At 41.8% G+C, this 144179-nt stretch overlaps 7 protein-coding genes across 10 annotated transcripts; 5 read left to right on the top strand and 2 right to left on the bottom strand.

The window, feature by feature from the left end:
- Positions 1 to 51384: 51384 nt before the first annotated feature.
- On the top strand, positions 51385 to 57300 carry syf2 (SYF2 pre-mRNA-splicing factor). Its single transcript, XM_034222486.1, has 7 exons — positions 51385 to 51474; positions 51791 to 51880; positions 52099 to 52224; positions 54006 to 54123; positions 55166 to 55256; positions 55746 to 55844; positions 56932 to 57300. Exons 1-7 carry the CDS (start codon positions 51397 to 51399, stop codon positions 57095 to 57097), a joined length of 768 nt encoding a protein of 255 aa, XP_034078377.1. The 5' UTR covers positions 51385 to 51396; the 3' UTR covers positions 57098 to 57300.
- Positions 57301 to 60477: 3177 nt separating this feature from the next.
- On the bottom strand, positions 60478 to 64992 carry rsrp1 (arginine/serine-rich protein 1). The gene is made up of 5 exons (XM_034221930.1): positions 64718 to 64992; positions 63810 to 64294; positions 63545 to 63717; positions 60938 to 61015; positions 60478 to 60832 (listed from the first exon to the last, which is right to left on the bottom strand). The coding sequence occupies exons 2-5, from the start codon at positions 64270 to 64272 to the stop codon at positions 60674 to 60676; spliced, it is 873 nt and encodes a 290-aa protein (XP_034077821.1). The 5' UTR covers positions 64273 to 64294; positions 64718 to 64992; the 3' UTR covers positions 60478 to 60673.
- Positions 64993 to 65748: 756 nt separating this feature from the next.
- On the top strand, positions 65749 to 68577 carry mgst3b (microsomal glutathione S-transferase 3b). The gene is made up of 4 exons (XM_034221932.1): positions 65749 to 66003; positions 66133 to 66255; positions 66560 to 66632; positions 68261 to 68577. Exons 1-4 carry the CDS (start codon positions 65878 to 65880, stop codon positions 68359 to 68361), a joined length of 423 nt encoding a protein of 140 aa, XP_034077823.1. The 5' UTR covers positions 65749 to 65877; the 3' UTR covers positions 68362 to 68577.
- A 962-nt stretch (positions 68578 to 69539) lies between these two features.
- tmem50a (transmembrane protein 50A) lies at positions 69540 to 73359 on the top strand. The gene is made up of 7 exons (XM_034221931.1): positions 69540 to 69693; positions 70199 to 70304; positions 70948 to 71060; positions 72093 to 72160; positions 72388 to 72480; positions 72649 to 72709; positions 72808 to 73359. Exons 2-7 carry the CDS (start codon positions 70203 to 70205, stop codon positions 72851 to 72853), a joined length of 483 nt encoding a protein of 160 aa, XP_034077822.1. The 5' UTR covers positions 69540 to 69693; positions 70199 to 70202; the 3' UTR covers positions 72854 to 73359.
- Positions 73360 to 73367: 8 nt separating this feature from the next.
- On the bottom strand, positions 73368 to 76992 carry rhd (Rh blood group, D antigen). The gene is made up of 10 exons (XM_034221929.1): positions 76762 to 76992; positions 76284 to 76470; positions 75809 to 75959; positions 75563 to 75710; positions 75239 to 75411; positions 74956 to 75093; positions 74436 to 74563; positions 74283 to 74362; positions 73696 to 73769; positions 73368 to 73531 (listed from the first exon to the last, which is right to left on the bottom strand). The coding sequence occupies exons 1-10, from the start codon at positions 76910 to 76912 to the stop codon at positions 73505 to 73507; spliced, it is 1257 nt and encodes a 418-aa protein (XP_034077820.1). The 5' UTR covers positions 76913 to 76992; the 3' UTR covers positions 73368 to 73504.
- A 964-nt stretch (positions 76993 to 77956) lies between these two features.
- On the top strand, positions 77957 to 96560 carry maco1b (macoilin 1b). Of its 2 annotated transcripts, none has more exons than XM_034222286.1 (11): positions 77957 to 78288; positions 79611 to 79752; positions 80503 to 80629; positions 81820 to 81943; positions 82734 to 82912; positions 83856 to 84408; positions 86067 to 86225; positions 91683 to 91865; positions 91965 to 92085; positions 93146 to 93320; positions 94034 to 96560. In XM_034222286.1, exons 1-11 carry the CDS (start codon positions 78209 to 78211, stop codon positions 94390 to 94392), a joined length of 2202 nt encoding a protein of 733 aa, XP_034078177.1. In that variant the 5' UTR covers positions 77957 to 78208; the 3' UTR covers positions 94393 to 96560. The 2 variants fall into 2 exon arrangements, with proteins under 2 accessions (XP_034078177.1, XP_034078179.1); XM_034222288.1 differs by having other exon boundaries at positions 77960 to 78288; positions 94029 to 96560.
- A 2836-nt stretch (positions 96561 to 99396) lies between these two features.
- ldlrap1b (low density lipoprotein receptor adaptor protein 1b) lies at positions 99397 to 136401 on the top strand. 3 transcript variants are annotated; one of them, XM_034222252.1, is made up of 9 exons: positions 99397 to 99659; positions 118535 to 118677; positions 119727 to 119839; positions 122179 to 122293; positions 123403 to 123475; positions 127055 to 127150; positions 129983 to 130116; positions 131396 to 131430; positions 135040 to 136401. In XM_034222252.1, the coding sequence occupies exons 1-9, from the start codon at positions 99575 to 99577 to the stop codon at positions 135176 to 135178; spliced, it is 933 nt and encodes a 310-aa protein (XP_034078143.1). In that variant the 5' UTR covers positions 99397 to 99574; the 3' UTR covers positions 135179 to 136401. The 3 variants fall into 3 exon arrangements, with proteins under 3 accessions (XP_034078143.1, XP_034078144.1, XP_034078142.1); XM_034222253.1 differs by lacking the exon at positions 99397 to 99659 and adding an exon at positions 100607 to 100745 and having other exon boundaries at positions 129983 to 130077; XM_034222251.1 differs by lacking the exon at positions 99397 to 99659 and adding an exon at positions 100607 to 100745.
- The last annotated feature ends 7778 nt before the right edge of the window (positions 136402 to 144179 follow it).

Raw genomic sequence — 144179 nt, 5'->3', positions numbered from 1 at the left:
GTTGTTATTTCAGATTATGTGTGCAGTGGATGTCCATGATCTTTAGTTTGCTAGTTATTACGAAGATTACTTCAGGAAATCGCGACGTTTTCATTGTTACCAAGGTGGTTGCTAGGGACGCTGCTATCGATATTATTTCTGTTATGTTGTGTAACTGTTTAATGGTGTTATCTTTATTGCTACCCCCTTCCTCGTCAATGTATAGTGTTGGTCCACAGCGCAAACATATTAGTTTAACAAAATCCGCATCTAAAGATAGCCTACGTTATTTCCCCCTGTGCAATTTCAGTCTCACATCTCACAGCACATCGTCATTAACAAATACCGGAAACAGACCGAAAACTTTTTTTAAAATAAAATAATACTTTATTCCGAGGGTGCTTGCTTTTCTCTTTGAAAGTCATCACATAACGGCATTGTAATACACGGTTCGGCTGCATTAAATATTACATATCTGCCGTAGTTCTGTATTTATAGAGCCCTGATGAGAAGACTTATAGACAAACATGAGGAACTGAAAACGTGACGTGGATCATAAATATATCAGCCATTAAACAACATCTTACATTTCTTTTCACACAATACGTCTCCTTGCAGTATCAAGCCTAATTCGGCTGACTTTTATATTTAATCCAATTGGTAGATAGGCTGTATTTACACCATAAAGGTGCACAGCTGATATAAAGGGACACCTAGTGGTTAAAGCATGTTATTGAATTTCATTATTTTTATTATTAGATATTAATAGGATCCCTATAAAGTACATTCATTACTCGTTATTCTCTACTAATAGTTAATTAAAGACTGTATATAATGACTATTTTGCACATCCCTTTCAAGATTTTCTAAGGTTTATTGACATATCATATAGGCCTACACAACTATGGTGTAGTTCTGCATTGAATGAAAAACTTGGGTCGCAGGTTCCTCAATAGTGCATTACAAGACATCTATCAATATTTGTGCATACCTCCAGCAATGTTAACTATGTTGAAGCACTTATTTTAACTGATATTATACATAATGTATTATACTCTTATAAGATGTATGTAGATATTTCATCTCCGGCCTTGTCAGGTATTGAACAATCAATAAATAAAGAACACAGAATTGTTAAATATAAAACACAGAATTTGTGTGAATATACTAAATGATTTACAAATAAACACCACTGCATATTTACAACTGTTACACATGCTGATGTAACGCAAATGTTCCAACTTGGGATCAATAAAGTATATCTTATTTTAAGCTGATCGATGGCTACTGCCATATTTGCAAAATTTGCCTCTGAACCTTGACAAGTGCATGTTTCAGGCTTATCAATTAATGTAATGTAATGTTATCAATTAACAACAGGGGTCACAAACATAAGACCAGCTGTTAAATAAAGATCTTCTGACCTTAGCTGGCATGTGTGTATATATATTAATGCTGCCCATTATGGGCACAAGCAATTTTCACCCATTTATTAATTATATGTTTTAAATTTGAGTGTTTCCTATCCCCTAAACCTCCAGGGATGTACACAGTTTAATACTGGCAACTTCTTATTATGGGAAATACGAAAACGTCTTTTAAAACTACAACTCCCAGTAGAGACGTGGCATAGATAGAGAACATGTTGCGAAACAGAATAGCCAGCATGTGTAGTTCTGGGGATGGGGTGGGGGAGGGGGGGACGCGGTGGACCCGTTCAAATCCAGTTTTGGATAGTCTGCCGTGGTTCCATCCCATTTCAAGTGCTGTTCGAGAATCGGCGTAACCCTCGGAGCGCACTCTCCAATCACAGAGCTTGAGGACTATCACGGGGTTTGTCAAACAGAGCACATGGTGTAGTCCAAACGATAGCTGGGGATTCTGGGTAGTGTAGTGTCTTCTGCCATCCTTTACTCAGAAAAAACATTTGTTTCTCCGAATCGAAGGGGAAAAATACAAAAGCATTGCACACAATTTAAACCAATCAATGTTGTGTAATTAACAAGGATAATCTGGTGTTTTGTAGTCGATGAGTAGTGCAGATATCACTGTAAAATCAATCGACAGTAAGAGGAATACTTACTTCCGGGTGTACAATTCTCCGTTATCCAATGGGAATGGACGCTCACATTGCCTTTAAGGGCAGCCGACACAAACGAATGCCGTGCTTCCATGAGCGTCAAATCCCGCCGCAGATGGGAATACATTGCAATCAGTTGAAAGCTATTTGCGTCCTTTTATGACGCTGAAGGAGCCTAGGAGCGTCACAACTGGACGCCACGGACACTGACCAAACGTCGCTCCTGGACGCTTAGGGAGTGAGAGTGTGTTGGTCAATTACAATCTTACGTCACAGGCTCCTCCAACAGTGCAACACAATAAAACAGATAACATAGTTTAAATAGTGCAAGTAAAGTAAATACAAATAAAATAGAATAGAATATAAAAGTAACAGTAATTTGTCTTTTTTTTTAAAGCAGGGACAATGGCTGATCTGCTGATAGAGAAATCAGTTCAAATAACATACATTTTAAAGCAATATCATACATATTTTGTAACTTAATATGGAATTGTTGCAGCCAAGCCTGCCTCACCTCAAATACATCTCTGTATATGTCCTGTCAGTGCTGAGCCTCTGTGCTGTGACACTGCGGCTTGTGTTTGCCACGCAGATGTTTAATCTGCACTCAGCCGCGGCACTTTAGCTGTTTGCTGGTAAACTGTCAAAACCAAGAGAAGGCCATCATTTACCTCCAGAGAGACTCCAGGACATCAGGTTTCATACTCTCCAATCTGACATACACCAAACTGTTCCTATTATCCCCAAAAAAGGTTACAATTTGATGGATGCACTATTAAACATATGATTATTAGAGAACACAACAGCGTGTCTGCACAAAGACAGATTGTGTGGTGGTGGATCCAGTGGGGAAAACTCCCTGCTGATAGTGAGAACTCTTCCTGCTTTACAGCCAATTATGTGGCCACTGGTCAAACACTTGTTTATATCGTCACCACTTTGGTCAATTTGTTACCCTCCATATTTTACAATTTCATGTGTGTGTGTTGTGCGCGCTGTCCCACAGTCCCACAGCCTAGTGGTCGTCTGGCGGTTTCAGGGGGGGAATCTCCACCCCAAGTACAAAGTTGGCTAATTGCCCCCCACAGCCACACACACACACACACACACACACACACACACACACACACACACACACACACACACACACACACACACACACACACACACACACACACACACTAATACCCACAAACACAGAGACACACGCCACGGTTCCCTGTTGTTCTGCTTCTAGGAGGGAGGAGGGGAGGATTAATCCTAATTGCGGTGTGTTGGAGCCTGGAGAGAGGCCAGGATTACTGGGGGCTTCTCCTTGATCCTCAGAGATGCTGATGGTAATGCTCCCTGCCCATCCCCTGGCAGCTGCCTGCGCCATACACGCATATGCATCGTACACACGCCACTCCCACACACACACATGCAGCGGAGTACAGTTTCATGAGCGCAGCAGCCCATAAGTATAGGTTGTGTGTCCTGAATCACCGGGGGTTGGTGATTCACTTCTCCCAGTGCAACCTTAGCCTCTCTCTGAGTGTGTGTGAGGCCGCTGCCTTGCGTCAGGGCTGCTGCGCTGCTGTTTATGTCTGCTGGCGTGTACGCAGGCTGCGCCCCCAGCTGACGCACTACCACCTCAGTTGGGTTAACCCAGTCTACGATGGGAGACACATTTAGCCTTCAGCTCACTGCCTGCTCATTCATTGTGACTTTGTAAACTGTTTTATTAACTTTACATTCTAGAACAGCTAAGTTGTTTGTTTTTTTAAAATGTTGTGTATATAACTGAATTGAATCTGTATACTGTAAACTCTCTGATGAACGCTCTTTACCAGAACAAATAAACAAGTGAGAATTGGCCTCTTTGGCTACATTTTCTTGGAAACCTGCTTATTGGAATTTGGATTAAGCACTCCATCAAGAATAAGATGTTTGAAGTGCAACTTCATTTACCAAAATTGTTTTAAAAAAACTTAAAGCAAAGATCTCTAATGGCACTTCTCTACTCTGGTAAAGTATTACCGGAATAGAGAGTATTATTTTGGCGTATGTGCTTATTGCTACAACCAGAATATAGTTAGCTTAGCTTAGCCTAGAGGCGTGAAGTATAGAGACACAACTATCCTTGCTCTGATGTTCTAAGTGTATTTGATTGTAGTTGTTGTACAAATAGAAAATCCAAGATGTAATATGTAAAAAAGTGAGCTTGAGATTGGCTGCATATCTTTGGCAGGTAGCTATTTCCCTTTTTTCCTGACTTTATGCTAAGCATGTTTGCAGTACAAACATACTATGACATCAACCTCAGCATAGAACCAAACATTTCCTAAAATATTGACTTTAAAATGGTACTTCATTAAAGTAGCATTGTACACATGTCAAATCTTAAACTATATGCACCTCCTACATCACTCGTATTATAATATTTATCATGATCTATAAAACTATTTGTCTAACCTTCAATTTGAAGGCAATGTGTATAAAAAGAAAACATCTCCCTCTTGCGAGAGTTCTCCGTTCCAGCATGGAGGCCAGTGCTGAACCCTTTCTGCCCTGTCAGGCCTCTACACCATTATAATGGCCGCTGTGTGAGAAGCCGCAGGCCTGCCCTCCTCCCTTAACAAAATCAAGTCAAAAAGCAATTAATATCTTAATACCTCCATCAGCGCCAACCACCAAGCCGCCAAAAGGCCGGACTCTTTGTTTTTTCCGCCCCGGTGTCGGCTGCCTCGCTGCTCTCGACTGGCCCGTGGTTTCCTCGGTTTCATTTCCCAGTGCCCCGGTGGTCAGCTGTGGTTTTCCAGGGGGCACGGGGTAGGACTTTGTGGGCAGGAAGGTCCCCCACTCTCCCGGAGCATTAAGTACTACACTCCAGGTCTGAGAGCTCCATTGGCCGCAGCTCTGGCCCCATCTAATGCAGCGGCCTTCTGGATAGGGCTTGACCAGAAACACTCATCCACTCTGCAGGATCTCCGTGCATTAAGGACACACCAGGATAATGGTCAACACCTCTGATGTGGGATTGATCTCTGGGGATGTGTTTTTTTCAGTTATTCAAATGTTGAAGTCTTGCATCTTGATTTGTATATGTTGTGTCTACAAAATGATTAATGATGTTCTCTCTTCTGTTCTTAAGCCACACAGTTGAAAAATGCTGACAAGGACGTTTGTTTTGTCTTTGCTTAGCTTATATGAGCTTATGTTGCACACGCATTATCTAGGTACCATTAGCCACACTAATTATTTTCATATCACTAAACCCGATTAAAAGCATTTCCCCATCTCACCCACACACTCTTTGAACACAATACCTGGTCCCAGTTAGGTGTTTCTTTTATAGCTCAACTCTTCAAAGGGAGGAGAAAAGATTGGTTTTGACTTCTGAGCCATGGCTCCACAATATTTGGTTTCTCTACATTTTCATTCATTTCTCTTGGCAGGCGTGACCAGTAACTGGTGGAAGGTCTTGGCAGAACATGCGATAAAAGCTCATGATTAAAGGGACTAAAATAAGTACTGTATATAAATCATGTATCCATTAACCACTGAGAAGAGAAACAGAAAGAGCAAAAAAAAGTGTTTTTCTTTTCTACCCTCGCCTGGCCAGTTAGTATATATTATAAATGTATAATATAGTCATCTTCATCTCCTCTTTCTGTTTATCTCTGTTTCTCTATGCTATATTGAAGCTTCTCATTGGGAAAGCTATATGTATCCTCTCTGGCTCATGAATCTTTGTGATGCATGTACAATATGATCAGTATGGTTGACTTGCATCCGTGCCACTTCTTCACAGTGTATACAGAGCGTGCACATGGACACGCTGACTGTCCAGGGTCATCCGATCCCAGGCCCACACACCTTGGCCGTCTGGGTGGTGGTGCCTCTGAGTATACTGTCGTGGTTTGGCCCCAGGCCCCTGCTTGGCTTGCCTGCCAGCGTCTGTGCTTTAGCCCCTTTGGACAGTCCGCCTCACAGTGCTGTCAGAGACCTGGCTGTGCAGCTTTCCTTTACCATCAGAAGGCAGCTAAAGAGCAGCTGTACAAACACATATACATTAAACCAGGCCTGTATTCATGACTTTATGTTGGAGCCTCTCTGCGGTGCGGTTCTGATATTCTAAGAAGTTGTAGTGGTCGTTGTAGCGGTGGTGGTCTTTCGCGTAGAAACGCTGATGTCGGCGGAGTCTTTCAAGGGCACAGTGGTGGGGAGTGATGGCGCGGTACCAGCTGGACCGGGACGGACTTCAGGAAGTGGATTTTGAAGTGTGTAGCATAAGAGTGATTGCCTTGACTTGGACAATGTAGGTGGCTATAAACTATTGGGTTACAAGTGGTTTGGCTATAAGCAGCACATTGTCTTTTCATAATGAAAGGTTTTATGATTATGGGGTTTAAATTCTACATCTGCTTTGGGGCTGCAGCCTTTTCCAAATTCTTGATTTATCTTCCAAGGGATGAGACAATGAACCAATTGAACAGCTTCAGTAGTGATTTTTGATGGTTTAAGATGGAGAGAGGTTGTTACGATCCATCCTGCACAAACTCTGAGTGGGGCCCATTGTAGAAAAGATTGATTTACTATTTATGCCTCTGACAGCGCAGATAGGGAAGAGTCATAATTCTGTGCACTGGGGAGATTAAATTCCTGTATCGCTGTCAGCTACATTAACTGACTTCCTGGATCTCAATTCAATTAGCGCAGCAGCATTCTCTAGCATTAATAAATCAATAGTGATGGCCTGCTGATAGGCGCACTGCATGCTGTATACTGAAGATGTGTTGTGCGCACATACAAATACACACACGCCCATTCGTTACAGTGTGTCTGTGCACTGTTTATTACTGCTCATTAATGATTCCCAGCCCTGCTGTAGTCAGAACTGCCAGCTAGCATGTTAGCTGATGTTTAACTACACTTGCACATGGCAGGGCCCTTAAACAGATAGATGTATGCACGCTGAAGACAACACACACCTTTTGATATAATCTCTGGAAGTACTGGAAATTACTACTTGACAGAAATCATTATCCTGTTGATCAGCTTACAGTTGCTGCTGTTCAGCCAAGTAATTAAAGACCGATTGTCCCTCCAGGCCCTTAACTCTTCACTTACTACTTTAGCGAGCCAAGACGCTTGTGCCTGAGAGCTGGATAAAAGGCACAAGCTATTGTTTTCAACCGTTAAACCTCCACAGCTGTTTTGAAAGCTCTGTGACAGCCAGTGGAGAAACAGAACCAGATCCTGGGTGCCACTGACGAGGAGGAGGAGGAGGAGGAGGAGGAGGAGGAGGAGGAGGAGGAGGAGGAGGAGGAGGAGGAGGAGGAGGAGGAGGAGGAGGAGGAGGAGGAGGAGGAGGCCTGTTTCGGTCTTGGCACAGGTCCTTTACACAGTCACACATGGCAGTAAGGATTCAGACGTGGAGGAGAAAGTGGCCTTTGGATCAGCTGTCTGATAGTTTAAATATGATTTAGGTCATTCCAGTCTTTTCAAGCTTATCCACCATTAGGTTTGAGTTTTTCTAAACCACTTGTCAATGTTGGCATCTCTTGGGTACAAGGACGTTTTTCAGTACCTGCGCATACTTAAAAGTTGTGATTTGTTGACTCACATCTTTATCATCCTCTTCATCTGTTTCTGTCGCCGGACATTTGTCTAGTTTACTAATCTACTCAATGTTTTTCCAGTGCATTCTCTCTCGTTTCTTAGATGTTGATTTCCCTTCTGATTACACAAACTATGCGTCACTCTGCGAATTGCCAAGGGCTCATTTGGCCAGTGGGCCCGATGAGACAGTTGATAAGGGCATTGATTGGCTCTCCTTCTGAAGAAGGGAAGGATTTCATTGGGACGAGGATATAGGGGCAACACGGCATTCATTTCAGCAATCAGCCAACCATCCTCCCTCCTTTCTTTCCTCTCCCCATTTGGCCAAACTCGTCCCAGAAGTCCTTCAATATGGATTACACTGCATGGTGCACACTGTGGTAATTCAAGGTGAAATAAAACTCTTTTAATCCTATTGGCGGCAGCAGTGAGAGAGAATCAGTGTATAGTGTACTGTAGAAGGACAGAGGTGATTAGATGTATGTGGCCTTTCCTTTGATGCCCATATCTGCCTATTTCTACCTCTGGAGGTTGATTTGGTAGTAACGGTCTAGTGAGCACGTCCTTAGTCAAGTCCCTGTCTCCTCCTCTTTCTGGAAGTGAGCACTGCTCCAAAAAATCATAGGCCTTCATTATCTCCAGTCAGGCAATTTTGGGAACATAATACTGTCTCAGGATTGGAGAGCTTGCCCCCATCAGGGCTGGGGCCTGATCAAACCACTTGCACCGGGAAGGGGAGTTAAAGAGAAGCACGCCTGCCAGTCGGTTCATCTCCCTTCAAAGGCATATGGTGCAAATTTGATCAAAAGTATAGGGGGGAGGGTATGAGGAGGCATTCACGTCGCTGATGTGAAAAATAAGGCCAGGCTGTAAAAAACCAAATCAAACCATGATCGGCTCTCTGGGAGTGATTAGAGCAAAAGAAGAACCAGCTGCCGCATCGTCTACCGCATCTCAATCTCCTCCACGCACTGGCAGGGCAGAGGCAGAGGGAGAAGGGAAAAGGGAGAGTGCTCATCCCTTCATCTGCCTCCGTGGCTTCTGAGCTCTGACAAACCACAGAAAGAAGAGACAGCAGGCAAGCGTGAGACGTGTGGCTAAGAGAAAACAGAATCTAGAGGTGTAGAGAAAATAGCAAAAGAGATATGGAAAGAAAAAAAGCAAAGGGAGGAACTGAAGTGCAAGAAGGTGACAGAGGTCAGGGTTAGGAGAGAGTGCAATGAGGGAGGAGTTAGGATATAGGGGCCTGCTTCACCCCCTCTGGGAAGCCAAATGGAAGAGTCCCAGTGTGTCCTTAAATATTCATGTGTAGTGTGAGTCGCAGGCCTCTCCTAATGCTTACTAGTGGCCCTAGGAGACCAGGCCCTCTATGGGTGAGTATACACTTCATTTCAAATTACAGCCTATCGTTTAGACAAACACTTATAGACGGTTGCTTTGTATTCATCCTTTGTTGATTAGCTTAGGAATCAACGAGTGATCTGCCTTTAGTTTCAGAAGGTAGTGCAGTTCGTTAGCTAAATATGAATTTGGTAACTGCTGGATTGATTAGTGTGCATATGACTTATTCAAAAAACACTTACACATTGCCTTCTTGAGATTCAAAATTCGACCACCATTTCTATGTTTCAGTCAGTGGAGAAGCATCTGCATGCTCCAAAGGTTAAGTGTACTGTTAGTGTCACTTTGGGCTTCCTCCTGCTCAAAGTCCTCTGCGTTAATGACAGCAGTAATTGAGATGAGATAGAGAGCTCATCACCCCGTGACTCCAACTGTATCCTCATCAGGGCCCTAAAAGCCCCTTTGTCCTCCACAGGGGAGGGTGTGAGATGGAGCTGAGAGGGTGTAGAGACCAAAGGGACTGTATACTTTGTATGTTAGGCCTAGAAGTAGTGAGTGTCATCTCCATGAATCATTCACAAAGCTCAACAGAGTCATACAACATCCATCTTGTCCCCATAATTCAAGGCCCTCAGCTTGTTCTATTAGCAGCGCTCCGTCATGGTCGTGCCTGTGCTAATACACAGCCTCACAAATCTCCGTGTCCAGGAGCAGTAATCAATGCCATTACCAATAGAGTCACAGGAGTCAGCGCAGGGCACGGCCCCCTCTCTGTCCTCCCAAGCCACGGTCGGGTCAGGGTGAAGGTCAAGTTGCCAGAGTGACTGTCCCAGCTGTAGCGCGACCACAGAGCAGAAGGCTAAACCCTGCGCTCCGTCTGTTTGCACAGTTTGCCCTGACTTGGGCTTTTGTCGAGGCTTCGGACTCCCAGATTGTGAATGGTCCCTCTTCGTGGCCCTTGTGGTCATGGTCAGCAATGGCCGTGCTGTTGGAGGGAGGGGGGTCACGGCACAACAAAGACATCTCCTGTTTACTGCAGGGAGTGGGTTGGTCAGGGTTGGCAGGGTGAAGGCCAATGATATTGATTGGTTACCTTCTCGTCCAAAAGGAAAACATATCAGACTACTGCGGTGAAGCCCAAGGCCTTAATGTATCTGGGCAATGATTGATCGTTTGATTTATAAGTTGGAGCTTTCATTTAAAAGGTTCTTGAGGTTAATCTTGACGAATGCTTCAACTTTGCCTGATGTATTTTTCCATCTTTAATAATATTACAAAAATATCTACTTATTTTGAAACACAAACTAATAGGTTTATTCCGAAGTGTATCCCTAGTTGCTTTTTTTGTCCAAGTACTACGATCCCTGCTGTCTTTATTACTGTTGTGTCGCCATGGTGGTTTTTGTGTTTGTGTCTGTCTGTTTGTGACGATGACTCATGCTATAAACTTCATACCTACGCCACAAGTTTGCCTGTCAAGACAAGTACAGTATGTTGATGTTGAAACATTGTCAAGTAATGCATTCATTTAGTGAATTAACGAGCCAATTAAAATAGCTTGCTCTATTTGAAAGGTTATTTTTAAGATAGCTGTAGGAGCATCTGGTCGAGGTTGTGTGGGAGAATACCACAGGCAAAATCGCACCTTTACAATTGCGCGATTAATTAATAGTGACCCCATTGGCCTTTTTAGGATCCCTTTGAGTTTTGCATTCCTTATGTAATTCTGTCAGCAAATGGCTATTATCTCCATGTCAAATGAAAGCCGGATTTTCTGCACACAAGAAGTACGTCCTATATCAAAATCATAACAGGAAGAGGATAGTGCTTTGGTTTTTCCTTGGTAGCATTGGTGGCCATCCTCACAGAAAAGTATTGATGTACGTTTTTTGCAGTTACTAATGGGAATAACAGTTGGAGGAACAGCCAAAGTAACTGTGGAAAACAAAATACAGTGTGTCCTGAGGTGTTGGTAATTGCTAGGCTCTGAAGAAAACTGAAAGTTATCTGTTTTTCTTTGCAACAGCCACCCCAACAATAATACTTCTTGGACCACTCGAGGGAAACGTTTTTTTAAATGTGTCTCTTTTCACTTCCAACTTTGTATCAGTATCGATTTTATCCATTTGTCTGAAATATCAGGTTAGATTTTCAGTTTTATGGAAAGTGCATAGCTCACATCTTGAAAGTTAGAAAGGTACTGGAGCCTGTGAAATATTTATATTTTGTGAGGAGAGACAGCTAAATGTAACTCATCACACATTTTAAATATTGCATCTGGGGCGTCCCGCTGGCCCAGTGGTTAAAATGGTCACCATACTGTGATCACATCTGCTGGGGACCTTTGTTGCATGTCTGAACCCGAAAACCAAAAATCCCAAACTCCCTGTAACCTCTCACACTTTTGAATAAAGGCATAAAGACCCCTTCCCCATAATACATACATCACAACAATCATTACAAATGGTCAGAAGATTCAATTAAAGCTACAATGGTTTACAACTCACCACTGCAGGGATCCCACACCTGCACCTAAATAAAGGAACCAGCCATACTTGTAAGACCTCTGAATACTCTGACATATGGTGAATTGAACAAAGTTTGACAATCACCCCCCTCCTATGAGTCTAAGTCATTTTTCTTCCCCTCGCACTGCTACGTATGGATGTATTCAATCAGAAGCCATTCCCCCTGAAACATGCTCTTACACAGCGAGTGAGTAAACCTTTATGTAACCGCCAGTCGAGTGGGGAGTTCATTTGATGGAGAGCCCTGCTTGATTTGTTTGTGGCTCCAAAGAGGCTTACGACACGCTAGCTGCCCCTGTTCTGCTCTGATAAATGGTTCTGGTGAGAGGGAGGAAGGAGAAAAAGTGTGTGTGAGACCTCGCCAAAGACTTTGGGGTTTTTCACAGCTTAACTATATTAAGAGACAATCCCCCGCAGACACACACACACACACACACACACACACACACACACACACACACACACACACACACACACACACACACACACACACTCACTCACACATGTTCAGCTATTCAATATGAATGCACACATATACGTCGAGCTGTGTGCAAATGTCTATGAACCTTCATTTCACACCCACACACACTGGGTGGTATTCATTGAAATAAACCAGCGCATTGATGAGGTGGAAAGCTTTTCTGTTCAGACTCCAGAGGAAAGATTGGCTCCCAACACTTCCACTCCCTCTCCGTCGTCCTGCAGAGTGTGTCGTGTGTTTGCTTGGTAACGCGACTCTGCTGTCTTCTGGTCTTCTCCAGGCGGGGCTCTAATTGAATGTTACCTGTCCCACCCAGCCGCTGCCCCAGCAAAACACTGCCACAACTGATTAGCTCACACTGTAGCTATGCTAATGGTCCGTGAACACACAGGGGCCCACGTGGAATGTCTGTTCACGACGATGTGGGTGTGTGTGTGTGTGTGTGTGTGTGTGTGTGTGTGTGTGTGTGTGTGTGTGTGTGTGTGTGTGTGTGTGTGTGTGTGTGTGTGTATGTGTGTGTGTGTGTGTGTCTTTACATCTGCCTGCCTCTTTGTCTCTGCGACTATTATGTGTAATGAGTGAGTATTACTATAGCGACCGGCTGCTGACAGGCCACACAGAACGGAACACAGTGGTCACGCAGTCGTCCCACCGACTCCCCCACAACACACACACACACATACAGTCCTCATGTCAGGACTGGGCAGAGAGTGTGCCACTGGAACACACAGATTTGCTCCGGCTGATGGCAAACCACAGCAGAGGAGCCTGTGGTGGCCTGCATTTCCTTTAATATCCTAGTTAATGTACAGACAGAGACCAGGGCCTCTAGAAAGCCACTGGAGCCCAGCCAGACTTCCTAACCTTCCACCACACTCTCTTATGTAATGTTTTGATCGGTACAGTAGGCAGTGTTTAGTGTGGGGGATGTAAATGACTTATATCTGGACATGGCAGTGTCTCCATTTGGCTCCACCTTTTCAGGTCAGGTTGCACTTGGTCTCTTGGCATTCACGGTCTCATTTTCGGTCAATTATACTGCGAGTTGGACTCAGAGCTTTGATTTGGACTATCAATACATTTAGAGCTCGCTGTTCGTATTACCTAGAATATAAAACAACCCTTAGACGACTCCGATGGTGAAGTGCTAGGCTAACAAAGCACTACACAGAATCCTCTTGGAGTCACAACTCAAAACCAAGAAAACATCTAGCAACAAAAACTCCATAGATGATACATTTTCGTTTGCTTCGGTTTTGGTATAGACTAAACAAAATATAACCTGTCAAATAGTGAGCTTTAAAAGTAGCCATCTGCATATTTGCTGGTGTTTGACAGAAGCAGGCTTACTGTTTACAGTCTTTGTGCTAAGCTAACCTAAATGCCTTTGGCTCAAGCACGATAAAACGATATAAATGGTTTACAGAGTTTTATCATTCTTCTCATCTAATTCTCAGCATGAAAGCTGACAAGCGTATTTCCCAAAATGTCATTTTAATTTTTTATTTAGCTTTAAGGCTACAAAACACCCATTAATCAAAAAATACTTGATCAATGAAGATACTCAGTTCATTTACAAGAGGATCTGTTGTCTTAAATGTGTCCGTGTCGAGGATTTGATCATTATATAAGCCCAACTTTTTCAGATGGAATATTCAGAATGAAATAGCCTACATCTTATATTCAGGTTTAAGGTGAAGCAGAAGCTGAAATCATGAAAAAGAAGGCAGACTTTCAGATTGATAATACATAGAGATGATGGAGGGATAGAGAATGCTGAGTGGAGAGCTGGCGGGGGTGTATCGTCGCCTCGACTACACAAATTAAGCAAGGCTTCATGCGCAGACCATCATTTCAGGATTCACAGCAGCTGGAGAAACCGCATCTCCTCCCATGGAGCGGGGCCAAGGCCACAGCTAGACCCGAAAAAGCATCATCTTTTTTATACCACAAAAGAAAAAGAGAACGGTTTAGAGGGCAGCAGTAAAAGAGAGGCTGTCTTCATGGGGGTTTGTGGCCGAGGAGCAGAGAAGGAAACCACAGAAAGATTACGAGCAAGGGGGATCTGTGTTTCAGTTAAACTTCTCTTTCTCTCGGAAACCGTTATATAGACTTGCTGACCCTCTCTCTCAGTCAGAGCTTCCTGCCTCTGTCTACCATGCAGAACCCCTCACTCACATCGAGCCAAATCACACCTCTCTTGCCGGACTGCAGCAGTTCATGAATTAATCCACAGAGAGCTGTTATGCCCAGACTCAAACACCTTGCTTCCTACTTACATGGGGGGGCCACATTATTCTAAATACTTTTTAGATTCTTTGCTTAAAACAAGCAACTTTAAGGTTGGCTGTCACCAAGTCGCTGAGTAAGCACACCCGAGGATTGCCTGTCTAACAACTTGGGAAGTAGCCGCCAGCCGATCTGGCACTTTGATGAATGGAAAATTAAATAAAAGTGGGAATAAGAGACGAAGGCGCACTAAATGGTGTCCTAAAACTGCCGAATGCCGTGTTATTTTTCCCGTTCTCTTCCCGAAACTTCCTGTTGACCTTGGTCATGTGACACGGGTGGTTGAGGCCAGTCGTGATTGGGTGTTCCGGCCTCGTCTGGTCAGGTCTGGTTTAGCTTGGCCCGACTTGCCGCTCGACTTCACTATCCATAGAGGTTGGTGTTAACAATGGGTAAATGTTACGGCCTGTGTGCTTTTGTGTCAACGCAGGATAATTGCACCCTGTCCGATGGTCATGCTTGGACCAGAGCTATATGCAGTGTGTGTATTGACTTCCCTTCCTGAACCCTATACTTTTCTTATTTGACCGTTTTAATCCAGCTGCTGATCTCTTTGTTTGTTGTTTCGGTCTGGGTCGATGGAAAGTGGTTTTCAACTTTTCTATTGACATCTCCTCACTTTGAAAAGTTTAAAAGCTCTTCTTCAACTCTACATGAATTAGAACAGTAATGTCCCGACCACCTACATTGTACAGTATAGCCCCAGCGGTCGCTCCAGCTGCTGTGCGTTTGTTGAAGCCTTTGTAATGCACCAGTTGTCATAGGAAATAAATGCAATTAACATTTATGCTGCAGTTCCTGTCATATCCTGTTGCTGCCTGCATGTGGTGGTGAGGGGTCTTGCCATTCCTATTTATTATTTACCATTCCTTTGTAGTTTATCAGAGAAGAATGTGTTTTACTAAAGGCTGTCTGTCCCCTCTGTTGGTGCAACATCACATCTCTACTCATCTCTCCAAATCTGGGCAATGTGAAGAAGGGATATAGAAGGAACATCTGCAAAGAGCCTCCGTAATTATATCTAAAGATGTGGAGAAAGGGGGGGGGTATAGGAATAAAATGAAGGGGGTGAACAGAGAAGGTGGGGGGGAGACACAAAAAATGTTTTGACTGTGAAATGACTGCCAGATTTCTATTTGTGCGTCTTGAAAGGCTGTGTCTCTGCCGCTGCATATGGGATGTGGGATGAGAGCTCTGGCAAATCAAAGGCGCACTGGATAAAGATCTCTGGAAGCCCATGCTAGTAAACAGCCCCATAAAAGCGGCTTGCGGGGTGGAGCGTCAAAGAAAAACTTGAATGTCTGCCCACCTCCAATAAAGCCAGAGCTTCTGCAGGCGTCGGGGCTGCCGGTGGTTTGGACCTTCCTCATTGTATCATATCCTCTGATTACGGGCCATCAGTCATGCAGAATACTACCGTGTCTTTGATTGATTTTCCAACTTTTCCTCATCTTTTTTATAGTTTGTGCCCCTTCATCATGTTTTCATCACCTTGGATGCCAACTCTTCTTCAATTTTCACCATTGCCTTTCAAAATGGATCCCCCACATTTCCAACCCCACATCCATCCTGTCATTTTCCGCAAATTATTAACCGCCAGTTCTCTTCAATCTAACCCACTTAGCAATATTTTTTCCAGCAAACAAGACATGTCCTGCAGTGGCACTTGTAGCATTAGTGCTAGCAGTCCACAATGCTGAGTCAGCTGATCTGCTCTGGCTCTGCAACTGCCTCGTTTCTTTGCACTTTATCTGTGCCAACTGTCGTTGCACACTGTGCGTTTTCTCTTTTTTCCCCCTCCATCCAGGATGTAAGTGTTTGTGACATTGTGGCTAGAGGGGGGCGGAGGTGTTGAGGCCAAACTATTTCATTTGAAACAACTCAAACCCGGTAGCATTCCAATGTAGGCAACCCTCTTGCAGTTTGCCCCGAGAAGGGGAAACAAATAGGAAATAGAAAAACATGGCTGCGAGCTTTGCGGTAGAGGAGGCTTCATGCTGTGTGGCATTTGCGTGTTGTTGGTTTTCTTTTTGGTGAGCAAAGTGCTTCACACCACAGAAACACCCTTTACCTTTAACAGTGATAAACACTTAGCCTCTGAATAGCCCTTCATTATTACCAGCTCATAAAAATGTATAAAAAATTGTGATTTTATCTCATGTTGAAACTTTAATCGCACATGATGCAAAATGTGGCAGATAGATGATATACCCTCTCTTTTCCCCTGTAATTCATCCTCACTGTCTCTGACGCAAGCATCTCCTAACAAAGAGCGCTCTGTGTGGAGGCAGACGGAGCAGTGCCCTCCAGTGGTGCAGCAGCTAAAAGGGGCCCTTCAAAGCAGCTTTACATGCATTCCTCCTCGGTCGTAGTCAAGGGCTCCTGGCTGACAAAGGCACACACAGCAGCGTTAAAAAAAATCTGTTTCCACCACAGTCTGAGGAATGTTTATCAGTGGTAAGCACACTGCCCTGGAAGCATATGGTGTGGTTTCACTGCTTCGGGTGCACGAGAGGTGAACCTAAGGAAAAGTCGTATGATCATAACGGATGGTTGGACATGTGAGTTTCTGGTAGTAAATTCTGTCCTCCTATTCATCTGATAAATTCACTCACAACTTAACCTATACTTTTGACACCTTCCTCTGAAACACACACATTTATGTTCAAATAAAGAGTCATGCAGACATCCAGTCGTACAGTTGGTGTACAGTAAATGTGCCAAGTTAACTACCACTAACTAGGGCATTTGGTAACCCCATCCACCAAGATCAACATGACATGTTCCTTGACCTAGTGTCTGATTAAGAGAGACACTCCCTAAGAATGATGGAAATTTCACTTAATATTGACACACATCTTTTCAGACCACACCTGCTGTCATTATCATTTGTACCAGTAACCCACACATTGGTGTTCTTATTCACAGTGGCTGACAGTGATGGAAGTTAAATAAGTAGTACTGTGCTTTGAGCAAATACCGTTTTTAGGTTTTGAAATCTCATTTGAAGCTACTTTGCATTTGTACTTTTTGCTCGAAAAATGTGTTTTCATGTAAATATTTCATTTCTACACATCTTAATTATCTCAATACTTACATATACGTAAAGTAAAAATACAGCATACTACAATATTACATACATTAATATTACATATTACATTACAATATTACATTATTATATTACATAGTACAATACAATATACAAATATTGCTTTTGTTGAGCTTTTAATGTTCTTTTTTTGTTCAAAATGTGCTGTAATGGACTGCATTATACAGTATTCAATTCAATCTTTATTTCACACTCAAGGTCCATATCACATACAAAATGACAAAATACACAACAATAAATAGGATTAAAAAGCTAAACAAAAAAACAGATGAAAAACATCAAATCAGTCCAATTACAGCTAGCCTATATGCTCACTGTCTGTAGAGGCTGTTGCACCAATGCCTCCAAATCATGGAAGAAAACCGAGTAGAACTCTTCACAGGGTTAATTAAAATCGAGATAACATGATTGTCTGACTCTTCTAGGCGACACGTGAATTTGTACATTACATTTCTTAAAAGGGCTTGACAGGTAGGTACCCCCAAGTTAACAAACAGCTGGCTGGCACTGTGCCATCTTGGTACCCTCACCAGCAACCGTATAGCATTGTATATGCATTGTAGCATTGTATGCAACTTTGAGTTTTTGCATGCTGCTAGCCTTGTAGTTACTCCACAGGTGAGCCGTGTACAATGGTGTGCAGAAAGCTTTAAAAAGTAATACCTTGACATCTACAGAGCACTTGTGACATTTCTGCATTAACATGTTTGCCTGGGCATACGACGCAGCTTATCTAAAGCCAGTTGAGTAGCACTTGAAATGTTTGGCTCTATGAAACCTGATGTACTTATATGATTCTGTTTTCTTCAAGGTTGTGTCTTCCTGGTCGAATGTACTTATTGTAAGTCGCTTTGGATAAAAGCGTCAGCTAAATGCAATGTAATGTAATGTAATACACAGTTTGCAGCGTTGTCTATGGATGTCTTTGTCATCTGTGAGATCATCAGAGATATAATGACCAAGGTACTTAATCTCACTGCCCACAAGAAGAATGTTGCTACTTGGTATTACAGGTGTCATTGGCTTTAATCCCTGTACATACAAGTTTTTCATTAAAAAACCTATATTTTTACATTGTTCTACATAGCCAATATTTGAAATAACGTAAGGAGTCCCTTCTAAACACAATACTATATTAATGCAATAAATGAGGTTAAAATGTTAACATAGGTTCAGGAGCATGGCCACGCCTAAAACTCCACCTCGAACCACGGCCACCCCTATTTATATCCGGCAAACTTCCGGCCACTGCTCGTCTCCATCCTTTCAACCCACCCTCCCTCTCCCTTTCTACCCATACAGTTCCCCTTCCGACTCACACCGAGCGATACATCCATCCATCCCTTCTTCCCTCCCTCAACATCCCTACATCCCTACATCCCTCCATCCCTCATCCATCCATCCCTTCTTCCCTCCCTCAACATCCCTACATCCTAAATCCCTCATCCCTACATCCCTCCATCCCTCATCCCTTCATCCCTTCATCCCTCCATCCCTCATCCCTACATCCCTCATCCCTACATCCCTCATCCCTACATCCCTACATCCCTCATCCCTACATCCCTACATCCCTCATCCCCACATCCCTACATCCCTCATCCCTCCATCCCTCATCCCTACATCCCTCATCCCTACATCCCTCATCCCTACATCCTCATCCCTACATCCCTACATCCCTCATCCCCACATCCCTACATCCCTCATCCCTCCATCCCTCCATCCCTCATCCCTCATCCCTCATCCCTACATCCCCTCAATCCCTCATCCCTATTTCCCTTCATCCCTCATCCCTACATCCCTACATCCCTCATCCCCACATCCCTACATCCCTCATCCCTCCATCCCTCATCCCTACATCCCTCATCCCTACATCCCTCATCCCTACATCCCTTCATCCCTCATCCCTCATCCCTCATCCCTACATCCCTCATCCCTACATCCCTTCATCCCTACATCCCTCATCCCTACATCCCTTCATCCCTCATCCCCACATCCCTACATCCCTCATCCCTCCATCCCTCATCCCTACATCCCTCGTCATCCCTCATTCCTACATCCCTCCATCCCTCATCCCTTCATCCCTTCATCCCAACATCCTCTTCCCGTCACCATCTATATTTAAACGGTGCATGTTTATATACTGCGTATACTAACACCTTCATTCCAGGTATTGTCTGGGGGCCCGTAATCAGCCCACGCAGATCATGCCGGAGACGGAACCCCCACTCTGAGTCTCCCACTGCACGGACCATAGCTCGTCCTCCCAAATCATCCCTTCACCCCCCTCATCTCATTCACATGTTACTTCAATAAACGTACAAACATCACAGTGTTGTGGCGTGGTTCCTGCTAGTGAAACTTTATTCAAAGACCTATAAACTCATCATATATACACACAGGCTCCTTGTCTCTGTCAGAAGGGCCTCACTTTAATGACCCTCTCCCCAGTAGGCCTCGTTAACTTCTCCTCAGGACAAATTAGGAGGTGTTACACATGTCAGAGGTCACTCTGCTGCGCTCACATGGCAGCATGCAGCTCTCCAAATTCACAACACATGTTCCCATGATCCGTAACCCTAAAAGGTGTTAACTCAAAGTTCACCACCTCATTTAAATCCCTGCTTAATGGTGCGGCTCAGCCTTGCGAAGTCACCGGCAAAAATGAACATACAGGAGATTTAGCAACGTGCTATGTGACAGACAGCTGTTCAACTCTGGTCTGACTTCAATATAACGTGTTCTAAATCAGAATAAGGGACAGTTGGTGTCACGCAACCACGCAAAAAGGATTGTGATGGAGCGGATGCTAGATCAGGAGTGGAAGTCAAATGCTTCCCGGGTTATTTAGTTTGGTCTGATGCCACATTGATATATTATGTTATTTTTTACCCCAGATGCGAGCTCTGAGCAAAGTCATATTGAAATAGTAGCTCATATATCATAGTTTCATCAAAAGCAGCTTTGTATAAAACAATAAATATTCTGCCCTTGATGGGTTTCATCTTTGCTAAAAGGGAAAAGCCTTTTTGCTTTTACATTTTATTGATGTGGTTCACATTGATGAATGGTGCATTAAAATCTCCTGGTTCCCAACTTTTCCAATATGAATCAAATCAAGAACACAGTTGCTGTTTCACACCAAAGATTATTAGTGAAATCAGAGCCCACCGGATAGGATTCATATAACACCCCCTGCACTCTTTGGCACAAATACACTTGTTTATTTTGGTCTGTACCCCGTGATTTCTCCAGTGTGAGTGTAAATTACATGTCGCCACCATTAAATATTTAACCCAATGGAGCATCAATAATTAACATCTTCACTTCTTATGCAACGGTGGCTGAGGAGCTGGCCCAGAAAGGCCCCTTGCATTAGGCTCTCCTTGAGGTTAGAGACTGTGGCCACCGTACCCACCCATTTCTTTTTAGCGGGCTGATGGACGGTCGCAGGAAGTTCGTAAAAGAAGACCCCCCCCATCCTCCACCAGAACAGCATTGTCTTGGGCAGGGAATGGCAGAGTGCTGAGAGGATGTAAGTGCTTCTTAAACCACAACTAAGTATGTTGTGTGGACCTGAGGACTCTCAAGCTGTGGGCAGGATGGGTATAATGATTGGTTTGGAGGAGAGAATGGTGTGTGTGTGTGTGTGTGTTTGTCCCTGAGTGTGTGTGGACAGAGTGGTACAGGGTAGGTTACCCACATGGCTTCCAAAGCCTTTAAGCTGTTCCCTCTGCCCCCAAAAGTGGTGTGTTTGGGGTGGCTCTGGCATCTCAAGAGTGTTACCACTTCAGAAGTTTATTCAATAAATTAACCGCCATAATTATTGTGACGATAAAAGCTCCAAACCACTGACGGAATTTGATGGTAAATATGACTTCCCTGACACAGGCTGTGAGAGAAAACGCTTAGTGAAACTGGAAACAAAGCATCATGGTAAACACTGTGTTTATTGTCTTACATTGTGAGCTGCTTTAACTTTCCAATAGGGTGCATTACTACTGTACAGTGTACTATAGTGCTGGGAGCTGTAAAAGTCTCTCCCTATATAGTTCAACAGTGTCTCTCCAGCACACTTAGCTCCCCCAGGCAGTGATCAATACAGCTTAATAATAACCTATAATCAGTCTCGTCACGTTGGGAGTGATGGTGACTGATAGGCCTCTGCTTTCCGCCTGGCGCTCCTGCTGACGCTAATGCACCGACTGTCTATGAACGACTGTTTATTACTCAAGAAGGACATTTTGAAGTAGCCTAATCAATAATAAATGTTGCTTCCTTAACTCTGCCTGCATGCATGGACGAGGCAGAGAAATAACATGTAAACAACCGAGCAGTCTTGACTCCAGTAGGAAGGGTTTTACATCAGCAAGAAAGAATAAACCTCACAAGTGGTAACCCACTCCAGAATAAAAGATTAGTGATTTGATAGAAGATTGTTTGACTGGTCTTAATATTTAATAATCTGAACAACTGTTAAGTTCTTTGATTCTATATTTAAAGTGAAATATTATGGGGACTTCCCAAATGCTTCCCAAAAAAGCTCAGTGTGTATTATTGGCAAGCGATAAAAGTTTTCCAGCCTTGGAGATACTTAGATAGGGTGTGGTTTATTCTAATGAGCCTGCATGTGATAATGGGATCGGAAGCCAAATCACGATTGCTTATCAATTGTTGCCTATTTTCCGATCTAGGAAGCAACAATAAAACTGAATGGGTTTTCTTATTTTGCATGTCAGTTGGAAGGCACTACACACGCCCAAATGTCACTCTCTGCTGTATACCAAAGTTTTAAAAAGAAGAGAGCTACTTAAAGCGACAGCAGCCATTACAAAGCTTATCCAATGGCTTAATTCACTTAAACATGATCACAAGTGATCAAGGTTACGGAAATCAGATGCTGTGAAGCTCTAATTTTGCTCTGTGGACTGAGGTGGCCTTCCCTCTCTCTCTCTCTCTCTCTCTCTCTCTCTCTCTCTTCTCTCTTTCTTCTCTCTCTCTCTACTCTCTCCAGATCTCCTCTCCCGGTCTCTCTCGCTTCTCTGAGAGAGAATGAGAGAGAGGAGGAGAGACGACGACGAGAGAGAGAGAGAAGAGAGCCATTTTCACACAGGCAGCACACTTTGATTCTGGCTACTGGAATGGTCCCTTTTCAGCTGGCCCCTGGCTCACTTTCAAACAGCTTATGGCGACAGATTATATAAAGCAGCTCTTCAGAGCCCTTCGAAAATATTTTGGGAAACCAAAATAGCCTGGCACTTATGAGAGAGCGAGCGAGCTACAGAGAGAAAAAATGACACTCTTTTTCAATATAACTGGAATGGAGACAGGCTGTATATCTGCCTGTTGAAATCTCACTGGAAGGAGAAAATGTTTATTTTGTTCCACTTTGACCACAACTTAAAAACCCGAGGAGTCTGATGTCTTCTTCGCTCTGCCGTCTGATGGTTCAGTGTTTGTGTCTGCATCCATGGTTGTCATCGGGCTGGGGTCGGGGGGTGGCGGGTGGCTGATTGACTCTAAAAGTGGATGAGGTTTTCCCAGGTTCTGTTTAGGCCGTACTGTGCTGAGCTGACACCAGAAGAAGAGAGAGAGAGGAGACGCCCCGTCGTCTACCCATCTCTGTCAAAATATTTGTTTCTGCATGGATGGGGGGGCTTGGTGTGTGTGTGTGTGTGTGTGTGTGTGTGTGTGTGTGTGTGTGTGGTGTGTGTGTTGTGGTGTGTGTGTGGTGTGTGTGTGTGTGTGTGTGTGTGGTGTGTGTGTGTGTGTGTGTGTGTGTGTGTGTGTGTGTGTGTGGGTGTGTGTATGTCAGTGAATAGAATGGTCAGTGGGACTTGCGGCGCTCCATGTGTGGGCACTGCCCAGGCTGTCTTGCCACCCTTTGCAAGCACACACACTCACTCATCTCACCTTTGCAGAACGAGTGTATGTCCGTCCCTGTCCACACACACACACCAACGGCGGAGTCAGACCACCCAGGAAAGTGGGGAACCATGAGAAGGCCACTTTATGCTCCCAGACAGCCCAGTCCGACCACAGTGGCGCCCCTCTAACACCCATGCAGCCGCTATTACCCACAGAGCCTGTGTGTGTATCTGTGTGTGCTATGCATCCGCCAGTCTATCCGCCTGCATTGACAAATGTGTGTGGACGAGGTAGTGACTCTTCTCTTTACATTCAGCCAACCACAGGCTCCAGCCCATTTAACTGGCTTAATTTAGTTAAATGACTCCGGTGCAACATCAGACGTTTCACATTTGCTACCCTGAGGTGTTAGCAGCACCAAGTCCGGCCTCAGTCATTACTCGGCAGCTCTCTCTAGCACCACCATTACCCAATGCTGATATTTATTGTGCTCGTGTGTGTTGATAGCAGAATGGGAAGGCTGGATCGGTCAAAGTGCTGACATTTATCCTGTGTGTTTGTGGCTGCGACGGTTTGCTCGAGACTTGTCATGTGACCGCCTCTGCTTTGTTCTACCTCTCTCTGTAGACCATGATGAAAATTGCCAGGGACAAATTAGCCACATGTGTTGAGTAATGGTTACAACAATTGATTGGGCACAGCTTGGCTTCGAGGAGTTTCTATGTGTGTGTTACTGTGATAGAGCATGCATGTGTGCCTGCAGTGTTATAACTGATTGTAAAATGAAGCTTGCGTGTCACTCATTGTGTGTTTTACTGTACTGGACTGTGTATGCATTTGTTAGCATTTATCATATTGATTCTTTTGTCAGTGATCAACACTCAGCCACTGACATTTTTCCAGTTGCTGTGACATTCCTGATGAGGGAGGAGGAGACGTGAGGGAATTGCACCGACAAATCTGGAAGAACATGAGTCATTTTCTGTGATGCTTTTCCAACCCAGCCTCCCACCACTCCACGCATGCCATGGCAGCTGCTCCACCTTTGATTAATGACTACTGCTATTGTCGGCCCTCGTGCCTATGATCTTTTTAATAAAGTTTGTTTTTACGCCCAGAGAGCTGGTTGGACGTGCTGCAGTGACTCATGGCACGGATGTTGCTCCATCCCACACAGTACAGAGAGAACAATGTTCAGCTTCTGTATACATTTAGAGCAAATATAATAATTCATTTAAATATGCTTGTGTGATCTCTTGAAGCCTGTCTGATTTTCATCTGTTTGTCAGCTGCTGCCGTCCTTGTTATTGAGAAGTCAAGATTCAAAGGCTTCATTGTCTTATGCTAAAGCATAGTTTTGGCAATGGAAATCTTAAGTCCCAGGCTCCTATTACAGTGCAACATACAATATCATTTAGACATAAAACAAATGATAGTGCAACAAAGTTAAAGATATACCTGTAAGATAAAATAAAAACAATTAAATGAGATACTGTACAATACATATTCAATACTACACTAGATAAAGGGACACTAATTTTACACTTTTCAGTTTACTCGTCATTATGTCATTTCCATCATGGCATATGTGATCAAGAGTTAAAGGATAAATCGGCCTCTATGGCTTCATAGTACAATACTGAATCATTGTATTATCACTTTAATGCTTTGAAATGCACCTTAAGTTATCATCACTTCCCCTTAAACCATTTCTTGGAAGCTGGATTTATGGCCAGAAAGACTATTATGCAATGTCATTTGTAAAGACGATGTTATAAGATGGAAGTTGTGGTGTTCTAATGAGTCTCACCATGTATTAGGTTTCCAAAATAACCACACTTTTGCTTTACTTTGTTGATTAGGTAATGCGGTGGGATTCTGTTTGAAATATTTTTCTCTTTACTGAAAGACATTTCATGTGCTGTGTTTAGAAGTGGTGCTCACCTTTGGGAAAGATGAGAGCGAAGTAACAGCAGAGGAAAAATAAGAAGTGGAAACATTCTTAGAAACACGGTTGCCATTGCACCCGTCACGCCAGGAGCATGATGAAACCGCTGGTGTGAGCTCTCCATTCAGGGACACAGCCACCTATTTATTTTTTCTTTCCTGCCTTCTGATTGGCCGGCGGAGGTGTGCGGGCAGCGAGCGGCGAGCTTCCCTTCCAGGGCCTGATGACAGATCTAAAGGATAGTTCCCGATCCCTCTTGTTACAAATAACTTCCTCTGACATGTTTGGGCACGCTGACAATGTTTTGAGTGAAAACAGCTTTCAGGGCTGGATGGGATACAAGCTTTCAACCCTTAGGGTGGGCTACTTCTTCAACTGCTGCTTTATCCTTCTGAAGAGAGAAAGAGAGACAGACAGAGCCTAAGCAAGGCTGGGATTAAGGACTCTACAAGACACTGAGGACAATGAATAACAGAGCCTTTACAGTGTGACACAGGCCTGTTTTCCCTCTGTCAGTGCTTTAAGGGCGGCAGGAGGAGGGAGGGGACACGCCGGAGCAGAGGTGTGTCATTGTTGACACAGTCAGGGAAGAATGCCTAGACGGTTTCCCTCTGTTGCTGTGACTGGATCTACTTCTGTGGTTTGGGCTGTGTGTTCAGAAGCAGTTCCAGGTCGCTGCATGTGATCTGTGTCGTGGGCACACACCGCCTTTGTGTCTGCACTCTGTCCTATAGGCATTTAACAGTGACACATACCAATGCTTTGGAATCACCACAAATACTTTGACAATACGCTTCCTTAGAAATGAGCATTAAACCCTGGCAGAGTCAATCGGATGAACAAAATAAATGTTCAATGCTGCAGGTCTCTTCTGAAAATTGAAATACGTGTGAGTCTCAATCCTCTGAAATACATGGCCAGTTGCCACACAGGGTGGCAACGCGTCAGCAGAATAGTTGTTGGTCTTTTCTCTAAAGCACAAACAATAGTTGGCATCAGGGCCGGCCCTCGGCATAGGCAGTATAGGTGAATGCTAAGGGCGAATCAACCTATAGGGGGCGCCGAAAAAAGGGGAGAAAAAAAAATATATATTTAGATTAATATTTCATAACAACACAATTTCCCGATTTTGGATCAACAAAGTACATCTTATTGTCTTATACTAACAGAACTATGCCTATATTGCGTACAGCGCCCATAAACTATAATACACACACCCCCCCTCCCAAAATCAAGTTGAACTACCCCAGCCCCAGTAAAAAACAGAGGTTTATGTGAAATTGTTCTTTTTTGTAAATAATGGTTTTAGTGTGCAATTATAGGTTTTAATTTTGTATTTGTATTCATTTAAAATAAATCAAACTCCCAAAAAACGTACACAGCTTCTGTGTGCTTTTATTAACATTGGAATTTACATTGTAAGCGGCCGTGGGGGGGAGAGCTTTAGCGAGCTCTCTCCTGAAAGACTGAGCGGCTCTGATAACCTCAGCTCAGTGATGTAAAGGCACACCTTTATATGATCATTATAGTTATAAAAAAATAAGAGAATAGGTGAAAAACAGGTATAAAATACTATATGACAGTACAAAAAAGTTGTTATTAATAAACAAGAATACAGTTTGAAAGGGGAGTGATTTGTAAAGTATCCATAAAGAAAAAGAAAATCTGCTTACAGTTCTGTTTCATATGGGTGTTGAGAGATGTATCCAGATCTCCTAATGTTGCTCTCAAAGTGCACCAGATTGATGCTTTTAACTTCAATATTAAAAAAAAAAGTCTTCCCGGGGTGCATGCCCCCGGACCCCCCTAGAGGAGGTGAGGTCCCCCCCCCCACACTTAAATCATGTTCAAATGGATAGGAAACTAAGTACAGTTGCACACATCTTGTGTCCATATCTTTCTGTGTTGGTGGTCATGCCACAACGCACGAGTCATAGTGAGTGTCTGCATTTGGGGGGGGGGGGCGCCAGCTAAAATCTTGCCTAGGGCAGCAAATTGGTCAGGGCCGGCCCTGGTTGGCATGATGCGAAGAATGTCTCAATTGTGTGCGATATGGATTTCGCGATAAGCATTTTCTCTATGTGAACAACATTTCCAAATGTCCTGTAGATGATGATGCAAGTGTACACGGGTACAGAACAACATATGCAATCCAAACGTGTAATGGCTAAGAGTAATGGAGAACAATAGCTACTGTAGTATAAAAAGGTCCTCAGTGAACTGTTAACTCCGGTCTCAGTCCATTTGTTCCTTCTCCTATTTGTCCTATGGGGCAAGTCTTCCTGATCAGACCCATCGGAACGCTGGTATGTTGCCTTCAATTGCCTAATCAGAGGAGATGGAGTAATCAATGAGGTGGATGGATCCTAACAGGAATCTGAAATGAACACCAGCCCCAAGGATCAATGCGTGGCCTCTGTGTGTTTCTATGTGCAAGTCTGAGGCGCTGAAGAGGTTCGACCTTCGCCAGGACAGCAACGCTTTACGCCTGGGCTGTATTGGATCACTTTTGGGAAATGATGAAGGGGGAGGAGAGGGAGGACAGAGCGGGTGTTAATTAGAGGTCGAAGGCCTGCAGAAGGAGTCCGCCACCACAATCCACTTTAGTTCAATCAGAACACAACCTTTTGAGGACGGATCAATCTATCTATTTTATGAAAAGGACAACTTATCCTGCAAGATCAATCACAGCCAGAATGAAGGATGTGGGAGTTGAAGTGAATGCATATTGATTTAGTCTACAGCAACTGTTTTGGAAACCGAAGGCAATAAAAAAACATTTTGATGGCGACATCAGAGGAGGAGCTGACGGATAAGATAAGCGAAGGACCAAAGGAAAACCACATGGATGAGAGGTGTAGAGAAGGGAGACATGGGAGTGGCTCATCACCATCTCCTCACCATCTGGTCCCCATCACCTCTGCCATGACTCCAGTGATGTCACTCTGAGAGGAGATGGTACCAATTAGAAAGCAGACTGAAGATCTCCTGAACAAGGAGATATGGGCTCAGTTCCTGCTCTCTGGTGTCACTGGATCAGAGGCTTAGTAAGATGGTACCTTAGCCTCGAGTATGGATCCTATACCTGTCATACAAGAGTACTGCAAATCAAACCGCATTATTGGTATTCAGCTTTGTAGATAATAGCAGTCTAGCTGGAAAATCCACTACTTTGTAAAGCTCCTCTGTCACCTCAGCGAGACGAGCAGCGCTGGCTCTCCTCTTATTTCTTTATCAGAACAGGAGACGGCTCAAGCGCTTTCCCAGAATCTGTCAGGGCCCGGCGAGCACAACGCTTCATCCATCACAGGAACCAGCTCCACAGGCTTTTCATTTGACTGTGGAGGCCCACTTCTGAGGCCAGCCCCATTAAGTTTTCACATTCGTGTCCCAACGCCTGTCATTTGGCTCACATCAACCGAAACGCTCTTTCATTCTCGCCGTTTCTCCCTCTCTATTCCTTACGTCCCATTTATCTTGATATCTCAGCTTCTCCCTTTTTGCCCCCGACCCCCCTATCGCTCGATCATTTTTCTCACTTTTAATGAGGAGTGAACTCGTTTTGAAAATTATGGAGTGATCCCGAGGTCAAAGCTGCAAATGAAAGGCACGTTTCGCAGCACACCCAAGACAAAACGAGAGAGGATCGGCAGGGCTTCCAAAACAGAGCTCAGTGTGCGTATGCATTGCTTTCATGGTGTGACTATACAGTAAGTTCTCCGTTTTTGCAGATAATCTGAACATTTTACTATAATTGGTAGTTTAACAAAACAATCAGCCTTAATCCTCGAATCACGTGCATAAAAAGAGAGAAAGAACCTAGCTTGTCTTCCTCAGCAGTTAAGCAGAGCATTTGAGAATCTGCTGAATGCTTGGATTGAGCATCTAAACACTATCAGGTTCCTTCTATTACTCTATTTCCCCTCAAAGTATGGCGTGCAGCGTGTGTCGTTCTGGAGGGCCGGATCACAGGCTAACACTGTTGACAGTCAGATTTAGTCTTGGAACAGACCTGATGCCTCAATCTCCTTTTCCCTCTTCATCTTCTCTGACCATTTTAAAAGTGGTTCTGGTATCTCTGCCAATCATTCCGCAAACATTTTCCCTAATAGGAATCCGATGACTCAAGGCAATTTATCCCTCATTCTGGCGCTGCCTAAAATTGTTATGAGGCCACAGATTTGGCACAATGACAGTTGGTCTGGAAGGGGGCTCAATGGCGTCTCTGAACTGTATTTGCTATGGGTCTGTGCTGTAACAGTGATGCAACAATTACTCTGAAATACACGTCCAGATTGGTGCCAGTCATATACAGTAGGCGTCACTATTCTGCTAACTTTAAGTCTGCTTCATATCAAGTTGGATTATGTAACTATAAAATAAATTCAAAACATTCAGGGTTGTCATTTCATGTATGCAGTGCTATTTTGTATTTATATGTTGAGCTGATTGTATTGTCAATCATGTTTGGAGGGGAAATGTGTTTCTAATCATGGTGAGGTCAGGGTGGAGTGAGGGGTCACACAAGCACTTTCCCCCTGGAGACCGCTGGACTTGTGATGTGTGAAATCAAGTCAATGTGTTGTTTTGTTTCAATTTACAACCTTTACCACAAATTTAAAACAAATTGAGAATGCGGTTTAGTTGTTTAGTTAAGTATTGACAGGGTTGCCATATTGACATCAGGTAGCAGTTCTTCTTTACTGTGTATTGTTTTTGTTTTATTGACAAATTGGCCAATCAGTGGAATAGCAAAAACCAGGTAGCTGGAATGTATAATAAATCACCAGCCAAAAGACTGGTATAAGACTCTAAGATTATAATTTACTAATGTAAATGCAAATGCTGTCAAACACCTTTATTTTATAAAACATAGCTGTCAAGTTAAGCAAAACCGCAAGCAACTAATTAATTAAAAACTTTTATTACGTTTTTTTAAAAATCTTGGGAAGAAATGTGCACAAATACTACTACTGTGACATGTCGTTCCCTGCAGCTCTTCATAACCAAACATGCCACAACCTTTAGTAAATCCCTTGTAATATTTCTGTAGTAGGTGTTCTGGTTGAAACCACAGCACCCAACCCATTACACATGAAGGTTTTGCCGTCTCATTTGCATGTTTTCATTGTTGTTGTGCCAAACAGAGATTGATGTGCCATCCACTTCGGATTGCCAATGAGGCGGCATTTAAAGTAGACGTGCTGAACATTCCTGTGTGTTGTGATTGTGAGTGTGTCCTTGCTCGTATAGCTGAGGCAGCGTTTGAGGCCCGCACCGCCCTCAGCGTGTCAACACTCGACAGTTAGGTTCCAAAAAGAGAGTATTGATCAGAGGGTCAGCCGTCTGCAGGCCGTTTATTTACTCTCCTCTGCAGCTCGCAATTTGAAGGGAGGAGCTGAGAAATGTTCCTGAACAGCCTCTTTGTGGATTTTGACCTTTTCTCCTCTCTTATCCCTCTCCACCACTCCAACCTCCATCCAGGAAGGAAGCCGTTGTTGTGAAACACTCGGCCAGTTTCCCCTGCACATCATCTGTCGGCTCCCTTTGGAAAAACAAAGACAGAAGTGGTTTTGGACATTGTTCTATCTATCCATCAGCGTGTTTGGGTTATCTTGCAAAAGCCCTAAACATTTACTTTGACTTCTTTTTGCATATGTGCAGCACTTCAGTGAAAAACCTCACTTTTCAAATCTTGACTTTCCCTCTCTCTCTCAGCTCTTTAAGGTGTTTACATAATGAACATATTGAATTTGTTACTGGGTCCAAGTCTTATTTCCACTTCACTCTGGGTAAATAAAAGGATAGACCCTATATTAAAACATATTTTTAAAATTATATGATAATTAAACCAATTAGAAGTTGTTTATGGCCTCGTGCTTGGGTTATGGCCACTTTGGGCATACCATTGAACAATGTGGATCTTGTTTGGCTGACGTTTGAAGCGGTTTGGCTGTTTGGAGGGTCCTGTTAACTGAGACTTTTAAATAGCTGCTTTCTGAAGCCCTGTCGCACTCAGCCCAATCCGTGTGCTCCTGAAAACCCGAGGGGAACATTATCAAATTTAACACAAAAACACACATTCTGTTTTACATTTTGTCAACCATATCCCCTCGTCCGAACCGCGCCCCCCCAAAAACAGACACTGGTCCCTTTTTCCTCCACCTGTATTTTGACCTCTTGATGGGAGAAAGTTAACACTTGGCCAAATGATCTGGAAAGTTGCTGTTGCTGTGTTTCATGTAGATGAATCATGTAAGTCACTTTTATACACGCCTTATCTTCAGTTTATTCACATTCTTTTGCAAGCTACTTCATGTAGCAATGTCTAACATTTTTCACTTTACCTAATGGTGTTACAACATGACACTTAGAGAGCTGTCATGTCAGGTTTTAAGAGATTTGGTTTCATTTTTTTAAATAGTACACTCACTGTCTCGATGCTTGGAGTTGAAGACGGACGAGAAAAGCATGCATCAGTGCCTTTCCTCCGGTACATTTCAGAGAAGGCTTTCACAAACCACTGGTAAAAATGTTTGTCTCAAGTTAATGGTCCTCTCCTCACACTTGAGACCAAACAGAACAAACAAAAAGCACTTATGTCAAACAGCATCCTTCATTACATAGGAAAGAGAATGTTTTATTAACTCTAAATAAGCCCCACACCTATCGTAAACACCTATATTACTGTAATGCTATCAATAAATGAGCGAGAGGAAGCCTTTCAGCCTGATAAACAGCAAACAGCTCTCCATTTGCCTCTGACTAAAATGATTTAATGGCCAGATTGAATCAGTGGAATTAAGTTGTTGTTTCAGTCCCAATGTATAAGCAGCCTGAGCCAATGGGAACTTACAGGATGTAACTACAACTTTTGAGTATTTGACCCAAACAAAACAAAGTCAAAAGTATTGTCAAAAAGTTTTCATAAAAAAAAATTCAAAGAATATTATTATAAAGAAATATTAAGCATCAACCAAGAAATGACAGAAGCATTAGGGTAATTGTAGTTATTTAAGGAGGACAAATAGGAAATAGATACATTAATAAATGTGTTTCAGAACCTACAGTAAACATGAACTGTAAGTCAAAGAAAATGTGTTGTCTTGTATTGCTCAGAGCGTTTTATCATAATGTCATCATTGGGAAGCAACATCACGTTGATAGTTGTTTCCCAATTGATATTCTGACTTGAAAACATTTTTGTGAAGATTCTGACACCGAATGCAGCACAATGTTAACGATTGTTGACCATATGTTTATGTCCAACCCTTGATTAAGATCAGCTAAAGCATTTAGTAGACCCTCCCACGTTTCCAAGTTTCATGAACTCCAGACAAGTAGTTTTTCCGTAATAGCGCTGACAGACCGAGAAACAAACTGAATGAATATCCTAACCCAGAACGACTCGGTGAAAGATACAATTCAGTTATTTACCTAACAGAATTGTATCTTGGAATATTCATAATTTCTTGTCTGATAAACTTTAATTGCATTATGGACAGCATGAGACCTGTTTTTTGGAGATCATGTTTTATCAACACTTTGCCTTCGCACCCATACATCTTTCCACTGCCTCTAATATTGTGAAGTGTAGAAAGACACAGCATCATTGCAGCATCATGCTGCACGATAAGGCAGCGTTATGTTTACTTTTGAGTATCAAACGTCTTGGCCCATAGAGAACTCACACGTCTTCATGTGGGGGAGGACTCCCAGGCCTTCGCTCATACCTCTGGTTAACCATTATCTTACATCAGGCTTTAGAACGCTAGGCCGCAGCCCAGATCAGCCTGAAATGGGCGTGTGATTTGATGAGTTAGCGTGGGGGGGGGGGGGGGCGAGCGGCGTAGGTCGGCTCTGCGGCTCGGAGTTAGCTGGAGCAGCGCTAGTCCAGCTCGGGGTATTTTTAACTGTCAGCACTAAATGCCTCATTCAGCACTGGCATACCCCCCCACCCACCTCGTAACCTCAGCCAGAATACCTTCACTTGTGTTTACACACCACCACAGGCAGGCTTGCCAGCTGTTTACACATGCGCACACATACTCAGACGCACACACGCCCTTACACATAGGCTACTTAAAAAACACAAATATGCAGCATGCTTTCTCTGCTACACACACAGACAAACACGCAAACACAGAACACATCCATATGAACTGAATTAAAACATATTCATATTTGCAAATGTACACACACAAATAGACTCTTCCACTCATGCTGAACACACTATCATGTGATCTGGCCCGGGCCTGTCCCGTCTGTTGGCGAGTTAGAGGAACGGAATGTGTAAGAAACGGTGCCCACACATTGAGCAGCCGCCCAACGCTCAAGTTGGCATGCACACAGGGGGGGAGTGTACAGAGTGAACAGCCAGAGAGGAATGCAGACAAAGAGCTCGTCTTCATTAAACAATAATGCCCCAATTAAACCCGCTCTTTCTCACCTTCTCTCTCCAACTTCCTATCATCAGATCGGCAAGATAAAGGGTGGCACTATGTGACGAGACGATGGTTATCTGTTAGAGCCAGCCATAGGGCGATGAATCATTTTGGTGTCACAGTTTTATGAGTTCTAATGAATTTCTCCCACGCCACCGCCAACGATGGATATTACATGCATGGCAGCCAGAAGAAGTGGTTGTCCCCAGGCTGAAATCTGAATACATTTATTGGTTGCTTATCTGACGCTGCGCTCTTCTGGCAAAAGAGTTTGAGCTTTTTCTTGGGTGTGGATGAGACCTGAGTGTGCTTCTCATTAGAAGACGACAATTGTTTTTCCACACCTATTGTTGGTTTCATTATTACATCACTCAATGTGCACAGCCGTCTCCTGGGCTTCTCTCCCTCTGTTAGCCCCTGAGTCTGTGCAGTGCTAATGAATGAATGTGGCTGAGCCTCTCTGTATTTTTAGGGCTGTGTGCCTGTGGTCTATGTGGCCGGTCCCATTCAGAGGAGCCATGGGGGGATATTTTTGGCCACGGGCTGAGCTGAGTCCAGGCCCACACAGAATCGCTGACAGACGCAGGCAGGGAGGGAAGAGGGATGTTTTTCTATTGGGAGGAAACCAGGCGAGAGAGAAACCAAGAGAAAAGGCAGATGACTGTGTGTCTGTGTGCGTGTGATTTTCTGGACTGGAGATCAGAAGAGCAAAGAGAATTTTCTCTGATGTCCACACCCTTTTATAACAATTAACATTTCTTTAAAATTGTTAACGGTGGTGAAATAAATGTTTTCTTATGATAAACTGTTAATGTTATCCAGTGGGAAACACTTAAGGTCAAAGCAACAACAGCAAGTTCATATGCAAATAAAAACAAAATAATAATTCTAGTTTTATACTTTGTTACCCCTCTGCAGTTGGTCCAGTCCATATTAATGATATTAAAGATACACATAGTCTTATTTATACAGCTCTCCAGATGCTATTTCAGTTGGCTCACTGATTGGAGCGATTTGCATGCTCCATGTAATGTGGATACAGCTCTCAGGCTATGATTCCCCGTATTAATATTTAATTGCCATCAAAGTGTGTTTTCAAAGTATAGGGTGACGCTCTGGTCTCTCAGCCCAGTCACGATAGAGCTGATTCCAGAGTGGGGTGAGGAGCGTAGTGTGGTTCCAGCGAGACGAGCTTTCGGTCATCTTATCCGTCCCTCTCCGTGCTCTGGCACCTGTAGAGCCTCTCCAGCAACAGTAAATCACGTGACCATTTCCTCGCGAAGACATCCTAATCCTCATGCCAGATCCGCCGGGTGCAAGCAAGCAGCCCCGGCCCAGGACATGTTGAAACCCGAGGCGACGGCATTAAGAATTAAAAACGCTAGAAAGTGGTCCCTGTGCGCGCCTTGTTTTGTCATCAATGCTCCATTAGTGTCACTTTATTCCGCGCCTCCCCTCCTTCTCCCTCTGTGTGTTCGAGTCAATATCGGGAAAGCCGGCCCGTTTCTGCCCAAATGGTTACAATATACCTTCTTCACGCCTAAAGAGCTGACAATGGTTATTAGGCGTATCTGTGTTCTGAGCAGTGGGCCCAGCAGATAAATCAGAGCCGCTACAGATATGTTATCTCAAGCCCTGGGAATTCACTCAGAGAGAGAAAGTGTGAGGGGACATGAGCTCGTAAAAGTCCATTAATTACGATGAAGCGGCAAATTGAAACCATCTTAAACCTAGAAGAAGGTCAAAGACACATTGATACACCCTGTCAGTTGTTTCCTCTGTTGTTCCCCTTTAACGTCTTGGTTTCAGAGCGGAGTACCTGACTTCCTGGACAGTGGCCGTGGTGTTTAGAGGGCTGTCCTCCAGCAGGAAGCCCATGGATATAATACCTATGTGCGGCTCCAGCCAGTGGCTAGTGTGGTGATGTTGATACAGAAGCAAACCTGACACACAGCTGTTGTTTATGATGTGGCGAGCCCAGGTGGACGAGCTACAGCCACAAGCCAACCTGACCCCCAATCCACAGATCTATAGTCCCGAGCAGAGCTGCTTTTCTGTTACCTTTTTGGTCGGTAGACAAGTCAGTCAGGTCTGTCCCAGCCTGTGTTAAACCCAACTCAAAGTGTTAATCATAGGAAAAATGAAAGTCGGGTCCTTCTGGTTTAAATGGATGTCAACATTGCCTTTAAAGCTCCTAATATTGTCTTTGTTTGAAATCCTTCCAACCCATTTTAGTGTAACTTCGTATTAATTTAAATTATTTTACAAATGTTGAAGTTAAAGAAGAGTTGATCAGAATTGTACAGACTAAATTCACTTTATCAGAGACGACAAGAAGTGCTCATAACAGTCCTAATTAAGTTATGTTTAGACGGCTTTAACTCTATGTGAATGTAGTAGGCTATATTGTGTGTGTATATTCAGATATATGTATTGGCACTGACAACATATACTCTCTCACACTGTGCTTGACAAAATGTCATCATTTCCAGAAAGGACTGTATAGTAACTTGCATATAAAGTTTCTTGGAACCATCATTATTTATTTATAATATTGAAAATGGAATAAAAGTACAGGCCTCCAAGAAAGTTGTTTTTAAGTAAAAGTCCAGTAATTCTATAGTAGTTATGTAAAAATACAGAGACTGTTTTGATTGAGGTCATTAGAAGCTGTAAGTGACTAAATATATTTTCTTGGTGGAAAAGAAAAAGTGGTCATCATGCTGGCACTGAAAAAAATGTCAGTGAGTGAAGTGTATTTATTTGATTTATCAACTTTCAAGAACAAGTGTCACAAGTTATTAATAAAAACAAAGCAAACTATAGTTTACAGATATAAAAATCTTGGTTAGTCTGTCAAAGCGGTTCTTCAGAAGCTCTTTGGAATAGCCAGCTGTATCATGCTGTATCACAGCCAATGGAAAAAATGAATGTCAAACCTCCATGATGAGTTTTGGCTAATATGCTTATGCGCTAACTTGGCAAGAGTTACATGAGAAGAACAAAAATAATCTGATATTCTTACTTTAAATATGAAGCTTGAACAAGGACACAATAGGCCCCTTTTAAAGCAGCCATTTGGATATGTCATTGCAGGGTAAGCACATGTGTAATTAATAACACTATTGTTTTTTAATGTGAGCCAGGTCCTTTATGGCGGACCTTATTTAGCATCAAGAGAGTGCCACAGTGACGCGTCCTAAAATCCGGAAGTAAACTCCTTCCAGTTCCTTCATCAAAAAGCAATGCAATTTCTCCATAGGATTTTGGAAAATAGCTGGAAATAAGGTCTGTGGTTCACACACATTTAAGAGACAGATCACGTTTTGTTCAGCCGGATAATATCTGCATGTCTACCCTACTTTTATAATGTTCGAATCATAAATCTATCGATTAGATTTATGATTAGAAAATTATAAAAGTAGGGTAAATATTTTTTTGTCGAAGGAACCGGAAGTGGTAAAATGCTAACTTACTTCCGGGTTTTAGGACGCATCACTGTGGCACTCTATTACACCTGTGTTTAACCTGGTATGACATGTCAACATGGCTGCTGTGAGAAAGGCCTATCAGTGAAAGTTAGCATAAAGAAATTTGAGCTCTTCCAATATACATTTTTAATATATTAAACAAATTAGATTTAACATGTAAATGACAAGCTTTAGAGTTGGTGGCTAGATGTAGCTACCTTAAACAGAGCCAGGCTGTTTTCCTGTTTCCAGTTTTTTTTTTAAACAGCTGTAACCTCAACCAAATGTGTATGCTGTTCTTGTTCATTTTCACTGTTATTAGCATATAATGCCAAGACATTTCTTAAGACATTACACATTTTCAAACAAACGCATTTCTAAACAGTAACTAAGAAAAGTACCATTAATAATGTGTTTTTTAGGGACAGTAAAATAAGCTTTTGACATTATATGATGAGGAAAATACAAGCTTTTATATAATATTTCTCACATGATATATGAGATTTGAGAACCCATAAGCAGCAAACATCCTTAAAACATTGTTAAAGCCTAACGGCTGCATGTACAATGAAGGTATTGAGTTGTACTGATATGCATCGCACACACACACACACAGACACAAGGGCAGTAATAGAACTCTCTGCTCCCTGGCCTTCGAGTCATCTCACTACATCAATAAATACAGCAAAATAGCATTAGCAATAATTTCAACTATATGACCAGGCTCTAATATGATAGAATTAGTATCAGTGTTTTAAGGTTTGGCCATTTAGGTGAAATTCTAAGCCGGGCAGGGAGTAATTTGGACACAGGGAAAATTGATTTTGACCATCAGCACTTTCTCATTTTCAAACAGCGCCTGCGGCTAAATGGGTTAGCCTGTTAAGCACATTAGACAGGTAGCTTCTCCTTTCCTCCCCAATGATTATGTGTCCGCCTTGAGCAATTGATATTTCTTGCAAATAAGAAAATTATCATATTCCATGACTGGAAAGAGAAATTAGGGCCTGCTGTTATAGAGTGGAGTCTCAGGACTGAGAGAGGGAGACTGAGGCACATTTTTCTTTTCTTTTTTCGTTTTTAAGGGAGGGGTGCATGTATCAAATGTCCCAAGCTATATTGGAATCGGGGGCGCTGTCAGCCTTCATCAATAAAAATATACAGTGATAGGCTGTAAGTGGTGGAAGGGGGACAATGAGGGTTGGAGGGACGCTGAGGCAGAAGGACAGGCTTTTACTCTGAGCTGAGGCAAAAGGCGCTGGGAACATATAGAGTAGGGTGTGTCATAAGAAAGCTGTAATTTCACCACCAAGTGTGCATTGGTCTCATAAATCATAACTCACAATCAAAACAACATTTCTCCCCTGACCTTTTTTTGGCTGCTGTGTGTCACTGTGCCACAAATTGAATATCAGATTGTTTGAAGGTTTCTGTGTGTGTCAGTGGGATCCCGGGAAAAACTAGAAACCTGAGGCACATGAAATCTGGTGGAAGGTTTCAGCATTATCCCAGGAAGAACCAATGAAATGATCAAACGGATCTGAATCAAAGGATGCAGACACGCATTATGTTCGGCTTTGGCATCTAATTAATACTTTACTTTTAAAATAGATCACAGCACAAAGATTGTATTTCTTTAACCTATCTTATCATCCCAAGTATGCTAAGAAATAATGATCAGCAGGCAGGGACACATTCTCCAGGGTTATGGTTAGTCAAGGGGCCATGAGGAACCCGTTGCTAGCGATGAGGTGTGTGCCATGAGGTGGCCTATTGAGCCTGCTGCATGTGCAGTCAGTGGGGTCTTCCCCTCACCCCCCCCCCCCCCCCCCCCCCACCCTGTGGCCTGAGAGGCTGTCTGCAGACTGTAGCTGGAGCCCCTGGCGGTCTAAGTGGAACCACATGCGGGAACCTGATAGTGGCGCTTGGCCAGAGGAGAAGGTAACCTGGGCAGTGCGGCCTGTGAGATGGATGCTCACTGCTGCCGGGCCTGACCCATTCATAAACAACATCATCACTTAATGTCATCAAACATGCAAACGTACGTATGCTCATGAATCTCCGCACAGACACTTTCTCTCACTTGCCCTGATGCATACACTTCCTCCATCTTACACCCTCTCAGGAGTTTCTGCGGCTGCAGTACCCTCAGGAGTGGCCCGCTGATAAGGAGCATTTACCGTAGGGCCAGTCTTTATGCGAACAACACCAAACACACTAATGGGAAGGAGACAAAGCCACAGGCCACAGACATCCAGTAAACAGCAGACCACAGTCCACCAGATGTATACTCTCTCCTCCATTTGACCGCGCAGGTACACAGAGGCACCGACCAGCGTTGTGACTTCCTCAAGTCTTCCGTGTGTTACACTTGCTGTGTGGCCAGGGTAACTTGAGAAACTGTGTGCAGTACGCTTGTATGTACAGCGAAAGTCCAGCTACTGTGAGATAACAGTGTCATTAGGCTGGATGCTGTGTTACACCTCGGCACTGTGAAGGATCTTTAATTGGTGGGTCAGTGAATGGGAATAATCAGCCTCTCTGCCTCTATCTAAGTGCTGTGCAGCCATGTGCTTCCAGTTAAGCTGGCTCTCAGCCCTGAGCAGAGGTTAAGTGAAACTACCTGCTCCTCTGTGTCTGGAGATTATTTGCTTTGTCCGCGGCGCTGCCAGATCATAAAACACTTGCGTCCACTTTCCTCCCGCTCTCAAAGTCCCCGAGGTTCATTATTGTTACGCCTGGACGTGTGGCTGTACAAGGCCGCCTTTTTAATGTCACACTGTGACAGCCCATTGAGGGTTTCAGTAACAACACGTTTACCACAGGGCAATATTTCAACAGCAAAATGCACTTCAAACCTTTCCCAAAAAGATTTCACCCCTTCCTTCATTTGCACAATATTGATGATCATCAGTCTGGAAGTGATACAGTAAATAATGAAAAATGAGGTTTCTGCAGGGAAATGGGATGAGACATGAAAGCAGACTGGAGTGCTGGCTCTGGTTTCCTGTCTCAATGGCTGTTAATTAATGGAGCAGACGGAGGCCATAATTCTTCACTGGCCCAAGACTGCCACAGCCTGGCAGTTCAGCCATCACAGTCATCCCCATGCTGCTGGCCTCATGCTTACAGTGTTTTAGTGTTGCATTTCTTTTCAGGTTGAAAGAAGTCATGTCTTTTTAGTCTTTTGGGAAACCCAAGCCACTCTACTTTTTTACCAACCACACACTCACGGAGAGAAAGACAGATAGGGAATCTGAAGCAGTCGATCCAGCAAAGATCAAACCTTTTTCACCCCCTATCAGTTTGGAAAGCCAGTCGGTTCTAAATGATTTCCAAAAACCGCAGGTGATTCGTCTCTGTCTCTCCCCTTGACTTAATTTGCAGGATTCAAAGATCAAAAGGGCATGCAGCTCTTCCAAGATGAGCTCTAATCGCTTGAACTCCAGCGCAGTCATTAAATACAGTAGTATGGATGTCTGCCCCATGCCAGCTGAAAACGGCCCGCTCTGAGTTTCTACTCTCTTTAACAGACGCCACTCATGGGGAAACATTGGCGCCTCCCATTGACTGTGATTAAAGTAAATGAATGAAATAAGATACAAGGAAATTGAAATGATTAGTTTTTATAGTAACCACGACGACTGGCAAGGCCCTTCTGAACAGGAACGACTGAGCCAATAAAGCGTTTGCATTCAACTGTAAACGAGGGGGAGAGAAAGCAGGCGAGGAGGGTAAAGGAGCACATAGCAGAGTAAGACAAAAATGACATTGATTATGTATTCCAAACCCAGGATTTCTCTGTGAAATATGATCAGCTTTCAAACATGATTGAATTTCAGAGGTATAGTCAGAAAATCCCCTAAACAATGTCTGGTTTCCATCACGGACAGACACTGACATTTCTGTCGTGCATGATATTCCCACCAGAACACCACTTTCACATCCAGTGTTTTTGGAATACTTTTGAAACCTGCAGTAACTAACTTTTGACAATTTGGGGGACAACTTAAACACAACAATGTAATATTATCACTTTTTTTACGATGATACATTTCATTTAGCTCACACTTTGATCCAAAGTAATAGATAGTTTAGACTAATTTAATGGTCTGAATGCATACATATTTTCTTCATGCTTGACTTGTTTTGCATTTGTTAGCTCACTCGGCACGGCTGTATTTCTTACTTATTTTTGTATTTACTCATTCTCCCTCTCTCTGTCCTTAGGCGTGGGTTTAAATGGGACCGCATTCCCTGTGGGGGCAGTTAAGTCCCCCATGAGTGGAAGCAATCAGACCAAAACCTCCAAATGACGAGTGTCATATTCTTCCTTCCCCAATCCGGCCGGAGCCTGTGAGTGGTGGTTGGTTTGTCCCATCCTCGTCGCCACTTCTGGGCTGGGGTTCCCCGCCAAGAACCCACACGCCTGAGCTGGAAGAACTGGGATAATGAGACAGTATGGGGACAACAAATGCATCTGCCCCCGCTCTTCATCGCAAGTATAAATGTGAAAGTCTACAGTTTGCAGGATCACAGTTTGGACAGTGACGCTGTTGACTGGCAAATTACAGACGTTTGGTCATGGTGGTATATCTCAAAGAATGTGCTTTGTTATTACACATGGGGTAGCAATTTCAATCACGAATGAAACTATACATACCTCACATTAGTTAGTGTTTTTTTAAATCGATTACTGAACCTTTGGTCTACAGGATAAGCGGCAAAGGAGCTATTTTAAGTAGAATGGTGTGTGTCATTTTGCATGGGATCAGAAAAGGAAATGAAACACAGCATCTAACATTTTCTAAAATGGGTCATTAATGGCCTCATAAGACATGAGACGAGAGCCTCATAAGCACTAACGTGAAGAGACGGAATTAGCTTCAGAAAAGCCATGGACGATTTGTGCAGTAATTAATCACATATGAATTAAGACTGTCCAGTAAATTGACCACTCATCCCACAATTACCACCCCCCACCAGCACCACCACCCTCCACTGCATCTCTGCTGTTTGATCCCAGGCCTGTGTCCACCCACCAGCCTCCCAGTGCCCTCTTTCATCCCCCACCCCCCTGGCACCAGAAGAAAGGGCTGCCTCTAAACACAGTGCAGAGTGGGTCGGGCCCGGCGGGCATCGTGCCATACGTACGTTTCCACATTCTCTCATCGCCTGCTTTGTGTTTCCTCTCCAGAAGCCATACATCAGCCACCGCTGGGCTTGCGCCTGGCCCTGCCCAGATCCTTTCCGCCTCGCAACACGACTACAAAGCCACGGCGTAAAGGACTGGAGTGGAGACCCTGTACAGCGTGACAGGAGAAGAAGAGAGGGGGATGGATTCAAGTGAGCACAAGAAGAAGTAAGGGCATAGTCAAAAGCTCTCTAGAGAATTAAAACGTGTCTTGTTCTGAAACTGGGTGAGGGTGTGGATGTCATGGCCGGTCGCCAACTTGGAAGCTTCAAGGCTTCCTAGTAGGGCACAAATTGTCACATGCACCAGTGGCCAAACCCAAACCACCATGACCAAGGGTGGAAGTGACATCATTTTCTATGGCTTGGCAGGCAGGGATGATGGCATTATAATAGAGATGGCGTCGCACCGGAGGCACAAGCCAAGAGTCGGTTAACCACAGAGGAAAAGACATGGAGACGCAATGAATGACAAGAAAGGAAAGGGAGGATTTGTCTTGTTTGTCAGGTGGAGGTTAATTGATCTTGTTTTTAGCCACACAAGCAGAATAGGTCGAGGGTTTGCATTGGGAGTCGATTGTACCGCCTCTTCGGTCCGGACTGAAATAGCTTTACAACTAAATGGATTGCTATGAAATTCTGTGCAGACATTCATTCGGATGTATTCCAGTGACTTTGGTGATGGATTGGCTTGAAATCCAGTGCACACATTTCATGCTCCCCTCCGGATGAATTATTTTGCCTTTGGTAACCCCTTGAAGAAAAACTTTACAAGAACAATTTGTATGTCAAGTTACTCACCCTGTGTTACCTTGAATTCTTCAAGAGAATTCTGTTTTCCTCGCATGCCTCAACTGTGAACAACGTTATTATTTTGTATTATAATTAGTATGCATGTGTTTAGGAAGTAGCAACCATATGATTGGATGAGGTAAACGTGGATTACAATGCTAGAGGGTTTATAAACAATCTCTGTTTTTTCAAAGAGGACCTGATTAAAATGTGGCCGTTAAAGGTCACTGTGACCTCGCAAAACGCTAATTTCTGGGCCATACCTGAAGAATTAAAAGCTCATTATGACTATTTCACACACATGTTAAATAGGATAGAATAAAAAGACAGATTGGTAGCTAAAATATGACCAGTTGATGGAGGCATACAACAGGCGATGATTAAAAGAAACCAGTGAATTGACTATGAAACTATTCAAATTCTCAATGAGATAATACAAAATAAATGTCTATTCAAATACTTAACTTCTAGTTTTTTTTTTAAACCAAAGCAATTGTAAGCAGCCATATCCATTCAAACACCTCCTTTAAGGTTTCCGCTCCAGACACTGACACTCCACACTCAGTCGGGTCTTTCAAACGAATGATACTCCCGAAGCATCCTGAATGTGTGTTTATAAACAAGACTCAATATTATTGTGATGTCTGAGCTGAATTCGATAGATTCCTCCTCTGTCAGTTGTGCTTCCGCTGCAATACGATCCGAAATTACATTCAACAGCAACAGGAGACGGGCACTGCTCGTTCTCTCTCTGCTTCATCGCTGCCTGCTGCCTCGCTAACTTCATCACGGGGGCTCGGCGGGGCTCCGAGGGGCCATGGGAGTCTGAAAACACCCTGGTCCATTACTCAGAGTGAGAGGCTAACCTGGAGTTAGAGTGTCTTGGCTACCTCCATCAGGGTCCCGTGTCTGGTTCGAAACGTTCCCTCAGAGGCTTTTGGCTTTAATGGACTCTGCTAAACGCATTCTCTCTGTATATTACCTTTAGGATTGGCCATATCTGGTTTCTATACACTCTGTTTACACATGGCTCGAGCTTGTTCTGCCTAATGCTCGCTTTCACTTCTCATTTCAGCCCTCCATCTCTGCAAATATTCCTCTTTCTCTACATTGCTGATTCTTGTTTCTTTTTTGTGGACTTTAAATGTCTTTTCCCCTGCATGTTATTGTACTCGTTTTAAAAATGGACCTCCATTCTGAATTTACGCTGGACATTTTCCACAGCACTGCCTCCGCCTGCTGCTCCCTCCCAAGAGGGTCAGATTATAGCCCACATTAGGGAAAACACCTCATTCATTCACACACATAGCCCTACATCACTGCATATTGTCTGGCTGAGACAGTTCATTGACTCTGGAATATCCGTCACTGTTCTCCTGTCCTGTTCAGCGCTCCCACATGTGCGTCTGGTTTCAATGACTGAGAGTCACCCACAGACCCGTTTTAGACAGACCCGATGGACCAAATAGTGCCAATACCACACTGGAAATTGTTACACTTTGAAAAAAAGGAAGCTTTTTTCAGCCTAACACCAGCAATTGCTTTTGTCATTAATTGTATTTGGTTGTCAGGGCTTGGTTGCATGCCATGGCTCCTTCCTCCTCTCTTTCCTCTCCTGCTTCTTGGTGTGATTAATGGCTTCTCTGTGCACACCATTCACTGTAAAGGTGCACACTGACCTGTACCATTGTCTCACATCCTCACCTTCCTTTTTTTATTATTATTATTTTTACATTACATGTTACTTGTTAGACGCTTTTATCCAAAGCGACTTACTCAATACTGTGGACAATCCCCCACAGGAGCAATTTGGGGTGAAGTGTCTTGCCCAGGGACACAACAACATGCTGACTGCAGTGGGGTTTGAACCTGTGACCCCCTGATCCAAACACCAATGCACTAGTCCACTTTGCCACACGCCTCCCTATTTTTGTCAATTTTTTATTTGCATTTTAAGAAAATATTCACAAAGCATACATAACAAAATGAACACATCTAGGTACATAGATAAACTACATAACAGATGACAAATCTGAAAAGAAATAATAAAATAATATTAATAATATTATAAATAAAATAATGGATACATTATTAATACTCAGGTATACATTAATTATATTCATCATATTGTTCTATACTTGACCCATCTTTCCCACCTTTCCTCAAAGATATGCATTTGGTTTCTAATTTTCATAGTTGTTTTTTCCATTACATAGATTCCATTGTGTGGTTACAAAGTTATTATCCTTTAGCCAATTCCTTGTAATTTGTTTGATGATCACTATTCTAATTTCCAGAAATAGGTAGGAATCTTTTTTTTTATTTCCTCTGGTTTTTCCCAGTAATAGGGATAATGGGTTCTTGTTGAGGAAATGCCAAAGATATTGGACATTTCTCTTAACACTGTTTCCCAGAAGTCTCCCAACACAGGCCCAAATGATATGTGTCTGCTTGGCCTTCTGCTCACCACATTCTCTCCAGCACTTTGAAATGAGGGTTTGTTTGTTAACAGGAAAGTTCAATACAAAATAATTATTTTACGAATATATTGGTTTTTTTGTATTAATGTGCAACACTGGACAATATATAACAGGAAGTCTTTGACAAACAGATAAGACAAATAGACATAAAGAACAAAATAATTAGCTAACAGACATAAAATAAGACAAACTAATACCAATACATTACACATAGGTTGGCCCTATGGTTAAGATACAACATAGCCGACATTTCATGGACTCTTTTTGCATTTCTTTATCTCTCCTCATGTTTCCTGTTAAACTTAAAACCGTACAAAAATGTGCCAGTCATGTGTCGTCACAGTCAAAATATTTTATTTTGAAATGTTCTCATTTATATATATATTATTTATACGTTTCTTCGAATTTCTTATATAATATTAGTCCTTGCAATCAGGAGGAATAAGAAAATGCATTTTAACCTAGGATCTGTTCATTGCCTCTTCTAAAAAGTAAAGCACAGACCTTTATGTGTCTATAATGTGTGGCAATTCTATTTCAATTACACTCCCATTAAAAGTCAATATTAGAACGAAAGTGGATCTACATGAAAACACTGCACATCAGAATGATCGGCAATTTATATTTTATATAAACACATATTTATTGATGATTGAAAGCTCCAAAATGGCTACTAAATGGAGCTTGTATACTTTTTAATGAATTCTCTGTATCACAGTGTTACATTTTCTCAATTCCACTTAGTCAGCAGACTATTCCCAGAAGAAAATATCTTGCACCTTGAAAACATTTAAATGTTCCGCTTCAAAAAAACAAGTTGAGTTTGTTCATGAAAATAAAAGCCCTCTTTAAGGCCCTTAAGAGTTCATAGAATAAACCGTACTGACCATGAAGAAAGAGCTCATTTTTCACTCAGTTAAACAGTGGTGTTGTTTGTGACACTTGTTTTAGATATTTGGCACTGGTTTGTTCATCATCAGATTTGGAATTAGATCCATCGCCTTGAACTCGAGATGAAAGGAGCCACAGCAGTTTTTTTTGGGCTAAACAGATTGTTAATTGTCAGAGCAAATTGGGTGGGAATGGGATTCACTTTTTGTGTGCGTGCCACCACATGCATTTTGACACGTGTGTTTCTGTGTGAGGCTATCTGATCTAGAAACAGATTTTTGCGTGTCAGGCCGGGGTCAGACCCACTGGCGGAAAGGATGGGAACTCAGAAGCGGAAACCCATGACGCTTTTTGGGCCCCGCTCAAGGCGAGACACTCGGGTTGAACTTGTGTGTGGGTACGGTGGTGAAGGGATGCATCACAGCAGATAAGGAGCTCAGTGCTTTTCGTCTGCGGTGAGAACTCGCATCTATTGGTGATTGTGGCTGTCAGATAGGAAGCACAAGTGCATAAGAAGGAATAATCATGGAAATGTGGCTTTTTTTATTTGATATTCTCACTCAGATTTCAGTTAATCTGTTAAAAAAAATGTTTCTCTCAAATATGTAAATACTCACAATGGGTAACAACACATTAGTGATCACAACATCGTAATAAAAAAATTAATTAACATTGTTACATCTGGGGTTGCATGCCATTACCTCATTATTTATAATGAAATGTAATTAAAATACATTATTGTTAAGCTCTCATCTCACTCAAGTGGCACTTTTTGGTGCATGTGACAATTATTATGACAATAATAACTATGCTGAGAAAAAGCCACAAAAAAAGATAAATACTGCTCGTCAATTAACTGAAAGAATAATAAAAGTAGTATAACAAAGGGCAATATGACTGTGGGTGCATTTCATGTGAGATATCAGGGAACTGCCTCCCTCTGGTGGTAAATGGGAGTTTTGATAGACTTCAGAAGGAAGTGGCTCCAGTCACTGCTCATGATCTTTTTAGTATACTTTATATTTCAGGATGAATCAATCACAAACACTTTCCTCTGATAGTCCCACTTGGCCCGTTTTACCGGAATCGCTTAAACTTTTTTTTTTTATCGCGTAGTTTATATTGTTGTTGCACTTTAATTTTGATCAGTAATTATGACCATAAAGTTTGTGGATGAGTCTGAGTTCCTTTGGATGACAACACAGGAGACATCTGTGTGCCCGCAATGTACGGGCCGTGGAGCTGCTCTCCCTGCGGTCGCTGCGAGTGGAAAAACCATAATGGCCTTTAATTGGGACTTTAATTGTGTGTGGTGGAGGGAAAAGCATTGACTACAAAACTGGTGGTATTTGAGTGCATACATGCGTCTTTTGTGTAAGTATACGTGTCGATCACCAGATCCTCTTCCTCTCTTGGCCTGTGAACGGCTTCAGTTGGAGTCAAATAAGTGTGTCAAATGTATACACTTCGACATGATATTAGCATTATTTTGCCTACAGGGGAATATTTAATGTGGCGAAACATCATCTGACGACACACATACACTGGCATTTGTGTTGACAAAGATGCTTTCGGCGTCAGTGGTTTCACAAGGATTCCCGTCCAAATGGCTCACTGTTCCCTTCATTCATACATGCCCTTTGGATATGATTAACAGCAGCAGCAGCAAATCAATGGCAAGCACTTTGACAACAAGGGACGGTTAGAGATGATGGGCTGTGAGGAATGTTTCAACTGAAAATTAGATGACATATGACCCTGTGAGGGATTGCAATTTATCACTTAGGTCATGTATAGCCGCACTAAATATTTCTCAGAGGGATGCTCTCTTTATATTTCTTATTATCACACTATACTGTGAATTACGTCAATGTGCCTGCTATCTTACATGGACTAGATAGCATAGAAAGGCATGTCAAAGGGGAAAAACTGGAGAAAATGAATTTAGAGGATGAGTAGAATACATTGGTCGGAGAAAAAGGTGGCAGGGAATGTGGTGAACACACAGAGAAGCAGCAGAAGAACAGGAGTGTGGAAGAGGAAGCTGAGAGATGAAACAGGACGGCTTGTGCCTGTCATGATTATACTGGCACCAGTGGATGAGATGGAAAACAGGACGCCATCTTGTGTTCCATTCATGTCTGCGGCGCCTCGGCCTGTGTTTCCTATGCATACGCAAACTCAGGATCACACAAACAGGCGCTGGCAGAGCGGGGCGGGAGCTTGAGGTTTCAGTCCAGTGACAGCGGCGTGTAGTCAGGGTGGCGACGCTTCAGGAGCAGCTCCTCGGATTGGAGAAGCATGTTTGTGTTGGCCCCGAATTAATAACTTTTCATTTAGTGCGGAAATGACAGGAATAGTAATTAAGGAAATGGAATGATTTTATTGGCCATGATGTTTATATTAAGTTCCAGATGTGAAGCAGCTGTCTGCACAGCAAGAGGCCCTGCCCCCCCACGTGCTATCTAGAGGAACTTTTTATTAAGAGCAAGATAACAGCGCCAGTTAAATCTATGTCTGTACAAGAAACAAAGTATCGCATTCACAGCATGTACAAAGTGAACTAATATCATGTCCAGTTTGATTAATGTTGACGAAGAACCATGAAGTCTGCTTTGAATTCATAAATGTGCCCCTAAAGTGTAATTTATTTGCAGATATAATGTTACTTTATTTCAGACCGGATCTGCCTGACTGGAAAAGTTAATATCCAAGCGAGGCTGTTCAGCATTTTTGGGTGGCCCGACACGTGTGAGATGCACGTCGTAGCCTACTGCGCTCAACTCCAGTAACCCATAAATGATTACGACAGCATTGCTTATAGATCCTCACACTGCCTGTGACAAAAACTGGCACAGAAATGAACTGAAAGGCTTCATTTACTTTGCCTTAATCAAACCTAGCGTGTTGTAACAAAATAAACTTACAGTAATGCTCAGACAAACTCGAAAAACAAGTTCCTAATTTTCTCTCATCTTTATAATATACAGTATCTTCCATGTGTCAGGTCCACAAACTACCCCAACATTTTAAAATTCCCAGTAACTGTTGCTAAACAAGGAAGCTACTACAGTGACCCTTGACTTTATCAAACATGAAATTGTTAATCCATGAGTTCTCGTTGACCGGTTCTGTGTTCAAGGCCAGTCAGTGAATGCACCCTGACGGGAGTTTAGTCAACATATGAGAATACTTGAGAACTGTAAAGGAAGTCTGGACTATATCAACAAAGAGATCCACAGCTATTCAAGACAGAAACACACCCATAATACATAATGTTAACTCTCATGTTCTTTTTGTATCGATGTCTGGAAATTCACATTACTCCTGTTCCAATGCAACTGTTCTGCATACTTCCCAATCTGAATTAAATCAATAGGAAATGGTAATTAGCTTCATCCTCTTTGCTGTTTCTCTCTCTTCATTTGAGAGCCATTTATTGTGAAGATGTTTTCTCTTTTTCATGGCGGTTAAAGAGCCCTTCCCATTACTGCAGCCAATGATGTTTTGTTCTGTTGTGATGTGCTCCCATCTGGTTTCCAGTGAAAATGCATCACTCCATTAACAGTGCCTCTGATCTAGAGGATGCTTTAATCTGAGACTATAAACTCCACTTAATTACATCCTCCAAAAGAGCTCTATTAGTATATTGCAATCAAACAGGGAGCACATCCATTTAGCAAGTCAAACATGCTCAAATGGCTTTTGAAAGCATCTTCTCATCTGAGTGATCATCGAATCATATTTGGAGGTCCCAGGTCCAAGAGCCCTAATGATACTTGTGATTTGTGTGGGTCAAAATAACATGCATTGCTAATACATTGAATTCCATTTCTCTGCAGCAAAAACAACCATAAAAAATTGAATTTAGGGAAGTCTGAAGAGACTCTGTGTGGCACACTGATGACTTTATGCTTGATCTTTCACGCCTCTATAACCTCCAGTCATATTCATAATTGCTGCCTGTATGCGTTGTGCCAGTTTCCAGTAGTCTAGCAGTATTTTTCTATGAATTTAAACTTCAAAGGAAGCATGTTGGCCTATAGTTTTTAATAGTACACAAAGACATTTCTGTCAAATACAAGATGCTTGGAAATTGCTTTGTCATGGTGTCATAATTAAAGTTAGTTTCTTCTGATGATGTAAAGGATTTGAAATAGATTTATTTCCACTTCTGGAATGTCTAATTAAAATAAGATAAAGAGAATCTAGGAGATATGGTCAATTACAAAATACCATCTAATCAACAAAAAACAATGCACGCTTTTTTCTGGGAGGCCACACGCTAATTTATTATAGGCTACCAGTAAAAAAAAAAAGTATGATCGACTCCAGTAGACACACCACTGTTGGCCTCTTGTTGTTAGATCCCTTTTTAAGTAGTGTTATTTTTATTTGATCCATTACACCTGTCTGCTTATACACTTTCCCACATATAATTGTGTGTGTGTGTGTGTGTGTGTGTGTGTGTGTGTGTGTGTGTGTGTGTGTGTGTGTGTGTGTGTGTGTGTGTGTGTGTGTGTGTGTGTGTGTGTGTGTGTGTGTGTGTTTGTGTGTATACATATATTCAATTAAAAGATTCAAAGGTTTATTGTCATATCATATGCAATAAACCTGGAATGTTTAATTAAAATAAGATAAAGACAATTCAGGAGATATGTATATATATCCAATTGTTTATGTTTGTACACACATTGCATCTATTCAAATTTGAAAATAGATTAATTGTATTCATTATATCATCAATCATCAAGTTACAAATGTAAATTAATACTGGTTAAATATACTAGTCAATCGTTGAAAAAAAATGATCAATGTTTTTTTGAATTGAGACATTTTGGAAATTGTTGAAATGTAAAGAAAAATAGGCCTTATTTTGTTATCTTCTTCGTCATATCCGGTATGGATGTGATACTTCCTGTCTTCATCCGTGTAGCACAAGCTATGAGCACAAGCCTAACAATGGCGTCCTGTAGTGTGGTGAGTATTTTCCCAATATTATTGTCAAACTACCGAATTTATTTGATTTTGTTCGATGACATTATATGAGTATATTTCTCTGTGAAAGCGGTGTTTAAGTTCGCCGGTGGATACTGTGTTCCTGCTCCACACTTGTTGTTTACCACCTCCTGTTGTTGCTAAGCTAACCGATGTTAGCGAGTCCATGTTTACGTAAGCTATCGCTGCCTGATACTCTCGGTTAACTTTCCTGTAATGTACTACACTTCATTTACAGTGTCATTAGGCTCGTTTTAATTGACTTTAGATGAATGTAACGTTAACTGGCTTTTTTCAGACGTCTGCCACAGCCTTTGGAGAGGGACAGACACCGTCCCAGAAGAAAGAAGAGAGACTACTGAAATTCAGAGATTTACATTTGAAACGGGTGAGTGTTTTAACCTAACCTTGTTATAACACTCAAGCTATCCAGACACATTTTATTTTCGTGGCTCCGCTAAGCTACTACGTACTATTTTGTCGCAGGTGAAACACACCTTCAACAAGACATCTGTCAACACGGTCTGCCCCAGCCAGGGTATTTCTGGTTAAATGTCACTTTCATACAGCTACTTGTTCAACATGTCGTGTTGTTTTCCACTGCAGAATGAAGCCCGTAAGCTCAACCACCAGGAGGTTGTGGAGGAGGACAAGAGGCTGAAGCTCCCTGCCAACTGGGAGGCTAAGAAAGCCAGACTGGAGTGGGAGGTTGCTGAAGACGCAAAGAAAAAGGTATTTAAGTCTAGTATTCATGAACTACCGTGCATATTCGATATGATATCACGAATCAGACAGTTGTCGTGTTAACAAACATATGTTTTTAGACTTGATCTTCTAACCATGTGTCCAATGGCATCTCTCCCCATACATTGACTTATGTGATGGAGCCGAAGTACTTTACATAAAACTGAATGCTGCACTGACTAAGAAAGAGTGCTACCATAACACATTAATCATGTCTTTGGTTTCATTTGATACATTTCTCTCTGATGCCCGCTCGGCCGTTTACATGCCAGGGGTCAAATTGGGCCAGTGTAATTGTATTGGCACTGGCCCCACCATTGTAACCACCGGCCCAAGAGCATTCATCCAACAACATCGACTAATAATGAAGAAAATTAACACATTTGTTGCAATAGTAATTTATGCACAAACTACATTTGATTACTACTTGTACTACAACATTTGAATCATCAGTTCTTCCTCATTTTCCTCAATTGTTCATATTTGGTTTATTAAAATAATTATATTGTGATCATTGTAAAAAAAAATGCTGCTATTATCATTATTATGAGTATATTATTATTTGTATAATGCACTTTCTGCCTTCCTGTCATTAGGAGTTATGTAATGGCCATGTAATAGCCTAGATCAGAACCTTCATTATCCTAAACTGCTGGGACATCTCCCTATAGCCAGTACCTTTATATTTTCTACTCTTCACTTACCTGTCAGCATAGGTCGGCATTGATGTACAGAGCCGACTAAAGACCTTGTTTATATTGGCATCGTATTGAAGCCAACTCCATCGATCAAGTCAGTGTGGCTGACACTTTCTCTCCCTCTTCTTCTCCTACTCCCTGTCACTCTCCTTTAACTCTTCCGGTGACATTCTTTTATTTAAAGATTGTTTTTAGCCCGGCGCTCGCGGGAGCCTGCTCGCGCTGCGCTCTGCAGCAAACAGCTGTTTGCTTTTCACCCAACAACGACAACCGCCTCACGAAGCGCTATGTTGTAGCATTAATAAACGAAACAATTTACGTGCTGGTTGTAAAGTCTGACCGCTGCAGGAGGGAAGGACCTGTGGAATCTCTCCGTGAGACAGCGGGGGTGCAGCAGCCTGTCACTGAAGGAGCTGAACAGTGCAGAGGGGGTGGGACACATTGTCCAGCAGGGAGGACAGCTTGTCTGCCATTCTCCTGTCTCCCACCACCTCCACAGTGTCCAGAGGACAGAGCTGGCCTTCTTAACCAGGCTGTTCAGGCGCTTCCTGCCCCAGCAGACCACACCAATTTACAATGCCACTTGCCGGAGCGGGCAAGTAGAAAGTACATTATGCTGGCCCGGTGTGTCTAAATAGTGCTTCCGGGCCAGCGGGCCAGTTCTAATGTCGAGCCCTGCATGCATATCTTCTACTCTAGATTTGATATAGCGTGTTGTAGGAATATGTCCCGAACCTGAAAATGATTTAGCAATCTAGCACTTTAGCTTTCCCGTCAATGTTTTATTTTAATGGATGAATATTAACTGCAAAGTTCCAAAATCTAATGGGAGAATTTCATTGGCTTTTTGTTGAGGGAGCTAGCACAATGTCAACTTTCAGGGTTGGGTTACACAAATACATCATCCCAGCACCCTCCATAACTGTTTCCCCTCAGAGGGAAGTTATTATTCACCGGGCGTCATTCAAATAATCAATAATCCTCCACCAATGCATTTAAATATTGCCGTAGACTTAACTTTACTTATCAAATGTCATATGAAAGAGTCATGTTTTAATATTTGTCTTGCAGGAATGTGCTGACAAAGGAGAGGACTATCACAGAGTGAAACTGCTTGAAATCACAGCTGATGATGCAGAGCGCTTTGAGAGGAAGAAGAAGAAGAAGAACCCGGACCAAGGCTTTGCAGGTTAGTGGCTGGGTCTCCAGTGGAGACTGATATAGATTGGTTGCAGCGTACTCTTTAGTTACATGTTTTATACAAGACATAGAGTATGAGACATATCATCAAGTGTTCATTAATCATTGCTAACACAAAACTTCAATTAGAATCAGCTTGGTCAGTTTTTTTTACTTACCTTTTTTCATTTCCCAAAAATAAAAATCCCAGGCGTATTATCCTGATTTAGGTTGACCGGCTTCATTCCTCAGAGATTGCAGCATATCTTTTTCTGTGTGCCTGGCCATCGCCGTGGTGATGGATACAAAAAAAAGTTGCTGTGATAAAGTTGTAATATCATATACAAGGTGGATCCAGCAATACGTGATGGCAAACAAATGGTCCCGTTTTAAAAGGGCACTATACTAGTCTTAACCAATTACACATTTCGTCATCAATGAAAACAACATTTCTGTCGCTTTGACACCTAGCACGATCAATGTCAGCATCCATTATTTATAACATTGGAGTGGATGTCACTCACTGTTTTGATTGACTTTGGAATTGTTATAATCACGTCAGGAAGTAATAAAGTAATCAATCTACTTTTTTGTAGATATGAGGCTACCAAACCAGTCTACTCATATTATTAAATTGTAATTTAATAGTCTACTCTTGAGGATTCTGTATTCAATTACAATTGTGATTCTACTTTTCTTTTCAATACAATCGAGAAGTTTGTTCCAGAGAGTGAGAACATGGCTGCCTGAACCCCACACAGCAGACAGGATCGAGCCGTGCTGGTTGCATGTTAGAACCCTTTGGGATGTTAATCATCTCAAACTGCTCCCAATTGAATCTCCTTTATAAAAAAAGACTTGCTGTGTTTCCTGAATATGGCGGCCATCTGCTGCATCAAAACATCCTCTGAATTAAAACCTCTGGGGGGAAAATGATCCCCAGAAGGCCTCCAAGAGAGGAGGAGGAGGAGTTGCCTCTTCATCTCCTCCTAACAAGCTGCAGGTTGTGCCGGTAATTATAACTCAGTTTTCATATCTCTCACACAATGCAGGTTATGCCGAGGCCCAGTTCCGACAGTACCAGAGGCTCACCAAGCAGATCCGACCTGACTTTGAAGGCTACGAGAAGCAGAGGGAGGAATGGTGAGTGAAGCCCCTTACCATCATGTCTTACTGTGACAGTTCTGTTCTGTCTGATGATGACCTCTCTGCTATTGGGACCGTAGCTGTGACATTTCTCCTCAAGTCAAATGAATTGTATCATTTTGCTTCCTGTGGACTTCCCAGAAATAACCCATCACATGTGCACAAAACATATTCTATACGTTGCGTTATGTCCCCCCTCGTTTGCCCCGGGGCAAGTATTGACACACCAAGTACATTTGGGGTTTTAAAGTGCACGCATTCTAATATGCAAGATGAGTTCAGCGCCTGCAGGCTTCTCTGAAACCCTGACGTTCATGCAGAACCGTGAAGGATCCACACACACACGGTTTCCCCCTGATGCAAATGATCCATCTTTCCTCGTTAGATGACGATCATCACAATGATGGAATAGAGAAGTCAGTTTTAAGTGTGTTCAAAATGTGATTATCTGTGATTAATGCTTGACTAAGTCCTTTTGCTCCACAGCGGTGTGGACTTCCACCCCACGTCCAACAGCCTGATCCACGGCACCCACGTCCCCTCAAAGGACGGCATTGACCGCATGGTGGATGATGTTGAGAAACAGTAAGTCACACTCAAATCATCCTCTCCTGATCCTGTGCTAAATTCACCTCACTCTTAGTTCGTAAACGATCCCTCCATAGAATCCCCTCCTTGACTTTATGTAAAACATGTTTAGGCTCAACCCTTAAAAAGAAAATGGCCTATAAAAGACTAAATAGTCCAGTTATTGATAGAAAAGTGCAGATGTGTATGTAAACATCTGCTATTTCAAAGGATATTAAATGCATTCACATACAAACAGGATGCATTAAAACTCATTTACTCAACATCCCAATAGAAGCTCTGAAAAAGCTTGATGGCGAGGACTGAATAAATGAACATTATATGGCAACAAGGGCAAAAAACCGTTCTAATTATGATTGGCTTTAGCAAGTCTACCAAATGAATTATTTCTGAACCCGCTGATGGACAGTGGGTACATTCAGAGCCTTGTTCCCGGCACTGGTACGCCGCAAACGTGGCGTGGAGTCTGGAAATATGAGAAGATCAGTCATAAGAGATGATTTGTGGAAGGAATGAATTTGTGACCTCTGTCAATTTGGGAATAAGGGCCTGTGTGATGTGAGGGTGGAAATACCTTCAACAGAATAACTCAGGATAGAACCAAATGTACTGAATTGAGTGTTCTGGTAACTGTGAGTAAGCTTTATGGAACTCGCTACAAAGTCAGAACACTGATCAATTTAACCAATTGGGCGTACAACACGAAATGTCTGCCTTAGTTTTCTGTTACTGTTGTCTTTGTACCAAGTCCTTTTCACCTTGTTGTTGCCCCAGTCCTCTTCAGTTGTTGTGTATTGAAGACAGCCCCAGGCTCATGGGTTCAGTTGCCAGGGAATGACGCACAACAATGCTTTGAAGAACCAAGAGCTCACAAATTGACAGCATTTCTCCAAGTATGCGTGTTTGGTTTTCCATTGCCACTTTCCATGCCAAATTCAAACGCACAAACCCCCCCCCCCCCCCCCCCCCCCCCCCCCCAAAAAAGAATTGCCTGCAGCCAATTATCGTTATTGGATATGCCATGGATAGTGGCCACACTGGTTTGTGCAATCCTGCCTAAGCTGCTTTTATTTGCCCACGTCAGGATCGAGAAGCGGGCCAAGTACAGCAGACGCAGGGCCTACAACGACGACGCGGACATCGACTACATCAACGAGAGGAACGCCAAGTTCAACAAGAAGGCGGAGCGCTTCTACGGCAAATACACAGCGGAGATCAAACAAAACCTGGAGAGAGGCACAGCCGTCTAGAAGCTTCTGCAGCCATAGTCTGGAGTCTTGGGTGCATTTTTTTTTCATGTGTTACAAGCCAACAATACTCGTTGTTATATCATTGCTAGAGCTGAGAAAGAATTAATGTGATGTGTGGTGGTCCTTTGTATAGTATGGGGGTGAAAACAGCTGTTATGATTAATCTTTTTATTTCTAAATAAACCACTGACAGTTATCTTGCACACTTGTTTGTTTTTCTGTGGGTTCCTGCGTGTGGTGGGGGGGTTTGGAGCGTGAGAATGAACCACCAGTAAGTAGCTACCATCAGACCTCGGGGCACATTAACAAGGCCATGCCCGCCAACATAATGTTTCGGTGTTGGTCCAAATAGTGATAAAGACCAACAATTGAGCAATTGAATGTATTCATTATCGTCTACATCTCTGACTAACTGGCCCCGAGCTGAACATGAGCAGGAAGCCTTGTGACTGCAGGAGAGATGAGACGGCAGCAGGTTCCCATGCCAGGCCCCCAGTCTGTGTGAAAACACCAGCAATGCCCTCTGCAGGGAACACAGCCATGGCTTTGTGTACCAGTATCAAATCGAATCTTTATTTTGCATCTAATCCTGATGAATCAAGCCTCCCAGAATACATTTGAAGGATGCCCTCAAAGGGGGCTTCGCAAAGACGCCATGACACACGTTGTTTATGTTCTAATGATGAAAGGTAGAGGTGCCTTTAAATGTCTTTGATATCTGACTGTACTACAGTTAGGGATTATATTTTCAGATGTATTATTGGGATATTTGTTTGTAGTTGTATCTGATTAGCTAGAGGACCTTGGCTGGGAATCATGTCAATTAACTTTTTAGATCATGACACCTTTGTTTCTTTCAAGGCCAACTGCCAAGTAAAGTAAAGCAAAATGGGTATGATTTAAAGCCTGGTAAACAATCAAGAAATGACTGGATAAATAGCAATGACTTTAATTGGGGAGTTTTTCCGTAGACATAAAAGTCCGCAAGCAATAAACTGGCAACAAATCTTATAAAAATAGATGAAGCAAATCATGACATATTGCAAACTCACCTCTTCAGTCTGGCTTTTAATGTGCGATTGTTTTTGTATTGCTTGATTTTAATTAGACTTGTCAATTAGACTATATATATTTGTTTTTCTGTTCTTTTCACTATATCTGTAAAGTGTCTTTGAGCACCTGTAAAAGCGCTAACAAAATAAATCTATTATCTTCATCAGTTCTATAAGTATGACTATTATACATTGCAAGAAATACAAATGTTTTCTTAAAGGTGCTCTATTTTGCTAGTTCATATTTGTATTTTGTGCCTCTACTGTGACATCTTTTCATGCTTTAATGTTCAAAAAGGTTTTTATTGATCTCTTCACCCTCTGTCTGAAACCAGAGCCCACGTTGGTGTGATTACACAACAGGGATGTCTTTAGTTGTGAGTGTTGGGGGGTCTACCAGGGGCCGTGCTGGTTGTAAAGTCTGACCGCTGCAGGAGGGAAGGACCTGTGGAATCTCTCCGTGAGACAGCGGGGGTGCAGCAGCCTGTTACTGAAGGAGCTGAACAGTGCAGAGGGGGTGGGACACATTGTCCAGCAGGGAGGACAGCTTGTCTGCCATTCTCCTGTCTCCCACCACCTCCACAGTGTCCAGAGGACAGAGCTGGCCTTCTTAACCAGGCTGTTCAGGCGCTTCCTGCCCCAGCAGACCACACCAAAAAAGATGGCTGATGCGCCCCTGAGCATATCATGTACAATGTGTTGGAGAGCTAGCCAATAGAAGCACAAGTGTTATGAAGTGATGTCAATATGTAACAGAAGTAAACAAAGGAGTACCATTGATGCCTTTATCAGAGGGGGGAGACTCCCTCTGGAGGGAACTTTTGGATTTTAGCCTTTGCATTTAGAAAAACCTATACAACACACTACAGGAAAGGAAAACACAAACAATAGAGCTCCTTTAAAACTAGACATTACTCTGCTTTTCAATGATACTGGCATATAACAAGTCAACTGGGCCTGCGCTTGTTCTCACATACTGCTCCAGCTCCTTTGAGACTCTGTTGTGTATTTGCATGTCTTATCTCTAATCAAAGCAAGGAATCAGAATAACAGGTGAGTTGTACAGCAGGAGACACGCAGTCTGGCTGTCAGACATCATAAAACAGTGTGATTTTACCTTTTTATTACAACAGATTGTGACCTGTATCTAAATATCATCTCAAGAGCAGTACAATGTATTACTCACTTTACAGATCGCTATCTAATCCGATAGATACCTTCTGGCAATAATACATCTGTAGTTTATATTTGTCAGGAACTAATCAAATTTAAAATACACACACACACTTAACAGCCGCCTGAACAGCACGATGTATCAAGTTATTCAAGAAGGAACATGTTCACATCATGTGAGAGCAGACAGATGATCACCAAACATTAATAACCAACTGATTCCCCTCACATAAAGAAAAGATCGCTGAGTGCCTGTAATTCTTCGACTGTGATCACTATACCATGGCCCTAAAGCTAATGGGATTCAGCCATCAATACCGTAAATGAATGATTATTTTTGTGTTGCTTTAAGTAGATGTCCAAGTAAATATCTGAATCATAGACATGACTTCATAAATAAACAATGATTTAAAAAAGTGAAATCGCCATATAGGAGATACAGATATTAACTATTAAAAACGATGTATGTTCACTTTTATGTCGCAATGGTTTTATTTATGCACAAACTGAATCAAAATGTCGAGCCTACATAAAACAAGTTGAGTTTATTTGTTTAAACGTGTGTATGGATACCTTGGTTTTATGTGAATTAGGAACCACCGCATCAACTACCCTGAATTGCCACACATATTGAAACCCCTAAAAAAACAGATATGGTGATTCAACGGTCTCGAACCAGGCGACTGCATCAACCTCAGTCTGAAACAACACTCATCCCAGTGACAGACAACTCTGTGGTAATACTGCCACCGTGTGGGCACTGATCCGTACTGCAACCCTTAAGCTGCACAGTAGGATAATGGCCGTTTAATGAATCACAGGGCGCCGCCATATTCTGTGTAGCGATGGTACTGTTTGATACCTGCTTATAACCAGGCTATTCTGGTGTGAGTTCTTTTGTGGATATGTTTCTTTTAAGATGATGCTTAAAGACACAGGCCTATCCCACTATAAATTGTTTTTATACCCTACATACATACTCTTGTAACTGATTTGTAAGAGGCAAGTTATTTTCCAGTATGGATAAATAACCTTTTTGGTATTTGTCAATACAAAACAAATGATTTTAGTCAATGCTGGAAAAACTCCCAATTCAAGCTCTTCATTTAAAGATGGCAGTTCATAGATGTATGAGACAATAACAGACATAAAACATTGTAATCAAATAAATATCTTTATTGAAAAAAAGCACAATATACAACAAAGGGAAAAAAATATCCCACCTGAATGAATTTCTTCAGTTGTTCCCACTTTACTCTTTCAACATCTGAAAAAAAATTGCGACCATAATATGTTGAAGCATATGTACAAATCATGTGCAGTATTTACAGGGTCCATGCACTCTGACACACTAGTGTGTCGTAGAGAATGTGTGTTTGCGCGCATTCATAGATTTGCCTGATTTGACCCGAACCCAGTGACCGTAGGGCTTCCTGCTGTCGAAGCTGTCCACTCTGGAGGTTACCTTAGCTCCAGACTGAGCCGCCAGCGTGGGCTTCACCAAAGAGTTCTAAGGAGGGAGAAGATGGGAGAAAAAAGACATAAGACAAACTGAATAATGTTTTTTAACAGTTTGGGGAAAACAGGAGGAAGCTGCTAACTTAAAGTCACTTACATTAATGCTGAAAGAGATAGTTTTCCTTTTTGGGGACATCCTGGGGCTGAATACATCATCAGACTCCTCCTCATCGCTCTGTTTCAGAAAGACAAGAAAACCACACCTAGTTAGATATGTGTGTGAAACTGATGGTAGGGTGGCTCTGACAGTTTGCAAACTTCATATAGATGTGTTATAGTCCCCATTGTCAAATTGTGAAGCACTTCTATTGCATGTTAATTATTTAAGTGTTAACTTCAACACTTAAAAACCCCATCCCACTGTTGTCAAAGACTCGGCTCGAGCATTAACTGAATCCTACTAAAGTCAGACCTTGAAACATAATTAAACAATAAAATGAAAGAGAAAAAAAAGGATCAAGTAAAAAGGGATGTCTTCTCTGTCTACATTGGCTGAATGGTGGTGACGTAGGTTTCCCAGCTCAGCACACGGCTGGTGAACCAACTTATCTTTGGCATACGGAGTGGAGTTCTTCATCTGTTTCTAGCTCTCGACAGGGATAGTCACTATAATGCGGTCCACACGCCTTTGCTCCATCAGCGAGTGAAGGATTCTGCTAAATAACAACGACCCATTTCAACTGCAAGCATAAATACATTGGAAATTTCAAAATTTGAAAGTGGAGTCAGTGTAATATAATGTATGAATTTCTTGAGCATCATATATGTGTATAGTTAGCATTTGTATGGACTTTGTACATGTCTGATTGTGAGGTAATCTACATATGTGTTTGTTTAACTGCAGGCCTCTAGTTGATACACTTACACATCGTGGAAATTATAAAGGAGGTATCAGATAAACTTTCACGCAAACATATTGTTGTCACCCAAGTCACATGACAGCCCTTTACTCCCAGGTGCCGATGAGTGAAGGAGACCACTGTCATGTTATCTATGAAGACAGGAATAAATACAGAGAGCATGTGTATTCCCTCAGGGGTCCAAGCACACAAGACAGGAAATTCAACACAACATTGACCTCAAGATAAACAACTGTAGACGTTAGACTGTATCTTTGATTAAAAAAATGATGCAACAGCTAAAATCAGCTTATATTATGAAAATATTAAGTCATCCTGTACAGCTTAAAGAGCCTGTGACAGCCTCCCAGCAACTGTTGTGCAATGAAATATTGGGCTACTAGTCATCTTGAACCGTCAGTTTAAAAAAGAAAAAGCGATACCGTTCCGTTAAATATCAATAATTTCGAACATCGCGGGGAAATTCCTTCGACTCATTTTGAAGTTTTGGGGGAAGCCGGAAGTGACGTCAATGCGGGAACGCTTCACTGAGAGAGAGCGAGAGAGCCAAACACGGACAAAGTGTGTTGTCATGCGTAGAAATGGTGAATTACTGAGTTTAGGCACGTTAATAACGTTGTAATGAAGTTGACGACAGTATATTCATATTTGTCAGTGCATTCATGTCAATTCGGCGAACATAAACATAAATGATCGTGGTGAAGATGATGAGTAAATTAGGATTAAAATCGGAGCTGCTGAATTTCCTCACGTCGGAAGTGATATAAAAACAAATCGATTATTTTTGTAGTTGTAAACTCAAGTGGATGAATCTACATGTATTAGTGCTTTCATGTCAATTCGGCGAACATATGATACATTAAATGATCGTGAGGATGATGATTAAAAATCGTTTGTTTGAGCCGGTCTGCATTTCCTGATGAGAAAACAAACCGATGCTTTTTGTAGTTGTAGTACACCAACATGGATTAAACGTGTGTTTTTTTACCACAATGTTGGGAAATGAATGGATAAAATGCACGGATTATTATTATTATTATTCCCACTCCGATCGGGACACTAGGTCCACCGTTTCCCCGCAGCGAGGCTCCCCCCGTTGACAGTTTACGTGGGATGGGCCGGTCAGATAAGTCACTAGCACATCCCCCACTCCCCTCGTTGACAATTTACTAGCGGTACCGAAGTGGGCCGGTCGAGAGTCCCGGGCTGATTTTTAGTCCCAGTCCACCACTGGCTACATGACCGTATGATCGCCCATATTGACGCACCTCATTCCTAAACTTCTAACAGATACAACATAAACCGATCCTTCAGCCTCATATGAGCTCTCAGACACGTTCAACATTAAACTGTGTGAGCTTGCTGCTGTGTGCGCCATCGTGCGTTTACATGCAGATGCTGGGATCCTGAACGGTGCAGCTGGAGCGCTGTGCCCGCAATGACGTCACACGTAATTTGGCGGGACTTGAAGAATCCCCGAGCAGATCCAGAAAATGGTCAACATTGAAGGGCAGATTAATGGTTATCAAAGTACAAATATCCAAAATCAGTTCAGTAACGGTTTTCAAGGGGACAATATTTACTCAAATTGATGGGTTTGGATGATGGGGGAAACTCGTGTCACAGGCTCTTTAAGATCTATGATTAATATTAAGCATGTGGTAAAGATCGATTATGCACAAGTTGAAAGATTGTTGGCTATCCCTAAATTCTCAACACCCCTTACCTTGTATTTAGGTGTAGTCCATGATGAAAAAAAACATGTTTGCCTTTATTAAGAATCTGTACACAGCTTAATTTTTGTATTGTGTTTTGTGATAAACATGAAGCAGAAATGCACCCACCTGTGACTCAGTCTTTTCAGGGTCTTGTCTCACCCATGTATCTATGGACACCCGTTTGAACTCGACCGACTCCTCGGACAGGACTGGTTCCACACTCTCAGGAAGTTCCTCCTTCTCCACTCCTAGGATTGTCATTTCAATGGCCTTTGCAGCTCTGACCAGTTCTCCTTTGTCTGGGGAACACAACATATGCATACGATTTAATCAGTTGTACAAATCAATATTGAAGTAGTTACCATTTCCTTATTTTAGAGAATCAACTCACCATCCAATCTCAGGTTGACAGAATCCTCTGAAGATCCAGATCTTGAGCTGCCGCTGTGGGTTCTGGGTTGGGATTTGGAAGAGGGGCTCGCAGCCCTCTTGTTCCTGTTCCTGTGGCTGGAGGACCTGGAGCCGGCCCTGTCGCGACGTGGTGGTGCTTGGCGGCTACGGTCATTTCTGCGATGGTTGTCACAGCGACAACGGGAAGAAGGTCTGTGGCATCGGGGGTGAGAGCGGGACCTGGAATGAGACGAGGAGCTGCTGCTGCTGGAGGATGATCTGTAGCGCCTCCTGCGGCTGACACGGCCCTTGGAGCGGCCGGAGCCAGAGGTGGGTTTGCTGCCACTGTTGCTCCTGGATCGGGAGCGAGAAGGGACCGGGCTGCTCTGGTCAAAAATGACTTTGATGCCATCAATTTGACGATCGTAGGCCATTTTAGAGTGTGCGACTTCTCCCTTGGCCATTGTTTATGTGTACTGCCACAAGCTGTGAAATAAAACATACACAAATATTAATACGTTTCTTTTAACTAGCTTTCAAATAGCTATGTTCGAAGTATTAATAACTGGCGCTATCAGATATTTGAACAAAGTAATATTATTTAAATATGCCTACGTCAAAACATGGCGAGCAGATATACGTAACTGCAATGGCGGAGATGAGGCCTACTGGAAAATTCCAGAATGACGCAAGCTAAAGATAGCTTAAGCTAACAGCTGCTGTAACTCCAAACCAGACCTTGTCAAATTCATTCGCCTGTGATTTGATAACAAGTTTAACACATACATTAAATGACATTTCAACGTAATATTACTATAATATGATTTAAAGCAGCGGATACAAGTACATCTGGATTGGCCAAACAAAATGAGCCATGCTAGCGGACGGAAGTTAGTAGTAAGGTCTTACCGTGTAGATTGTAGCTTTGTTCTGGTGGTAACGTCGATGTAAACGATTCAAGGCAAGAAAATAACCTTCAAGACGATATATTACGAATATTAATCAAATATGTGAGTTTGTAGCCGTTTATTAGCAAAAGCGAAGTCGATGTCTCTTCGTCGGGGTTGATCCGTCTGTCGTCGTCGCTTGTTTTGTAACTAGTGTTGCTGTGGGCGCAGAGCTACTTTCAAAGCCTATGGAAAATTCCAGTCACGTGACGATAGCGGTTCATAACCTGTTCAAAACTCATGAACGAAAGGAGTTGATTCTCTGTCTGTGGGCCAACGTTTTTCCTCCTTGTGCCCTTATTACTAATGTTTTATCAACCTGAATTCGAGATGAAAGAAGGCGATTTATTTCAGTTCGTTCAGACTATGATACAATACAAAAATAATCCAATTATGTTGTCCTAGCTGAAAAACAACATGGAAGCAAACATGTTTGAATCCATCTTTACAAAGATATGGGATGAAATGCAACATTTTATTATACATGCCTACAAATTATAGATACATACAAATATACCATGCCGTGCCCGTGTCTGTTATGCAACGCCTTCATTTGGAATCACCTTTAATGAGAAAAGTACACATTCAGGGGATTTGACTTATTCTTATTATAGTAATATTTCTCAACTTAGACTACTTGCAAGGCTTTCTTGCACATATATTGACATAATAGCTAGTCAACAAAGCTAGACAAATAAAGGTAAAGAAAAGACTGGATAAATATGGACACCAACATCAGAAAATAGTTGTAAATATATTACAACTAACTGAAGATTTTGAGTAAGCTATTTAGCAATAACATGCTTATTGTTTTGTTAACTAATCTTTAATTTGCTGACTTTGTTTCAGGAATACAGTTATGTAATCCTATAACAAACAATCAATTCAGTGCGCATTATTATGTGAAAGCAACGAGATCCCTAAAACGCAGTATTATGGTGGTGTTGCCCTTTAAATGTAACCTCGCTCTGTAATCTCGCGATCTTTTATATAACCTCGAATCTGTTAGCTAATCTGCTTGCTGTTCCTGCCCACTGACTCCTCACTTGCCTATACGCGGATCCCTGATTTGCACGTTGCAGTCTTTTGAAAACTTGAAACAGGCAAACGTATCGAGCAGAAATGGATATGCTAACTGTGCTACCGTCCAACTTTGGATATGCCATATTTACATACCTCTACAGCTGGATCATGCTGGGGTATTTAGCAGTCAAGGTTGGGGGTGCGAGGAAGAAATTCGATGTTAAGGTAGATAACTTTACTTTAAATAAGGAAAACAGGTTGCAAAGTTCTGTGGACACTAATGCTTTTATTGGATGTGTTTTGCTTTTTTGTTTCTTGCTTTAATATGACATGTTTAATCTCTCTATTTTGTAGTATCCCACTATGTACAGTGACACGCATCAGGTATTCAACTGCATCCAGAGAGCCCATCAGAACACCCTGGAGGTGTATGCTCAGTGGCTGGTTTTCCAGACCATTGCAGCCCTTGTGTATCCGGTATGTGTATCCTGCTTTTATCCTGCATACACACAAAATACTTTGTTGTTGATGTCTATAATATTTATTCAATAATATGAGAGCTCAGAAGTGGATTTTAAGGACTACTTAAAGTGTTACAAAACAAAAATGTGTAGGAGGGTGGCGCAGGCAATCCTCATGAACTCTGGCATCTATTCTCCAGATAATAAAGACAGCATGGGGACAGTGTCACAGTGACTCAGCATATTTCCATTACACTGTGTCACCCCTTTATTTCCTAAACTGTTTATAATTCTGGTTTTCTGTTTGTTCATAATCCCAGTTGTCAGCGGCTGTTCTGGGGGCTATTTGGGTGACCAGCAGGTTCTCCTATGCCTGGGGCTACTACACAGGAGGTAAGACTGCTATTGTGTTAATGTTATCCTCATTTATTGTTTTTTTGTCCAAAAGATGTTGCACACATTTTAATGCTGGCAAAACGCATTAAAAACACACACTACCAATAATATAAATATATATCATAGTATATGGGTCAAAGTTATATGCACATATAGTCATTGAAGGAATATAGGCAGATTATAAAATTACATCAATACTGAGTGATGTCTATCCTGTTGAACTCATCAGAATGTATCTATACAGATAAAGCCAGAAATCTAGGTGTAGTCATGGACTCTGACCTGAGTTTCAACAGTCACATTAAAACAGTTACTAAATCAGCCTACTATCACCTAAAGAATATATCTAGGATTAAAAGACTAATGTCACAGCAGGATTTGGAAAAACTTGTCCATGCTTTTATCTTCAGTAGACTGGACTACTGTAATGGTGTCTTCACAGGTCTCACTAAAAAATCTATTAGAAAGCTGCAGCTGATTCAGAACGCTGCTGCTCGAGTCCTCACTAACACTAAGAAAGTGGATCACATCACTCCAGTTCTGAAGTCTTTACACTGGCTTCCTGTGTGTCAAAGAATAGATTTTAAAATACTGCTGCTGGTTTATAAAGCACTGAATGGTTTAGGCCCAAAATACATTTCTGACCTCCTGCTAAATTATGAACCATCCAGATCTCTCAGGTCTTCAGGGACTGGTCAGCTTTCTGTCCCCAGAGTCAGAACTAAACATGGTAAAGCAGCATTCAGTTATTATGCTCCAAATATCTGGAACAAACTCCCAGAAACCTGCAGGTCCACTGCAACTCTGACTACTTTTAAATCCAGGCTGTAGACTTTTCTTTTTGTCGCTGCTTTTAATTGAACTATTCATATCTTAGACTGCACTGTAACTTTTATCCATGTACTTTTTTTCTTTTAATGTTTAATTGACTGCCATGTATTTTTTTCTTTTTATGTTTATTTTATTAGCTTTTCTTTTTAATGACTGATTTTAAATGCCATTTTCTTAATCTCTTTCATTTTTTGTAAAGCACTTTGAATTGCCTTGTGTTGAAAAGTGCTATATAAATAAACTTGCCTTGCCTTGCCTTGCCTATATTTGCAAAAAAATACTCATCATTTAAAGCATTAGTGGTGTAAAAACTAATTACATGCCCCCAGTTTTGTTTACTCATTCACAGAAGATAGCATTGACAAAAAGATAATGGAAACTAAGACATGCATGGTGTCTAAAATATTGCAATTATTTAAGTAGTTTTAAAACAAGTAATGCAAGTTGGATTTCATTCCACTTTAGATAAGATTAGATGTACGTAAAATGATTTTATTTTGTCACAGCAGCATGTTGACAAGTATTACACATGAATTAAAAATACAATAAATAGAATGAAATATAAATCTAAACAAAAATGACAATATACAGAATAAGGTAGAATACTCTATAATAGACCAGTTTATTGCTAGAACAAAAATAAATAGGCATAGTATATGATATACATTATTTAAATAAAATGTTATAAAAGTGATAATTTAATGTAGGCTATTCTCAACAGAATAGTGTTCATTGTTGTTTCATATAGTTCTACTTTGAATGTTAACATTGTTCTGTTTTATGTTTTATTTCAGATCCATCTAAGAGGATGTATGGAGCCTACGGCTACATTGGATTCTTTGGCGTCATCTTCCTGTCCATATCTGTAGCCCTGCAGTTGCTTAGAGTCTATTAAGACAATTATCATCTTGTTTACTCATTTTTACTGACTTGCATGACACTTCAAATGTATCAACTATAAACAGCAGTACAATTCATAATAATCTCAAATTGTAATGCGTTAGATATTTTGTATGGACCACTAGCTTGATACTATCTTTGTAATGCAATTATGTTTTTCAATGTCTACTCCATCAACAATAAAGTAGATTCTGATCCAAACAGACCCAGATACTGTAAGTCTTCTTTAGTACCCTGTTCACAGTTAGTTAGCATTAGAGCTGGGAATTAAGAAAGGGATCTGCAGCCTGCACTTAGGCCCCATGTGACTCCCACATGATGTGCCAATCTCACTGCAAATGGTTTTAAAAAAAATCTAAAGGTCATCTAAAAAAAACTAACAGATATAAGAACATGTTGATGTGAAATAATCTAAATTTCTCTGAAATAACCAAAACTTTTGTCAATCAACAGCATGTTTTAAACAAGTAGGCACATTTAGCTTTAGTTACCTTGGTTGGTTATTGGCTAATGGTGGCCAAAATCTGATCAGCTCATTTTCAGACAGGTTTTTATATAAATGGATCAGGACAAAAAGTCAGCAAATCTTTGTTCCTGAAACTGTCAGAGTCTCTTTACACAGAGGGGACACGTGTTTATGTATAGAATACATGAAAAAGTGGATTTAGCATATTAGGTGACCTTTAAGTTTCTGCCATTATGTAACTTAATTTAATTACAAATGTACTCTTGTATTATTTTCGGCTTCGAGTCGAGCTTGCAGTATTATTAGAAGTGAATGTGAAAGTATCATCAAAATGCTTATTCACAGTGATTCGTTCATAAACTAGTTCTAAACTTGTACTTCCTATACGAAACTTTTGTGCGGTAATTGTCCCTGCAGAAAATGAAAAAAATTACTCCAAAGTCGGATTGTATATAGTTTAGTGACTGTTTTTAACATAGCAGTAATACTTTATACTAAAACTGTTGTATTGCACTGTAAATGTTCAAACGGTAGACGATAAATTGTTTTATTTGTCATTACCTTTTAGCATCAACATATTTCGAGGTCATAATATGCACTTCCATTTGTTCATGTATTCGTTACAGTAAAATCATCTATTAATGTCACAAAGTAGGCCTGCCTGATAGTCTACTTTTTAAATATCTTTAAATGGCTTGTAATGTTACCATATTCCCACGTTGTCCACAACACCTGAACGCACCAGTATCAACGTCGATCAAACGGGCGTGCATGAACTGCGCATGTGCATGACCGAGCTGTATCGGAAGCACAAATCGGGCTTAACCAGGGGATTCACATCAACAAAAACGAAAATAAAAGGTAAGAATTCCTTTGAAAATGGCACTACAAACAAGTAATGACCCCGGGGTGTGTTTTTACGCTCAGTACTACAGTTGTCGTTTGAGTTATTCTATTCTATTTTTTTAGCAACTTCGTAGCGAGAAGAAACCTTCAAGGAAATGTTTGCTAATGCCAAAGCGATGAACAAAAGAAACCGTGGACACATCCCTGTTTGTATCTGGTCTAGTCATATATATATATAGTAGTTTTTGTTACAAGTATAAACTGGATACATTGTCAGCCTTGGTGTCGAATAGATTACCGAGTTAAGTGTACAAATACTTAGTGATAGTTGGTGCTTGGTATATAAACCAGGGAGTTGAGCATCATAGTAACGTACTGCGGTTGCGCACAAACATTGTTTTTCCGTTCTAATATCAATTTGTTGGTGAATTCCATTTGGCTGGTATACATAACGACTGTGTATTTCCGTAAACTGTTGATGTTGTTGTTTAAAGCATTTTGACCTTACGCGCTTTCCCAGAGTCATGTCAGGTTTTCTGGACGGAATCCGGTGCGGAGACTGCGAGTGCAATGTGGACTGGGGGGAGAGAAGAAACGCCATCGCTTCTGTAGCTGCTGGAGTTCTGGTATATACATGAGCTTCTCAATAACGAGCAAACAAACTAGCTAAGGAGATGAAAGTGCAAGGCCTTCCTGCTCTTTGTTTGCATCTGGCTCCTAGCATTTAGTATATGTAGAGCAGTGGTGTAAAGTACTGTACTTAAGTACAATTTTGAGGTACTTTTACTCCACTGCATTTATTTAGTAACTTTGTAGATTTAGTTTAGCTATGTGAAATATAATCAACACTTAAATCAGACTTTAGCAACACCTAGAGAACATCTACAAGCTACCCTGCACCATACTAGTAATTAAACTAGCTGCCCCTTTACCAGCTTTGATTACACTCTCTTGCAACATATCATGTATATTATTCTGAAATGGACCAATCTGCATAATTAGTCATTCTACTTTTGATTTATATTTGTGATGCTTGTACTTTTACTTGAGTAACATTTTGAATGCATTACCTTTTACTCTAACAGAGTATTCCTGCACTTTGGTACATCAACTTTCACACAAGTACAATATCTAATTATTCTTCCACCTCTGATGCAGAGCTTTATATACCTGTTTTACCAGGGTACACATTTACTACACATTTTCTGACATCCATGTTTGTTTCGGTCATGAAACTCCTGCGGCTAACTGTGGATCTTGTTGTTGCAGTTCTTCACTGGTTGGTGGATCATCATTGATGCAGCAGTGAAATATCCTGAAGAGGGGGAGTTTCATCATGCCTACCACACCTGTGGAGTCATCGCTACAGTGGCCTTTCTCATGTAAGACATACTCTGTCAGGAGTCTGTTTCTGTCACTGGAAATGTTTGACAATATGGTCGTATCATAGGTTTCATTATTTATTATTTTGGGTGCACTCGGCTGAATGCAGCCTCAGGTTAAAGGCTCATCTCCAGGCCTAACTTCCCCCCTCCCCAATGAGATGTTATCATGTGACCTCATTTTAGTCACATGATCACTGATGGTCCTGAATAGGGAGTAGTAACCCCTGCCTTTGTTCAATAATAGTCAATAATGATGTCAGATTTGAATTGCCTTCTTAAAGGACCATTTCACCACAAAATAATAATAATAAAACAATACTTCTCCTCTGACATGAATGCTATTATCAATCTGGGTTGCAGATTACTGGAGACATTGCCTTTTAGAGATGTCTGCCTTCTTTTCACTATTATGGAACCGAATGGAATTCTGCTTACTGTGCTCCACATGTGTAGTTCAGTTATAGTAGAACGGGAGAAAAGGCATTTTCATGTAGGAACTATTGACTGTGCAGGAGGAAGGAATGAATATATTCTAATGGATATATTAAGCATCTTACAAAAAAGTTAGTGGACTATCTTGTTGGTCATGATTTCTGGAGAGCAACACTGTTGTTGACTTTAAAACAAAATAGTTTAGCCTTGTTAGCATCCCAAACAAAGTGCCATCTTGTTTAATCAGATTGGAGATATGGCAGACATCTCTTCAGAGGATATCTCAAACACCAAGCGACTCACACCAAAACAATCTAGACAATCTGAATTGATAGAGGAAACCAACCCAATCGTCTGAACTGAGCTGCTCCAGGGCATGGTGGAAAGCACCAATTAACTTGGACCTTTTTTTCTATTTCCCAGCTCAAAAAAGGCTTCATTTTGGGAGAGCGTCATAATGCTCATACTTCTTAAAATCTAAAGGAAAAGCATTCTTAATATATACAATTATTAACATGGAGTCTGTCATGATAAGCAATCAGGTGAAGTGAAATTATTTAGAAGCCGATGTGTTTGTAATTCTCTCCTTCGACTTAGGATCAATGCTGTTTCCAACGGCCAGGTGAGAGGGGACAGCTATAGTGAAGGCTGCATCGGACAGACAGGTGTGTATGATTGGATATGATCAACTGTGTATATCTCACCACAAACACCTAATTCCCCCCATTTATATACATGGCTTTTTTACTGGACATACCTCTGCAGCACTTTTGCTGTAATATCAGACCATTTCCTTGTAATAGTGTTACAACATACATGCAGTTTAATGCAACTACATAAGAAAAATGGAATGTCCACCCTGTAACGCAGCCTCTCTTATCTCTGTTTGCAGGCGCTCGAGTTTGGCTCTTCATCGGCTTCATGCTGGCGTTTGGCTCCCTCATCGCCTCTATGTGGATCCTGTTCGGAGGATTCGTAGTGCCTCGTAAGTCGCAACGTGCACCAATTGCAGGAAAAAGAGAGAAGCCAGTATGATGCCGTAACTTAAATACATTTGCTGTATAAAGAGAGCTCTTCATTTACTTGATTGAAATGTCGAATTATAACTGCTTCCTTATTTTGTAACCTGTGTTATATCTCTTGTCTCGTGCAGAAAAGCCTGTCGTGTACCCCGGTATCGCCATCTTCTTCCAAAACGCGTTCATTTTCTTCGGGTAAGTTCCTCCCCAGCATCATCCTACAAACCCATGCTTATTTTCTCACAGATTTTTGGGGGAAATATTTGTCTCACACTATCTTCTTGTCTCCTTAGGGGTTTGGTCTTCAAGTTTGGCCGTACAGAGGACCTGTGGCAGTAATGGACTCTGTGTGTCTTTGTGTCCACTGTTTATACACTCTGTTTTCTCTATTGTATAAGACAATATGCTTTAGTGGTTATTCACTTTATATACAAACTTTTTTAGCTTTCAAATTAACTTGTTTAATTTATATTGTTTGCTGTATAATGGAACATCTTTAAATGTGTCTATTTGCACTCAACTGTGTAGCCATGTTTGTTCTAATGGTGTACAGCTTGTGTATAACAACGTGTGTTTCTTGGGAGCTTTATTTCTCTGAACTGTCCACATTTAGTTTGGGTATACTTACTTTTAACATCTTTTGAGTGGACACAGCATACATTATTATGGTACAAACCATCATTGAGGGCAATATTTCATAACACTGTACACATTTACTGAATGTAACCATATGGGTTGTTTTTGACTGCAACGCCTACCTATTTGCTTGTGTAACATCAAAACCATGAGGTGTGTTTCTTACAACTGTGGCAGCATTAAACAGCAACATACCGTGCAGAAACCAAGTCTTGCATTCATGCTTTTATGTTTTATTTTTTTATTTTGCACATATAAAAAAACATCAATGCACTAAGTAAGCAAAATGGTGTAAAATGATTTACATCAATATGAATGGACCACCAAAAATAGTTTTCCAGAATCTTGGTCTTCTTACTTTTGCACTGCAAGATGGGGAAACTGCAAAACAGGAAAATATTTTGTTCAATGCTGTACGATGAAACGTTTTTAAAATTATTTACTGCTTTGTGAAATGATCAAAATGTACAATACACATTTTCAGTGCAGTTATACAATTGTTTTTAGCCAGATTATTGCCTAAAAAGTAACTGTTGTTGGCCTACCTCCCAGAAAGCCTGATCATCAAAACACTTCTTGTCTTGGGGAGGCCTCCAGAAGTTCCACTTGAGTAGGAGCCCTTAAAACAATGACATATTGAAGTAAAAAACACGTTTAAATGGAAAGTAGACCTGCAACGATTAGTCTACTAATTTATAAGTTGATCATAAAAATAATCACCAACTTTCTTTGGTATTATTGGTAGTTTTTATGCAAAAATTGTAATACACGTGTTATTTTAGTCTATTAAATGTGGGGATTTAATGCTTTAAAAAATATATATATTATATTAAAATGAATATAGGGTTTTAAACTGACTTAACAAGACATTTAAAAACATCACCTTGGATTTTGAGAAACCAGGATGTGCATTTCCACTATTTTCAGATTTTCTTTTGTTGATTAATCCAGAAAATAATCATTAGTTTCAGTCTTAATGAAAACATACTGCCAAATAGGGTTTTAAAGATATGTTTTGGGTCACATTTCACTGTTGCTAGCATTCTGTTGTGTCTGAATAATTCAAAATGGACCTTCTGTCTTCTTGTATGATTGAGCCTGTTAATAATGGAATCTACATGAGAATACCTACCTGTAATGATTCCCATGCACAGACTTAAAGAGATGGTGATGAAGAGAGAACAGATGTGAAATACAGCAAACCGCATTGCCCTATAGGGAAGAAAAGGACCAGTTACAGGTGATACGCCTTTTGACTGTTGCAATGAGATCCTTGTGTTCTTACGCTGTGTGATCATCGCAGTCTTTAATCTGTAGCAGGAGATGTGCCAGCCATCCCAGCAGACCAGGCAGTCCGTGTGTGCTCAGGACAGCACAGGTGTCATGGCACTTAAACGCAAGCAGCATGTGGCTCTGAAACATAGAGTTTATGATGAATCGGAATCAAAATACCTTGAAAAAATGTAGAAAAAAAGATGTACAAGTACAATTAAAAGTTGTTTAAATAACAAAAAAGGTAAAGTAAAATGTCCAGTAAAAGATTAAATGAAAAGAAAAGGTTATATAAACAAGAAGAGTGAAAGTAAAATGTCTAATAAAATATTAAATACAATTTCAAACAAAAAATTATTAAAAATATTTATATAAACAGGAAGTTAAAGTAAAAATGTGCATATAATGTGTATATTATCATATGAACAGTGTATCATCAATAAGATATGGCTGAATTGCACTGGTTTGCCTTCTTATGTCCTAGTGCCATGAGTTGTGTTTTATAGATTTTTCGTCCATGTGGTGATCAAAACCTTAAGATATCTGAATCCAATGGTGGATACAACAGCAGCAGTGAATCCGATCGTCATGGCTTCCCATGGCTGATGAACCGCTGGCATGGAAACCCCAATAGAAACACCGCCAGCAAGCATGCAAGACTGCAAATGGATCTGAGAGAGAAGTGAGGATGTGTGGCTGTTATTAATTAATTAGAGTGCTATTTGATTATCTAAGTAAAAGTCATTACGCAACATGCGACAACTGTTCCTGAAAGAGCACAACGTTGTGTTATATCATATAATAGTGTCAGAGTACCGGGTTGAGTTTTCCCTCGGGGCTGGAGAGCGAAGACACAGCAGCTGCTGTCACAGCACTGACTGCCAGGGCCAGGTAGGTGCTGAGCACGGCCCCCAGCCTCCTCCCAGGGGTATGATTATCCACTAGGACGGAGTTAAAACTGGGCCAAAACACACAGAGAAACAAAGTCCCTGTGGAACAGAGGTTATACATTATGCCTTAGCATGGTGGGTGCTTGCTGATTCATTGCTTCAATGTATATCTCTGGTTGAATAGATTTCCCACTTGTTGCAATTATCCTACTCAACCCTATCCATCAATAACATAAGGAAAATACCTTACCCAATATGGAGAACAATCCTGTTTTGCGATCAACTTTCTCTTTTTCAAATGGTTGCTCGGATCCTTTCCTGTACAGGATCCGGGTCAGCATGAGCCCAAAGAAGGCCGCGAAAATGTGAAGCAGCATGATGCTGTTCAGAGGCGGGACCTAGAGTTAGAAAACATAATTAGGAACGTTTAAAAGTACTGCATGTGTATAATGTGAACATATTTGGCCAAATGTAAGTTGAAGATAGTGGCTGATACCTTCAGCAGAGTCTGGAGGAGCCATTCATTCAGGACAAACCCTGAGACCTCCAGCAGAGCGATGAGGATCAGATGGACAGGGTTAGTCTTCCCCAGCACGACTCCAATTGAAATGAGGGCAGAAGCTGCACACATCTCCGCAACCACTAAGCTACATTAAAGGAGACACATTTTAGGGTGTGTACTTGTGTTTTGTTATTCCATTACAATATTCATGCGCAAACATTTTAAAAACCATATATTTGTTCAGTGGCTTGCAAGTGGCTTAGGCCTTGAGATACTCAGAAAAGGGCCGGAATATTAATGAGCCTGCATGTGACAAAATCAGGGGAGAAAACACTGTATGGCTTGGTTCAATAAAATACAGGTTGTTGGCACTCCTGCAGAATGCATGTCCTCTTTTTCCTATGGCTATAGATAGTGTAAGGACAAATGTTTTCTGTAGAGATCATTTGCTCAAACAGATTTGACCTACCTTTTCAAGTCTATCCTGATCTTTCCTCTGTAATACCAGTTCTCAATGCCATTGAGTATGATAGCCCATTGGGTGGCTATGACAGCCACAAGGAGGTTGAACCCAGCGCCACTGAAACCATACCGCACCAGAAAAGTGCACATGTAGCCAAAACCTAGAATCACCATCACATTCACATCCTGGAACTCTGTAAGAGAAAATAATGCCAGATACCTGCATTTAAAATACAATGACTTATTCTGTGTTTCAGCATACAGCCAATTTTCCCGCCCCAAGTCTTCTGCTGCTGAAGAACCAGCAACTGTAAAACCTTATCACTGCCCAACAGTAATAACTGCAGCCCCTCCTTGTTTTCCTAATATGTAACTTAATGCTGCTTTTAAAGAACCTTTAAGAATTAGCTTTAAACATACGTAATTTTCCATTGAATTCACCTTTTAACCCTTGCTATCTCACCCCACCCCCATTTCAAACTCACCAGGGTACAAGTTGCTGAAGGTAATCCCATACACTTTTACATTGCTTTCAATCTCAATGTAAAAGGCATATATGAGAATGAATCCTAGCTGCAGAACAAGCAGCATAGGAGCCAACCTGGAGCGCAGACTTGGTGCGTATTGAGGAGCCATTGGAAAGGATCCCTGCACACTTCTCTTCCAACTGACGCAAGTGTGGCCCCTGCGCTTTGGACAGGATACAACCCAGACCCAGGCACATCACTTTGTTTGATCAGATACTGGGTGGGCAGGATGAACACGTCTCTCTTGATTGGTCATGATACCAAATGTATTTATTCCAACCAAACAGCAACAATGTATTCCCTTAACACACTGCAATACGATTAAGGTCATGGAAAAAAATGTTTTACATTAACGTCAAATTTCATTTAGTGAAATTTATAATTATTATTTATTATAATTTTAGTTTGACCATAAGAGACACAATAACATGCAGTAATGTTAGCTTAAAGCACATATGGATAACATTACTGTACTGTTATAATCAAAATTATAATAATTTCAAAATAAAATATTAATTATTTGGTTATCTTTGCTACACAAAACGATTAAGGTCACTTCCGTTTTGGCTACAAGTCTTCAATAATACTTTCACTCTTTCACTTTTACTTTCATTATGACACTTTATGGTTCCACTTCCAACTGCAATGACGGACAGAAATTCATGGGAAAGGTGTTAACATTATAAACAACGACAGCTGTAACACCCCCTGTTTTACTCAAACACGCACACGCACGCGTCCACTTGTATGTGCACACATTTGAACCTAGTAACAAAACATAGATGGTACTACACAAAGCCTTGGGGCAAGCCTCTCATGAACTACAGACACAGTGGGCCTGATATAAATAACCCCCGTGTGTTGGAATCGTTGGAATGAGGGTTTTTGTGTCTCGCACAAAGGGAATGTTGTCCAAAAGACTGCATATGTTCTGCTCATAATAAACCAAAGGCAAAAACTATTGAGAAAAAAAGCCCGCCTCCGTGATAAGTTCATTGGTCGACCAGCGATGCCCGAATTGTCCACAACGATCTGATTGGTTCAACAGGGAGACGTTTCTGACTCGGCGTCCCACTCCCCCTCGCTCTCCCCTGTAACGTAAATGGCTCATCTCTGCATCCGTCAAAGAGAGAGTCCTCGGCGGTTAGATTGATTGGATATACCAGCCGTCTGACAAGCGGACGTACGTAAAACACAGCGCGGCTGTGGCTTATTGAGTCTGCGCTAACAGAAAAGGAGGAGGTTCCCGAATAGAGTCATTTATTTATTTCTTTGTTTCCAGTGGGGAAAAATAATAACAGCGACATATACCACAGGCACTTCATTTATTATCTGGGTCCGAATACTCAAGAAAACTGGATAAGATTACAGTGGTTACTCGAAGGCCAAAGCCAAGGGGAGGAGGATGAAGCGGCGCAATGCGGACTGCAGCAAACTCCGACGGCCGTTAAAACGGAACCGAATCACTGAGGGTATATACGGCAGGTAACTCATATGGAGCCAGGCGGAGGGGTCCTCCTCACCACAGTGACAAGGGGCACTGAGTGGGGATGCTTGAAGTCTCATACTGTGGAACGTCTCTAACGTTACCATTGATATCAATGAACTGCAACTGCCAGCTAGCTTATTAACATAGTTAATGGCCAGTGATAGCTTAATGTATGCTAGCTGTATGTTTTTGTTGTACATGAGCAGGTAACGTTAGCTGTTAAGCTAGCCTTAGCGCTAGGCCCCAAAACAGCCTGTTTTTAACCATGTCACAACGTCTGTTTCTCTGAAATAAGGTGCCGTGGGTCCTTGAACACTCACTAACAACCCAGACTATCTACCGTTTGCCCAAGTCAGTTGTCATCTGCTAGTTGCATCTAAATGAGCCGTTTCTCTGTTAGCTAAGGTAGTTTTGGAGCTAGCACAACAGCAGCATTGCCAACTTTAACCATGAGTCCCATTTATCTACATCATATCACAACATATCATTTTAACATGAACTGTAAACACGAATTGATACAAATGTGGTTGGTTTTACTTCTGAAGACCATGTGTTGCACTATTAAGACAACTTAAGGCTGCTTAGTTTTACACCTGGCTATCTAACTATGTGTGACTTCCTATGTGTCTGACAAACTAAACGTTAAAGGCCACTGGTTACACACGTGGCATCTGAACCCAGTGATGAGGGGCGGTTCTTGAATGATTGAGCAGGTGCTCCTACCACAAAATAGGTTTGCTTTGAGATCAGAGAACACTCCGACTGTCACTTTCTGGGTCTCAGTGTCCTATTGACAGACAATGTAAACTGTCAAATGTTTCTCTTGTAATGTATTGGCATGAATCATGGCAAGAACCAGCAATAAACTACAACATTATGTGTATTTATAATCTCCACAATTTTTGAAAAATTGCTATATATTATGCCATGTACAAATGTTAAAAGGTCAAACAGGTCAGAGTGCAGACATACCTCATCTTGATGGCTTTACAAGTCTGACATTTCTATGCACTTGTTCTGTATAAAGGAAGATTAACATTTAAATATATAAACCGCTAAGAGGAAGTGCAATGCGAACTTGCATGTTATCTGTCAAACAGCAGCAATAGGCTCCAGACATCTTGCATTTGATTCACACACACCCACAACACGCTTACATTAAAGCTGGATCTCCTTTTGAAGCATTGATCTCAGATGACATGCCGTTTTAATAATGACTATTGGGGGTAAATAAGAGTGCCATTCACTTTTGAATCTTGCAGTGTTTTCTGTTTTACAAAACACGTTTCATACAAACGTTTTCATTCTCATGTTTTAGTACCTTCCTGTACCTGAAGTTCCTGGTGGTTTGGGCCCTGGTGCTGCTGGCAGACTTTGTATTGGAGTTCAGGTTCGAGTACCTCTGGCCGTTCTGGCTCTTCATCCGGAGTGTGTACGACTCCTTTAGATACCAGGGGCTGGTGAGTGGCTATTTCTTTATACTTATTAGGATTTCATAAAAGTCAAGAAAGAGCGTAGACCTTTTTTATACCTATTGTTTTTCACAACTTAACTTTTAGATTTTCACACAAAGATAAACAAGTACAAACCTACTATAATTATGTGGTTATACTTCATTTAGAATGTTTTTCAACACCATAGCGCTACTGTAACCGCCAGTTTCATGGACACATGCAAACAGTTACTCTATTATCACAGAATTGTATTTCAAAATGCCTTGACCTAAATATAAGCAACTAAATGTCTTCGCAATCATATCTTGTTTCATGTCAACTAAACAAAAAGCCTAAACATTGATTCATATGCTTAGCAAGAGGAACATTCAAAAGTATGGGTAGATAGATCTTATCAGGTGCTAAGTTATTATCCCAAATCCATCATAGATTGACTTTCCTGTGGGTCCTTTATTGATGCTGGACACTTTGCTTTCATTGAGCTGCAATCTGTAGGTGTGTGTTGGTGGTGAATATGTGTCTCAGGGATGCACACACGTAATATTCACCTAACGATTTGGGGCATAATTCAACCATGAAATGTGAAGTTTAATCAACCAGAGCAAGATCACTCTAACAAGAATGAAATGTCTTCAACATCTTAAGGGGGGCTGTTAGCCTCGACTCCTATCTTTGACTTTTATATCGAAGATATTTTTAGTTTTATGAAAGCTTGTGTTTCATGATAATCATACCAGCCTCTCCTCTCTCCTTCAGGCCTTCTCAGTATTCTTTGTGTGTGTGGCATTTACCTCGGACATTATTTGCCTCCTCTTCATCCCAGTGCAATGGCTATTCTTCGCTGCCAGTACCTATGTGTGGGTGCAGTATGTTTGGCATACAGGTGAGGCCCTCCAATGTGTATAAGTGTCTTGATATATGTGAGTTTAAATACTGCATATGAGCCCTTGCTCTAACCGTAGTCTCATTTAATCTCTTTTCTACATTAGTTCTGATAACAATTCAAACAAAAGAATGAAGGAAGAAGCTTTCTGTGTATTCAAATGATGGACTACAAAGATAAAGCGTTCTTTAAGGTCACAGACCACACTACTTCTTAGAACTGGCTCTATTTTTTGTTGTTCTTCCACTTAGTGCTTTGTGGGGAAAAACAGGTGTGAAAAGTGTTGCGCAATCCCCTGCACATTGTGTTATCGCATTTACAAATACTTGGTTTATGCTTCTAAGAATTGTGCATGCTGTGTGTAAGCTCTGCAGACAAGTTGTCAGTCTGATTTAGCGGTGTCCCCCGTGTTGACTGAAGGCCAGGTGTCAGATGGAAATCCTAGTGCTAGCTGGGGGAAGGAGAAACACAAGAGTGGTTCCCAGTTGCTTTTTCAGCTCTCTAATTTTACTCACCAGTGACATTCTCTGTTGAAGTATTCATATCTCTTAACACTCCACGGCCCGCTGGGGAAAGTCTTGCGGCTTAGTGCAGCCAAGGAAACAATGGGTAGTGTCTGTAGCCTGACAACTGCATGTGTTTTGTAAATAATAGCCATGTAGAGTGCAGAGAAGGCGTTTACAGAATAATGTATGAAAGGTCTATTTTCATCAAGGCTTCACTTACATTTGACACAGATGCTGCTTTAACTGATGACATCGCACTGGAAGATACACTCTTGAACCGCAAACAAAAATATAAAGCATATTTGATCAAAATGGAGGTGTGCTGCAAGAGATCGAGAGCACAGTAGTGTAACAATGGAGTCCATAAAGACTTGCTAATGTCGTTATTCTAAAAAGTTTGTTTCGGACCGTTTTATTGGCTGCAACATCATATGGTAAGCACTAGGGTCAGCTGTGCTATCCATTTTCATCAAAATAAGCTCAGGCATATTATTGTAAGATAGAAATGTGTATACAGCATGAAATAATGATCCAGGCAGGGACTTGTGAAGGAATAATTAAACAATGATATAGTATTCTGTGCCAACATTGCCATTTTGGTCCTCCTCATTGCTATGGACACAGTGAAGATGGCACATAATGCTGATGTTATAACATGTCTGTCCTGCTTTGTTTGTTTTCCAGAGAGAGGAGTCTGCCTGCCCACAGTGTCTCTATGGATACTCTTTGTGTACATCGAGGCAGCCATCAGATTCAAAGACCTGAAGAACTTCCACGTGGACCTGTGTCGTCCCTTTGCTGCACACTGGTGAGCTGCTGTTCTGTTTAAACTGTGTGAAACTCTGTTCCTGACAGACGGGCTTTGGACTGAAAGGCATGTCTAGGTTTGGTGCCGACTATGTCAGCATGGTAGAGAGGAATTATGTGGACACGGCATTATATCAACTCATCTCAATGTTCACACTTATGAATTGCTCTGCACTCCATGAAGTCATTAATGTCACATGCTTAGTTACGTGTTAGCCTTCTTAGCTTCCTTTTTCTTCCCTTTGCTCATTTTCAAGGCTGTATGACCTGAGTGTTAAAGATAACGATTGAATGCACTTGCATATGCTTTACAGTATAAGTAGGTAGGAAGACTTGTACATTTGCACACTTCACAACTGTTGCACCACACTCCATTTTAAATCAAAACATTCGATCTCTTATCTTATAGGAAGTGTAGAGACATTTGCTGTGCCGTGATGGGCAAACACCACAAAACCTGTATCTTTGCAAATCGGTATCTGTGTTTAAGCTCTAAGTTCTCCCCCTGCATGTTTATAAAATGTTCACCTCTGAAGTGTAGGATTGTAAAATGTGTAAGGTTACTTGAGGTCTGCAATATTAAGAACCCCTACAAGCTTTAAGCACGGTTTGACTATGTTGACTTATGTTATGCGGTGAAGTTTAGCTTCTAACTATATCAATAATTCTAAGGTTTAAATAATTTAAGTGCACTATTGTAGCAGTGGTTCATTGAATTCGGTATTTTGCGCTGTTCTATCTATGAACCAAGAGTAGACTGATGAGTGCTCTTCTTCTGTCCATCTCTGCAGCATCGGCTACCCAGTGGTCACGCTGGGCTTCGGCTTCAAGAGCTACGTAAGCTATAAGATGCGCCTTCGGAAGCAGAAGGAGGTGCAGAAGGAGAACGAGTTTTACATGCAGCTCCTGCAGCAGGCTCTGCCTCCGGAGCAACAGATGCTCCAGAGGCAAGAGCGAGAAGCAGAAGAAGGTAAAACACACAGACGCATGTACACGTGAAGCACCTGGTTCAAATCAGAGGCTCACAAACACAATCTACTAAGAGTTACAATAAAAAATCCATTATTTTAATAATTAGAGATGTAAAAAATCATCTAGCTTGCTGCCTCACGTCGCTGATGAAACGTCTATGGATTGGGAAGATGAATAATCTGCTGGTCAGTCTTTGAGTGTTGACAAAGATGGCAGGTAGCCACCAGAAAGTCCTACAAAAGAGCATTCATTTTTTGCCATGTTGGTGCGGCTGTTGTTCAGAAGGTAGAGCGGCTTTCAATCAATTGGAAGCAGGGACGTGGTTCGATTTCACCTGCAGTGTTGATGCGGGCAAGATACTGGTGGCTAGTGGTGTGTGAATGTGTGAGAAAGTTAGTCTCAGCTGAGCAGGTGGCCCCTTGTTTAGTTGCCTCTGCATGAATGGGTGAATAGGAACTGACTTAGCAGAACAGTGTCCTGTTCATGTGATTTAATGAATATGGAAAAAGGTGTGGACCCTTGCAACAGAACTCTTTCAAATCCTAGCCAGGCTTCAATGGAGTTTGTGTTTGTCATGAATCAAACAAGTCAGCATAACTCCCAACATACTTTTGCAGCCCTTCCCTCCCTACCCAAAGTCTGTGGTTGCAGGTTTCCTCACATTTTAAACAAACATACGATGATGCACATTATGATCACAAGTTGATTTGTTTATTGAGTGTGATTGGGCAAAACGAATTGAAGGAAATTTCACCAAGAAAATGATCACTTGCAGCAGCGCCGTAACACTGAAGCAGCACATGAATCCTTCAGTCAATGGTTACAAAAAGTCATATTTCATATAAAGAATTACACATAGGCCTCTTTAAGGTGACTCTCATGGCTGTGTTACTAAATATATTTCCTTTGTATTCCCTTCACTTCCCCCTTCATTCATACAGCAGCAGCAGCAGCAGCTAAAGGAATATCTGAAGTGGACACGCCTCCAGTGTCACAGAATGGCGCTCCAGCCAATAAAAAGACATCGGCACCTCTGCCAGAGTTAGAGTTTAGAGAGAAAGGGAAAGAGGGAAAGGGCGATGCTAAAAAACAGCACAACAGCATCCTGCCATCAGCAGTGGACTCTAAGCTCCAAGAGATGGAGTATATGGAGAACCATATGAACAACAAGAGACTGACCACAGAGCTGGGCAGCACAGAAAACCTGTTGCTTAAAGAGGACAACAATTCATCGTGCTCCTCCTCATCCTCATCCTCCTCCAAAAACTACAAAAATGCTAGCAGCAACGCCGCGACGCTCAACTCCTCCCCCCGCGGACACAGTGCTTCCAACGGCAGCGTCCCCTCCGCACCCTCATCCTCCTCTTCCACGGGGAAGAACGAAAAGAAGCACAAGTTATCAGTGGGGAAGGGGACATCGGGGGGCTCCCACAAGGATCCCACAGACAACTGCATCCCTAACAACCAGCTGAGCAAGCCAGAAGCACTTGTTAGGTAAGAAGCACACGGGTGTATTCATTTAAGGGGCCTTATTATGCTTTTGGGGGTTTTCCCTTTCCTGTATTGTGTGTTTATAGATCGTGTTGTATGTGAATGGTCTGCAAAGGTGAAAATCCCTTCATGCCAGAGGGAGTTTCTCTCCCACACACTGCTGCCTGAAACGCCTCCATTGTAGTCCCTTGTTTATTTCCATAACATAGTGACATCACTATGTATCACTTCGCCTCTCTTGACCATCACAACAGACAGAGCCGGTCAGCTAACCAATCAGAGCAGACTGGGCTGTGGTTTCAGACAGAGGGTGAAAAGAGGTGCTGCAGCAGAGGCAGTATGAGGAGAGCTTTTTGAACATTAAAGCATGTAGACATGTCACAGTAGAGGCACAAAATACAAATATGAACCCTCTTTTAAGACTGTTATAATATGAAATTAAGTATGTATGCGTTGCTTTTGTTATCGAGACCACATTTTCTCTCAAACAAAATCCATTTCACCTGTAATTATGTGTTGAGGCTAGGGATGTCCTCACTAATACTGATGCCATCTCCTTTTTTCATGATTTTGCACACATCACTCTGCACGCTTAAAGAAACCACCTTTAGCTTTTGTAAAATCAAATAACTCTCTATTAATAATTCAAATCAACTGAATAACATTTTTATTTTACAGCCGACCTTTCATGGTTTCCTTCCATACTGTCAAGGTCCTTTTTAGCCTCATGGTATTTTGTTAAACATACAAAACAAGTGTCAGTGTGGATTTGATGAGGCAGAACGATTTGGACAACCTCTCCTTTCCAGAGAACACAGTGCTAAAGCTTTTCATCTAAAAGCACAGGATATGTTTTTTAGTTAGCTCTTTATGTCCTCGTGTTGACGGAGAACACGGTTACATTTTGACAGCTTGTGCACCTGGAGCAAACAAACGAGCGTCAAAGATTGGTTGTAAGCAGAAACATAAACATATCAAAGTCAGCCCCTATTCTGATTAGATTGTCAATTGTTTAGTTTTGAAATCACATGTTCATCAAATGTTGGTCTATTGACAGATAATGTTTTTCAGATTCAACGTGTTTTGGGTGTAACGGTTGAGTTGAGGGTAGATGTTGGCAGATAATTCAATGTCAAAGAGAATAGGCCTCATGATTCTGTGGATGTTTGAATGCATTCAGTTGTGTGTATGTGTATGGTATACTTTTTGCAATGCTGTTTTTCTGACAGATTATTCTAGGTGAATGTTTTACATGACAGCAGATGATCAGAAATAAGTGTATACCAATATCTGCAACATACAATTCTAATACATGTCTTAGAATGATCTTCTGTTTATGAATCGGTTCAGAATGAAGGTCATCCTCATATATGCTGCACTCTGAAACATAAAGTTCACGTGTAGTCCTACTTTGTATTGGACTGCATGTCAGTGTAGATTCAATATGAACATGCCTTAGGTGCCATAACTATTTAGGTACTGCTTTTCTGAGAGGGTTTTGTTACTTGAGAGGGAAGCATATGTTTAATGCATGGTCCGACCGTTAGCCCACAATATTAAGACTTCCGATCTATAACATAATGTATATGGATGTACAGTATACATCTATAAATCCAGCATGTCAATGTGTCTCTCCTCTGTTCCTTCTCCCACCGGGACAGGTTGGAGCAGGATGTAAAGAAGTTGAAGGCCGACCTGCAGGCCAGCCGGCAGGTGGAGCAGGACCTGCGCAGCCAGCTCGGCTCGCTGGGCAGCGCCGAGCGCTCCATCCGCACCGAGCTGAGCCAGCTGCGCCAGGAGAACGAGCTGCTGCAGAACAAGTGAGTGGAAAGCTGGGTCACTGGAGATCATTTTGTTTAGGATCTTAACTATATAGTGCAATCAGGGTGTTCATTGTCAGGCATCAGTAAAACTACATATTCCTCACATTTGTGCTGATCTTTGAGTTGTATCTCGCAAATAAATGACGAGATAAAAAAAAAATACCAAACAAGTTCTATACAGTGGGGCAAAAAAGTATTTAGTCAGCCACCAATTGTGCAAGTTCTCCCACTTAAAAAGATGAGAGAGGGCTGTAATTTTCATCCTAGGTACACTTCAACTATGAGAGACAGAATGGGGGGAAAGAATCCAGGAAATCACATTGTAGGATTTTTAATGAATTAATTGGTAAATTCCTCGGTAAAATAAGCATTTGGTCACCTACAAACAAACAAGATTTCTGGCTCTCACAGACCTGTACCTTCTTCTTTAAGAGCCTCCTCTGTCCTCCACTCGTTAACTGTATTAATGGCACCTGTTTGAACTCGTTATCAGTATAAAAGACACCTGTCCACAACCTCAAACAGTCACACTCCAAACTCCACTATGGCCAAGACCAAAGAGCTGTCAAAGGACACCAGAAACAAAATTGTAGACCTGCGCCAGGCTGGGAAGACTGAATCTGCAATAGGTAAGCAGCTTGGTGTGAAGAAATCAACTGTGGGAGCAATTATTAGAAAATGGAAGACATACAAGACCACTGATAATCTCCCTCGATCTGGGGCTCCACGCAAGATCTCACCCCGTGGGGTCAAAATGATCACAAGAACGGTGAGCAAAAATCCCAGAACCACACGGGGGGACCTAGTCAATGACCTGCAGAGAGCTGGGACCAAAGTAACAAAGGCTACCATCAGTAACACACTACGCCGCCAGGGACTCAAATCCTGCAGTGCCAGACGTGTCCCCCTGCTTAAGCCAGTACATGTCCAGGCCCGTCTGAAGTTTGCTAGAGAGCATTTAGATGATCCAGAAGAGCATTGGGAGAATGTCATATGGTCAGATGAAACCAAAATAGAACTTTTTGGTAAAAACTAGGGATGTAACGATATATCGCAGTAAATAAACGTTCCAATACCGTCGTAAGACTGACAAAATCTACCTTACCTACTTTTTTTTTTTAAAACACTTTTTTTTGTTTTAAACCTTTATTTAACCAGGTGGTCGCATTGAGATCATCGATCTCTTTTTCAAGAGAAACCTGTCCAACATGGCAGCAAGTAGGTTACAACATGAACATAAAACAACAGAACACAAAAGGACATCGTATTTACAGGGCTACATTTACACACCTAGACATTGATAAGTACCAACAGTATATTTATATCTCGCCCTGTCAATAAGCCTCACCTTCTTGGCAAAAACTGTATTGTTTTTGAAGTGGTGGAGAGACAATGCACAGTTTGACCCACTGCTGTCACCCATGGCCAAAGCATATCTCTCCGTCCCACTGAGGTGGCGTTAGACTTTTTCGCTATCCGTCATTTTGACAGACAGGATCGTAAAATATCCGTCATAATCCCTTATTACCCGTCGGGTCTGAACGGGGGGGGGGGGGCGGGCGGTGTTATGCCGTGTGTGCATGCACCTCGCGGGAGCGCGCACAGCGTAAAACAAAACCTCCCAGACATGTATTGATCTGTACGGCAAAGTACGGTTTGGAAACTATATCATTTCCTTTTGGAGGGCATGCATACCACGGCATAACACCAGAGCCTCGCTGCGGGGAAACGTTGGCGCTGTTCCGAGTTTGTTCTAATCTGTCAAAATGACGGACTGCTTTCAGATTTTTCCATCATTGTTAAATAAAATATTCGGTTAACGCGACCACTGCTGTCCCAGCAACATCAGTACCAAGCGAGAGAGTTTTTTCCAGAGCAGGGGATATTGTAAATGCCCAAACGTCCCATCTTATAAATACCTGGAAATGTGGACATTCTCATATTCCTAAAAACCTGTCTGATGATGCTGAGTGAGTGACTTAGTGAGTTTGAGTTGAGTTACTTGAAAAACTAAAGTGAAACTTGATTTATTTTATTGCAGTGTCTGATTATTAAATGTCCTTGTTTATTTGTGAGATGCAGTGGCACAAAGAAAATGCCTACTTTGTTTGGTAGTACTATACTGTAGGTACAAAAACACTGGTTTTCTTGTTCCAGTCTGTTACTGTCACTTTGTTTTTGACACTTTAAAATACTGCTATCCTACTAAAATGCTGTACAAATCAGATTTATTATGTAATAAAGAAACATTTTCCGAGTAAAAACATTTTTTTATTGAAAAAAAAAATTGAATTTTTTTTGTTTTCCTTTATTATTCAATATCGCGATAAATACCGTACCGTGGACTTGTTATCGCGATATTATTGTACCGTGAGTTTTTGGTATCGTTACATCCCTAGTAAAAACTCAACTAGACGTGTTCGGAGGAGAAAGAATGCTGAGTTGCATCCAAAGAACACCATACCTACTGTGAAACATGGGGGTGGAAACATCATGCTTTGGGGCTGTTTTCTGCAAAGGGACCAGGACGACTGATCCGTGTAAAGCAGTGGTGCCCAACCTTTTTTGAACCGAGAGGTACTTTTAAAGTTGCCAGTCTGCCGAGATCTACCAGTCCAAATAGAGAGGCGTAGCCATTACTGACAGCCTACTACCTACTACCAGGTAAATACACGCTTCTACTTGACCTTTGTACGATTAATACTTCATAAAATACTGCAGATCCTTTATTTTACCTCTTTCTAATCTACACACATACAAGTATTTAACTGAAGTTACACAACAGTGTTGTTGATACAGAGTTGGAGTTTATTCACACGTCACATACTACAGTGGGTAATGTTTTCAAGAAACATTGAACAGTGCTGCCACATATGACACAGGACAAAAAAAGAAAAGACTCGGAACCCTTTCTTTGCCATTATATAAAAATATTGTTGCTACAAAAGTATAAATTAGGCTTACTAATAAGACAACTCCGATCTGAAGCTACACAGGAATCTGCTGCCAAAGTGCAATAAAAAAGACAAAATTAATAGAATCAAACCCTTTTTTTGTTACATTTTAGTAGAGTATAAAAGGAAATGCCTTTTTTAAAATAGGATACAAGCAATACTAGTTTCTTAACCTGAATGATAATAGACTTTAATCAATTTAAACAGAACAGATTAATGTTTGCATTCTTATACAATTGTGTACAATAATTATAATGAATAAGTTCAAACAAACTAAAACTTACAGCTGATTAATAACGGTATCTAACTTGAGTTTTTATTATATCAAAAACCTGTTGAAATGCTACGGTTTTACTGTCCCCAAAAAGCGCGTCGGCAGCCTCCAGGAATGCTTCTTTCACAACTTCGCAGTCTTTGAAAGACTTCATGTGTTTCGCAAGAACGTGACTAACACCAGGGCCGGGCCTGACCAATTTGCTGCCCTAGGCAAGATTTTAGCTGGCGCGCCCCCCCCCCCCTCTGGTGCACTTTGAGAGCAACATTAAGAGATCTATGGATACATCTCTCAACACCCATATGAAACAGAACTGTAAGCAGATTTATTTTTATTTTTATTTATGGATATTTTACAAATCACTCTCCTTTTAAACTGTATTCTTGTTTATTAATAACAACTTTTTTTTACTGTCATAGAGTTTTGCATACTACTCTTATTTTTTTATAACTATAATGATCATATAAAGGTGTGACTTTACCTCACTGAGCTGAGGTTATCAGAGCCTCTCAGTCTTTCAGGAGAGAGCTCTCTAAAGCTCTCCCCCCCGCGGCCGCTTACACAGTAAATTCCAATGTTAATAAAAGCTGTATATGTTTTTTGGGAGTTTGATTTATTTTAAATTAACACGAATACAAAATTAAAACTTATAATTGCACACTAAAACCATTATTTCCAAAAAAGAACTATTTCACATAAACCTCTGGTTTTTACTGGGGCTGGGGCAGTTCAAGTTGATTTTGGGGGGGGGGTGCGCCATAGTTTATGGGCGCTGTACGCAATATAGGCGTGGTTCTGTTAGTATAAGATGTACTTTGCTGATCCAAAATTTGTTTCATTTTTTTTTTTCGCCGCCCCCCATAGATTGATGCGCCCTTAGCATTCGCCTATACTGCCTATGCCAAGGGCCGGCCCTGACTGACACGATAAGATGCTATGGTAGCAGCCTTGCTCTTGTCGTTGGGCCTGGTGAAAATGGACTGCTGTGCATTTAGCGGTCCTTTCAGACCCCTCCCCTTTTGGGAGCGTAGGGCAGAATTAGGAGGGAATTCCGTCTCGTAGCGTTTGTGCACTGTTTTGAAATGCCACTCCTAAATTACCCTTCTTCGATAAAGCCACGCTCGCATTGCAGATGAGACAGATGGACTTTGAATTGGAATAGATACAATAATAATCATCTTCCCACTCGGAGTGAAAATTCTATATTTTGGGCTTTTTTGCTACTGCCATAATTGCGGTCTTGTGTGTGTTGTTGTTGTGTGTGGACTGTTACTCCTGTTGACACGGACAACGTCAGCGAAATAGTGCCCACTGCCCACCAGCCACGCCCAGACACATGGGGTCACGCCGGCCAATCACAAAGCTTTGATGTGTTCAAGTGCATTATTCTGGCACAGGAAGATTATGTTATAGGACATTAACGATAAAACAGAATATTGTTGTTCTATTTTTAGACACATCTCGCGATCGACTGGTTGGGCACCCCTGGTGTAAAAGAAAGAATGAATGGGGCCATGTATCGTGAGATTTTGAGTGACAACCTCCTTCCATCAGCAAGGGCATTGAAGATGAAACGTGGCTGGGCCTTTCAGCATGACAATGATCCCAAACACACCGCCCGGGCAACGAAGGAGTGGCTTCGTAAGAAGCATTTCAAGGTCCTGGAGTGGCCTAGCCAGTCTCCAGATCTCAACCCCATAGAAAATCTTTGGAGGGAGTTGAAAGTCTGTGTTGCCCAGCGACAGCCCCAAAACATCACTGCTCTAGAGATCTGCATGGAGGAATGGGCCAAAATACCAGCAACAGTGTGTGAAGACTTGCAGAAAACGTTTGACCTCTGTCATTGCCAACAAAGGGTATATACCAAAGTATTGAGATTAACTTTTGTTATTGACCAAATACTTATTTTCCACCATAATTTGCAAATAAATTCTTTAAAAATCAGACAATGTGATTTTCTGGATTTTTATTTTTATTTTATTTTATTATTTTTTTCTCATTTTGTCTCTCACAGTTGAGGTATACCTAGGATGAAAATTACAGGCCTCATCTTTTTAAGTGGGAGAACTTGTACAATTGGTGGCTGACTAAATACTTTTTTGCCCCACTGTACATGTGAAACCGTGATGATACCTATAGCACGGGTAAGAAATCCTCTCCTTGCCACCCTGTATTACCTCTTGTTAATGTTCTCTTCTATCCTGTTTGTATCTGTGCTTCTTCTAGGCTCCATAATGCAGTGCAGGCAAAACAAAAGGACAAACAGTCAGTGGGCCAACTGGAGAAGAGGCTCAAAGCAGAGCAGGAGGCTCGAGCCGCTGCAGAGAAACAGCTCGCAGATGAAAAGAAGCGGAAGAAGTTAGAGGAAGCCACAGCAGCCAGAGCAGTAGCACTAGCAGCAGCATCCAGGTAGCTGCACCTCTGACATTTCACTGCTGACTTCGCTTTATCTGAAGTTCTGATCTGTTATATTCCTAAATCTACTACTTTTCTCCCTCCATTTTTCAGAGGGGAGTGCACAGACACGCTGAGGCGGAGAATCAATGAATTAGAAACAGAGTGTAAGAAGTTATCAATGGACAACAAGCTAAAGGAAGACCAGATAAGAGAGCTTGACTTGAAAGTTCAGGTAAGGAGTTTTTCAGATATTGTTGTTTCTTGAGTGCTCGGGTATACTTGTATGTTTGAATTCTGTCATGTGACCTTGGTGCAGGCTTGTGTACATGACTAGTTCTGCTTTGGTCCTGCACACAATTACATTTTGGAATATGATGCAGCAAAATGTAACATGACCATGTTTATATCATGATGGGGCATTGCTTGAAGCTCTGTCACAGCTATAGTGCACCACAACTCGTCAATACCAGTGTGCAGAAGGCAGGTAAACATAGCTTAAAGATAGAAATATGTCATTGTTTGCGTTGACATAGAAAATATGAATGAATTCTATACCTTACCTGTTTTATTTTACAAACCACCTAATCATTTTAGAGGCATGGTCCAGTACTTAATCAGTGACTTTCACCATTCATAACTTGGTATTCATTATTTAGGTTTCATCCATCTGCCATACATTGCATATACTGTATATACTGGTTTTAATAGTTATATTGTTTCAGTTCTATATAACGGCTGGATTGTGTTTTCTATTCTTTTTTTTTATTTTTATTTTTTAGTTGCTTTCTGCAGCTTGGCAAATCATTTCTTCGCAACATGTACCGTGTTTGTGTGTATTTTAAAATACGATTTGACTCGTTATTAAATGGCTTAAACCGTAATAGTATATTCAACCCTAGTGATCATAAATGTGGCCGTGCTGTTGAAGTCAAAGCAGCAGTCTGCTACAGGTTTTGACGCTCTGTGTACCTCTAAGGCTTTATTTGTATACAGTCAACATTATGTTGAGAGAATTGTTTTATTAACAGCGGTATTCTGGCACAGGCTTTTGAGATTTTAAAACAGTTTGCCTCACTGCAGTGACGCATACTATCCTCAAACAATTTGTACATCCTAGGAGAGGGTCTGTCTGGCTGTTTGTTTTTCACGCTCCTCTAACTTCAACTTTCACATCAGCTACGGATGTTATAAAACAAATTGAATTTGCACCGTGCCATTGCTCTCACCAACGTGCTAAGCATCCAATCAGAGAGAGTTGACCACACCTGTATCTCTTCTCCTCCATCTTTCAGGAGCTTCATAAATATAAGGAAAATGAAAAAGACACAGAGGTGCTGATGTCGGCGCTGTCAGCCATGCAGGACAAGACGCAGCACCTGGAAAACAGTCTGAGTGCAGAGACCAGGATCAAACTGGACCTGTTCTCTGCGCTGGGAGACGCCAAGAGACAGCTGGAGATCGCACAAGGTCAGTCTGATGTCCACAGAGGCTGGTGTTCTCTGTTGAGGGGGTTTTACTTCTCTGAATACATCTGTGGTAAGTTGAGGGGGTTCCAAAAGCACACAAGGAGAAGCCGTTTATTATAATTGAAAGAACATTATTTATTTAACAATAAACTCTGAAAACTATAACATCACCGCCAGCTAACATTACCTGTATCTCACCGATTGTAGTTTGAGCGTGACATCACACACTTATTCAGAGAAAAGGTGCCCATTATAAAAACGTAATAATATTAATTCTGGATTACATTGGCTTTTTAGCATTTCTAAATATGTATTGCACCATTCAAACTACGATAAGTCAAAGCATATCTGTTAGTTATTCTCAATGTAAAACCAAAGTCTGTAAATTGCCACAACGGGTTTATAATACAAGAACAGCAACCTGTTGCAAGGGGGAATATCTTTATGGCACACTTTAGGTTTGTTTACTATGTCCTTCATGTGTTTTTTGCTGTTCATGGATGTATTGGTCTCAAAAAAGTGACACTATAGTGAAGCGCAACCCATTAGACGAGACAACTTGTAAAAACTGTAGAAGAAAACGGTCCAGCGTCTGACATTTTTAACACTGGTCGTAATAAATATACAACTGTGAGCACACCTTAAACTATTTGTCAACCCTATTCTTAGAGTTGCCATCTCTTTGGACTGACATGTCGTCTGTTTTCAGCTCAGATTCTGCAGAAGGACCAGGAAATAAAAGATCTGAAACAGAAGATAGCCGAAGTGATGGCCGTCATGCCCAGCATCTCCTACTCATCCGACAACAGCAACATGAACCCCGTGGCCCCCCATTACTCCTCCAAGTTCATGGACACCAATCCCTCCGGCCTGGACCCCAACGCCTCCGTATACCAGCCACTCAAAAAGTGAACGCTTCGCCCCGCGCCCTCTCCTGCCTCCGTCATCTTTTACTTCTCCTGCAGGCCCACCACCTTCCACTCTGCTCGGCATGTCTGCGGCTGAGAACATTGTTTTTCTCTGGTTTTTATTTTGTTCTCCTCGCCAGGTCAAAAGGATGTTGTATCGTGTGACTGTATTTGTTGTAGTTAAAACAAAGACAAAAAAACTTTAAAGCTGACATCACATGTCAACATGGAAGTCCCCGTTTTTTTTTCACTCTAAAGTGTCTAGTGAAACCTCACAGAATCGGGTTTGTATTTTCATCTCAAGGAGGGTTTTGCTCTCCCTCGCGCACCACCACAACCTGCTCTTTGGTCCTGGGGGAATTGCTGCTTTATTATTTTAGCTTGATTATTGCCTCCTAAAACGTGGAGTTCTCCTACTATCATACAGCCATGCAGCCTGACTAGTATCTCCATTTCTTTAAGAGATTTGTTTTCTTTCTCCCGAGGTAATATGGCAACATCTGTGCAACCAGAGGAATATAGTGCAAACCAAAATTAACCCTGCTTTTGGGGGTTTCGGTGGTAAATAGTTTGTGTATTGTGTGATTCTATTGGTTGGCTCTTTTAGATTTCAAGTTTTGATTGCAATACGTTGGAAAACATCTTGTGTTATGAGCAGAAACCATAAAATGCAATGAACCCAAGCAGCAAGTCATGTTCAGCATTAGTGAAAAGAAAGCTGTTTTGCCCCCCCTGCCCCCCAGAGTTTTTAAGTTGAAGAAAGTGCAGTCACAGGAGCATGTGTATATACAAGTGTACCGGCCTCTCTGCACTCTTTCATCTGTTTTTATGATCAGTGCCTTGAGTTGAGGACAGTTTGGTGATGAGATGCAGCCCAACACGTTGTGAATTATAAGTAGAGCATCTGGCTCGGATGGAAGAATTTGACCTAGCCTTGTGAAGTGGGAAAAAGTTGCCTTTAGACTATGATTTGGCTTTTGGACTTCGTACTGATATCCCCGATTTGTAGGGAAGCTGATCCACCGTGTCCACTCGAGGGCAGCTTCTGTACGTCTCATTTACCAGATTTAATGGACCACAACAAATGAATTGTACTTCTATTTGCCTCAGTACGTCCACTGCTTCTAGGTCTCTGGCTCGTCACATTTCCATTCACAGAAGCTCACCTCCACTGGTGTTGAAGCCCCGAATCCTTGGCTTTAGCTGCTGCCCCCCTATGTTCTTTATTATTTCCAATTTTTAAAGTTGCACTGTAGAAAAAACACACGAAAAGGAAAACTCTAAAGATGGACTGTGCAATGTAAACAAAGCTTTGGAAATGCCAACGTTAATAGAGCAGTTTAAATAATTTTATTTAATGAATCCTCCACTTCAGTTTGTGTGCCAAGACTGGGAATGCTCGTTTCTCTAGTAACGTGTTCAAGAATGTACCGCAAATACATTGGCCGAAGTGTTTGTCAATTATCCAGTTTAAATATCACTTAATGGAAGTTTCTGTTAAGCAGGTAGAGAAAGTGGTCACCTGTTTGTAGTAGACTGTAGTTTAAAAAGTAAGGGACTAGAAAGTCACATTTATTTTTGTGAATGTTAAAGTATTTGCAACTGTTGGGGAAGTAGCTGTCTTTAAGAGCAGCTATCCTTACTCCTGTTTCTGGTATTATTGTTATTTTCCTGCAGGGAGAAAAATCGCTTGAGTCTGATGTGGTTTCGCCATCATCTGAAATGGTCATTGTTGTGCGCGTGGTTTTTCACCTTCTGTATAAGGAGATGCTTTTTTTTAGCTCAGATCGCTGTCATTGGCTCCTGGAAAAAATGTTTTTGTGAAAAATACAGTTGAGTCAGCTGATTGTTGGAAGTATAGAGAAGTGTTTTGTTTGTTTTTTTGTTTTCTATGCCCACAGTCACTGCTCTGTTTCTCCCCAGGTCTGACCTTGGCTGTGCTCTCGCTCTGTGAGGTTTACAAGGAATAAACTTTTTTTTTCTTGCAAATTTGTTTTTGACTCTATACATTGAATTTGGATTTTTCACTTTCCAAACCTTTGTCTGAGACTAAAATATCAACCCTTGATGAGCCTGCTTTTTCCCTTGTGGGGTTTAAAAGAAGTGTGGAAGAAATGTTTCTTGGAAATGCACTAAAAATAATTCACTAAAATGCTGTGGCACCCTAGAACCATAATTCCTTTATGGCATCTGGAACTCCGTCAGCCCATCAATTTGTTTTTGTTGTAATGTTTTATTTGTAGTGATTTAGCTCCAATGAATGACCTAAAGTAAAACAATGTCCAAGATGTGGGTTCCTTAATGTGAAATTTGCCATAAAAAAGGTTAATCCATCTGTTGCTATTTCTGGTATTGTAGATTAGATGCACTTCTGCGTTACTGCCACTAGGTGGCAGTGTTTATGTGGGTTAGAAGAGATCATCTCTGCAGACTCTGGTTATTAACCACTAATTCCTTCTTTTCAAGACCAGAACATCTCATTTAACTCTGACAAAAGGAACGTATGAATAAATTGTTCATGCTAATCACGGCTGGTCAAAACATAGTGACCAATTGTGCTTCCAAGAGCAATTTGGCAACTTGAGGGTGAATGCTTTTCAAATTCAGACATAATAACCTTCAGGGAGTTCCTCTGCTCTGCTGACCGCTGTCTGGGCTCGAGATTTCAGTCACTGATGGAACCACAAGTGGGAGCAAAATATGGGCTCCTACGCATCTTCATTGGACTGATAATTCATTCATCGAATGCATTTGGATTTGAGATAAAGAATCAAAAGACAGTGAAATTCAATGCATGAAATAAACCCTCTACTCAGCATTCTTTCACCTGCCATGCTTCCCCAAATATGCTAGATTAACCTGTGCCACACATGTGGGAAAAGCTCCTCCTCTTCTCCCCTTATTAACTGGTGCCTTGGTTTGCCATTCCTTTGTTTTACATACAATTCCTAGTATGATTTGGCACCACGCGGTTTGGCAGAATCGAGCATGTGGAATTAACAGATTATATCGGGTGTTTTCTGCATTTGGTCCAGCTGTACTCGAGATGCCATTAGAATTCACTAATCTACAACAAATCCAGCTGTTTGTAGAGAAGAACATGAGAAATATTCTTTCCATGTATAGCTCGTGTTTCTCTTGACCTACTCAATAAACATGGAGTCCATGAGCAATTTTCTGGCTGGAAATGGACTCTGCGCCCCCTGCCTTTATACCTGACCCTCTGAAAAACAAGGTGCAACAGATTACAAAATGATTTGTAGTTTTTTTTTTTAAGGCATGTGTGAATAGATGTGCGTAGATATACTTGCGTGTGTTTGACGTTGTGTATTTATAAATTCATTCTCACAATCAGATTGAAGAATCATCCCTGCTGAATGCTCACCACCTCTCCTTCTTTATGTGCAGTTGGACCCCTCTCCTCTCCTCTAACAGAAATGTATTGATTTCCCTACCCAGACACACCTAATGAAACTACTACCCCTGTTCCTGCTTTAAAAGCCAATATATGTGTTGCATGCTTCAGTTACTAGCAGATTTACTAACTACTCTTTTGTCTCAAACCTCTTAGTGAAACATGCTCGTAGCCGCCAACAAAGAAACAGTGATTGAAAAGGAATGCACCTGCAGAGTGCAGAGGGGTGGTTGTGTTTACAGCACTGCACTGTAGCTGTGATTATTCTCTCCATAGGAAGCATTCTTATTGCAGAAGAAGTCAATACTATGTCACTTGTAAGTGAGCTTCAGATTGAGGATAGTGGTGTTGCCTAATATGTCCTTTGGGGCGTATTAGCCTGTTGCACACATGTACCTGAGCTTGTCACATCCTTGAAATGCGGTACAGCAAGATGTGTTGAAGGCCACTCTCCTGAGTGATTAATGTCGTGGAAGGTGATGTAAGCTCAGAGAAACTCAACATAGATATTTGGCTTTGTGTAATTTTAAATGTGTTTAGACACAATACAATACAAAGGTGTCAGTGCCAACACCCACATATTTGTTTATCATTTCTAACTTTAACCTTTTTTTCACTTGACAACATGCTTACAGTTGTCTCAACACAAGAAAACTTTGCCTGCAGCATTATAATACAAGTAATTTTACTATATAAGCCTATAGTAAGTATTAGTAGAAGTTTGACCCAAGCATCAATTGAAAAACGATTTGTGATTGTGATTGAGAGATGGGCTAACCAAATTAGCAAACATGTATTGTTTACTTGTGTCCTCTGAAAAGACTTAGAACTGCATAAAGTGGGACTATAATAATACAATATAATGATCTTGTAGAAATGTCAACAGATTTGTTGTTAGTTAACTGAATCTTTTCCTTTGGCCATTTGTTTTTACTCATGCAAAAAGAGATCTGCTCTTCAGAAATGGGAAATATGATGTCTTTGTTTACTGTCTAGCTCTCCCTAACTTCCCTTTTTTTTTTTCATCAGGAGACCCCTATCATCCAGATGTCCGGCAGGGACTCCTTCGATTTCAATTTTGAACAATGACTCACTGATATCATGGGTATTTTTCCAAGAAAGGACCTCTGAGCCTTCCTCCCCTGCAGCTGTTTACTTGCTTTCAGAGCACAAGGGCATAATATGGGGGCTAGGGTTACACACAGTATACGTTGCATCCTTGCAACGTTGCATAGGCCTACGTTGCATCCTGTTCCCTCTATAGAGGGAACAGGATGCAACGTATCATATATAATTATATATTACAGTATCTGTAACAAAATCACAGGATCTTGCTTGAAATGGACATTGAAAGGACATTTTTGTTGTTGGTTCACTTTGAGACAGAAACACTCATATTAATAACATGAATGTTGCTGCTGCGTTTGCTGTATACACCTGAATAGGTGATCAACTGAATTTAAGTCCCATCTATTTCTGGTCATGACATTACTGACACTGAATAATAGACGATGCATTTTGAAGCTCAATAGCCATGTGGCTGGCTGAATTAAACATGAGGTCTCACCACAGCCCGTGGTGTGAATACAAATCATTTTTACACAAAATACAGTGGCTGGAGTCAAACTGCAGTGAGTATTAACCGAGGTATTAACAGCAGCAACACACACTGCTGCTGCTGAGTGCAACCTCACTCACAACTCGCGTGATTCCACAAGCGGGCGTCACGCACATTATCCGGTTAATTTACATACAAAACACCGCCCAGGGGGACGAACATGATAATCTACCATCGACTGAAAGCGAACCGTGCGGAGGGGAGAAAAAAACAGCTCAAAAAAGTTTGTACGGGAGAGGGCTGTTTTAAACCAGAGTGTTTCGACACAGACAACAGACGCTCGTCGGGCTCTTTGCCCCACTTTGGATTACGATATGGACGCTTTGAAATCCGCTGGAAGGGCAATTATACGGAGCCCCAGTATCGCCAAACAGTCGTGGGCAGCGGGGAGACATAAAAGTGAGTATACTCTGTTATTTTATACATGTCCACGAAGGCGTTAACTGGTGCTCATTTGGCTATATGGACGCTAAATCAAGCTAGCCTCGACATGGAGCTAACATTACACCCGACGTTTACTTTACAACTCAGCTACAGTTGTTCGGGAGATAATAGCTGTCAGTGTAGGGGTGTTTCGCCACCATTACGAACAGTTTAACATTAGACTAGTGGTAAAGGAGAGTATTCAAAGTCTGAAATGTGTGTTATGCTTTTGAACTTGACACTTATTATGACAGTAGACACGCAGCTCGTCGTAAACTGACTCCTGTTGAAGCAGAAACTAGTTAAACTGCTGCTACGCACATCTAACAAGTCCATTGAGCTGAAGGGTTTTAACCACTCCGACCAGAAGCGGACACTGAAGTTTGCGAAACCCTTGTCTGCCACGTCACTCTGCCAACTGACACGGTTGTAAAATTACAACAGAGGCTCAGCAGCTCAGCGTGGAGATACAACACAGCGCCGTGCACCTCGCGAAAGCAGCAGGGGAGTCACGGGAGTGGACAGCCATGGACGGATGACGGATGAGTCTCTCTGGCTCTCCCTGGCAAGGCTGTACAATCCTAGCAACGCACTGTTGCTAGGCGATACACTATAGTGAAAAATAGGCTGTATGAGGAGTGGTTGCAGGGATCTTATAGGGGAGTCTAGTTCATACGACTGCGAAGCTTGATTTAGGGGTCTAATGAGCATTAAAGCCATGATAGGTGTTACTTGTTTTTTCCATATGATGCCAGGCTTCAACTGAGTATCATCACACTCACTGTGCTAGCATGGCTGATCTGCCTAAACCCTTTTATGTTTGCATACACAAAAAGGGAATGTCCCCTGCTCCCATGCCCACCCCTCCTCCCTTTTTAATTTCATAGACAATGGAGCACTTGGCAGCAAGATGTCACACGTGACAGACAGTGCAATCGATGCTTTGTTTTGGTCCACCCCTCTCTTGGGGGTCTGATGCACAATCAGCATGGTCCCCTTTCCACATCAGACGGTGGGCTATAACGACCAATCAGTCCCTGCTGCTGGAAGCTCAGGCTCATGGTGAGCTTTGCCATTACTACACATCACAGAATATATATATATATATGAAGCTACACATTCAATCTGTGGCAATAACCACTTCCTCTCCTCTCTCTGCTGCAGAATAGCAGAGAGAAGCTGGTCCTGTCAATCACTTAACATCAATCATATCATTTATTACCCCTCATTGCTTATTTATTGCAGTTTCCTGTTTCGTCTGCTTGTGTAACTGTTCATCTTCCTAGTTTTTGTTCAAAATGTTGAGATAATAACAGTATTTAATTTGGCACCAGTGAACTGCACAGTCATGAATACGAAGGCATAATGTTTTAATCTTGAAGTGTCAGTCGGTTTCTGTTACAATGTCAGCTTCTGTTTTCTACATTATATGTCTATACATACTTTTTTAGGAAATACAAATTGTGGTTATTCATCTTCTAGTGTGCCTTCTGGCTTTGGTTGTATTTGTATGGGTCTAGATTTTGACAGGTCCATAATGAGTCAGTTTTGTTCTCCTGTGTGTAGGCATGGCTTTGTCAAAGCAGCCTATTCACTTCTTTGGCATCTATCAGCACTGCATTCCTTTTCTCCCACTGTCAGTGTTGGATTGTGACAGGTTCCAGCATTGTTTTCATAAAACTTTAATCATCACTGCATGTCAACGTATAAAGCGGACTGACATTAGCTTTGCCCTGTTTTCCTCCTTTTTGCTGTCTCGGGCCTCTTCACGAGCAAGAATGTGTCCGTGATGTCATTTCCTGCCTGGTTTTAAACCACACGGTTCCTTTTTGGCAGTCTGCTGAGCTGACAAATTCAAATAGTTTCCATTTGAATGGTTGGAAATGGAATGTAACATCAACCATCTTTTTAAGTCATAAATGCCCTGGTTTATTTTTTGCTAATCTGACAAGTGTGGGAGGCAGACAATCCCTGTCTGCATTGAAGAGAGACAGTTTCCTCCCACGTCCCCGGTCAAGGAGCTGTCTTCTGAGGGGTTGTCAATATTGAAGCAGCTACACACCTGTTGACCCAGGGAGATGGCTAATGGGAAGGAGGGCGTTTTGATCTTATACCATTTTTGATTTCATCATAATAACACCTGCAATGTTGTCCTCGGGTGGTGGTAGTTGCCACAGCTGTTGACTAATTTGCATTTGGTACATTATTCAGATAGCGCCATTGCAGCGACATAAGTTGGGGTTGCTGTCAATTATACATCTGTAGCTATCATTTAAATGCCATAATGGGTAATGACAGACACAGTAGTCCTTTAATTGCCTTTTTAGTAAGCCCCTGTTTGTTCTAAAACAGACAGTGTGTCCTCTGGCCCCATTCAGTGCTACAGCCCCTGCAAAAAGTCACCCAAAGGGGTCTGCCAGGCTCTAATGGAGATTGCTTCTTGCAGGATTCCTTTATGGAGTTGTAAAGCTCTTACTGATTTATAGCCCTGTTAGATCTTCTGTATCTGTAAGCCTCTGTGTGTGAGTCACGTGTGGATAGGACTGCGCAATCATGCTCTGTCACTGTTTCTCCTAGAGGACCATTTTTAATCCTGCGGGGAAATGGATGTTTGACTTTCTCTTGTTTCAGCTGACACAGCAGGGAAACTAGGATACTTTAAGAGTCAGTAACTGTTATCATCACACCAGTAACTGGCACAGGCTGAGTTGAGCGCTAAATTGCAGTATGATGAATTTGTGAGGCAATCTATTGCCATCTGTTATTCACTGCGCTATATTGCATTCAGTTGCCTGCCTGTGATTAGAGCAATTGTACATCTATTCCCATATGCTATTATACCAGATTAAACATGATTTCCAATCTTTTGTAAACTGCATAAATAGTTCTGAAAAAACTCCTATTATTTTGTGGCAGACGCAGAATTAGAAAACCAAGTTTCCACAAAGATTGTTTATTTTTCTTATTTAAGTAAACGTCTCTTATTGGCCCAACTTTTCACAGTATAGGGATTACTTTGAAAGACTTTGCCATTCTGAGAAGCCAGAAGGCAAGTCTGGGTAGGAGGCACAGTGACTAACCGCTTCACCTTCCTGGTAAGAAATAATTCATGTAATCTCCTTCAGCCATATGCGAAGACATATGGTCAGTGTGGTAGTTCAGTTCTTAATCTTCATAGGAGATCTTGTTGACTAAGTAGCTGCCATTTGAGACTTTTCACAGCATGGGGACAGCACCGAAATCCCAATTAAGAATCTTGAGGGGTTCTTTTTTTGGTCATTGGGTGTTTTCAACCATTTATTTCCCTTAATCAGTTGTGAACGAAGAAGAAAAACAGCAATGCTCTACAAGTCTGAAGCATTGAAAAGTCATTCTTGGGCACCTTCAGCAGTAAAAAGCTTCCTCTTCTCGAACTTGTTAGTCAAGCTGTGGAGGTTTATGTATGTCTTTCAGGGTGTTTGGTCAGTTGACATGTAGGAAACTCAACATTGTTTGTCAAGATTCCCCCTCCCACTGAAGTGAGCCCGTAATTCAGGTCAAACTTGCTCTTTTTGAGCACCAACACTGTGTTCTGTTCTATCTTACTAAACCTGACGTGACACACCCGTTACCCTTAACTTACCCCAAACGTTGAAACATGTCCCTGCAATATGGGCATAGATATGTCTCATAATTATTTGTGTGAACATAAAAATTATTTGTGTGTAAATATGTGATTTGTAAATGTAAAACAACATCCACAAATGCATTTAAAAGATTTGCAAACTCACAAATACATTTGCAAGTGTAAAACGGATCTGCAAATACGTTAAATATGTTCACAAATAAAAAAAAGATCTGTGAATATCTCTTTAACATTTACACCTTTCGATCAGGCATTTGTGAATCCATTTTGTATTTGTGGACCAAAAATGCGCTTGCGGATCTCAAATCTCTGTTCGCGGATCGTCTTTTTACACACATGGAATTTTGAGACATATTTTTCGCCGGTCTCGGCTAAAATCTACTCGTGTCACTCGGTTATTTTCGGAAACCACGTGATGGCCTGCTGATGACGACATTTCTGCATGATTTCAAAGTAAGAGCATGATGGTTTGTTTAATGCTCTGTTTTTGTATTTTAATGAACAGCGGAACGTTAGATGTATTCTTCATCACCATAACCCTGACCTAAATACGGTGCTTTTCTACAGATTACTTTATTACTGCACTGGTAAGGTACAATTAGGCCGATTAATAAGATGTAAAGTGCTTTGTAACTTCGACCCGCTTGACTGAATACACAACAAACAATGAAGAAAGAGTTTTATCTGGGCTGTTTCGCTGCCAGCTGCTCCCCCGGGACCCGAAAGTGGCGTATAGCCTGCACTTCAACATCAACGAAAGTGCTCGATATATGCTATATTGAACCAATAACACAAACTAACTGTATCACTATAACATGATGGTGATGGTGATGGTGATGAAGAATGCATCTAACGTTCCGCTGTTCATTAAAATACAAAAACAGAGCATTAAACAAACCATCATGCTCTTACTTTGAAATCATTCAGAAATGTCGTCAACAGCGGGCCATCACGTGGTTTCCGAAAATAACCGAGTGACACGAGTAGATTTTAGCCGAGACCGGTGGAAAATATGTCTCAAAATTCCGTGTGTGTAAAAAGACGATCCGTGAACAGAGATTTGAGATCCGCAAGCGCATTTTTGGTCCACAAATACAAAATGGATTCACAAATGCCTGATCGAAAGGTGTAAATGTTAAAGAGATATTCACAGATCTTTTTTTTATTTGTGAACATATTTAGCGTATTTGCAGATCCGTTTTACACTTGCAAATGTATTTGTGAGTTTGCAAATCTTTTAAATGCATTTGTGGATGTTGTTTTACATTTACAAATCACATATTTACACACAAATTATTTTTATGTTCACACAAATAATTATGAGACATATCTATGCCCATACTGCAAATATTGAAGTAAGGATGCGGAGAAGAGATTTGCAGAGCTGACAAGCACACCTGTTAATTCTCAGGGAGACATAACGTAAATCTGTGGACCTGTGTGTCAAACTGGTTCAACAGGAACTCATCAGCCCTTGGGGCAATCGGTGACTTAACAGAGAGTAACAAAGTCAACGGAATGGTTTATTCATTTATATTATATATACATTTATATTTTCATTATATGACGTTTTTGTTGTTTGGTGTAGCAGTCCTTTTGCTACTTTGTAACTGAAACTTCATTCTGGACCTCAGTCAAACCGTGTTCAAATTACCTTCAGTTTAATTCTGTCCCATTACGGTCCTTTTCTGTGACTGCAGGTCTCTGATTCTTTATGTGTCGGTATGTCTTATACCTGACCAGACTCACAATTAGCTCTGATCACACCTCCGCACCATAATCATTGCAGATAGACTTGTCATTGTGGCTTTTTGACGGCATGTCTGTATTTGAGTTTTTTTGAACACCATTACAGTTTACAATTCTGTTGCCCCATATGAATCGAGCAGTTGGCGTGGCTGAGCACAAGGTGCTTTGAAGGATCAGTTTCATAACCCTGCTTCTTGTGGAGAGTACATTCTGACCTCAGCTGGTCATCAGCTGTAATCCCTGACTGGTATGACCACTCATTTCTCCTCTCTCTCTCTCTCTCTCTCTCTCTACCTCTCCCTCTCTCTATCCTTGATTCCCATGTTTGAGTGGATTTAGCCAATACTGAAAGACACGTGTCTCAATGTTATGAATATAAGACTCTTATCCTCTGCAAATCCTTTCCTCTACCCAACTGGAATTGTTTTGTAATGGTCGTCTAATGAAATACTGATAGCTACACTTCCTTTGTATTATGCTCCAACAGAGGTATTAGAATATCTTAAGCCTGCTGGAGTAGAAGATGAAAGAACCCAAGGACATAGAGAAAAGAGGTCACAGGCTGTTGGACATAGCGGTTCCCCACTGACTCTTCATCTTACTTACTGTGTATCGATTGCTCCTTTTAGTTGATGTCTCTGTGGTCGTTTGTTTCTAATGCCGTTGGTGTGTTTGTGTAAGGCAGAGAGGCTTTGACCTGGTTTTCCGATAATATGTAAGACATTTCCTGTATCCTTTCTGCACAAGCTGGAGTTAAGAGGGGGTAACAATGGTACTGGATCAGTCTTTGTACCAAGCCGGGGACAGACAGTGACAATCCCCCCTGCGTATAGAAACACACTTTTTCCCTTTGACTAACACTTGGTCTTTCTCTTCTTAAAAATACTCTATTTCAGCCTTTTTCCGTCTTTTAGAGGTGGTGAAGATGGTGCTCTGACTTCCACAGCCTCAACAGACCATAACGTTACATTTACATACAGTTCATACCATTGTTATACAAGGGTCAAGACTAAACCACAGAAGATAGTTTGCAATAAAAATGTAACAACTTTACTTTGTTCGCATAGTTGGAGTTTGTCCAAGGTTCTCTCAACAAGCTCAGTTCTGTGTCTCTGTATCCCGGAAGGCATCTTTCATCATCTGAGTCGGCAGTTCCTAAATTAGCCTAAAGTGTCCTGATTGGAACCTAATAATGCTGGAATCGGCAAATGTTTTGTTGCTGTAAGATTAGAAGAGGTAGCCGATAGGTCAGCTGAGGCCTTACATAGCTGAAGACACAGAGCAACATTTATTTTGGTGGCTTGTTGCAGTTGAGTAATATGGTAGTTATTTGGAGCTATTGATCTTTTTGACACTCCCTTTGTTTACAAAGGTTGCTTGTGATTTGTTTTAGCACAAGTAGTAATCTATATTTTTCCTGTCAACAAATTCCATGAAAAAGAACACAACAAACCCAGGATTTATTCTGAAGATTGTGAATGTGTGCCGTAGACACAAATATAAATCCTTCACACCTTTTGCACTGGCTGACATGTTCCTTTATTATGATGAAAACCATATTTATTCCTATCGATTCCGAATATCAATACAGTGCTTAGCTATCGATGTAAATTCTTAAGATTTTTAAGAGCTTGTTGTTCTGCCTTTGCACCAAAATTGATCTTTTCCATCAGATGCTTTCCTCCTATTCTGATTTACTTTATTTAAGAATTGCAAAGACACACAGAGCTGCTCTCGAGATCAGTTACCAAAGTGTCCATAGTTTAACCCTGATCCTCAGGGAGGAGCGCACTAAAGACAGCCAGAGTCCACACCTTTTCCCAATATCCCATAGTGACTCACAACTCAAACCAAAGCCAGACCCTGTGGTTTGCCAGGTTTCTGTGCTTGTATCCCTCTGCTAATGTGTGTAAGAACAACAGGAACCCCGGCTGGAGATGTATACACTAATCTTGTTCGGGAGCAGGTATGCAGGTGGGCAGCCAGACACTAGGGCTGAACGATGAATCGATTTAAAATCGAAATCGCGATTTTAAATGATGCAATTATGAAATCGCAAAGCCTACGATTTTTTTAGTTTTAGTTTTTTGTAGTTTAAAAAAATAAAAAAATAAAATAGTTCTTCTTGTGTGTCACTCATCCACACCAATCAGAAGTGCTGTGCTCCACATGTACCAGTCATTGTTAACCAATCAGAAGTGGCCCATGATAGAAGGTGATGGACAGATTGATCCAATCACCTGCCAAGTATTTTTGAAATATTTTCCAAATGGCTTCCAATGGAGCTGAGTCAGGTTAGTAATGCTCCATCACATGTTCTACATCTATTACAGGGTGAATCTTAAACTGAAGCTTGACTTTAAAGCAACCCAACGGAAGTTTCATGTAAGTTTTAAGTTCTTTCACTCGTAGCTCGGGCTGCGGGGGTGCTAGAGACAACGTTGATACAACCTTCCTAGTCGGAGATATGGCCGCATTTTACAATAAACTTCCGTTGGGTCGCTTAAAAACAAATATCGCGAATCGCATCGCAATATCTGTCAGAAAAATCGCAATTACATTATTTCCCCAAATCGTGCAGCCCTACCAGACACATTGGGACACACATTGGGACACAGAGGGCTCAGATGAATGCGCTGGGATTCTGTTCTCCCGCTCATTAACTGATGCGACACCACGCGGAGAGCTCTCAATGCTCACAAGCTCCTTTCAAACCACCACAAAGGGGAAATTGTTGATGCAGCAGGCTCAGCTCGTGGAGCCTGCCGGTGCTGTGGAGTGGAGGCTTTGACTGTTGACCTGAAAGACTTTAGTTGTCTTTGTTTGTAAGGGAGGGCCACAAAGTCTCCCCTCCCTTTTCCTAGAATCCCAAATAATCGTTCATGACAGACTCCGTTGAATATATAACTGGCTTACTCATGTTCTCACAGCTTTATTGAAATCATCTGGAATCACTTAGAATGATGTCAATAACAAGGATGTTTTTCCCAGATACTGCTAGAACATTAACTCCTAGCGATGCAAAAGTTAATCACTGTAGGAGTGACTCAGTCGCGCCATGTCACCTTTTTAGCTCTGTCGCCTCCAATTTGGTTTTGAGTGTGAAATGTGTCACTGACTGCGACGATGAAGAGGGCATTTTTAACCTTTCTCTGTCCTCAACTGTTGGGATTGTATTTAGATAAAGATTTTCTTTAGGGCTGGACAGTATACTGTGTCAGCATCCACATTGCAATGTATCGCAGGACAACGGCAACTATCTCTGCTGCTTAATACAAAAGGCACATTTACACGGCCATTTTCCATGACAAGAATACAAGAGAAGTTTCTCTGATTTACTTGTGGATACATAACGTTTGTTGCGTGTGTTTTACAGTCTTCATCCAGGCCAAAATGAGCTTGAAGGAGATGGCAAAACACTGACATTTTGTTAAAAAAATCAGTTGAACAGAAATATTTTGTCTACTGAAAGAATGATGTAAGTACTTTGTCATCTGGTGGAAAATCCCCATGGTTTTTACATATCAAAGAAAGTAGGGAGGGGTGTGGCGCAGTGGATAGAGCCTTGGTGTTTGGGTCAGGGGGTCACAGGTTCAAACCCCACTGCAGTCAGCATGTCGTTGTGTCCCTGAGACACTTCACCCCAAATTGCTCCTGTGGGGATTGCCCACAGTACTGAGTATGTAAGTCGCTTTGGATAAAAGCGTCTAACAAGTAACATGTAATGTAAAAGTAACTTTTGCCATTATGCTGGAGCCTTAATTTCCATCAATTTCCGAGCAGTTAAACACTTATGTTAGATGAAGCAAGTGAGATGGTGATAAAAAGACTGAAGTTGTCAGGATGGCTCTGTGATGATTTGTGTTTGAATGTGCGTATCGCTGCTCGTGCATCTCCCTCTCTGCCAGCCCCTTAACTTAGCGACATCGTGTAGCCGGCACTCGGCATAGGGGAGCGTTCCTGCTGTTTCCAAAGTGATTCAAGTGTTGCTTCTCTCTAAATGAACATTACATTTGTTGGGTGAATATGTGAATTTATGATCGGCAAGTTGACTCACTGCCTTCTTATGCATATTCCTCTTTCTCTTTTATCTGCTTGTTCTTCAGTAATGAATGTCTCTCCGCCTTCATTCGTCTTGTCTCTGTGCGTCCGGCTGTCCGTCTGTCCTCTGGACGTCTTTAGGCTGAGGCAGATCTTCTTTTCTCATTACTGTTGCTGGCTGTTGACAGAGAGAGCGATATCTAGTGATCCTCTTTGACCCTCCCTTTCCCAAATCGCTGGCTTCATTTCCTCCGTGTTGGCTTTGACCAAAACACCCATCCCCACCACCTCTCCTTCTCATGATCCAATGGCGAACAGGCTCAGCATTAAAATCCCTTTGTTTATAATTCCAAAAACCTCTGCTGGTTTGCCTCTCCAGATCTTTTGTTGTGCCAAAAGGGCCTGACTGCCTCTGTGGTTTTAGCTTCATTCAAATGTAATGAAAAGCCTCGGCTCGTGCTTGAATGATTGGATCTTAAAGAAGAGGCTAAGACCTTTTTCTAGAGCGTTTTTCTTCCAACAGTCTTGTGTAACCACCTGATGAACCCAGCCTGGCCTCAACAGACGGACGATCTGTCTGGATTTGTGACCACAGGTTTATTGAACCCCACAGCTTCAATAACGGAATTCTGGCAACTGTTGTTAGTCAAAGCAGATGTAGCAAAACACGTATGGGAAAAGATTGGATGATATGGCGCAGGCTTGAATCAATCTTTTCGTATTTTAGATGTTTGTTTTCTAATATGCGTACACTCCCATTTTGCTTGAAGTGGTCATAAAGTTTAAAAGCAAATTTTTTTAGAACTTGAAAAGTGGGTTTTGTGATATTCTCACATAATCTAAATTCTACGTGACATATTCACTTTGAAGTAGGGCTGCTCAATTAATCGTATTTTAATCGCAATTACGATTTTGGCTTGCAACGATTACGAAAACAACGTAATCGAAATAAAAATATTTTTTATTTTTTACATTTTTTTATAATTTTTTCAGTTGAATTATACTTAAAGTTCAGGTTGAAAACATACTGTTCAATTTTCTTTCAATAAATGGATTATTTCAAAGTAAATGGATAATCGTTTTTAATAATCGAGATTATGATTTGTGCCATAATCGAGCAGCCCTACTTTGAATAATCCTTTTTTGATCTCTTAACACTTATTTACATTTGTACTAGAGGTCTGATGTTGGTGTATGTCAGTAAACCTGTCTGCTTTTTACACCGTGCTCAGTTTTAAAGAGAGATGTTAAAGGTTTGTAGACTTGCACTAAAGTTCAGATGAGGTGTACTGCAGGTGCTGCATGTGTTTTTCTTTGCGACATCTTCTCTGCTCTTGGCTCAGCCTTGTCTGGTGAAGTGTTGAGACTTGTCTGAAGCAGGAGGAGATGGAGGGGATGGAAGCAGGTTTCCATCTGACTGGAAGAGTGGACTTCACATTGGCTGTGTGATTACAGGCTGACAGCACTTCGGAGAGTGTTGGCAAACGTTTGTTTCTTTAAAGGTTATGAGAATGGCAAACTGCTACTTCAACTGTTATCAGGTCAAGAACTAGCTAGCCTTAAGATAGTTGTACAATTAGACGAGGTCAGATAACTAAGATATGGTTAGAGTCCTAAACATGAGACACAACTTCTCATTCTGTCATGTAAGAATGTCCCCATTCTCCTTTTGTGCTAAAGTTTGGTGGTGCTTTAAAAAAAACAAAGCATGACTTGACCTTCAGACCAATTCGGAGAAAACATTATTTGTGGACATTGACACTAACATTTGTCTTACAAAAGTTATTATATCTTATCTATGAAAAACACTACCATGACATTGATACTTCAGTAAACATGTTTGCCAAGATAAGACCCTTCTCTTGATGATGATGGATGTGATCTTTGAAGTGGGTTTCTCTCTGCTGAGAACAAAGTGTTACAACTCATTCTGCATTTAGTCAAAGTTAAGGTGAAACTTGTAAATGAAGCGTGTTTTAGGGTAGGTTTTCCTATAGATCAAACGATGAGTAAAGGCGATTGTCACAGTTCTATTTAAGGGGCTTCGATGTAACTGGGACTTAATCCAAGGTTGCCAGATGCTGGCAGTGGTACATTTAATCCCCCATCATTTGGCAGTCAACGTGCAGATATTTGATGTGTTCCTGAGTCTTTGTCGTTAACACTTATTTCCCTTGTTCTGCATTCCATCTCTGCTGTAGTGTGGTTCAAATGTTTAGTAGTGGTTGGTCCGTGGTGATCTGGACACCTGGCCCTGTGAAGACTTGCAGAGCAGGAACCAGAACAAGTTCATTATCCACGCTTCCCTTTGAAGATAATTGGCTGAACTAACCCTCACACGTCTTCCACCCACTGATGCAGTTGCTGCCCTCCACCTGCCTCCCCATGCCCCTCCCCACTCAGCGAACATTAGTGCTCCCTTGCCGGCTCTCTGGCTTATTTACAGGTGGAGCAGCGCTCACTGACCAGCCGTAGCTCCAGTAGCCATTGAAGTTTGCTCTAATCAGCACCGCAGCTGCAGAGAGCGGCCAGGGTGGGGGCTGGTACTGCTGGTGGTGTTGTGCAGTTGTGACCAAAATGGATTATTATATCATATAGAAAACAGCACTCTGGATATATGCACCAGGCTAAAAATAGCTCTGGTTTACGAGTTGCTCATTTGAACGGCCAAGCTGTTGTTTCATTGCTCACTTATTATTTATGCCGAATATTCATCTACTCATGTGATTCAGGCAGGCTGAAGATCTCTCTTTAGCTGCCAATAGATTTGCAACAATTTGTCAACCAAACGTTTAGTCAATCAATGGGTGATACATGCCATTGATTGATGAATCGTTCACATTTTCTACGGGAGTTTCCTGCATAATATCTTACTCTACTAATCTTATTTTGGCCTTTTTGTCTGCACTGTTTCTTTGCAGTAGTATTGCACATTTCATGCTGTGGGATTAGGAAAGGATTTCTAATTCTTATTTTGCAGTTTTTTGATCCTAGTCAAAGAGAATATCTTTGGGTATTGGACCAAACACATTTAAAGACACCAACTTTGACTGATAGAAACACGTTTCTGACATTTCATGGAACATTCTAATGTTTTATCCAAAAAAAGAATAGCACATTTTTTATAATGGAGATAAACTGTAGTTGCAGACGTTGTCTAATCTTATACGATAGCTTCCTCAGTATCTCATGGGATGGGGGATTCTAAGACTGCAGTCAGTGTGAACGGCTGGTCATCCCTAGAGACTTGCCTCCTACACGCATTAGTATGGGCTTCAGATATCTCTGCCGGACCAGCACAGGCCTGCAGCGGTGGCTGAGTCTTTTATGCGAATGACATCTCGCCTAACCCTTGAATCACTCTGAGTATTTTCAAAGCACTTCTGACAGATTCTTAAAATTCAGTGAGGCAGACCTGTCAGCAATAGAGGACCGCAGTGACGCGTCCTAAAACCCGGAAGTAAACTTCTTCCGGTTCCTTCGTCAAAAAGAAATGCAATTTCTCCATAGGATTTTGGAAAATATCTTGAAATAAGGTCTGTGGTTGACACACATTTAAGAGAGGGATCACGTTTTGTTCAGCCGGATAATATCCACATGTCTACCCTACTTTTATAATTTTTTAATCATAAATCTAGTCGCCAGAAGCAAAATGCTAACGTTATGCTATAAACGAACTACAAGCTAGTACAGCAGCAGGGTCGCACGACTTCAACGTCACGCCAACTTAAGATCGTTTCAACTGACTTGCACTGAAACTGCACTTTGAACACTTTAAATATATTATTAACATTTTAAACTGTATAGTGTATACCACGTTTATCTAGGCCCTTTTTGTTTTGTATGTATACATGTCACACTGTGGGAAACGATATTTCGATATTTCTGGATGTATAACACATGTAGAATTTTTGACAATAAAGCTGACTTTGACTTTCGCGCGCTTGCATATTTTAACAAAGCTTTTCATTTGAGCCACACTGAATTTCACTAGAAGTCATGGCTGTGTCAATTACCAGTCTGATATCGTTTTACAAAGATGACAAGAAGAGTGTAGATAGAAGAGAGAACCACTACAAGTCAGGGCACGTAAAACAGTGCAGCCTAGATGAAGGTGTGCTTACCGGTGTTGTCAGGGCTAGCATGAGGGACAAGGTTTATAGAGTGTCGGTGAGTAGTGATAGCAAGAGTACTGTTAACCTAGAGTTAATTTATTCACATTAATTCCCATCAACAAATCCATTTTATGTGTCACATGAAATCTTTATTACAAATATTACACACCAGAAAACACAGAAATATCCATGAAATAAACATACAGTAGGCTATAAACAATTAAAGGGATAATGGGGAAGGCATTACAAATGTAAATATATTTTAAATAATAAAACAATCCCACCACCACAGGTATCTACAGGAGAAGAGGGAATTCTCTCCACAAAATATGAATGCCTACGTGGAGAATGAAAATGCAGTCATGCGGCTGCATTAGCCATCTTTGCCATCCACAATTTCAGCTGCACTGACACCCCCTGTCAGTGGAAGAAGCCAAAGGCAGCTAAACGTACACATTCAGTGGAGGAGCTATTTCCTCCAACCAATAACTCATTTAACCCGCTGACAAGAGAGCCCACCTCCGAAGATCGTGACTGGCTGAGGGACAGAATCGGGGGCAGGTTCTCAGGAATGTCTTGGCTTCTCTCCCCCGAGCCAGAAGAGGAACACTACAGCTTGGAAACACTTACTGTTCCTGAAATTCTCAAATCTGTTGGGCATCAGGGACCTGAGGCAATTGTGGCAAGCATGACATTGTCTGAGGAGCAACAGAGGGCAATGCAGGTCACTGGTCAGCAAACTAACCCAAACTGGCATTTGTTCAGGAAAGGAAGGTTGACTGCCAGCAACTTTGGAGCTGTCCTGAGGTCAAAGCGTGTGACTGCTTCCCTTATTGCCAGGGTGCTAGGGCAACAACAGGCCCTTGATGGTGTTTTGTCTGTACAGTGGGGGACTATGAATGAATGTGAGGGCGTCAGGGCATTCACCACTGCAACCCATTTGGTCCATGAGTCAGTTTGTGGCTCTCCCAATCAGGAGTGTTGGGGGCATCTCCAGATGGTCTGGTAGGGTCTTCCGCTGTGCTGGAGGTAAAGTGTCCCTACGGAGCCAGGGAAATGACAATTAGTGAAGCATTGCAAATCAAGGGCTTCTGTGTCAGTAAGGAAGGAGAAACATTTAGCCTGCGTGAGGAACATCCTTACTGGCACCAAGTGCAAGGTCAGCTTCACCTCACTGCAAGAAAGAAGAAGAAATTAAGAAATTGTGAATCGTTTTTAATTTACATTTACTCGCCTTTGCAATGTTGTTGTTGTTAGAGTGTTAGGTTTCCTGTCAGCTCGTCTGTTGGGAAGATATAAAATATTAGTTTCATGGAAGTCACACCGTCACATATAAGAGCATTAAGACATACAGTACATAGGCTAAAACAAAACATCTAAAGATATAACCTTGCACTTTGATAAGTCTCGTGAACATATTCACTATTTTGAAATTTTTATAGATCAAAATTGAACTAAAGAAATAAATGGTAGATTAATCCATATTGAAAATAGGTGTCAGCTGCTACACTAATTATAATAGTTATATTTCTTAATTAAGATAATATATTACTGCCATCTCTAAAACGGCGATACAGTCAATACCCATCATTTAAATGTCACCGTGACATGGACAAAAATGTAACGTCAGCTTACCTCATGGCACGAATCCAGACTCTCCTTTGGAAAACATTGGCCGGGAAACGATAGAATGAGCACGTTTCATGCAAAGACCTGTGGCTGCAACCCGGAGCAAAGCAACAAACCATTGCGTAGCTAACTAGTAGCGCTAGCTTTAGCTAACGTTAGCCAACGAAACGAACTGACGAGTAAGATTGGAAAACAGTGGCAATTAATTGTTCTATATTTTGTAAAACTACGGTGTTAAAAACGACAATTTCAAAAATACAGATTCTAATGGTCAGATATAGATATACAGATACTAAAGATAGGCAGGTACTTGCTTTCAAGCAGAACACGGGGGGAAAACAAATTTAGCGGGAGTGTTTACGTGTTCGGCGTAATGACGTACAACGGCCTCGACAATTTCTGTAGTCCTATTCAGCCACTCGGTAACAACCATCGTTTTTCAGACACGTAAACTCTTCAAAAATCACCAGTGGGGTCACTGCTGATGTATTTAATGTCGTAGAACAAAACGTGATTTATTTCTTAAATTTGTGTCAACCACAGACCTTATTTCCAGCTATTTTCCAAAACCCTATGGAGAAAATGCATTGCTTTTTGACGAAGGAACCGGAAGTACAAAAAATGCTAACTTACTTCCGGGTTTTAGGATGCGTCACTGCGGTTCTCTATGTTGCCTTTGGTAAACGCTGAAAATCTCTGGACTCAAGTTCACTGTTGATTGAAATAACAGGAGCTAGCACTAAAGGTTATAATTTCATGCTAGCTGAGGATGAGCCTGTATTATCCCCATCTTATTTGTGTCTGCTAATGTCTTAAGTGGCCACACCTCGTAATGGACACTCATTAGTCCACTTGGACCACTTGGTTACTTGATTTAGTCCGTGAATAGGAGCTAATGATTCCTCGCCTGAGGTCATATTACAGTTAGGGTGATACTTATACAGGCACTAATGTAACCACAGGACTACAGCCTGGTGCGTTACCCACTCTTATGAGCCCAAAGACCTTGACCTTGAAATGAGTGTTCATTTCAGACACACCCATTACTTAAGGATGGGTTTGGTTGGAGCTGCATTTAGAGAATTATAACCATAACCACTCAGGGTTGGCTTGGTTTGAACGTTGTAAAAGGGAATATAATATATTAGCCTCTGCCACAGGTTCCAAGCGGTTCCCTATGTAATAGGGGTTCTTAGGCCAAGTGATGGGGTTCACAAAGTAAAAAAAGAATTTATATCACTTAAATATAGTTATTTTACTTGCTTGGTACTGGACATTTTGCAGATGAGAAATTAGTAGCACACGTCTTCTATTGTTTCCCAAAAGATTACTACAAGGCCTTTTGTAGAACGCAGATCTTGCCAAGTTTCTAAAAGTAAAACAAATATGTGTGTATCTGCTCAGTGTCATAAAATCAAGCTAGTATGTATTCAAAGGATTTTGCTGACAGACAAACAAACCAGTGAACAGGACTCAAAACATAGCTTCCTTGGCAGAGGAAGTAATACTCGAGCTATAATGGGAACAAATACTGAAACCTTTATTTGAGCATAAGCAGATTAATCCAATTGCATATAAATTACACAAATGTCAATCACAATTTTCTAAGTGCCCATATTGATTTAGATGTCTTCTTTAGTCTGTCAAAAAACCCAACTGCTCAGTTTACCATAATGTAATACTCAAAGTTTGGATAAGTGCATTTTTGGCATTTCTTCCTAAAAAAATGTATACTAGCACTTCTGTCTATATTTGTAAGAGTCTCTGGTATGGGCTCAAATGTATAACCGACGTGAATCTCTCTCTTGTTCTCTAAAGAGTTATATTGCACTTGAGCAGAACCCCTTTAACCCCAAATAACTGCTTTCACTCAAACAAAAACACAGTGGGAAACCACAGCGATCTATTTAGATCACCCTGGAGATACAGGTTCACACTAAGCCCACCCAGGGGTGAAGGGCATAACATTGTGCCCCAACTCACTATCACACCTCATAGTGGCACCTCCATTAACCTCGTATTAACATGAAGGAGATGTTAGCATGTTGTTTGTTGGAGTTAATGGCTGAAAAAGCAGTTTTATGTATAAACTATATGTATATCTACTAATTTTTCTCACTCTGAAATGGTGTTTCCGCTCTAACTCTTTGGTCAGTTTGAAAGCTTCTGAACATCTTGGTCTTATTGATTTGATGTAAAGGTAAAGGCAGGTCAGGTCTCACAAGTTCCTCTATTCCCTTTCACTGCTCCATCGTTGTGGAGTAGTCCTAGGACCAGCAGGCGCCCCAGGCTTTCTTCAGATTATTGATATTATATGGAGAGAAGAGCATCGCCTCAAGCAGCTCACAGTCTTCCTCCGATAAAATAAATCCAAACCACAGCCTCAGAGTTTCATGCCACAGACTAAATGTACAATATTGAGTCCTGAATAAGCGTCACTGTCTCGTTCGCCGGAGGAGATATCTTTTATGAATGACTTCACCGGCAGCAGTTGGCAGGATTGTAAATGAGTACAACAATTCAAGAGGGACCCGTTTCATCTCTTGAACCTGTATTTGACACCTAGTTCAAAACGGTGAAACTTTTTACATCGTGGACCAACATACAAAGAAGTACATCATCAGTAATATTTGTGGAGAGAAAGTGTTGACCATAATGTTCAGCCTGGCACAAAAGCAATTTAGCTGGCTAAATAGATGACCATTAAAACTAACAGTATGCTCATATATGTCTCATTTGTTCAGCCAATATCCATTACATAGGAGCTCTTGCTTTTGCCTAGAGGAATAGCAAGAGCAAGAGCTAATTTACACGCACCCATAATGAGGATATGATTTGGCTGCTGTTGTATCCAATCCAGTTAAGTGTCATCATATCGAACGCTGGAGGAGATACATTTACCAATAAGTTCGTCGGACATAATTGGCAGGATTGTAAATGAGTGTTGGCAAACAGTTAACAGGGACCAGTTTTATCTCTTGAACCTTTATTTGACACCTTTTAAAAAAAAGTTTTAAAGTCATCAGCTGGGTGTTTAGATGCAATTAGGGATGGGGGGGGAGTAGGATATTAAAGTGAATATATTGAAAAACACTTAAAAAAAACTCACTATCTTGGTAGAGGAGGGAAAGATATACCCTGACTAACAAAACAGGAATACATGTGACAGACAAAAGTGTGCTATTCTTCAATTTTGTGTTTATCCTTTTAATGTGAGGGTCTTTTTTTATATATATATTTTCATGTATTAATTTATTCATAATTTATTTTTATTATAAAATGTCACCAAAAGAAAAGCTCTGTTTTTATTATAAAAAACGAAATGCAAACAATTATTTAAAAATGTAAGATTTTTGAATTGTTTTTCCACCCGAATAGATGTCCTTTCTGTGATAAATAAAATTACCCGTTTCTTAACAAAATGCAAGGCGGTAAAGTGATTCCATTTTAAGACACCCACAGTGGTTCTCCGCAGTTTACTATTGGGTTAATATTCTGAATAGCAATCATTTGTGCGGGGATAAAGGTGACATGAAATGTTCATTCAGTGGTCGTCCCTAGAGTGACTGCTGTTCTGTACTGACATGTTGTCTCACAGAATCTCTCTCAGCCTGCCTTACAGTAGAAAGTAACAGCCGGGTTGCTGATGAGCACTGAGTCACTGATGCATGTCTCTTATGTCTCCTCTGCAGAGCTTCCAGAGAACTGGACGGACACCAGGGAGACCCTTCTGGAGGGGATGGTGTTCCAGCTCAAGTACCTGGGGGTCACAATGGTTGAGCAGCCCAAAGGAGAGGAGCTGTCTGCGGCCGCTGTCAAGAGGATAGTGGCCACGGTGAGAGACCACACACACACACACACACACACACACACACACACACACACACACACACACACACACACACACACACACACACACACACACACACACACACACACACCACACACACACACCACACACACACACACACACACACACACACACACACACACACACACACACACTGCCTATTCACAAAATGTGTTTCTCTCCAACTCTCCACTTTGTTCCCACCTCCCCGCCTGCACAACTTGAAAATCATACTCACCCAGTAGCTTCCTCCTGCTTCTGACCTGGATGACACCTCTGTGAAAAGTGACTGTTGGCTCCCTGCTCTCCTCCCCCGTGGCCCCCGATGACATTTAGAAGAGGATGCGATTAGTTTGGACACTGTTGCTCAGTATATGGCTCAGCCTGCTTTATCATGGTAGAAAGGGCTTAATGTTATTGGATCTGGCAGCTCTCTGGATAATGAAGTTAGCGGCAGCAGTGGGACTCCCGACACAGTGATGTATGGGGAGGGAGGCGTGGGCTCTGATTGGGCCTAATCTGTTGGCCGCCCTTGGAATCCCTCTGAAAAAAGGATGTTATTCTGCCGAATGGGATATTTTTAAGTTATCAATTTCCTGTAATAGGTCCTGTAGTGCACTTGGTTTAAAGAAATATTTTGTCTGGCCAATAGGAAGTAATTTACTCCCTCACTCGCACACACTTAATTTCTGAGGAGGTGTTTGTAGGGTTGTTAAGAGGGGACATAAAATAAGGTACATTTTATTCATGTTTTCAGAAATATTTGATTAAACATGCAAATGTGGCTTTCTCTTCATTAAACAGGCGCTTATTTGCATACATTTCTGGAATAGAAATCTGAACATTTCGCAAAAGCCACCCTGAAAATGCTTGTTTCCGTTTGTTGACATAATAGATTCAAAGGTTTTTACACAGAGAAATGTTAGAAATCTCTTGTCTTCATAAAGCAGAAAGTACTGTCAAAACAAAGAAATATTTGTTGTCATTTTTTTTAACTTTTCACTGGATTGACTTTCCTTTTCCCTTTCCTCCAGGCCAAAGCAAGTGGGAAAAAACTCCAGAAAGTCACATTAACGGTCTCCCCAAGAGGAATCATCCTTTACGACAGTGCCTCCAACCAGATGATAGAAAATATCTCCATATACAGGTCAGTGCTCCTCAACTACACATCCTGTGTCCCTGACTCAGCCGGCTGGTCCCAGGTCTGAAATACTTTAGCTTGTCAGCTAAATTAAAACTAAAGTTGTTATTTGTTCTCATCCATCACGGGGTGGATGCAAGTTTAAGAGCAGGTATGGTATTCCAAGTTAGTGTAATATATGTGTGTGTAAAGACAGCAGTATGTCTCATCAATCTAACCTCCCTAGGGAGCATGCCATCAGCTGTATGTCTGACTTTGAGACAGACACCAATTCTCCCTAGTAAATGTCAACAGATCTCACTTGCCTGCTGCAGCTTGCACGCTTAAAGCTGCCTAACCTCTATTGGCCTCAAGCTTACAATCCAAGTTTGAATAACTTTTCTAAAATTCTACATTGATCCAGGAGATGTGGGACTTTAAATCATTTTTACACGCAAAAGGCTTATGTTGAATAATTTCTCCTAAATTCTGGCAGATTGAGGACAAATCTCTATTCTTTTCTCAAGTCATCCTAGAGTTAGATTTATTTTTTACTTCATCTTTCAGGCTTTTCTTTGTCACCTTCTGATTTATGCAACAGTTACATTTCTCCCACCTGCTTGATTTGACATCACCTGTCATGGAAGAACTGTTCCTGGCCGTTAAGATCATTTGGAGCTCACTTCTCATACAGGATTTTCTTCCTGTACATCGCTGGGCTAACCCTAACCCGACAACCTCAACCTTTGAATTTATTGCCACAAGCTTCCCTTTTATTTGTGTGCAAAAAAAAACAAAGCATACAACCCCACTCCTTTGTGATGCTTGGCCAGTAAACTGCTAAACTGCTAATACTCTGATATATTCTGCCATTTGTAGAACATGAGGTAAATACTGCAGCAATTAGAAGGCCGACTGCGCAAGGTGAGTCCAGCTGTGACCTCAGGATGGTGTGGAGACGTAAAGCATCTGGCTGTATCTCGCACCCCATTGGATCGTTCCTCCCATGGACATCTGCTCATAAGACAGACGACCAATAAAAGTAATGGATTTGCCTAGACACCTAATTTCCCCGTCGCCCTCCCTCCCGCTGTGAAGTTTGAGCACAGTGCTAATGCTCCAAGGGGAGAGGGAGGACAGATGGCACACATTCATTATAGCCTTCCTCCATCGTTTTGGGCTTTCCTCCCCATTTGGCCCGCGCACCGGTCACTTTGGTATACAGCATGATGATCAAACGATGGAGAAAAGCTATTTGTGGAGCATCATCTCAGTGTCATTTAAAATCCCTACTCTGCACCTGGGACTGACGAGCAAGAATGATATCTCTCCTAAAACTCTGGACAACCTCCTTCCCCCGGGACAAAAACAATCACCTGTGTCTGCGTGAGTCTTTTCATGTACCTTTCAACAGGGGCCAGGCCCAATCTGAGCGCTGTCATTTCAAACTGTGTGTGTGTGTGTGTGTGTGTGTGTCCTAGCATTACTATACTTGTGGGGACCTACATCTGTTTACACAGTCACGTGTGGGGACTCGCCTCCCTTATGGGGACAAATTGGAGGTCCCCATAAGGGGAATCATTAATTTTAGGGTGAAGACTTGGTAAGGGTTAGGGTTAGGCATGTGTTGATTATGGTTAAGTTTAGGATAAGTCTCCAGGAAGTGTGTGTGTGTGTGTGTGTGTGTGTGTGTGTGTGTGTGTGTGTGTGTGTGTGGGTGTGTGTGTGTGTGTGTGTGTGTGTGTGTGTGTGTGTGTGTGTGGTGTGTGTGTGTGTGTGTGTGTGTGTGTGTGTGTGTGTGTGTGTGTGTGTGTGTGTGTGTGTGTGTGTGTGTGTGTGTGTGTGTGTGTGTGTGTGTGTGTGTGTGTGTGTGTGTGTGTGTGTGTGTGTGTGTGTGTGTGTGTGTGTGTGTGTGTGTGTGTGTGTGTGTGTGTGTGTGTGTGTGTGTGTGTGTGTGTGTGTGTGTGTGTGTGTTGTGTGTGTGTGTGGTGTGTGTGTGGTGTGTGTGTGTGTGGGGTGCAGCGAAGCCGTGGACCCCGAGGGAGTGTGATGTAGCGACTTGTTTGAAACTGCATCCCATTTGGGAAATCGCACAGATGGCCACTCACACATGTTCAGTTCAAATACACGGCTGTGTGTGTGATCATGTGCAGAGCGCTGAGATTGTGCGTGCAGCTGGTTTCATGAATGGCATTCTTTTTCTTTTTTTTAAGAATTGCTAGATTGGACCATTTTTAAATGAGATTGCTTGGACTAGCTTAACGGCTTAGTGCAGATGAAGTTGCACGATGGCCCCGCATGACTGTTTAAATCTTGCAGTTTTTATTAAATGTGTGTTTCCCCCCCCCCCCCCCCCCCCCCCTCAGAATATCATATTGCACAGCGGACAAGATACATGACAAAGTGTTTGCCTACATCGTCCAGAGCCAACACAACGAGACGTTGCAGTGTCATGCCTTCCTCTGCACGAAGAGAAAAATGGTACGTAAATGATTTTCTGCGTCTACATGTACCTGAAACACCACTTGTGTGCACAGTAGGCTGTTACCAGATCTCCCCCCTTTCTAAATAAAGGAACACTTGAACATTTGCTTTCTTGCCAAGACCAAGATTCATATCACCTTCGTGTATTTTAGATATGAAGCAACAGCCAGGTATCAGGTTAGCTTAGCATACAGTCTGGGATCAAGGGGAAATGGGTATCCTGGCTCTGTAAAATCCAATCCAATAAAATCCTCCTATCAGCACTTGTATACCTCCCTAGTTAATTATTCATCATGCAAGACCCAGAACACATCTTGTTTGAACATTGTGTATTTGTGCAGAATAAACAAAAAAGTAACCTGTCAATAAGTATGATTTATTAGTTCTGGTAGCTAGTTTTTCCCACCGTTCTGAAAAGCTGTAACCTTATGTTCCTTTTTGTATTACCTATTCACCTCCTGGCTGTGGCTTCATATTGAGCAAACCAAAGTGCCATATATATTTTTAACGAATTCCCAAGAAATCAAATTGCCCACCACCTTGAACTATCCATTTAATGCCATGGGTTACATATAAATAAATGTAAAGTGAAAAACAGCTTCAGGCTGCAGATTCTGTACGGTGCAGGATTCTGCATTCAGGTGTTTCACACAGCTATTGCTCCTGGCAGCGTGTGGAAAGCACTCTATGCAGATACAGTGTGTTGCAGAGAGACCTCAGAACATCTGCCACTTTGTACCACTTTACTTATATGTATGCAAATGTCCAAGTATTAGGAGAAAGGCGAGGAGTGAGAACTTAAAGGGGCCCCCCGAGAGAATGCCACAGAGGGATGACAGCCCCCCCGGCTGTCATCCCTCTGTGGCATTCTCTCCATCCCTGGAGGTTTGCAGAATGAGGGAGCCACTCCCTCCTTTTCCTTCCCCTCACTAATTTAGTTCTGGCAGAAAGGCCACGTATCCTCCCTGTTACATAAACAACTCGTCATGGAGCCTACGGGTTTATTTTCCTCCTGTAGTTTTACTGTATGTGGAAGCATTGCATACTCATCTTCCCTTTTTGACTTCACCTTTTCCCTCTGCTCCCCCCCCCCCCCCCCCCCACAGGCCCAGGCGGTGACCCTAACGGTGGCTCAGGCTTTCAGAGTGGCGTTTGAATTCTGGCAGGCTGCCAAGGAAGGTACGCATGGTCGCCCCAGACAACCAGAGAAGTGTGACGGAGGAGTGAAAATGTTCCTTCCCCTCTCCTCCCCCGCCGTTGTCAGTCTCTCCATTTACTGTACACACTGTGTGTCTTCCGTCTTAACAAAGGTCCTGTCTTTTTTTTATCCCGATGTTTTCCAAACAACGTGGAGGTAAAAAAGTCTCTCAGCCTTGACACCTCCAAGAGGGGTCGTGTGATATACTGCAGAACTATTTACTGACTTCTCACCTCAAACCCTCACATGCAGTAGAGGAATGTCCCCGGTGATTAAAGACGTCGCCCTAACAGTGGTTAAATCATTATCCTGAGAACAGAGACATGCTTTAGTTTAGTGAAGCCTCTTTATTACAGGCAGCTCAGTCATGGTTAAAGAGTCATCTGGGTATCGACACCGGGGGGGTGGAGAGGAGTTAAGGTGAGCCCGGGGCAGAGGTGGGCTGACTGGAGGTAAATCTTCCTTTTTACAGTGAGAGCAGGACTCAGCCGTGTGGGAGGCTGGGATTTCCCTCAGATGGGTTTCATCTGAAGTGCAAACATGTTCATTTTCTCCTCCATTACATATTTATAGTTTCACGTCAGACTTGTGAGGCATGCAACCTCTTTTAATGGCATTCATTTTAATAGTAGACTACGCTGAGGAAAAAAAGCAGACGGTGCATGTTCAGGCACCTCCGTGGACACACAGGCAATCAAAGTGCACTGTAAGCCTGGTGTCACACACATTCTTCTGTACAGCTCAGCAGAACACGCATGTGATTTACTGCATGTATGACTCCAGTGTAAATGAGCAGCTCGCATAATACAGGTTTCTGCACCCCCCCCCCCCCTCCAATCTTCTCCACGAGTGTCGAAGGCGCCCTTTTGAATTTGTTCGTGATTTATTCCTTTGTTGCCGTCTTGTCTTGTTTTGCACCTGGCACCTTGACCCCGCCCCCTTTGTGGAGTTATTCCTCTTTCCCCTTCTCCTCCTCTCCCCCCCCCCCCATCACAGCGCTCGCTTCTGCTTCTTATAAGGAGGCTAGGAGAGGTGAGAGAAGGGGGGGGGGGAGGGATGGTTGATGAGGAGAGGGCAAGAGAGCATGAAAGGCGGGGCAGCGGGGGCTTCTGGGACGGGGGGTGTGTAAGAGAGAAAGGAAAATGATTGTGTGCGTGTGTCAGCGGGATCTCAACCCCCTGGCAGATTCAGTGTCAGTGCCATTGATCCTGTCTCTGCGCCAAGGCGAGTTTATTTATGCCGTTCTTTAGAGACACACACTGGCACTGTATACATCCTTTTCTATTCACTCCACATTCCTACATGTTCTTCTTCTACTGTGTGTTTTGATGCACATTTCCAATCTAAGGGAGGGATTATTTTTCCTCCAACATCAAGGCCACGGGCTCCTTTCCTCACGCCTCTTCATTCGGTTGTTTGTAACTTTGAGTTGAATATTAAACCTGCTGCCTCCTCTATCACCCTTTAAGTTTTCTTCTTTTTTTGTTCCTTCCCTCGCCATTCTTCGCCGTCGTCTTTTTCTAAGCGGGCCTACTAAGCAGTTACATTTGCCGAGCTGTTTTCTCCCAGTTCAGTGCGGTGTCACTGATGAAGGAGAACTCGTGTCGAGCTGGTGGGGTCATGGCGGGGGAAAAGGATATTTTCACAAAGAGAGTAGAAGAGAAGAAGAAGGGGAGAGGGGGACAAATCCATTGGAGTCTGTTTCATTAAAGTGACAAGACCCTGGAGGATCAGAGCAGGAAGAGGGGATATCTACTGTGTGTCTAGTTTACTGCTGCTGTTTCTTACCGACTCTCCTCCGACACCCACAGTGGTTCTTCCGCAGCCCACCACTTATTCCTGACCCACATTCCTCTGTATATTACTGCTCTCATCTCTGCTCATAAATCTGTGTTCATTGAATATTCACTGTAAACACTACAGCTGGCTTTGAACTGAGCAGATTCGTATGTTGCTGCCATGTTTAGCTGGCTGAAAAACGATGCTCTGGAGAGGCAGAGGGGGGATACAGTCACTCCAGGGAAAGTTGTGTAACACTGTCATCACTTGGCTACCTGGGCTCATGGGAAATGGGATGTGGTGCTTTTTTTAGAGTTAGGATGATGATGAAACACAATCTCCTTGCTGTAAGCAGGTCTCGTTAAACAGTAATGGACATTTAATCTGTACTTACAGTATAGGAAGCTTGAGTTACAGTGAGTGTGCATTTCTGTTTCTGTAAGAGTTCACACTTGTTCAAAAGGTATTTCCTGTGTTAGCGTCTGCCTAGCCTTCATACCCTGGGAAAGGTGATGTTTTAGGAAGTAGACAGTGTGGAAAGATGCATTTGTGAGTAGACTGTGTCTGTATTGATCAAGCAAGAGCAGGTGATTACTCCTAACTGGCCTTATTTTCTCAGGGTGACGCATTTTTGTTCCACTAATAGGAGCAGAAGTAAAAGCATTTAATCTGTTAGCAGCTATAAGGAACAAGGAACTTTCATTGTGTGTTTTATTTTAGACTCTGCAGACCATTTACATGCAGAAAACCTGTATAACACTCACTGCAGAAGAGTCCTAACCTGTTAGAGACCTGGAGATGGTATTCATTCAGAGAGTGAGAGGAGGGTGTTTTGGGACGCACTGGTTACTCACAAGAATATTGAAGACTTTTTAAAAGATGCACAGGAGCAACCATGCTGCCTCAGCAGAAACAGATTCCCTCACAATGTTATGCTTTATCGTGAGGAGGAACATGCCGCTGCACAACAGAGATTATTCTGTCGAACACTTTGGAAGTAATACATCTAACTTTCATGGCCCTTATGAGCCTCCATAATGCACATAACTCCTCAGTGAGATTAGGTGTAACTTAATTAAAATAGGTGAAATACCTTTATAGGGTCTCGTATCATTTGTATTTGGGCTATTTAAAAAAATAATGTAGCCATTATATTTGATGATATGGGTTCAAGACTGTATGACACAACCTTTTTCACTCGTTACGTAAAAAAACAACCGTTAACAAGGGGTGTAACTGAAAGGCTTATTAAACAGAGTACGACTTGTTTTCATGGGGACGTTTTACAGATGAGTCACAAGTGTGTTAAGTCCTGGGTTGACCTTCAGTGCAATTCCAAGGAGACATTATGAAATGCTTGATAAATGCGATCCCTCTTCTCTAGAATGAGTTTAAGAGAGGGTGAAATACAATGAGAGCTGTTGTCACTTGCACTTGGTGAAAAGCCTTCTTCTCAGCAGGTGAGAATGTTTGCAGCGTATTATCCCTCTGACCCAGATGCCATGCCTGCTCTATTTAAATGCTGCACTTAATGTATTTACTGCTGTGTGTGTTACAATCTTTCGAGGTCCCTCTAGGTTTCAGCTGGCAGATGGCCTGAGTAATGGCCTTGTTTGCCAATTTACGGCCGCTAATTTGTTTACACTCGTGATATGCTTGGTTAGAGAAACATTTTAAGCAGCTAGAAAGGTAAACAACGCCTTAAGTATCACCCTGTGGTTACAAGCTCCTGAGTCACAGTTTGACTGACTGCTTGTTGTCCTCCTCCACCCCTCACACAGACAAAGAGAAGAGAGTGAAGTCGGGTTCAGACGGAGAAGCAGCCAGCAGCTCGCAGTCGGACAGCTCGGCCAGCCTGGGCAGCCTGAAGGGAGGAGGTGAGTCATGTCACCCATCATCACGTCTTTCTCTCCCCCTCCCTCGCCCTTTCTGTCAGGAATCGTAGCTTCGGGGGCGGGGGGGGGGGGGGAGGAAGAGTAATCAGCCACTTGTCAAAGGTTTGCTTCTATTGAGGATGCAGGTCAGCTGACAACAATCTGTGTTATTCTTTCACGCTAGCTTCATTACAATAAACAGAAAAAGACATTTTCAGTGGTCTATTTATGTAATGATAATGGCAATGATGATGATGGTGGTTTTAATTAGGAAAATTGAAAGCCGTGTTGTGGATCCATTAAAAACCTGGTTCACCAATCCCCGTGACATTTACAACAATAGAGAACTGTTCACGGAAAAACAACCATATTCTTTCTCCTTTTTAGAAGCACAATTACAGCCCTGTTTGCATGGAAAGCATGAAAGAGGCCATTGTTTGATTAGATGAACTAAGATTTCCAGGACTTTAGACGTGGCTCAGGCCTTCTAAACAAGCTGTTGGCGTCCAGTGAGCCAGACAACCTTAAGGCATTATTAGTTCCATGTATTGCCCTCGCTCTAGGAGTCAATAAGCTGAGGAGCATCTTGATGCCAGTGGCACAATGGCTGTTCACTTATTTCTCATTTCTCTTTGTTATCCTGTTTTGTTCGTGCCTGTTTCCCTTTCACACTTGAGTGGTTACTGTACAGTTTCTTTTTCAAGCAGAAAAAGCATCTAAAAACATCAGCTTTGCACTGAGTCCCCCCCCCCCCCCCCGCCCTGCCAGGTGGCCTCCAGCCAGAGAGTGATCTCTCATCATAAATCTGATCCGACACTATATTTGGGGCTGTGGCCCACACGGGTTGTAAGGATGATCCCCTGGTGAGAAGTCGTAAAGTGGGACTTAGAAACCGATTCTGGCAACAGAGAGGCTCGGTGTGCGTTATTGGAGAAACGTTATCCCACTGACCATACGGTGGGCCATTTGGCTGCCAGCAGATTGTATTTCTGTACAGCAAATTGGTGTAATTGTACAGCAGAGTTATACACGGGAGAAGCTGCTGAGTGCCTTTCAAAACAGGCTGAGCATTGCCGTCCTTCCCTGAAGCAAAGATTGGGGACAGCCGAGCTTTAGAGCTATCAGAAAGCTACTCCTATGCACCATTTATTCACTTTGGCCGATCGAATGGCATGCCACTGAGTCAGAGACTCTCAGGATCAGTTGTGTTGTCAGAGGTGAGTCAGATGTATTCATGAGACATGATACCCTCTGCTCTCTCCTGGCGCCAGGCCTCTCACAGAGGCTACAAGATAGGCATGCCACTTCTTCCTGTGTCGCCCTGATTGGTCGGGGGTTTAGCCGCATCATCCCATCTGTTATCTTCTCTTTAAAGGCTTACATGTGGGCATGCAACTAAAATGCATATAATACATCGATAAACAATCTGCAGACAAAGAGTGTATTCATAGTATTTGTCTTTGTCTTAAAAGCTTCATTACTTTTTTATTACGCATTTGGCCTTCAATGATCATGATCACCAGTGGGAGAATATCTGATCAGTTGCATGAACACGAAGGACCGTGCCGACACAAGCACCTTTATGAAAGATTCGGAGCGGTGCAGAGCTTTTTCTCTTGGCAGCAGCATACACTCTCCGTAAGAACAAAGAAAGACAAATGCATTATGGACGATTCAGCCTGCTTTCTATCGATTAGTCATTCACTATATAAAACGTCAACAATTTGAAAAAATGCTTTCGACAATCCCCCAGAAACCACAGTTATATCTTCACATAGATTTTTGTTGGTCCGAATAACAGTTTCAAATCAACAGATGTATAATTTACTTTATTTAGAGGCCCTATTCTGCTTTTGGGGATTGTTCTCTTTCCTGTAGAGTGTTAGGGTTATATAGGGTTAATAGGTTGTTGTGCTTTTTAATGCAAAAAAGATCTCGGAAACATAATCCATATTTTAAAAATGATTGCCAATTAATTTGTTTGCGATACACTAATCAACCACTGCTTGTAGCTGTAGTTAAACATGCTAGCTTGGCGTATGCCCTGAAAGCCTAATTTCTACCTTAACAAACACCGAAGTTGCTCTCTGAGGGGTATTACCATCATATGAGTCTTAACCCCCCCCCCTCTCCCACACTATTGCCTTCTTCATAACAGCACAATACTCCAAATGCCTTAGAGCTCAGTGTTGACAGAGTGGACAAGTCCAAGGGAATTGCTGTGGTGCTACAGTACAAATCATTGAGCTTTTACTGTTCGCTCGATGGACAACATTAGCCTTAAGGCTAGACAGAAATTAGTGTTGACACACATTAATCATCGGGCAAGGCCATTACAAGCCAATCTGATTACAGATCAGTGGTGTCACCTTTTTTATGCGTGCAAGTCAGGAGGTTACTCCATACTCACTCATCACAAATGACACCCACAGATGGCTGCACCGCTGAGGTGCATTAGTGGCTGAAGGAGAGAAGATGCATAGACTTTACGCATGCGTGCTGCTGTAGTCTGTTGCATGAGTATGAATATTATAATTGTCTGTAGGCTTGGAATTTAATGATGAATGTGAAAGGTTGCTTCACTTACTTTATATGTTTAATTACTTTTATTATGCCGCTACCTATTTTTTTTTACCTTGAATTTAAACTTATTCGATATTTTCTTTATTAATGTGTACTTGTTTCTTCATTTAGTGTTAGTGTACTCTACTCATGCTTTTAAGCTGCACTGTCCCCTGTAACCATGCACATGTATCTACTGTGGGACGAATAAAGGATACTGATTCTTATTTGCATGTCATTTAGATGTATTTACTTTTTTGTTTTGCCTTCCAGAGGTGGCCACGGGAACACTTCTGGACTTGGCAGAGGGAGCCAACATGGCGCTGGTCCACTCAGGAACAAAGCAGACTGAATCGGATCCCTTTACGGTGCATAATCATGCCACAGAGAACAACAATACTGTATGGGTAAGAGTCGGGCTGGTCAATACGTTTCAGCTGTTCAGGCTCGATAAGATGGGCACGAGAAGAGATACACGCAGTAAACACTGATTAATGAGGTGCCTGGTACCTGTTGTGTCCAAAGGAGTGGACCCTACAGTTACACAGCTGCTGCACAGTCACACAATAGTCTATTGAACAGAGCTGGCCTTATCAAATGGTCACATAGCTACAGAGGTAGTGGGCTGCAAGTAACTGTGATAAACCCCCTGAGACCATGTGAGGCAAGAGGAGACTGCTCTTGTGCAACACGTTCTCACTCCCAACTCATACAGATGCTTGGTCAGCTCTCCTTTAGCATCATTCATCAGCTTTTAGTCGGATAGGCTTAAACATGTGCTTAACATTATATTACTACTTGATGAGTTTTAATCAATCAATCAAAGTTTGTTTATATAGCCCAATATCACACATTTTACATTATCACCGGGGGTTTTACAGTCTGTACAGAATACGACACCCTCTGTCCTTTGACCCTCACATCGGACATGGATAAACTCCTCACAGCTCATTGTAGAAGTATAAGAAAAAGATGAAGATGGGTCCAGGTGGATGTCAACAATCCTCCGGGGCTGTAAATGGTTAGGTGAGCGTCAGACAGAACCACAGCCACGACTCATGATCCAGGCTCAGAAAATAATAATAATAGTAATTTTGGTACTTGATGTACGTGTAAAAAGTATAAAGTACGGTAAGTTAAATAGCTCAACCCGTAAGAAGGTTGACATTTCAAATCCTCAAACAGACAAAGTCCAGAGGGTAGACTGGTACTTTTAAAGGTAGGGTAGGGTAAGAATGGAGAAACCAGCTCGAGTGCACTAGAATTTGAAATTACACAACCGGAAAAAATCTGCCCCTTCCTTCAGACTTCCTTACAGAGCCCCTCCTCCAACACACACAAACACACACATGACAAGTTTGTGCACGAGATGGAAGGCTAGCAGGCAGGTAGGCCATCCAGTTATTTTAGCCGGGCCGGCTCAGATGATTGGTCGTGCTTTTTACAGCGCCAGGTGGGTGTCCGGTGCCTTGCTCAAGGGCACCATGGCAGGGCAGGAATTGAACTGGGACCTCTCCAAGTAGCAGTCCATACTCCATATGTCAGGTCTGGTCGGGGACTTGAACCGGCGACCCTACAGCTCCCATTCCAAGCCCCTACTGACTGAGCAACTACCGGACAGACTTATCATCTCTTGAGACTTCAACGTTATCACTAACCAACATGTGTGTGTGTTCTGTGTTTCAGGAGTTGGAGGACGGTCTGGACGAGGCTTTCTCAAGGTGAGAACACGTGAGATTTGGGTTTTCCCTAAAGGCTGCAGCCACACAGGCTGCTGTTCTGGAAATAGCTACCTGCGGTCTTGGGCTGCTCTCACAATTCACCCAACCTCTCCCTCTGCTGGGTTCACCTCGGTGCGCTCCCACGGGCGGGAGTGAGGCTCGGTTTACAGGCCCTGACACAGCCGTCCCTCCCCCTGAGTCATGCTGCTTCTGTATGCTCTGTTTACCATCGGCTCAGGCCCACACACTGATTTTATATGAGCTCAGAAAGACAGTGATTACAAATGAGTGCTGCTGAGAGTACTTGGTATATATATTACAAAGGAAAGACACTTTTTCTGTTTGAATAAATTCAAAGAAAGTCTTAGAATTTGCAGGTTCAATGTTGACAGGAAAGTATGCGTTGATTTGGAATTCCTTAAACTCTGTCTATGCCTTCAACAAACTAATCTGTATAGAGTCTAATGAGATGTATACTGCAATTGAGTCTAACTCAGCAGAACACTCAGATAAACTGTGGTGGTCTCCGGTCACGTCGCACCGCGCTTTTACAGCCATTTATTTCCAACAGCCATAAAAGGACTCTTCCGACAGTTTATTGGTGCATTTATTTCCTCTGGCCCTGCCTTTTATTCCCTCTGCTAATTAAAAAGTGGCCTTATAATTCTATCACTTTCATTTAGTGAGAGGGAAAATGGGTTCCACAGCATCTGTAATCAAGCACTAAGGGGCCATTTTAGCCCCGTTATCAGATGATTCTTTGTCTGCACACTGTAATTACACACTAACGCCATTAATCTCCCGCTCTGTGATTAATGACGATGCTCCCAGCGTAAGCACACACGCATCCACGTGTAGATTTGTTCTAATGGACATGAGTTCGGCCCGCCCGAGGGTCCGGTTTGAAGTCTTTGTCCATCAGGAGAAGCTGATATACTGGGTTATTTCAGATACAAATTACAGAGATGTGTGTAAATGTTATTAAGCTTTAGAGAAACAGGCCTTATTCACAACTATAAGTGACAAATGATGCACGCACATTTCCCCCCCTCCCAATAAAAATAGAGATAACTGCAGACCAAAGTTTTAATTCTGAGGTTAAACATGGCTATTCCTAACTTTAATTCCTGTGAGGTACATTGAATTTCCTTAAATGAGACGTTTTATTGTACTTTGCTACAAGATGAAGATAAATCCATGTGTTGAGATTTATTGTATTGCTATTTGAAAGACAGCACTGCCATCTGCTGGCCGTGGGGTGTTTGTCACCATGTAATGTTAGAGCTTTTAAAGGGCTTTATTATACACATTTTCAGGTTCGTATTTGTATTGTGTGCCTGTGAGACGTTTACTCACTTTAATGTTCAAAAAGCACTTTGTTTTTCTCATCCTGCCTGTGCTGCAGCCCCTTTTTTCACCCTCTGTCTGAAACCAGAGCCCAGTCTGCTCTGATTGGTTAGCTGGCCAGCTCTGTTGTGATTTTTCAACCACTTAGAGATGTCAAAACCTTCACGTACAAAGTCATAGAAGCGCGAGGGTTACATACTGATGTCACTATGTTACGGAAGTAAACACAGTAGTCCAATGGAGGCGTTTCCCTCTGGAAGGAACTTTGGAATTTTAGCCTTTGCAGACCATTGACATGCACAAAAACCTATAACAATCTACACGAATGGGAAAACCCCAAAGGCATAATAGGGCCCCTTCAACGCTTTGAAGTGCCTGTTGATCTTAGTGAGGAAAAGCCAGTTTGATGTGCATGTGTTTTCTGTGTGGCAAACGTTGAGGAAAATGGGCCTTACATACATAAGATTTCTCTTTCTGTTGAAGCACAAGAATATAGGCATTAGGTCGCACTGTGGTCTAAATGTATCCACTCGCTTTACTACAAGGCCGTTCAGAAGAGTTGAATTGTTGCCTGACTTGTGATGTTTCCTTTGCACCCCCAGCCGCAGTTTGGATAGCTTTGAATCCTACTCAGGTAACGATGTCATTCACTGGACATAGTGACTTCCACCTCCATTGTCCCCACAGTCAACCCACTATTCAAACCGCTCATCTGTCTGGATGTCAGTGCTCATCCAGGTTGATTAAGACTCATTTAGTTTCACGCTTTCTTTTCAGGCTGTATCCCATTAACAAGGGTTGTTTAACTTTATTAGAGACACATCACGGGGGGAACTCTTCCTCATTGTCACTCCACAGTTTGATCCATCACCTAGCTTCACTGCCACAGAACCTGAGTGTGTGTCCACGTCTTCATCACAAGTGTTTTATGTGTCTCCGCCTCACAGTAGTGTCTCTACTACATATTTCATCTGTAACAGGGTTCTTACGAAACCAAAAAAAGCTTTGCTGAAAAAGGAAATGTGTCTGGTGTTGTAGGCGAGGACTTAAGCAGCCGGTAAAATAAACACTCACTTATATTACGTGAGTGTAAGGTAATTATGTTAAAGGTGGGGTAGGTACGTTTGAGAAACCGGCTCGAGATACACTTTTTGTTATATTCCATGGAATGCTCTTAACATCCCGATAGCAATGAATATCTTAAATGCTTTGACAAAAAATCCATAAAGAAATTTCATCTGTGGAAGCCGTAATACTGTAAAAAGCACGACCAATCATTTTAGCCGGCTAAAATAACTGGATGGCCTACCTGCCTGTCAGCCTTCCATCTGTGCACAAACTTATCTCGTGCCCTCATTGGTCATGTGCGCGTTCTTGTGTGTTGTAAGGAAGGGGCTGATTTTCTCCGGTTGTGTATTTTCAATTTCTAGCGCACTTAAGCTGGTTTCTCAAACTTACCTACCCCACCTTTAACTTTATGTTTTGCGATTGCTTTTATAGATACAATTTAGAAGTGATGATAGGGGCTTTGAGAGTCTGTACATTTTTGGTTTAGGTACTATGGAAGTGCTTGAATCTCTATAAGCGTTACGACAGTGTTAGGGCCATGGCTCCGTAATATGAGATGTCACCATGGATGAATCTGCATTGTTTGTATGTGCAGGTCTGGCATGTTTGTTTGTGTTCTATTTTGTATTTGATCATGATGTTCTCATTGCAAATAGGAATGCCACTTTGTTTATTGGCTATGTTGTTGTCTATACTTTCTGTACACATTCTACCATTGTTCACACTGGTCACAATATTCTTATACTTAACCCCTGAAATGATCATGTGTATATCAATTACTCATACATTGTTGAAGAAAACGTATTCATTTTCTTAAAGTGAGGGCTGCATTTAAAATAGCAAAGCTATATGAAATAATCTGTTAACACACTTTCACACAATTTATATAATCACACAACCAGTATAATCCTCCAAATCTCGCCACATGCATTTTCGCTAAATCAATATGAAGCTTTACTCATCCATGTGAGTACTATTTATACAGTAGTGTTTTACATGGTTAGGTTTAAGTGAAATGCATGTGTTTGTTAAGAAATAAGAAGATAGGAATTCATGAATCATGTGAGTTCTTGATATAAAAATGTGGGGTTGAGTATTGTATTAAATGGTCATTCATAATATCAGTATTTTCTTTTATCACTGTTCCATGATGGCATTTTCTAATCAAGTGTGTGTTTTCTTGTGTTCCTCCAGACTCGCTGAGTCTCGCACTAACCCCCAGGTCCTGGACATTGGGGTAAACCCTCAGGACTTCAACACTGAAGAGTGCCTGTCCCCAGGCAAATGGGACCAAGAGGACATAGACTTCCCCCCACAGAAAGACACTTTCTAAAAGTGGAGCCTCTGCCAAGAAGGACGACAGGGAAACGTGGGGGATAGATGTTGGTCCACACATGGTTGGAAACTGTGAGAAGACGAACATTTCGACACGTTATCAGTAAGGTTTCCCGCCTTCTCCCTGCTGCCACGCCCTCTCTCTGGTGCGTCTGCAGACCAGAGACGGAGACACGAGCAGGCTGCTCACAGAACAGGCCAAAGCAATACAAACCATTTGATCCCTTTTCTATGAAAGACACATGCAGTCATTTAACGTTTGTTACAGTCAGTGTATTACTTCCTTTTTCTGTCTGTTTACCCACTCACTGTTAGTAATGTGTTTGTGGTATGTCCTTGTGTACATTGCGTTAACAAGTGTGTGTACAGAATATAAATGTACAAAGTGAGATGTGAGAGTATGTTGAGCAGGTTGTTACGTGAGGTCAACAAGGGTGCTGTCACATATTTGATTTAGCTAGAGATGGAGAAACTGGATAAGAGGGAAACGTCACGGGTGGAGGCCAGAAATGCAAAATAATAAAGTTACTACCTATGTGCTTCAAAGAATTCAGCCTTTTGTTGGGCAACAAAAGCTTTAAAAAATATGTGTGTGTATTTTGGTCAAAGAGTGCTTGTGTGAAAAATGGATGCGAACAAAATGACAATCTTATTTTTATTTTCTATTGCAAAATCTATTTTTTGCACTCATCCACTTTGAAAAGCACATATTTAATGTAAGGGAATTTAACTTCGTTAAGCATCAAGCTCATTATTCAGGCTTATATACAGTGCCTCTGTTAACTCTTTTCATGTTTAGTTTTTTTATCTGTAAATCACAGTATTCATAATGCTTTTTTCCAACATTGTAGGAAACAAAACTTCAAATAGCGCCACATTTTAAACAAAACTAGTCTTTCACCCCACTGTGGCTCATGGACAGACCTGGATGTCAAAGTGGAGACAAGTCATGTCGTTTTTTTTTTTACTCACATTAATATGACAGTCTCTACCTTGTCACCAAGTTGCTTTTAATCACCTGTGATTCATAGTTAAAAAAATAAAACATGAAGTCCAAAAGGTTTTTCATCGGCACTCGACCACTATATGTTAAATTATATTGTTGCATTGACTTTGCAGGTTTACTTTTTCGGGGAGGGTTCCCAGTGTTACTTTTGGCATTGTTTATGTATGAATTTAATTTAATTCATGAATTTACATTAAAAAAAAACTATAAAAGTACAAATGTATTTGTGTGATGTTTATTACAATGTCTACTTATTTTTGCTCACTGTTATCTCTCCATATATAGCGACAGCAGGAAACAAACAAAGTCGCTGAGAGGCTGAGGCCGGGCCTGTTTGATATTGAGTGACACGCGCTACAAAAAAGTACTTGCTGAGATCAAAAACTCTATTGAAAAAATTATGTAGTTTAATGAAAACTGGGATGATCAACTTATTATCCTTGGACAGACATTGTTATATTAACCAAAGCAATCATTTAAACTTGCGGTCAACAAAAAGTACAACGGCCCTGTGTCACCCTCTCTTCCACACACACCTCACGCAGGTGAACAGGATTATAATGAGTGACCATATCCATGTGACCCAAGCTAACCAATCAATAGTGGTCAAACAAATATCTTATATTAAAACAAAACTCATTACTATACACGTTTCATGGCTCCTACACCATATAATGGTTGTTCTGGCATCCTTTGTCTGAAAGATCGAAAGAACAACAATGGAAAATATGTCAGTTATAATCCTCAGCGAGCAAAGAACACGTTTTGTTGGAAGCTCATAAAATATGAAACTGATGCTGCATGTTTTTAAAGGACGCATGTTCAATAAGTATGTTGTATGTGAATATACTCACTGGCCACTTTAATAGGTATAGGCTACACCTGTTCAACTGCCTGATAATGCAAATATCTAATCAGCCAATCACGGCAGCAACTCAATGCATTTAGGCATGTAGTCATGGTCAAGACGACCTGGTGAGGTTTAAACAGAGCATCAGAATGGGGAAGAAAGGAGATTTAAGTGACTTTGAACAGGTTATTTTAATATAAAATGTATTAACAACAGTGGTTCATACGATGTAAGATCCAGTGCACCCTTATCTGAAATATGGCTAAACCTATGGGCTTCTTTCTTTCTTTCAAACGGCTAACTTTGTAAGCCAACTGTATATTACCACTTGCTGTCGCTCTTTTTCTTTCCATTTAGCTAAAGAAAATATAAGATAAGGGAGTTGTTGTGACTATGAGGCCAGGTTTAGGAGATGTGCTGTAGGACTCTGTAAATAGAAACAGGACAGCTTCAAGACAAAAGAAAAAGCTTTATTAGAAGTTAAAACAGTTACATTTAAGACCAGTTATGGAACACACTTATAAGGCAAGTGCAAATGAATTATGTATTTCAGTTGCATTTACCTTGTGTGATATCTTCCAGACTGAGAGGCTCTAGCACAGGCATGTTTGTTTGACCATCACTACAAAGAAGATCTTGCATTGTGAACTTTTTGTGATGAGTTTTCACGTTACATTATTTAGCCCTCGCAGAGACCACTGCATCCTCCTCTGCTTCTCCATCTCCATCTGTTGCTCCAGGCATTTCAAAACTCTGAATCAGGAGCTGAATTAAGGTGACCATGTGTAATGATGTGCCGTTGGTGAGACAGCAGCAGACATTTGAACACAATGCCTGAAGACGCTTAGAAACACTTTGTTGTTGCAATATTGTGCACTTTTTAAGGTAAAAATACTCACCACCCACTTCACAATTGTAACTTGACTACGTGACCGATTTGTGACTTTTCATCATCACATGATGAAAGACCATAAGGTCTTACTCACAGCTTGCATCAGCCTGCCAGCAGAAAGTCGGCGTTTACCAGCTAAGGCTAAAGCAGTTTCCGGTTATATTTTCAAAATAAGATTCCTGATATGCTTTAGTGCTTGTTTGCATTTATTAAGTTATTCAATGCTTGCTAGTATTGGAGAAATCAAAAATGAAATGCATCAAGGCAAAAAAAAAGAAACCTATTTTAAAATGAGCCAAGATAATAGAAATAGGCCAAGAAAAAAGATCTGTGTAAGAAATTAAAAACATTTGATTTAATAAAAGTTGCAGCTGCAGTTTTCTGGGAGATTTGCCCAGGAAATGGAGCATACAAACTGAAGACTGCCATGTTATGAATTGTGTATGTTCATGACATAATTTCAACACAAGTCTTCATTGGCTTAAAATCAATTAAAACATGTTTACCTTCATTATATGTGGGCTGTATACAATTATATAAAAATCAGTGGCTTATCTGCTTTAAAGAGGCCCTATCATTATAATGAAAAAATATGCTGTTTTTTTTCTTGTAATTTCATTGTTGAGGAACCTGTGACCCACTTTTTTCATTCATTACACAACTACACTGCAGTACTGTATATATGATATGACATTAAACCTTTTGAATCTTTGAATCTATTATGCTTTTGGGTTTTCTCTTCCCCTACAGGTGCACCATAGAGGGTATCCTGACCTTCTACATCTGCACCATGAGGATCCTGACCTTCTACAGGTGCACCATGGAGAGGATCCTGACCTTCTACAGGTGCTCCATAGAGAGGATCCTGACCTTCTACAGGTGCACCATAGAGAGGATCCTGACCTTCTACAGGTGCACCATAGAGAGGATCCTGACCTTCTACAGGTGCACCATAGAGAGGATCCTGACCTTCTACAGGTGCACCATAGAGAGGATCCTGACCTTCTACAGGTGCACCATAGAGAGGATCCTGACTTTCTACAGGTGCACCATAGAGAGGATCCCGACCTTCTACAGGTGCACCATAGAGAGGATCCTGACCTTCTACAGGTGCACCATAGAGAGGATCCTGACTTTCTACAGGTGCACCATAGAGAGGATCCTGACCTTCTACAGGTGCTCCATATAGAGGACCCTGACTGTTACGACCCTGGTCGTTATGTGTATTGTGTGTAGAGATGTTTCCCTCCTCCTGTGTCTGTGTGTGTGTGTGTGTGTGTGTGTGTGTGTGTGTGTGTGTGTGTGTGTGTGTGTGTGTGTGTGTGTGTGTGTGTGTGTGTGTGTGTGTGTGTGTGTGTGAGCAAGCAGGTGGTGCCCGTTAGCTGATTAGCTACCTTCAACAGGCTGATTGGTCCACCTGAAGAAGAGGGGAGCATTTAAGCTGCAGCCATGCCGTCACTCTGCCCTCTCTCTGACTCAGCTTCTCCTGCTCCCAACTGTTGCATATTTGTATCTGTCCTTTTGTACTTCTGTCCTTGAATATTTTGTAAAACTTGAAAGGATAGACATAACTTTAACCTGTCCTTGTTGGACATGCCATAAGTCTACGTGAAGGTGTGAAACCCTTTTTCCTTTTGGTTGATTCTCGTTTTCGTTTTGTCCTGTCAGTGTAGGTAAGAGTCCTGTATGTTTATTTTCTTATTTGTTAGGCAAGATTTTTGTGTTCAGAGATTTGTTTGTTTTGTGGGTTGTTGCACTTATTTGTTAAAAAGAAAACTTTGGTAATTCAATTTACCAAACGGCATTCACTGTCTCATTGTCTATGTTCTTGGGAGTGGGAAAAGAGGAGAGAGTGCACACTTTGTGTTGCGCCTAGGTTTCCCTAGGCCTGGGCGTAACATGACCTTCTACAGGAGCACCATAGAGAGGATCCTGACAGGTGCTCCATAGAGAGCATCCTGACCTTCTACAGGTGCTCCATAGAGAGCATCCTGACCTTCTACAGGTGCTCCATAGAGAGCATCCTGACCTTCTACAGGTGCACCATAGAGAGCATCCTGACCTTCTACAGGTGCTCCATAGAGAGCATCCTGACCTTCTACAGGTGCTCCATAGAGAGCATCCTGACCTTCTACAGGTGCACCATAGAGAGCATCCTGACCTTCTACAGGTGCTCCATAGAGAGCATCCTGACCTTCTACAGGTGCTCCATAGAGAGGATCCTGACCTTCTACAGGTGCTCCATAGAGAGCATCCTGACCTTCTACAGGTGCTCCATAGAGAGCATCCTGACCTTCTACAGGTGCACCATAGAGAGCATCCTGACCTTCTACAGGTGCACCATAGAGAGCATCCTGACCTTCTACAGGTGCACCATAGAGAGCATCCTGACCTTCTACAGGTGCACCATAGAGAGCATCCTGACCTTCTACAGGTGCACCATAGAGAGCATCCTGACCTTCTACAGGTGCACCATAGAGAGCATCCTGACCTTCTACAGGTGCTCCATAGAGAGGATCCTGACCTTCTACAGGTGCACCATAGAGAGCATCCTGACCTTCTACCGGTGCTCCATAGAGAGCATCCTGACCTTCTACAGGTGCTCCATAGAGAGGATCCTGACCTTCTACAGGTGCACCATAGAGAGCATCCTGACCTTCTACAGGTGCTCCATAGAGAGGATCCTGACCTTCTACAGGTGCACCATAGAGAGCATCCTGACCTTCTACAGGTGCTCCATAGAGAGCATCCTGACCTTCTACAGGTGCTCCATAGAGAGGATCCTGACCTTCTACAGGTGCTCCATAGAGAGCATCCTGACCTTCTACAGGTGCACCATAGAGAGGATCCTGACCTTCTACAGGTGCACCATAGAGAGGATCCTGACTGGCTGCATCACGGCCTGGTACGGCAGCTGCACCGCCCTCAATCGTAAGGCTTTACAGAGGGTGGTGAAAACTGCACAGCACATCACCAGGACGGAGCTGCCATCCATGGAGGACCTTTACTCCCAGCGGCTCAGGAAGAAAGCCCTCAGGATTATCAAAGACCCCCATCACCCCAGCCACAAACTGTATGTCTATAAAAATGTATGTCTTGTAATTGCACTGTGGAGGAACCTGTGACCTAAGTCTTTAATTCATTGCTTAATGACACTGTAGTTGCGTATAGGACAATAATTATTTGAATCTTGAATTTAATCAAAGTTAGCAGCCAACTGACTGGGAAAATATTCCCAGATATAGGTCGCAATAAAACTGAACACAGATTCACTATTTTGAGACATAGACTATAGTTATAACTTGTGTTTAACACAAGATAACCTAAAGCTCTGAAAGCTTTTTAATGGCTCAATTATTATTGGTTGTATACACATTTTATGAAAGTCGGTGGGCCATCTGCTTTAATATGCCTTGTTATAACTCAAGTCTACACTCCTTTGGAAAAAAACTGTTTTTAAGAAATGTTTTACTTTGAAAGACAACTCACTTCCGGTGAGCTTTTAGAGTGTCACTACCTGGTCACTCACTACCATGCTCACTAACCCGGTCACTCACTACGGTTCCGGAAGATTACTTGAACAAAACCTGGTGCTCGAAGCGGTAACCTGACAGTTGACAGGATGGGCAGTATGAATCGAATCGTGAAGTGCCTCCTTTTATGTAAGTATTGATTTTTCTAATTATTATTTGAAATCGAAACCTGTTAACTGCAGAGCGAGGAGTTTATTGTTTATAGTTGTTCTGCTTAGCTACTCAGAAGTTGACTCATTATAATATTGCGTCACTGTCATTTACTCATCTGTACAAACGTACTCAGCTTGTTTTAGCTTATTGTACAAAATGGGAATTCATTGTTGTAGAATAATGCATGCCGTAGGGCAGGGGTGGGGAACCTTTTTCCTCTCAAGGGCCATTTCAATGTTTTCAACATCCTCCGAGGGCCGTACAAATTATTGACCTTTGCTTAAAAATACTAAAATCACAGCCCATTCATTTCGCCTTTCTTTCATGCTGTGCAAAGAAAAAGCAACCTCTTAATCCAGATATCTTGCCATGACTCGCGCATGCATGCACGTGTACGGTGTGGCATGACCACCCAAACAGGAAGATATGGACACAACATGTGTGCAAATGTATTTAGACTCCTATCCATGTGAACATGATTTAAGTGGGGGGGGACCTAACCTCCTCTAGGGGGGTCCGGGGGGCATGCTCCCCCGGGAAGATTTGTTTTTTAAATGTTGAAGTTAAAAGCATCAATCTGGTGCACTTTGAGAGCAACATTAGGAGATCTATGGATACATCTCTCAACATCCATATAAAACAGAACTGTAAGCACATTTTCTTTTTCTTTATGGATATTTTACAAATCACTCTCCTTTCAAACTGTATTCTTCTTTATTAATAACAACTTTTTGTTACTGTCATATAGTATTTTATACCCGTTTACTTTATTCTCTTATTTTTGTATAACTATAATGATCATATAAAGATGTGCCTTTACCTCACTGGTTGTAGAAAAAGCTTCTTATATTCGTTAGCATAGCTAGCTAACCAGATGCTAATAACAACAAAGTTATTGACTGTATGATCAGTATGACAGATCGACACTGGGCTTACAACTAAGACACAGCCACGCAAAAACTGCAGCATGTGTACGGCTCCTTATCTGAAGTGCTGGAGCGGCGTTCTGGTGCTCTCCGTCAGAACTGCACCCCTGTCAGACGAGACATATACCACGTGATGACACGTTAGGCCTGTGTTGTGTTCAAGGACCCTGACCTTGGCCAGGAAAAATAGGCACTCACTTGTTTAATTATTTTGCGGTCTAGATTTCTTTAATTTTTTTCTTTTTTGCGTGTGTTTATATATATAATTACCTCGAGGGCCGTACCAAATGGTCTCGCGGGCCGTATACGGCCCGGGGGCCGGAGGTTCCCCACCCCTGATGTAGGGCTATAACGTCGCGCGACATTGTTTGGGTTAGATGAGTAATGCTTAACCGGTAAGAACAGGTTTGAGGGGGTCAAATTATTAACTATGTAGCATTAAAAACATGTTCTATATGTTAAGCCTTTTTATAGTATATTCATATTGGGCATTTTATCTACTATTGAACTTCGCTGGTGTGCCTGAAGCATGCCTGGAAGATTCCCCTATCTGGAGGGGATTTTGTTTTCTGATGAAACCGACAAGGAGGGAATGGCCGGGGGGAATACCTATACTGTACTGGAGTAGAGTCTGAACACAGATTAAATGGATACACGAACGCTACACCATGTGATACAAATTTAGTTTTAATTTTGCACGTTTAATCCTTGAAACTCCGTGTGTGTATTCAGAATAGATGGAAAGTCAGGTATTATTTTAAAGTAAAGGAAGGATATTTGGTGCAGCACAATCACAAAGGGCTCAGTGATGTTTAGATCTACTTTCTCAAAAGTGAAACCAGATCATTTGAGGAGCTTTGTAAGGAATCAGACTTCACTTTTGTGCATGCTTGCATTGTCACTTTCATAGTTATTCAGGGGTCCTTTATTTTATTGATTTACTTGCACTATTATCTGTTTTATTGTGTGCACTGTTGGAGGAGCATGTGCCCTAAGATTTTCATTGGCATAACTACACTGTAGCTATGTACAAATGACAATAAAGCCTTGAATCTTTATCAATTTATCAATTTCTATCTAGCATTGATGCTAATAACTCTTTCAAACCAAATCTTGCTTCTGCTGATATGTTTCTCTATTTTCTCCCAGCTGCCTTTATACAGATTTGCGGTGCACAGGACATTACCTGCATTGTGGTCCAGGATGGAGGCCACACAAAGTACAGCATCTCAGGCGGCCATCGTGTCTCTGAGGAAGAGGAATTTGGCTACTCCTGGGCCAATGCCAGTGTAAGTTAGACAAAGCAGCAACGTCTAGCTCAGCGTTTCACTTCTCTGACCAACGAGATTTTTGTCTGTAGGAAAATCCCAGTTTAACAACATCAGATAACTGCTTAAAATGTTAAAATAATACTCATTTGTTATAATATCACACACGAAAATATTAACGCTTGTATGGATGAATACAGTACTGTATCCTCACTTGATCAGACATGTACTTAAGGTTGTTTTACTGTTTGTGTTATAAACAGTTTGTTTTACTTTTTAGGACCATGTGATGGCAAATGAAGAGGACAAAAATCTTGAGCTTGTGGTGAACAACAGTGTCAACGATCTCATAACCTACAGATGCTTTGAAG

Source organism: Gymnodraco acuticeps, unplaced genomic scaffold (assembly GCF_902827175.1).
Source record: "Gymnodraco acuticeps unplaced genomic scaffold, fGymAcu1.1, whole genome shotgun sequence".
NCBI lineage: Eukaryota > Metazoa > Chordata > Actinopteri > Perciformes > Bathydraconidae > Gymnodraco > Gymnodraco acuticeps.
The sequence above is the reverse complement of the archived record's forward strand: the minus strand, read 5'-3'. Positions and strand labels throughout refer to the sequence as shown.

Coding starts and splice junctions, on each gene's coding strand:
- mgst3b (XM_034221932.1), top strand. CDS start 65,878: ATGGATATGCTAACTGTGCTACCGTCCAACTTTGGATATGCCATATTT. Junction 66,004..66,132: donor GGAAGAAATTCGATGTTAAG/GTAGATAACTTT, acceptor TCTATTTTGTAG/TATCCCACTATGTACAGTGA. Junction 66,633..68,260: donor CTGGGGCTACTACACAGGAG/GTAAGACTGCTA, acceptor GTTTTATTTCAG/ATCCATCTAAGAGGATGTAT.
- rhd (XM_034221929.1), bottom strand. CDS start 76,912: ATGGCTCCTCAATACGCACCAAGTCTGCGCTCCAGGTTGGCTCCTATG. Junction 74,363..74,435: donor GACTGCGATGATCACACAGC/GTAAGAACACAA, acceptor TCTTCCCTATAG/GGCAATGCGGTTTGCTGTAT. Junction 73,532..73,695: donor ATGATCAGGCTTTCTGGGAG/GTAGGCCAACAA, acceptor CCTGTTTTGCAG/TTTCCCCATCTTGCAGTGCA.
- rsrp1 (XM_034221930.1), bottom strand. CDS start 64,272: ATGGCCAAGGGAGAAGTCGCACACTCTAAAATGGCCTACGATCGTCAA. Junction 63,718..63,809: donor TGTCAACCTGAGATTGGATG/GTGAGTTGATTC, acceptor TGTGTTCCCCAG/ACAAAGGAGAACTGGTCAGA. Junction 61,016..63,544: donor CTGAAAAGACTGAGTCACAG/GTGGGTGCATTT, acceptor TTTCTGAAACAG/AGCGATGAGGAGGAGTCTGA.
- tmem50a (XM_034221931.1), top strand. CDS start 70,203: ATGTCAGGTTTTCTGGACGGAATCCGGTGCGGAGACTGCGAGTGCAAT. Junction 70,305..70,947: donor CTGTAGCTGCTGGAGTTCTG/GTATATACATGA, acceptor TTGTTGTTGCAG/TTCTTCACTGGTTGGTGGAT. Junction 72,710..72,807: donor AACGCGTTCATTTTCTTCGG/GTAAGTTCCTCC, acceptor TTGTCTCCTTAG/GGGTTTGGTCTTCAAGTTTG.
- ldlrap1b (XM_034222251.1), top strand. CDS start 100,622: ATGCTTTGTTTTGGTCCACCCCTCTCTTGGGGGTCTGATGCACAATCA. Junction 100,746..118,534: donor GCTGGAAGCTCAGGCTCATG/GTGAGCTTTGCC, acceptor TCTCCTCTGCAG/AGCTTCCAGAGAACTGGACG. Junction 130,117..131,395: donor AGAACAACAATACTGTATGG/GTAAGAGTCGGG, acceptor TCTGTGTTTCAG/GAGTTGGAGGACGGTCTGGA.
- syf2 (XM_034222486.1), top strand. CDS start 51,397: ATGGATGTGATACTTCCTGTCTTCATCCGTGTAGCACAAGCTATGAGC. Junction 54,124..55,165: donor CCCGGACCAAGGCTTTGCAG/GTTAGTGGCTGG, acceptor CACACAATGCAG/GTTATGCCGAGGCCCAGTTC. Junction 55,257..55,745: donor GAGAAGCAGAGGGAGGAATG/GTGAGTGAAGCC, acceptor TTTGCTCCACAG/CGGTGTGGACTTCCACCCCA.
- maco1b (XM_034222286.1), top strand. CDS start 78,209: ATGAAGCGGCGCAATGCGGACTGCAGCAAACTCCGACGGCCGTTAAAA. Junction 86,226..91,682: donor AACGAGCTGCTGCAGAACAA/GTGAGTGGAAAG, acceptor TGCTTCTTCTAG/GCTCCATAATGCAGTGCAGG. Junction 92,086..93,145: donor AGCTTGACTTGAAAGTTCAG/GTAAGGAGTTTT, acceptor TCCATCTTTCAG/GAGCTTCATAAATATAAGGA.